The following is a 143,541-nucleotide window of genomic DNA, read 5'->3' on the forward strand; positions in this document are numbered from 1 at the left end:
TCCATGTATTACCTTTTTAAAAACAACTTTAAAGGAACAAGGAGCATAGAGACAGAATAGAGAATGCCAGGGACTGAAGGAAAGGGAGAATAGGCAGGTACTGTTTAAGGGTTACACAGTTTCTATTTGGAAAATGGGAAAGTGCTGGAACTAGATAGTGGGAGGGCTTACACAGCATTGTGAATGTACTAATCGCCACTGAACTGTACACCCAAAGATGGCTAGCATGGCAAATTTTCTGTTATGTATATTTTACCACAATAAAACATTTTCGAATTAGAAGAACAAGGAGGTATACAGAACGGGTAGAGATGGTTGTATCTGTGTAGGAAAATACACAGTTGACCCGAACTGCATGGGTCCACTTATACACAGATTTTTTTTTTTTTTTACGGTATAGTACTTTAATGTATTTTCCTTATGATTTTCTTCATTATACTTTCTTTTCTCTAGCTTACTTTATTTTAAGAATACAGCTGGGGCACCTAGTAGGCTCAGTTGGTTAAGCGTCTGACCCTTGATTTCCACTCAGGTCATGATCTCACTGTTCGTGAGATCGAGCCCTGACTTGGGGTTGGAACTGGGCATGGAGTCTGCTTAGGATTCTCTTTCTCCTTCTGCCCATCGTCTGCTCATGCACTCTCTCTCTCTCTCTCTCAAAAAAAAAAAAAAAAAAAAAAAGAATACAGCTAGCTATATTGTACACCCAAAACTAACATAACACTGTATGTTTAACTATACTGGAATTAAAAGAAAAACTTAATAAAAATGTTGAACAAAAAAAGAATACAGGATATAACACATATAACATACAAAATATATTTTAATCAGCAGTTTATATTATCAGTAAGGCTTCCGGTTGACAGTAGACAATTAGTTAAATTTGGGGGAGTCAAAAGTTATACACGGCTTTACAATGGCACAGGAGTCTGTGAGCCTACCTCTGTGTTATTCAAGGGTCAACCTATGTACATGCCGCATAAGTGCATAGAAGAGAACCTGAGAGCACTATGTAAATAGAATGAGCCTGGAATTATAGGGGGTTATTTTTTTTTAATTTTTTTAATTTTTTTTTATTTATTTCTAGGAGAGAGAGAGAGACAGCGTGAGCAGGGGAGGGTCAGAGAGAGAGGGAGTCACAGACTCTGAAACAGGCTCCAGGCTCTGAGCTGGCAGTCAGCACAGAGCCCGACGCGGGGCTCGAAACCACGAACCGCGAGATCATGACCTAAGCGAAAGGCGGACGTTTAACCGACTAAGCCACCCAGGCGCCCCTATAGGGTGTTACTGAGAGAATTTTTCAGGTTTGATTCTATGTATGTTTTAGCTTCTTAAATATCCTACAATGAGCATTTCTTTTGTAGTGAAAAATTTTTAAGTTTTTTTAATGTTTATTTATTTTTGAGAGAGAGAGACAGCACAAGTTGGGGAGGGGCAGAGACAGGGAGACACAGAATCTGAAGCAGGCCCCAGCCTCTGGGCTGTCAGCACAGAGCCTGGCACAGGGCTCAAACTCATGAACCATGAGATCATGACCTGAGTCTAAGCTGGGTGCTTAACCAACTGTAGTGAATTTTTTTTTTTTTTAATTTATGTCTCACAAAAACCCCAGGTTGAGTCAGAAGTCAATTGATCCCTTAAATTCTTTTTTTATTTTTTTAAATTTTTTTTTTTTCTAGGAGAGAGAGAGAGAGACAGCGTGAGCAAGGGAGGGTCAGAGAGAGAGGGAGTCACAGACTCTGAAACAGGCTCCAGGCTCTGAGCTGGCAGTCAGCACAGAGCCCGACGCGGGGCTCGAACCCACGAACCGCGAGATCATGACCTAAGCGAAAGTCGGACGATTAACCGACTAAGCCACCCAGGCGCCCCGATCTCTTAAATTCTTTAATCTCACTGGATGATCTCTGCAGAGAGCTCAAAAATTTTCTAAAAGGTGAAGAAGTGACTACTTTCGTCACAGACCCCTGAACCAAGCCAGCTAGCACTTGCCAGGGCTGTGCTTGAGAGGACATTTGCTTTTGGGGTCCCTAGGTGGCTCAGTCAGTTAAGCATCTGACTCTTGGTTTCAGCTCAGGTCATGATCTCACCGTGCATGAGTTCAAGCCCCATATCAGGCTCTGTGCTACTTGGGATTTTCTTTCTTCCTCTTCCTCTCTGCCCCTCCCCCACTCACTCTCTCTATCAAAATAATAAATAGCTTTTATTTTTTTAATTTTTTAATGTTGATTTATTTTTTAGAAACAGAGCACGAGAGGGGGAGGGGCAGAGAGAGAGGGAGACAGAATCTGAAGCAGGCACCAGGCTCTGAGATGTCAGCACAGAGCCCACGTGGGGCCAGAACTCAAGAGCTGCAAGATCATGACCTGAGCCAAAGTCGGACACTTAACCGACTGAGCCACCCAGGTGCCCGAAGATGACATTTGTTTTTAATAAAGACCTTTACCATCCTTCAGAGGCTGCTGTGTCCGTCAGTTTTTAGCAGTCTACCCTCCACCTGAGCATCCAGTGCTTTCAAGCAAAACCCTCTGGCTGACCAGAGCTCTATACAGAGTGCTGGAACCCCATCTCGCCTCCCCAGACAGCTGCCCATATTTGGGAACTTTCCTTTTCCTGGTCAAAACTGAAAACAGCTTCTGGGTCCCTTTCACCAGAGACCTTACTGATTAAGGATTTCAATCGACTAATTTGAGCTACATGTTAATAGCTTCGTTTGTCTCTCTATGACTAGATAATGTTTTAATTTTAACAGAGGCCTTCAATGTATTAACTCAAAGGAATGACTAATAGTGTGTGTGGGTGGGCATGAGGGGGGTATGGGAGATTTTGCTAATCACATCACATAAGCAGCTAGCTGCTTTGAAAATATCCCCACGTTCAGTGGTTTTTATGCAAATTATCACTGTAAATGTACTAAAGTAAATGTTTTGTAGCTGGCTGGAGATGCAAAATGGGCTGGGAGTATGTGATGAAGTTATTTGTTTATAATTATTTAATGGTTACCTTTGTATATAACATCCGTTGATCCCATTACCAAAATAAATCAGGCCAGGGGGGGAAAAAAAAGACAGATTCAGCTTGAGGTGTTTAATTGAATCAATCCGAAGCCGGATCACCACACCACAGTCCTAGAGTATGAAAGGGACAGTTCATGGGCTTTTTTTTTTTTTTTTTTTTTCCCCAGCTAAGAATTGGAGACGGGGAAAGGAGGAATGGCTCCAGATACTTTCTACAGAGAGAAGCACAGAGCCCGGTCTGTTTCAGAAGGAAAAATCACAGAACGGAGATTTTGTTGCACCAGAGAATTGTTGCTTCTGCAGAAGGGAACCTTCATACTGCTCTCAAAAGAAGCAGCTAGTTGTCTGAAATCCAGAGGTTTACCAAAGGCTTTTCGAACCAGGGGGCTCTTAACAGGATGGTGAGAAGAAAAGTACTTTGGCAAAGGCTCATCAATAGGACATTGTTCTAAAACTAGTTGCGAACTGGCCATTTCACGGCTTAAGAAACAGTGGTTCAAAAATAAATAGGTTCCCAGCATGGAGAAATTGCATGTTCCTGATACTTCTTATCCTCCTTTGATCTATATTTTGTTTTTTTTTCCCCTTAATTTTGTAATTCCTCCAAATTGTTGTTTGTTACAAGAAACACATATGTTTCATATGTGTATTATATCCATAAATACTTTCCTGGAGTCTTTTCCTGGGTCTTCACGGCCCAGCCTAAATGTTCCCGCTGGCCGTACCTTCCTAATCAGCATACCAGGTCCCTTAGAGTCTGACTGACCCCACATTCTCCTGGTTTGTCTCGCATCTCTCTGCCTGTTCCTTAGACTCTGTTGTTGCCTCCTCCTCCTCCTCCTGGCCCTCTGTCTCCAGAGGTTGATTTGTCCCATGGTTTGGTCCTTGGCTCTACTCTCCATCTGCACTGACTCTCTTGGTGACCTCCCCTAATCTCATGGCTTTCAGTACTATCCGCATTTTGTCTCTCCAGCTCATACCTCTCGCCTGGGTCCAGGCTTGCTTAGCCACATGGCTATTTCACATCTCCGTCTGGATGCCTCATAACTGAATGTAACTGAAGAAATCTTGGTTTCTTCTTCTCCCCATATCAGTAAATGGCACAACTCAGCTCTTTAACACCAGACACTGGGGTGTCCTCTTTGCTACCTTACTCCTCTCCCCAACACCCCACATTTAATCCATCAAGCCTTGCTTTGGTCTCCCTGCTTCTAATTTTGACCCCTCGCAATCAGTACTGTGGCCAGAATGATCTTTTTTCTTTTAAGCTTCTTTATTTATTTTGAGAGAGACAGAGACAGCGTGGATGGGGCAGGAGCAGAGAGAGAGAAGGGAGGGAGAGAGAAAACCAAGCAGGCTCCAAGCTGCCAGCTCAGAGCCCAACATGGGACTTGAACCCACAAAGCTGCGGAATCCTGACCTGAGCGGAAACCAAGAGTCTGACTCTTAACCAACTGAGCCACCCAGGCGCCCCTAGAATGACCTTTTAAAAATGGAAATCCAATATTTTACTCCCTCCCCTCACTGCCATTAGAGTAAACTTCAAATTGCTAACTGTGGTCTATCAGACTTGGCACTAGCTGACCCTGCCTACGTCTCCAAGCTCATCCTATTCCACTCTCGTTCTTACTGGAGTCCAAACACACGGGTACTCTGGCACGCCTTGAACCACAAGCTCTTGGCAACCGCAGGAGCTCTGCACGTTCTCTTCCTTCCGCTGGATACTCTTCCTTCTACTCAACACATTAGACATGGTTGTGTAATTCCTTCTCTTAGGTTCCGTATCACCTACTCAGGGAAGCCTTCCCTGACCACCTTATCTAAAGTAACCCCTTCACATTATTCTATAACACAACACCCTATTTATTTCCTTCAGGTCCCTTATGGCAGCTAAAATTACCATATGTCTTTATTATATGCCTTCCTCCATATACATACACTCTAGCGTATACATTCCACAAGAGCAAGAACCTTGCCTGTCTCCATCACTGGTGTATCTCCAACACTTAGAATAGTACCTGGGTCGTGGTAGGTGCTAATATTTCCTGGATGAATGACAATAAACAGGAAAGAGTGTGCCCCAGAGATGGTCTTTACCACCCTGCTACAGAATTACCCCAATCTTCAATCTGCAGTAAGAATATCACACATGGAAAGGAAGCCTTGGCAGAAACTAGGGCCTTTGTAGCAGATCCGTGCCAGGAGACCAGACACATTACTCAGGGCCTCGGCTGCCTACATGCCAGCAAGTTTCAAACTGACTCAAGAAACACTAGAGCCCCTCAAGATATTAACTTGGTGCTCTGAGGAAAAAAAAAAAAAAGAATGTGATCAAATAAGTTTAGGAAATGCTCTGCCCTGCATCTCCCTTTCAGAGACACAGCACACATTAGCATATCAATAAGAAGTCCTGCCAGGCATAAAACCTATTTTAGCTTTATTTCACACTTCCCAAATATGTTTGACCATGAAACTTTTATGTTCTTCTCACTTACTAGTATCTCATAGGATACTAGTATCTCTCAAAATGCAGTTTTGGAAATAGTGTTGATGTAGGTATATCGATATCGATATGTAGGTCGATAGATATATACAGGGCTCCCCTGCTATCTGAAGGTACAGCGTTCCTGTGAAACCTCTTTTAAGCCGAAATGGCAATTTCAAACAAATGGCAGTGGTAAAGAAGCAATTAGCACTAAATCATATGGAAAAATATTTGAGACTCCCAACATAACCTCTCTCAGGCTCTCCCGATACCGTAGAAGAGGTAATGGATCTTGCTAACGAATGCACAAAGTCAAGAAAGGGGCACCTGGGTGGCTCAGTCAATTGTCCGACTTTGGCTTGGATCATGATCTCACGGTACATGAGTTCAAGCCCCACATCAGACTCTCTGCTGTCTGCGTGGAGCCTGCTTCGGATCCTCTGTCCCATTCTCTCTCTCTCTGCCCCTCCCTGCTGCCTCTCTCTCTCAAAAATAAATATTTTTTAAAAATAAGTCAAGATAAAGCACAGAAACTCACAGACACAGTTCAAAGCTGTGGCAGCTTGATGCTGAGATACTGAGTGTGGTTCCAGGGGAAGGAGCTAGGTTGGCAGCGTCTCTCTTGCTGCTCAGGATGCTTCCTGCCTTTTTAAGGGCTCACTTCAAAACACTGAACACTGTTTTTGATTTTCATCTTTTTTTGTAAAAGGAGAACCTTCTTCGGATTCTTTGTTTGTTTGTTTGTTTGTGAATGCAAAATGGTGTAATGTGAACTTCCAAAAAGCAGGGATACCTGTACAAGACATTAATAGGGATGCCTGGGTGGCTCAGTTGGTTAAGTGTCCCAAGTCATGATCTCACAGTTTGTGAGTTCAAGCCCCACATCCGGCCCTGTGCTGCTTTGGGCACAGAGCCTGGAGCCTGCTTCGTCTTCTGTGTCTTCCTCTCTCTCTGCCCCTCCCCCTTTTGTGCTCTGTGTGTGTGTCTCTCTCTCAAAAAGAAACATCAAAAATTCTTTAAAAGAGACATTAATAAGAATTAACTTAAGATCCAAGACAATAAATTCCAACTCAAAGATATCAGTGAAGTGAGGTTGAGTGGGATTGAAATTTTAAAGAAGGCCTGAATGAATCACTCCCTAGGCTACTGAGAACCTGCAAGTAAGTTCCATGAACTACTGTCATGGAGAAATCGTACACATGGGAGAAGTGCCAGTATCACATCCTTCAGGACTAGAGATGAACTGCTTTCAAACAGGGAAAGAAGGTAGATTTTGTGAACTACAGGCCAGTGGGCTTAATGTTGTTGGGAGGCAAGATTCATACCACTCCTCCTACTACCTATTTCAGTACTTCTTTTTGTTCCTTGAGCTCTCCAAACTCAGCCCTGCATAGGGTCTTTGCATCTGCCTAAAGCAGGAGCGGGGAAACTTTTTCTAGATTGAGCCAAACAGTAAACATTTTAGGCATTGTGAGCCAAACGGTCTCTGACACAGCTACGCAGCTCCCAGCAAAGGCAGCCGTAGACAATGCATAAACAGTAAAACTATTTACAAAAACAGGCTGTGGACCGGGATTTGTCCCAAGGACCGTAGTTGGTCAATCTGGAGTGTACTTTGCCAGGAATGTTACATAGCTAATTTCTTTTTGTTCAGAATTCAGCTCAAACATCATAGTTTCACAATAAACCTTTCAAACTAAAGTAACTACAAGTTTACTTGCTTTCGAATCTTCCGATTTTCGTTCTTTCGATTGCACTTACCACTAACTCATAGTTTCTTGTGTGTTGACTTGTCTCCATGTTCCCCCACACCAGAATAATAACTAACATTTTTTGAGCTCTTATCCCCCTGACACTGTTCAAAGCATTTTACAGGTATTAGTTATTTTAATCTTAATAATAACCTCCAGAAAATGATTCTTCATCTCCCTATTTTATAGATAAAGAAACTAAGGCTGAGATTAAGTAATATATCCATGTGGTCACATAGTTAGCAGGGAGTGATTCCAGGATTTAGACCCAGCTCATAAGCATTATGTCATTGTGATATTGTGATTTATAAGATATACATATTTGGGGGGTGCCTGGGTGACTAAGCTGGTTAAGTGTCTGGCTTTGGCTCAGGTCATGATCTCACAGTTCTTGAGTTCGAGCCCCACATCAGGCTCTGCACTGACAGATCAAAGCCTGGAGCCTATCCTGGATTCTGTGTCTCCCTCTCTTTCTACCCCTCCTCTCTCACTCTCTCTCAAAAATAAGTAAATAATAATAATAAAATAAAAGTAGCTACTGAATTCCTTTAAAAAGAGTGGGGAAGGCACCTGGGAGACTCAGTCAGTTAAGAGTCCAATTTGGACTCAGGTAATTATCTCATAGTTTGTGGGTTCAAGCCCCGAGTCAGGCTCTGTGCTGACAGCTCAGACCTGGAGCTTGCTTTGGATTCTGCATCTCCCTCTCTCTCTGCCCCTCCCCTGCTTGTGCTCTCTCTCTCTCTCTCTCTCAAAAATAAATTAACATTTAAAAAAAATGAAATATGTATTTGGTCTTTGCCCTGTTTCTGACACAGAGCTTCTAAAACACTTTGGAATTTCCTAAGCGATGAAATCAGAAAAATATCTTTTGTTATGTTAATGAGGCGACGTTGGGACCACGCCTAAGGACAGAGGCTGCTTGCCCGGAGAAGGAACCACATGATGGGGGGTTGTAAATTTCAGTTCCTACTCCTCCACACCTCTGATGTCCAAGGAGGACTAGGACTGGAGGTTGAATCAACTGCCAATGGCCAGTGATTTAATGGATCATGGCTATGTAATGAAGCCAAAAGGACCAGGTCTGGAGACCTTCCAGGTTGGTGATCACACGTAGATGCTGGGAGATTAGGATATGGGAGAGGGCATAGAAGTTCTGCGCCCCTTTCCACATACTTTGCCCTATGCATCACTTCCATCTAGCTGTTCCTAAATTATATATTTTTATAATAAACCAGTAATCTAGTAAGTAAAATGTTTCTCTGAGTTCTGAGCAAATTAATCAAACCGAAGAAGAGGGTTCATTGGAACCTCCATCTATAGCCGGTGGATCCGAAGCACAGGTGAGAATCTGGCCTTGTGATTGGCATCCGAAGTGGGTGAAGGGCAGTCTTGTAGAACTGAGCCCTTAACCAGTGGATTCTGACGCTACATCCAGGTAGATAGCGTCAGAATTGAGTTGAATTGTAGGATACTCAGCTGATTTCCCAGAATCGCTTGGTGGTGTGGGGGGAAATCTCCTGCCACACACAGGAATTGGACTCGGAATCATAGCAATAGCCCATCTCAATTATAAGCTCCATGAGAGCAGGGATTTTTGTCTGTCTGATTTGCTAATGCTAAACCTAGAACAAAGCCTAGAACAATGCCTGGTGTACAGTAAGTGTTCGATAAATATTTGCTGAATAAACGTTCTGGAATTCTCAGATGATTATAAAAGTTTTCACTACGAATAAGCCAATTGAACCTGATTTCCTTCTCCGTTGAGGCTAATCAGTACAGAGAGCAGGGAAATGAAGAAGAGAATTTTGAATCTCTTTGGCTTTTAAAAAAGCATTAAACAAGGTCTTTCCTGGAACGCTTCTTTTACTAGATCTTCTAGTGTCATTTAACACTGCTGCTCTTCTCTTTCTTTTTTTGGTTTCCATGACACCACACTTTCCTAGTTCCCTTCACACCTCTATAACTATTCTTGCTTTGTCCTTCGTGTGACCCTCCTCCTGTATCAACATGTAGGTGTTGACCAGCATTTCATCCTCAGTCCTTGGTTCTCCCCACTTGGCAAATTCTCCCTGATGGCCCTATCCATTCCCATTGTTTCCATTTTTACCTTCGTTCTCATGACACCCGAATCTATATCTCGAGGCCAGAACTTTACCCCATTCCTTGAAAAATCCCACAGTTACCTCAAGTTTAACATGTTCAAAACCAAACTCAATATCTCCTCCTCAAACCTATTCAATGTTTTCTTTTTATTTTTTTTAATGTTTATTGATTTATTTTGAGACAGAGAGACAGAGAGACAGAGAGAGAGAGAGAGAGAGAGAGAGAGGGAACAAGCAGATGAGGGGCAGAGAGAAGAAGAGATAGAATCCCAAGCAAGCTCTGGGCCATCAGCCAAGGGGCCCAGTGTGGGACTCAAACCCATGAACTTGAGTCCATGACCCAAGTCGAGATCAAGAGTCGAATGTTCAACAGACTAAGCCCCCCAGGCACCCCCTCTTCAATGTTTTATATTCCCTGTCTCAAATGATGGCATCACCCCATCACCTCCATACCAGAAACCTGGAAGTCATTTCTGCCTCCTCACTCTCTCTCACTACCCTGAAATCGAAACCCTGACCCTATCTTCAGAGCTGAACTTCTCAAATATTTCTCAACTCATCATATACCTAGTAGCTGTTGCCGACTCTTAGCTGATCTCCTTGCCTCAGGTTTTAGCCATATCCAACTCTCCACAGAGCCACCAGAATTAGCTTCTTAAAATGCAGATACGATCACGTAACACTGCATTGCCTACAAGATAGATTCCAAGCTACTTCAGGACCAGGCGAATCTCCTCAAACCTGCCAGCTTTACCGCCGACTACGTCTCATGCACAGCTAACGTTTCAGCAATACCAAACAGCCTGCAACATTGAAGTTCTCCAAATATTTCTATGCCTTTGCCCACAAGGCAGCCTCTCCTTTGATGCTCATTCCCGCTGCTCCTCACTCTTCCTTTGCCTGGCAGACTTCTTGTCATCTCTCAGACTTGGCCCAGGGCGTTATGTCCTCAAGAAAGCCTTCCCCTAACATGTCCTATCCTGGGCTGGATTAGATATCTCTCCTCTATGCTTTCAAAACATCCTGAACTTGCCTCTGTCACAGGACTTGTCCTGCCTTGGCTTTCTTCGCTGTTCATAAGCTCGTAGCCCTCCTTAGACCGTGAACTTCCTAAGGGCAAAGACTCCGCTTTCTTCAAAATTGTATCCACCGCACTATTACCGTGCCTGGCCCATCATAAAATTTCAATGAATGTCTGATGAGTCAGCTATTTTCTGGCCATAACATGCTGTTAGCTCACTCCGTGGACTTACAATAGTGTTAACACTTTCTCACACAAATAATTGTCACATAGTGTGGCAAGTGCTAAGGTGGAGGTAAAACCAAAGAACAGAAGGGGAAAATCCAGCATGGCCTGAGATGAGGTAGGGAATAGGGTGGGAGGGGAGGGTGGGATGTACTAATTCAAACCTAGGCCGTAGTGACAGAAACAGAGTATGTGGAACCAGAGAGGAGATAGTGTGGGTCCATTCTGCACGGTCAAACTGCTCAAACAACATTTCAGTCAGTGAGTCAAATCGGATTATTCACTAAATGCCAGCTGTTTGGAAAGAATAAAGCTGAACCTCAGGAATGATTGAAGGAGCAGGGAAAATTTAACCTGGATTAAGGAAGAGTATAAGGGGTTTGGTGGTTTGCTTCAGATATTTGAAGGGCTCTGTTATGGGCTGAATCGTTTCCCCTCCAAAACGTATGCTGAAGTCCTAACGCCTGGAATACCAGAATGTGACCTTAGTTGTGTTTTTTTTTCATGTTTATTTATTTTTGAGAGAGAGAGAGAGAGAGTGGGGGGAGCGGCAAAGAGAGGGGAGGATAGAGGAACCAAAGCAGGCTCTGAACTGACACCAGAAAGCCCGATGTAGGGCTAAAACCCACAAACTGCGAGATCATGCTCTGAGCTGCAGGTAGATGCTCAACCGACTGAGCCACCCAGCCCGCCCGTGGTCTTAGTTTTAATGGAATCTTTGCAGATGCAACTGGTTCAGATGAGGTCATATTGGCATGAGGGGGCTGCTTAATCCAATATGACTAATGCCCTTATAAAAAGAGGGAAATCTGGCCCCAGACACAGAGGAAAAATGGCCATGTGCAGACGGAGCTAAAGACTGGAGCCGCGCAGCCACAAACCAAAGAACAGGAGCCCCCAGAAGCTGGAAGAGGCAAGGAGGGCTTCTATCTTAGAGGCTTCAAAGGAAACAGCCCTGCCAGGACCTTGATTTCAGATGTCCAGGCTCCAGAACGGAGACGATAAGTTTCTGTTGTTTAAAGCTACCTGGTTTGTGGTACTCTGTCATGGCAGCCACAACACACTAATACAGCCTGTCATGGAGCAGAAGGAGTAGATGTGTCCTGTGTAAGACCCAGTGGACAAAAGAATCAGGGAGACAGAAGTACTTTCTTATATTGAATGGAAACCTCATAGTCATGCCATCCAAAGATAAAATGAGCTGCTGTAGGAGCTAATAAGCTCCCCATCACTGAAGGGCCAGGCTTGATATTTGTGTGACAGAAATAATAATAGTAATAATAATACTATTAACAATTGTATTGTAATAATACAACTTCCATTCATATCCTGATTTTAACAAGCCAACTTCAAAAAGATGCCTATGCGGGGTGCCTGGGATGCTCAGCTGGTTGAGCATCCTACTTCAGCTCAGGTCATGATCTCACAGTTCATGGACTCAAGCCCCGCAATGGGCTCTGTGCTGAGAGCTGGAGCCTTAACCTTGAGCCCGTTTCGGATTCTGTGCCTTCCTCCTTCTCTCTGCCCCTCCCCAGCTCACGTTCTCTTCCTCTCTCTCTCTCTCCCTCCCTCTCTCTTTAAAATGTTTTTAAACATTTTGGGGCGCCTGGGTGGCTTAGTCGGTTGAGCGTCCGACTTTCGCTTAGGTCATGATCTCGCGGTTCGTGGGTTCGAGCCCCGCGTCGGGCTCTGTGCTGACAGCCAGCTCGGAGCCTGGAGCCTGTTTCAGTCTGTGACTCCCTCTCTCTCTGACCCTCCCCTGCTCACGCTGTCTCTCTCTCTCTCCTAGAAATAAATAAAAAAATATTTAAAAAACTGTTTTTAAACATTTTAAAAATTAAAAAAAAAAAGAAAACAATACTTATGAGATAAGTGGAGATATTTGAATGCTGATTGAGTATTTGATTCTATTAAAGATTTTGTGTTAAGGTTTTTAGGTGAGAATGATGGCATAATGGTCACAATGAGAGAGAGAGGTCTTATCTTTTGGGAATACACACTGAAGTATTTATGGAGGAAATGATATGGGTGTTTAGGATTTCTGTTAAAATAATCCACAGGGTACCTGGGTGGCTCAGTCAGTTAAGCATCTGACTTTGGCTTAGGTCACGATATCACGGTTTGTGATTTTGAGCCCTGTGTTGGGCTCTGTGATGACAGCTCAGAGCCTGCAACCTGCTTCAGATTCTGTGTCTCCCTCGCTCTCTGCCCCTCCTCCACTTGCGCTCTGTCTCTCTGTCTCTCTCTCTCAAAGATAAATAAACGTTAAAAAATTTTTAAAAATAAAATAAAACAATCCAGAGGAGGGAGAAATGAGTTGTTGTACACATGAAACATGACTGGCCATTTGTTGATACTTGTTGAAACTGGGAGATGCATACATGGAGGTTCACTTATACTACCCTCTCTACTCTGTATACGTTTGAAATTTTCCATAAGCAAATTCTTTTTTATGTTTATTTATTTATTTTGAGAAAGAGACCAAGCAGGTGAGGGTCAGAGAGAGAAGGAACCGGAGAATCCCAAGCAGGCTCCACTCTGTCAGGCAGATCCCGACCTGGGGCTTGAACTCAAGAATCTTGAGATCATGACCTGAGCCAAAATCAAAAGTCGGACACTTAACCGATTGAGCCACCCCGCACCCCTCCATAAGCAAATCTTTAAGAAAAAAAAAAAAAAGAAAGAAAGAAAGAAGCTACCAGCTACCAAGTACCGAGCACTATGATGTCCAGGAACCATGCTAAGTGCTTTTAAAGCATTATTTCATTTAATGTCTCATACCACATTAAAAAAAAAAAAGCCTTAATAAAAAGTGACATATTCTTGTATAGGAAGGTATAGTGCTGTTAAAAGATGTTCTCTTCGAATTAGTCTGCAAAATCAAGATGAGAAAGTTCAATTTGTTTGGATTGCTCAAATTTTCAAAAGAATCTATTTGTGTCTATTTGCATACCTCAAAAAAATCTCCACCACAGCCTCGTGAGGCTCTTAACCGACTGAGCTACCCAGGCACCCCTCCTCTCCTCTGTGCTTTTAATGCCCTTGCTATTCAAAGTGTGGGCCAAGGACCAGCAGCATAGTATTATAGGAGACTTTCTAGAAATACAGAACATCAGGATGCCTACCCAGACTGAGTGAAATTCTACATTAAAGTTTAAGAAGGATTGTATATGCTGTACTGCTATCTGGGGTATTTAGGCACTGGCAGAATGACTAGACCCTGACAAGGGTTCTAAACTGATCTCTGATTATGCTGTATTGTACCTCTAGGGTGGACCTGCAAATCTGTGTATTTGCAGGATTCCTTGGATGAGCTATCAGGGATGGGAAGCACTGGAAAAGGAAACCTATAAAAATCTTTTTCAACTCTCAGATCTTCTAATTCCTGTTAGGTTTGCAGGAGAGGATGAAGAACTCAGTTATGTGCAACTGTGGAAAATTACTTGCCTGTTCATTGGAGACAGTCATTTAGGAGGGACTTTATGTTTTCTTCTGAGGAAATATAAGCTTTGCGGAGGGAAAATGAAATCCACATGAACAGAATGAGAGGATTAGCAAATATATAAAAATACATGACAATTAACATATAAATCCTATATTTTATTTCAAGGAATTTATATATATATATATATATATATACAGACACAGTAAAATAAGATATATACCTATGACTACAAAGCAATTTGATTGGTTTTCACTGGTGTCATATGTAAATCATATTCTTTATACCCTACTCTATGTTTTTTCTATTTCTTTATTTTTGAAATATAATTGACATACAAGGTTATGTTAGTTTCAAGTGTACAATGTATTAATTCCACAATTCTATATATTACTTGGTGGTCACCATAGTAAATGTAGTCACCATCTGTCACCATGCAACATCGCTACAATATTATTGACTGTATTCCCTATGCTGTACTTTTAATCTCCATGACTTATTTATTTTATAACGGGAAAGTTTTACCTCTTAACCCCCTTCATTTATTTCCAGCATCCCCCTACCTACTTCCCCTCTGACACACTACCAGTTTGTTCTCTGTACTTCAGAGTCTATTTGGTTTGTCGGTTTGTTATTTGCTTTGTTTTTTAGATTCCATATGTGAGCGAAATCATATGATATTTGCCTTTCTCTCTGTGATTTACTGCACTTAGCATAATGCCCTCTAGGTCCATCCATGTTGTTGCAAATGGCAGGATTTCCTTTTTTTATGGTTGAGAGTTTATTTTTGGATGTATACTGTGTCGTTTTGTCCTCAAGGAGTCCACGGTCTAGTAGGTGAAATACAAGTGAACAGACAATTACAATAAAGTGTGACAAAGTACTGAAATAGAAGAAATACAAGCTGCTACAAAGCATGTCAGATGGGGTTCTAATAGGCAGTGGAAGTGGGAGGAAGGCAGTCAGGGGAGGATGAGTCTTGAAAACACTGTAGACATTATTCAGTGGAAAAAGGGCATTTCAGAAAGATGGCAAAGAGAATATGGTACCTGCAATGAATGGATAGTATTGTAGACAGATAGGTTGGGTGTAGACTAGAATAAAGAGTAGAGGCTGATGAGATAGTCCAAGAGTAGATCACAAAGGACTCTATGCGATATTCCAAGGAATATGGGCATTATCCAGAAGCTGTGGGCAATCTCTGAATGGTTTTAGACATGGGAGTGCCACGATGAAATTTGTATTTTAGAAAAGTTACTCAGGTAGCTCTGAGAAGAGTGGATTCAAAGGGGTTGAGACTGAAGCAGAACAGCTGTTGGGAAACAATTGCAATGTATTAAGAAAGATAAAGGGGAAGGACGCCTGGATGGCTCAGTCACTTGAGCCTCTGACTCTTGATCTTGGCTCAGGTCATGATCTGAGGGTTTGTGAGTTCGAGGCTCTCATTGGGCTCTGCACTGACAGTGTGGAGCCTGCTTGGGATTCTCTCTCTCCCTCGCTCTCTCTGGTCTTCCTCTGTTTGCTCTCTCTCTGTCTCTCTCTCTCTCTCAAAATAAATAAATAAACTTTTTAAAAAAGAAAGTAAAGAGGATAAAAAGAACACAGATATGAAAGAGATTTAGAACTTCGAATAGAACTTTGTGACAAAATAAGTAAAGAAGGGCGAGTCAGGTCAGTCTGACTGGGTACCTGAGAGACGGTGGTGCCACCATCTGGGTAGGGAATGCAGAAGGAGGAGAAGACTTCAGGAAAAAATGTGAATGGGGAAATATGGGGGAAAAAATACAATCCGTTTGGGACATGCTGAGTTGGAGGAGTCTGTGGAATAATGAAGCAGAATAACTGAGTAGACAAATGGCTGGGAAGATGAGGGGCTCAGAAGAGAGATAAGGATTGAAAACATAGATATGGTAACCACGAGCATGTACATTGGAACTATGAGAGCAGCTAAGTCTACCCAGGCAGAGAGGGGCTGCAGACAGAGCCCTGGGGAACATTAACATTTAAGTGGTGGCAGAGGAAGAGGTGCCTCAGAAAAAGCCCAGGACGGAGGGAAGAGGAACAGCCGTAGAGGTAAGAAAAGAGGGGCAGTGTAGTGTCATGGAGCTAAGTATATTAGTTTTGTATTTCTATTGTACTGTACAATAGTCCTGCCTAGTCCGTGGTTTTGCTTTCTGCCATTTCAACCACAGTCCAGAAGCAGATGATCCCTCTTTTTTTTTTTAATTTTTTTTTTTTTTACTGTTTTTATTTATGTCTGAGAGAGAAAGAGACAGTGTGAGCAGAGGAGGGTCAGAGAGAGAGGGAGACACAGAATCTGAAACAGGCTCCAGGCTCTGAGCTGTCAGCACAGAGCCCGAAGTGGGGCTAGAACCCACGAACAGTGAGATCATGACCTGAGCCGAAGTCAGAAACTTAACCGACTGAGCCACCAGGCGCCCCAGATGATCCCTCTTCTGACATACAGTTAGAAAGAATGTGAATAGTTGCCTAACGCTATGTCACTAAGCCTGTTTCACTCACCATCTCATCACATAGGTGTTTTATCGTCTCACATCGTCACAAGAAAAAGGGCGAGTACAGAACAATAAGATATTTTGAGAGAGGGGCGCCTGAATGGCTCAGTTGGTTAAGCGTCCGACTTTGGCTCAGGTCATGGTCTCGCGGTTTGTGGGTTCGGGCCCCACGTCGGGCTCTGTGCTGACAGCTAGCTCAGAGCCTGTTTCAGATTCTGTGTCTCCCTCTCTCTCTGACCCTCCCCTTCTCATGCTGTCTCTCTCTCAGAAATAAATAAAACATTAAAAAAAAAGATATTTTGAGAGAAAGACCACATTCACATAACTTTTATTACAGTATGTTGCTATAATTGTTGTTTTCTTACTATTTCTTACTATTGTTACTCTTGCTGTACTTCATTTATAAATTAAACTGTATTCTAGGTATGTAGGTATAGGCAAAATCAGTATATGTAAGATTCAGTACTATCTGTGGTTTCAGGTATCCACTGGGGTTCTTAGAATATATCCCCTGCTCATAAGGAGGGACTAGTTTATTTCTATTTTTATTCTGTTAGTTACCAAACTGCCACAAACTCAGTGCCTTCGAACAACACATTTAGTATCTTATAACTCTGGAGGTCAGAAATCTAAAATTAATCTTGGGGTGCCTGGGTGGCTCAGTCAGTGAAGCATCTGACTCTTGATTTTGCCTCAGATGGTGATCTCACAGTCTGTGGGATTAAGCCCTGCATCGTAAGGGTCTGTGCTACAGCCTGGAGCTTGCTTGGGATTCTGTGTCTCACTTTCTCTCTGCCCCTTCCCCGCTCATGTGTGCTTTTGCTCTGTCTCTCTCTCAAGAATAAATCAAGGTTTTTTAAAAATTAAAAACATAAAATCAATTTCACCAGGCTAAAGTTAAGATGTCAACAGTGCCGGTTCTTTCTAGTGGTTCTAGGGAACAATCCATTGCTTGCCTTTGCCAGCTTCGAGAGACCACCTACATTCCTTGGCTCATGATCACTTCCTCTGTCTTCAAAGCCAGCAGCCTAGTATTGTCTCCTTCACTATCTCTGCCTCTGTCATCACATCATCTTTTCTGACTGCTTTCCTCCTTCTCTCTTACAAAGAATTTTCTGATTACATTGGGTCTATCCAAACAATCGAGGAAAATCTCCCCATCTCAAGATCCTTAACTCAATCACACCTGCCAAGTCCCTTTTTCCGTATTATGCAACATATTCATAAGTTCTAGGAATTGGAACTTGGACATCTTGTGGGGGGCATTATTTTACCGACTGCGCTAAGAAAGTGGGGAGTTTCAAGAAGGAGGAGTTTCAATGGAGTCAGACACAGAGGAGAGGTCAAGGAAGATCAGGGCCAGAGTGAAAATACTGAGGAGTCTTGTCAGATCTTATGCCCCTGTGGGACGTACAGTAATTTAACGGCTTTGGTTTTGTTTTTGTTGTTGTTGCTGTTGTATTGTTTGTTTGAGTGCAGAGTGTTGTTTTAGTTTCAGGTGTACAATATATGGTACTTCAACACTTCCATATAACACCCTGTGTTCGTCACTACAAGTGCCCTCCTTAATCCCCATCACCTATTTAACTCATCCTCTCACCCGCCTCCCCTTTTGGCAACCATCAGTTTGTTCATTATAGTTAAGAGTCTGTTTCTTGGGCACCTGAGTGGCTCATTTGTTGAGTGTCTGACTCTTAATCTTGGCTCAGGTCATGATGTCACTGTGAGTTTGAGCCCCGCATCAGGCTCTATGCTGACAGCACACAGCTTACTTAGGATTCTGTCTTTCCTCTCTCTGCCTGTCCTTTTCTCCCTCTCCCTCTCTCTCTCAAAAATAAATAAATAAAATTTAAAAAAAGAGTCTGTCTCTTGCTTTGTCTCACTCTTATTTTTCCCTTTGCTTGTTTTTATTACTTCTTAAATTCCACATATGAGCAAAATTATGTGGTATTTGTCTTTCTCTGACTGACTTATCTTGCTTAGCATTATACTCTGGCTCCATCCTTGTCATTGCAAATGGCAAGATTTCATTCCTTTTTATGGCTGGATAACATTCCATTGTGTGTGTGTGTGTGTGTGTGTGTATGTGTGTATATACATATATATACATGTATATGCACACCACATCTTCTTTATTCATTCATCTATTGATGGACACGTGGGCTGCTATTGTAAATAATGCTGCTATAACATAAGGGTGCATGTATCCCTTTGAATTAGTTTTCTTGCATTCTTTGGGGAAATATCCAGTAGTGTGATTGCTGGATCATAAGATAGTTCTATTTTTAACCTTTTACTCAGCACTCAAAAAACAAATAATCCAATTAAAAAATGGGCAGAAGACATGAACAGACCTTTCTGCAAAGAAATCAAACAGATGGCCCACAGACACATGAGAAGATGCTCTTCATCACTTATCATTAAGGGCTTTGGTTTTGATGATTCAACACACTCGCCAGCTCAGCAGCACTCAGGCCCACATAGGATGACAACTCTCAAGCAAACAGGCCCCATGCCAACCAGCCTCCTCCAGGAAGCTTCTAGCTTAAAGCTGAGAGGAGACTCAGCAACACTTCAAACCACAAAAGTCTCCTGAGTTCTGGTCTAGTCCTGACATAACCCTGAAGCCTTGAGACCTGTAAGTAAGGGCATGCCCATACCATGAGGTCCTGGAATCTTACCCCAGTATGTAGCTTCTCAAACCAATATTATAAACACAACTACTATCTTGGGGTTTTCCATACTCCCAAAATATTGGAGACTGACTTCATACTCAGGATTATCAGAATTACTAGCAAATTCATCAAAGGTTATCAAGTTCATAACCTTTCCCCGGTTGTTCAGGCTGTCGGATATTTAAGAATATGTACTTTGGCTTTATGGGAAGAAGGGATAAGAATGTCCACTTATATGTTCTAGATATATATTCTATCAAAAAATAAATCAAATTGCACAGCCCAGAAAAAAAAAAAAAAGAAATAGTTTCAACAGAGTCAGACACACAGGAGAGGTCAAGAAAGGTCAGGATCAGGGGCGCCTGGGTGGCTTAGTCGGTTAAGCGTCCGACTTTCGCTTAGGTCATGATCTCGCGGTTCGTGGGTTCGAGCCCCGCGTCGGGCTCTGTGCTGACTGCCAGCTCAGAGCCTGCAGCCTGTTTCAGTCTGTGACTCCCTCTCTCTCTGACCCTCCCCTGCTCACGCTGTCTCTCTCTCTCTCCTAGAAATAAATAAAAACATTAAAAAAAATTAAAAAAAAAAAAAGAAAGGTCAGGATCAGAGTAAGCTTTGGATTTAGCAATTACAAAATTTTGTGTCCTTGGCAAGAATAATGTTGGCAAATTGGTGGAACCAAAGTGGAAGTATAGTAGGTAAAGAAGTGATTATAATATACCGTGAATAATGGCAGTCAGATTATCTTAGTGTTGGTGAAGAAAATTAAAATATGGAAAAGGAGAAGGACAGAATGAATTCTGTGGTGTTGAATTGGAATTGAACCACCAGTGTGCTTTATGGTTTTTAATACACATAGATACAGAAATAGATCTAGTTGTAATGCAGCTGTTCATCTATGCATGTTATATGCATATACATATGTGTGTAGGTGTATATACATACGTCTATTTCATAGTTCTGTGATGCTCTATGGGCAGCAAGCACAATAAACACCCAGATCTTGGTTCCTAAATGACATTCTTCACTAAAAGAAACATACCTTGGAGGTATGACTGATTTCAGGACTAGGGCAAGGAGTAAGATAAGCCAGGAATATCTTGACTTCTGCTGGCCAAATCTGGAAAATCTAGCATTAAAATAAAGTATCATAATAAAAGATGATAACCCTTTGCAAAATATAGGAATCTTTAAGTCCACACAGATAGATATAAACAAACGGAAGAGAAGAGAAAGGTCATCTTTACAATAATAATAAATATAGGAGAACTGGTAGAATTAGGGGGAAAAAGAGTATTTGGCCACCACTTGTCTGGAGTCATCAGTGGATTCCAAAACTAGCAGAAGAAAGTTTGAAGAGTAAAAAGATATTTATATATAGTTTCAAAGTGTCTCCCTGCTAGATATCTATTAGTACGATAGGAAAAAAATAGTAACTTTATTATGGAGAAGCCTAGCAAATGGGATCTTTTTTTTTTTTTAATGTTTTTTATTTATTTCTAGGAGAGAGAAAGAGTGTGAGCAGGGGAGGGTCAAAGAGAGAGGGAGTCACAGTCTCTGAAACAGGCTCCAGGCTCTGAGCTGGCAGTCAGCACAGAGCCCGACGCAGGGCTCGGACCCACGAACCGCGAGATCATGACCCAAGCGAAAGTCGGACGCTTAACCCACTAAGCCACCCAGGCGCCCCAAGGATCCTACTTTTGAAGCTTACATTTTTCTACTTTATGGAAGGCTTTCTTGGTGGAACAAGGGGTTTTGTCAGTGAATTTGTACTTTTCCTTTGCTTTTCTGCCTCTCTCCATAGTTTGATAATTAATGATATATATATATATATATTTAATGTTTTAGATAGAGAGAGACAGAGCATGAGTGAGGGAAGGGCAGAGAGAGACACAGAATCCAAAGTAGGCTCCAGGCTCTGAGCTGTTAGCACAGAGGCAGAGGCGGGGCTCACACTCAGGAACCACGAGATGATGACCTGAGCCAAAGTCGGTCGCTTAACCAACTGAGCAACCCAGGTGCCCTGATAATTAATCATATATTAAAGAATCATATGTATTATCAAAAGTTGCTATTTATAAGGATGGTTTTATAACATGACTAATCATGCCATATCATTTAGTCATGATGTTCTTGAGACGGTGAAGTGAATTAGTGGAACTTGATGGTTGTCAAGTAACTAAGCAGTTTAGGAGGAGTGTTGCCTGCAAGAAAGAATAGTCTATTTGCTTCTAAGAAAGCAGGAAGCATTTTTAACAAACTACATGGCTGAGCCTTCTGTGCTCATCACCATTTGACAATCATTTCTCAAAGTAATATCAGGGAGTAATAGCATGAGTGATCCCCCAAAATCATTTATACGTTATAAGACAGAGCCTCTAAACATTTATGCTGAAATGGCTTATTAGAGGTACTCAAACTTGATCTTATTTTGTTTCTGCCATTTGGGATACAGACTTATCTTTCTAATAATGTGTTGCTTACGCTAATGTTAAAATGGAAGTATTGTGTTCACTTCCTTCACTTACTAGTTGCTTGGCCTTGGGAAAGTGATTTAGTATTTTCAGAGCCGTGGTTTCTTCAACTATAGAACAGAGATCAAAATATCTTTATGATTTGTTGTAGGTAATTAGAAGATAAGGAGTTTCAGATTCAATAAATACTATCTTTTATCTTTTCCCCTTGATGTTACATTAGAGATTCAAGAACTTAAGTGGCAAAGCATGTGTCTTGAAATGACCTACCATAATTTGTTGATCTCCATTCGGTTTTCCTACTACCCAGAACACTTCTAGGATCAATAAATGATGACAGGTAGGACACAGAGAAGATAATTTTCATGCTGATAAGTTATATAGATGTGTAGCAATTATTTTTGAATTCTAATTTGAAATCCTACTTATGTTCGCTCTCTGGGCCAGCTCTGATTTGCCGATCCCTCACTGACATTGAGGAGAACCCCAGCATTATATATTGGAAAGCTTTCATATAGCACTTTACATTAAATTAAATCAGACAAGGTAATATTTTGGAAGGTCCTTTATAAACATATTGTTAAAAAATATTTTTGCAGGGTGCCTGGGTGGCTCAGTCAGTTAAGGGTCCGACTCTTGATTTAGCTGGGATCATGAGGTTCTGTGCTGACAGTGTGGAGCTTGCTTGAGATCCTCTCTCTCCCTCTCTCTCTGCCCCACCCCTGCTCGCTCACTCTCTCTCTCTCAAAAATAAATAAATAAATGAAACATTTAAAAATTTAAAAAAAAATTTTGGTTACTCATTTAACAGAACTGCCTGAATTGAAAAGGTGAGGAAACTGAGGCTCCAGTGCTTTTAAGTAACTAGCACAGCCTGATGGGCACTCACTGTACTCACTGCATGATTTTCTTTCTATCCAGTTGTTGACATAATTCAGTAAGCCCCATTTAGATTGGACTGCCAGGCAAGGAGCATCTGCCCATTTCTAAGAACCTTTTCAGTGAGCTCTGATGATTTCTTTGGGCCCTGTGGTTTTTTTGCAGAAATCTTTTTTTTTTTAATTTTTTTAAATGTTTTATTTATTTCTAGGAGAGAGAGAGAGAGAGAGAGACAGCGTGAGCAGGAGAGGGTCAGAGAGAGAAGGAGTCACAGACTCTGAAACAGGTTCCAGGCTCTGAGCTGGCAGTCATCACAGAGCCCGACGCGGGGCTCGAACCCACGAACCGCGAGATCATGACCTAAGCGAAAGTCGGACGCTTAACCGACTAAGCCACCCAGGCGCCCCGAATGGGATCTTAACCAAGTGATCAAAGTTAATGTGGCCAGTAATGGGACAAATCAACATCCTGAGAACATAGCACTTCTGTAACGTTCCTTCCACAAATGCAGAATCTGAATTTAATCGTAAGGAGAACACAGATACACTCACATTGAAGGACATTCTACAAAATAGCTGGTCCACACTCTTCAAAACGGACAGTGTCAGGAAATACAGGACTGTACAACTATTTCAGATTAAAAGACACATGATAGCTGAGTGCTACTCAGGAACCAGAATTTTCTGCTATAGAGGACATCATCGGGTCAACGCATTCAGCAAAATCTGATTATGAATTAGGTGTGTAGCTTAGTAAATACCATACCAATTGTTAATTTCATGATTTTGATCATCATGCCTTGGTTGTGTAAGACAATGTCCTTGTTATTAGAAAATATACTCTGAAGTATCAAAGGGTAAATAGCATCATGCCTACAACTTACTCTCAAGTGGTTTAGAATAAAAGTGTGTGTGTGTGTGTGTGTGTGTGTGTGCGCGCGCGCGCGCGCGTGCGAGCGCATACGCACCCGAAGAGGGGAGGGAGGGGGAGGGAATCCGGGCAAAAGGCAAAATGGGTTTTTCTTTAAATCTCATTGCAAGTCTTCTCTAGGTTTGAAATTAGATAAAGACAAAAAATTAAAAGATAAGTAAATAAGTGATTCGGAGGTGAAGAAGTGGAGACAGCAATGTTTTCTCTGTTAGCTTCTGTTTACTTTCAACGAGTTTGCCTGTGAAGGCAAGCCAGAGGAAGGATAGTGGTGGTAATGGTTGCAGCCCCTGCTGTTATACAGATGGGACAGATGTGGGCCAGTTCAGAGCCTCCGGGGAAACATCGAGTAGAAATAGGGTAAAGATACAGAAGACAGGGGAGGTTGTCGGGGTGGAACACATTGGTGGAGCTCCACGGTGATGGGGCATCAGCCTTACGAGAATGGATTAGATCCCACTTAAGGAAGAAACGGTGGGATTGTGCATATATAAGTAAGTTTGTATGTAAGGAGCTGGTGTGAGAGATTGCCCTCCTGATGGCCGATGGTCTTTGAGGGTAGGAAGCAAAGTCATGCACAAAGCATGAAGAGAGAGGTACTTAATTCAGAAAGTAGTATATAGCCAAAAGAGCTGTTCTGAGGAATGAGAGAGGGAGCTAATTAGGGAAATGGTGAATTACCTAGTATTGTGGAGGGCCCAGCTTGAGGTTCAGAGCAGTTGGAGTCCAAAAACAAAAACAGGCTTCTTTGGAAAAGAGCAAACACACTGAAGACACACACTCTGTAGATGATGTTGCCCTCATACTCCACAAAGTTAGTGCGTCAGCATTCACATGATGAACCATCGGATTCTCAGTTCCTTGAACTATCCATCTCCCTTTTTTTTTTCCTTCACTCCAACTCAGCCACCTATTTCTATGGCTACCCCTGGACATTATCATCACCAAGATTCTATCATCTCTGCCATTTTTATTTGAAACATCCCACTCCTCTGCCACCCATTCTTACCACCAACACACACACACACACACACACACACACACACACACACACAAACCCTCTCCAAGACCTCCTATCTGTTGCCCATCACTCTTCACAATATCCATCAGCCTCCATTCTGACTTTATTTCATTCCCTAGCCAGTCCTGAATCCATGTTTCATCCTTGCAAATACAGTCAATTCCCTTGGCCATCTCTCCCTCTGTTGACTCTACTCGCAAAACTCCAATCCCGAATGATCTCTGCCATTTGCCTTCTTGGAGACTTCACCCACACAGGCAGCTGAATACCGCAGGGGGTATCACATGACTAAGCTGACCAGTTTCACTTTAAGTTCGTGGACTTAACCCTCGAGAGAGCACTCAAGTCCATCCATTGTGCTCTGAATCCTGTCCCCTTTCTTTACCTCAAGGAATCTTCTTCAGTTATCTCTTTCCTCTTCTGCAATATCAATCCTTCCTTCTCCTTAGGATCATTTCCATCAGAGATCAAGTGTCCTCTAATACTGCTGACCTGAAAAACAAACATTTTCACTTGTCCATATATCCAGCTTCTATCCCATTTATGTATTCCTGTTGATAGCCGACTCTTCATATATATAGCTCTCTACATATGCTGTCTCCACTTCTTGCCTTCCCATTCAATCCTCAATCCATTGCAATCAGACCTCCACCTCTACCATTCTACCAAAACAGCTCTTGTTGCCCATGACCTAGATACTGCCAAATGTAATGGCACTTACCTGTCCTCATTTTACTCACACTGTCAGCAACATTCAGCACTGTTGGCCACTCCTTCCACTTGAAATACATTTCTCTCTTGCCTTTCTTGACACCACAGTCTTGTGGTTTGCCTCCTAACTGCTTGGCCACCATTCACTATGTTTTGCTATCTCCTCTTCCTCTAGCTATTTTTAAATATTGGTATTCTTCATGATCTGTCTTGTACCTTCTTCCCACTTCATGCTATACTCTTTCATTGGGCAATCTCAGGCATTCCCCTAAATTTAAATGCCCTTTTTCCTGGTGATGCCCAAATAAATCTCCCAGTAAAAGTTCTCCTGTGAGTTCCTGTTGTCCACTTGACACCTATATACAGATATCACACAAATACGTCACATTTTACATATCCAAAACCAAAGACTTGATTCCCTTAATCATTTCCTCACATTCAGCAGAGAGCACCACCATCACTCTTATTGCCTAAGCCAGAAATCTATGTCATCTCTGATTCTTCCTGTACTCTTATCCCGTGCTTCATGTCTTACTCATCAGCAGGCTGTTTCTTCCAAACTTATCTCAAAGTTAGCCACACCTCCCCATCTTCGCTGTCACCACTGTAACCTGGCTACTTTCAAGGCTAGCCTAGACTGCAATATGACCTTATTTATCCACTTGCATCCCCCCCCCCCGATCCTTTCTCCCACAGAAGCAAAAGTGACCCTTTCAAAATGAAAGATCTCATCACTACATTGTTTAAAAATCTTTGGTGCACCTAGGGAAAAATAAATAAAAATTCTTCACCACCTGGCTAGACATTGTGTAATCTCGTCTCTGTCTGCCTTCTGGCCTCATCTTCCTTGTTTTAGCTTCTCTGGTTTTCTTTAAGTGTTTGGAACACATGTAAGCTCCCTCTTTGAGTCAAGGTCTTTGCACTTGCTATTTCTTCTGCCTAGTACACTCTTACCACCATTCCTTCGTGTCCTTTAAGTGCGAACTAAAATGTCAACTCCTTTGACTTCCCTGATGACTTCCCTGGCCAGTGCCTCTAAAGTGGGTCCCCTGTGTTACTCTTCTTTTTTTTTTTTTTTTTTAATTTTTATTTATTTCTAGGGGAGAGAGAGAGAGACAGTGTGAGCGGGGGAGGGTCAGAGAGAGAGGGAGACACAGACTCTGAAACAGGCTCCAGGCTCCGAGCTGGCAGCCAGCACAGAGCCCGACGCGGGGCTCGAACCCACGAACCGCGAGATCATGACCCAAGCGAAAGTCGGACGCTTAACCGACTAAGCCACCCAGGCGCCCCTGTGTTACTCTTCTTATCCTCTTGTTTGCTTCCTTTGTAGAATCTACCATGATTTATAATTATTCTACAGATTTACTCTTTTGTCTGTGTCTTCCTCGGGCCGAATTCAGTAAGGGAAGGCTCATCTCTACTCCACGTGGTGTCAGATTGGGTACCTTGACTGGATCTGGAGTATCCAAGATGGCCCCACTCTCAAGGCTCACCATGGAGCCTTGGTGCTGGCTGCCGACTGGGACACCTTCATTCTCTTCCTCATGGTTTCTTTTTCCAGCTGGAGAGTTTGGACTTCTCTAAATAGCAATTGTGTACTAAGAGGTTAACTACTAAAACAAAAGCTGTGAGATCTCTTAAGGCCTAGCATTGACATTTTTCAAATAATTCTTAGCCCATTCTGTTAGTCAAAGCAAGTGACAAGACCAGCCCAGATTGGAATAGAGAAGGAACAACTCTACTTCTTGATTGGAGGAGTAGCAAAGTCACACTATAAAAAGAACATACTGGATGAGAGGAATTGTTATAGTCCCAAAATCTATCACACTCAGTATCCAAATGGCTTACTCCTTCACCTGTTAAAGAGTTTTGCTCAAGTGAGACCTACTGAGTAAGGCCTTTCCTGAGCATTCTATCTATATTCCATTGCAGTCCAACCCTGCACAGTCCTTATCTCTCTTCTTGATTTATGTGAACGTTGCAGAACTTATCACCATCCAACCTACTTTTTTACTTATTTATTTCTTTTCTGCCTTCTCCTTCAAAGACACAAGTTCCATGAAGGCAGGAATCTTTGTCCATTTTTTTCATTGCTGTATTTTCAAAACCTATAGAATGGCTGGCACATAGTAGGCATTCAATAATTATTTATTTAATGAATATGAGTTTTAAAATAGTAAAATCAGGGATGACTGAGTGGTTTAGTCTGTTGAGTGTCTGACTCTTGATTTCCACTCAGGTCATGATCTCTCAGTTCATGGGTTCGAACCCTGCATCAAACTCTGCTAACAGGATGGAGCCTGCTTGGGATTGTCTCTCTCCCTCTCTATCTCTTCCTCCTCTTCCTCCTTCTCCTCCTCCTCCTCCTCCTCCTCCTCCTTCTTCTCTCTCTCTCTCAAAATAAATAAACTTTAAAAAATAATAAAACCCAAACCATCTCAAAATATTTATGAACATAAAGGATTTCTAACTCGCTAGTTTTTGCTCTTCATTCCCCCAATTTATTCTTGGTAAGCCTGGAATAAGTTACTCTCTGTAGGTCCTGCCTGCCCAACAGGAAATGAACACGTAAGGAAAAGCATGGACTATCTCAGTAAGTGAGTTTTGGGGGAATCCTATGAGATGAGATGCAAGGCCATTTTTAGCTCATTATTTTATACCTTGGTCCCAATTAACACCCACTAGGGATGCCGGTTAAAGTTCCAAGGGAACTGGTGGTTTAATCTGGAAAATCGGTGAAGATGAAAATTGCATTGGCCAGATACACAAAGAAATCCAAAAGCATCAAGTGGATAGCAAAACTGTCTTTCAGAGAAGAGATGCCTTAAAGGTTGCATTATATATCCATTCCAGCTATCCCTGAATTTAGATCAGAAATTATTCTAGTGCCCTATACTTACCCAGACAAACAGATCATTTCTTTAGGACAGAATATAGCAAAGAATCCAAATATCGAACTAAATATACATCTCCTCTCCCCACAAAGGAAGGTATTCATGGAACTATCACCATACAAAAACCCATCAAGGAACACCAATCAAAAGAAAATGGGCTGGAGGTGAAAGGGTTGTAGGGAAGGCAAGTCTTAGGTAAGAAGTTTTTAATTGAGCAAAGCCTTCGATATTACTAGAAGAGACACAGATAAAATAGTCTGCCCCCCCTTTCTCTGTCCACCTCCAACAAGCTTTTTATTCAGCATGATTTTTTTAATGTTTCTTTATTCATTTTGAGAGAGAGTGTGTGCATGCAAACGGGAGAGGGCCAGAGAGGGAATCCCAAGCAGGCTCCGCTCTGTCAGCACAGAACCCAATGCAGGGCTTGAACTCACGAATGATGAGATCATGACCTGAGCCAAAATCAAGAACCGAACACTTAACTGGCTGAGCCAACCAGGCACCCCTTTTCGGCATGATTTTTAAAATTTTGTTTCATATTTTAATCTTTATTTATTTTTGAGAGAGAGTGTGAGCAGGGAAGGTGCAGATAGAGAGGGGAGCAGAGGATCCAAAGCAGGCTCCACACTGACAACAGAGAGCCCGATATTGGGCTAGAACTCAAGAACCATGAGGTCATGACTGGAGATGAAGTCAGACATCTAATCAACTGAGCCGCCCAAGCACCACCAGCATGATTTTTTAACAACTTTATTGAGCTATGTCACATACCATACAATTCATCCATTTAAAGCTTTTAGTATATTCATAGACCTGTGCAATCATCATTACAATCAATTAAAACATTACCATCACCCCAAAACGCAAACTCATATGCATGAGCAATAACATTTCCCACTTTCCCCCAAATCCTGCCATTCATCTACTTTCTGTCTTTTATGGATGGGCCTACTGTGAACATTTTATGTACGTGAAATCGTACAATATGTGGTCCTTTTTCACTGTTTTTTTTTTCCACTTAGCATAATGTTTGCAAAGATCATTATATCAGTTCTTTGTTCCTTTTTTATGGGCAAATAATATTCCTTCATATGGATACACCACATTTGCTTGTCCATTCATCAGTAGATGGACTTTGGGATGTTTCCACGTTTTGGCTATTATAATTTATGATGCTATCAGAACTCATGTACAAGTTTTTGTGTGGGCTTGTTTTCATTTCTTTTGGGTATATACTTAGGAGTAGAATTGCTGGGTCATATGGCAATTTTATGTTTAACATTTCAAGGAACTGGCAGACTATTTCAAAGCAGCCACACAACTTTATATTCCTATCCACAGCCTACACAGGTTTCAGTCTCTCTACATTCTTACCAATGCTTGTTATTATCAGACTTTTGTGGTTATAGTTGTCCTGGTGTTTGCAAACTAGCATCCCATTGTGGTTTTGAGTGCCTTTCCCTGATGGCTACTGATGCTTAGCATCTTTTCATGTGTTTATTGACTATGTGTATTTCTTCTCTGGAGAAATATCTATTTACATCCTTTGTCCATTTGTAAGTTGGGTTACTTGTTTTTCTATTGTTAATCGTAATACTTCTTCATATAGTCTAGATACAAGTCCCTTATCAGATACATAAGTTGCAAAATCTTTCTCTTATTATTTGGATTGTCTTTCTACTTCTTTGTTGGTGTCCTTTGAAACACAAAAGTCTTTAATTTTGATGATATCTAAATTATCTATTTTCTCTTTGGTTATTTTTGCTTTTGGCATCATATCTAAGAAGCCATTGCCTAACCCAAGGTCTTGAAGATTTATGTCTATGTTTTCTTCTAAGATGTTTATAGCTTTTGCTCTTTAAGTCTTTGATGCATTTTGAGTTAATTTTTGTATACGATGTGTGGTAGCGGTCCAACTCTATCCTTTTGCATATGGATATCCAGTTGTCCCAGCATCATTCGTTTAAAAGGCTATTCTTTGGGTAAATACCTAGTGGTGCAATGGCTGGATCATAGGGTAGTTCTATTTTTAACTTTTTGAGGAAACTTTATACTGTTTTCCAGAGCGGCTGCACCAGTTTGCATTCCCACCCACAGTGCAAGAGGGCTCCCCTTTCTCCGCATCCTTGCCAGCACCTGTTGTTTTTTGGTGTTGATTTTAGCCATTCTGACAGGTGTAAGTGATATCTTATTGTAGTTTTGACTTGTATTTCTCTGATGGTCAGTGATGTTGAGCATCTTTTCATGTGTCTTCTGGCCATCTGGATGTTTTCTTCCCCCCCCCCACCTCCCCCCTGGTAACCAGCAGTTTGTTCTCTCTAGCTAAGAGTCTGTTTCTTGGTTTGCCTCTCTCTTTTTTCCCTTTGTTTATTTGTTTTGCTTCTTAAATTCCACATATGATTGAAATCATATGGTATTTGTCTTTCTCTGACTTATTTCACTTAGTGTAGTACTCTGTAGCTCCATCCACATCTTTGCAAATGGCAAGATTTCATTCTTTTTTATGGTTGAGTAAGATCCCATTGTACATATATACCACATCTTCTTTATCCATTCATCAGTCAATGGACATTTGGGCTGTTTCCATAACTTGACTATTACAGATAATGCTGCTATAAACATCGGGGTGTGTGTATCCCTGTGAATGTTTTTTGTATTCTTTGGGTAAATATTTAGTAGTGAAACAAACAGATGGTTACTAGAGGTGGGAGTTGGTTGGGGTTGGGTGAAATAGGTGATAGAGGTTAAGGACAGCACTTGTTGTGATGAACATAGGGTATTGCATGGAAATGTTGAATCACTGTATTGGACACCTGAAACTAATATTACACTGTATGTTAACTAACTGGAATTTAAATTAAAGCTTTTATTTTTAAAATTTTTAACTGTTTATTTTTGAGAGAGAGAGAGACAAAGCATGAGTGGGGGGAGGGGCATAGTGAGAGAGAGAGACACACAGAAACCAAAGCAGGCTCCAGGCTCTGAGGTGTCAGCACACAGCCTGATGCAGGGCTTGAACTCACTAACTACAAGATCATGACCTGAGCTGAAGTTGGACGCTTAACCGACTAGGCCACCCAGTTGCTTCTAAATAAAAACTTATAAAAAATAAAATACTATTCTTTCCCTTACTGAATTGTTGTAGTTCTCTTGTCAAAAATAATTTGACTGTAAATTTATTTCTGTACTCTCAATTCTATTCCATTGATGTATGTCTACCCTATGCCAGTACAACACTGTCTTGTTTACTATACAGCTTTGTAGTAAGTTTTGAAATCAAGAAGTGTGGTTTTCCAGCTTCTTCTCTTTTAAGATTGTTTTGTTCATTTTATTACATTTCCATGTGAATTTGGGGGTCAGCTCATTGATTTCTACAAAAACCAGCTGGGATTTTGATAAGAATTGCATTGAATCTATAGATCACTTTGGGAGTTATTGTCTCTTAACAATATTAATAAATCTTCCAATCCATGAACCACAGGGTATATTTCCATTTATTTCCATTTATATTGTTTCATTTATTTCCATTTCTTTAATTTCTTTCAACAATGTTTTGTAGTTTTCAGAGTATACATTTAGCACTTTTTTGTTATATTTTCCCCTGAATATTTTATTCTTTTTGATGTTCTTATACCTGAAATTGCCTTGTTAATTTCATTTTGGATTTTTTTATTGCTAGTTCATAGAAATGCAATTGAGTTTTGTATGTTGATTTTATATTCTGCAACCTTGCTGAACTATGAGCTCTACTAGTTCTTTTCTGTGGACTCCTGACTTTCTTTATATAACACCATGTCACCTGCAAATAAAAATGTTTTACATATTCCTCTCCAATCTAGGAGTCGTTGATTTTATTTTCTTGCCTAATTGTCCTAGCTTAAAACCTCTCGTACAATATTGAATAAAAGCGTCTTGTTCCTGATCTTAGGGGTATAGCTTTCAGTCTCTCAATACTGAGTATGATGTTAGCTGTGGGGTTTTCATAGATGCCCTTTTCACTTTTAAAATGTTTATTTTTTAGAGAGAAAGAGACAAGAGTGAGCCAGGGAGAGGCAGAGAGAGGAGACATTGAATACAAAGCAGGTTCCAGGCTCTGAGCTGTCAGCACAGAGCCCGATGCGGGGCTCGAACCCACAGACCACAAGATCATGACCTGAGCTGAAGTCAGACACTTAACCGACTGAGCCACCCAGGCACCCTTATAGATGCCTTTGATCAGAGTGAGGAAGCTCTGTTCTATTCCTAGTTTCTTGAGCATTTTTATCATGAAAAGGGTATTGAAGTTTTTCAAATGCTTTTTCTGGGCCTATTGAGATGATTATGCGACTTTTACCCTTTATTCTAATGATATAGTCAGCATGATTTTGAAGAACATGGTATATTGTAAGAACTACTGGAGGAATCTTCTAGCCATACAGTATGAACGTTCCTTTACTTAACCAAAAGTATGCTTCACATGACATCGCTAAATGCTTTCTCTGAACCTAGGAAAAGACATCTTGGGAGAAATCCTAGGGGGGAGTGACTAGGAGAAGTGGTTGAGAGATATGCCAAAATATTCCTCCAGAAACATTTTGTAATTAAAAACAAATTTTGGATCCCATGGCTTTCAAAGTCTCTTTTTCTATTTCAGGGAAGTTGTAAGGGGGAAATCCTAAAAAGTTAGTAAACTCCATTACTGTATGGAGAGTAAATTATATTGGCCAGAAATCCATGTCAGATGCTCCTTTTCTTCCACAGAGTCAAGATAAATATGCCTGGTTGGTATTGGTGTTGAGCCTGAGTGATATTGGATGTTAAGGCAGAAAGGACAACACACTCAAGGAGCTTGCTTGGGGGAGAGAGAGCTCAGATACGATGCAGGCAGTGGGATAATTTCCAGAGAAAAAGGAACCTCAAGGAGAGGTTTGGACCTAGTGGACTGACTGAAGGTAAGAGCAGGAGACAATAGAGTACCCGGATGAAGGGCACCAGTTTTGGCATAGAATCCCTTGCCTTGAACCCCAGCCCTGTCGCCTACGCACTGGTGACCTTACTTCTCTGATCTTCAGTTTCCTCACTTATGTAACAGGCACAGGGTTGTTGTGAGTAAATGAGACTGTGTTTTAAAGCCTCTCCCAAAGTGCCCAGCGCATAAGAGTCATTCTATAAAGAATTGACATTACCTTTCGTCTCTTATTCATGCAAGAATTTTGCTGACCAAAGAGGAGAACCTTAGGTCACGGGGTGAAGGAATCAGTAGTAAGAAGCTGATTTTTATCTACCTTTCCAGATGTAAGGTCATGAACCCTGAAAATAGATGCTTGAACTCTCAAGGGAGCAACTTAAATCATTTACACAAAAATAGAATTAAGTATTTAGTACCAGAGTGCTTTCAGCTACATGTTAACAAGCTGGCTTACACAATAAAATAATGTCTTATCTCATACAATAGGACATTGAGACATAGTGTGTGCTGCAAGATTAGTTGATTTCAGAAGCTGCATAATTTCATGAAAGACGCAGTTTCTTCAGTCCCTCCTTTTACTGTTTAAAATGTCCAGTTCCTTCTGGGGCTGGTTTCTGCTGTGATTGTAAGGCTGCTTGTAGCATACTTATTCACATCCAGTGGGAAAGACAGAGACAAGCTCTCCTTGGTGCATAGACTAAAATCCCTTCATTTCACTCTTACTGGGGTCCCCATTGATCATTGTCCACCCCTGAATTTATTAATAATGATCATCACAGAGTTTGTCAACCGCTGATCGGCTTAAACCTGGATTCCTAAACGGATTACCAACAAGAGGCAGGGAATTGCGACAACTGATTCACACTAATGTCAGTGTCTCTGCCTTCTGGGCCCCGGAAAGAGGATGATCACTGCTGGGTGGAGCAGAACCCCCAGGCAACTGGCAATGGAAATGTAGTGTGAGGCGCAGACTTGAGTGATTTTAAGCCACTAAGGTTTTTTTGGTTATTTGTTACTGTAGTATAACCTGACCTATGTTATGTAACAATAAAAAAAGTAAATAAAGTGTTGTAAACTATATCAAGAAGATGGAGAGAAGTTCAAATGTGAGTGTAAGTGAAACCCTTACACTCTATGAAAGCAAGAAGTCAATAGATGATGTTTAAAATAAAAATAAATAGTATATACAGTCATGGTGGTTTAGAAATATGGAGGAAATTACCAGGAAAGAAATGACAACAACCAAAAAAACTTGCTTAAAAAATTAAGGGTGCCTGGCTGGCTCAGTTGGTGAGCATGTGGCTCTTGATCTCAGAGTTGTGAGCTCGAGCCCCACGTTGGGTATAAAGGTTACTTAAAAAAATATTTAAAAAAATTAAAAGCTATTGCCCAGGGAATAGGCCTGGGATAGGAATAGGTGGAGCCAGAGGAGTTCTGTTTCATTATAAACTCTTCAGATTTTTCTTAACATTTATTTATTTTTGAGAGACAGAAACAAATCACGAGAGGGGGAGGGGCAGAGAGAGAAGACGACACAGAATCCTAAGCAGGCTTCAGGCTCTGAACTGTAAGCACAGGGCCTGATGCGGGCTCGAACCCACAAATTGTGAGATCATGACCTGAGCTGAAGTCGGTAGTTTAACCAGCTGAGCCATCCAGGCACCCTATTCATTCAACATTTACTGAGTGGCTCTACTGTCCAAAATGCTGGGCATACAGAAATAAACTAGACACAGTTCTTGCCTTTTTTTTTTTATGTTTTAAAATAATGTGCTTTTATTCCTTTGATATCTATTTTTAAGTTTTCCATTTATTTGACTTTATTTGATGCAAGCTCTTAAAAAAACCATTTCAGGCCCTTGAAACATGACCATAAAATCCAATTGAAGTCTTCCTGAAATGGAAGTTGTGCTTTGGTTGACTCAGATCTTACATACCTAATTTATTCCTAAAGAACACTTCACTTTTGACCACCAGATGGACAAACTGGTAATCTGACAACCAGCTTCAAAATTAAGACAAGAACAAGAGAATGTTTTTGTTTGTGCCATTTAATAACATTTCAGAGAGAAAAATACATCAAAAGCGACTCTGCTCAGCAAATAAGGTAACTTAAACTTGTTACAAAATGGGTTATGCGCTGCCCTGGCGATACTCTTTAATGGACTTTTCCAGGGGCCAGAGCTGCAGGTTTTTCACTAGTGGATTCCTCTGCTATAACAGGCTTCTCCAAAGCCTCCTCTACCAGTATTAAAATCTTCATGAAACTCATCTCTTACCTGGCCCCCACGTCGGTGACAGCCATACTGTCTGCCCTCTCTAAAGCCTAGATCCCAATCTGTATGGATAACACTATCATCTAGGTGGGTCCCGTTTAGACACCACATGGCATTTTGGGCCTGAAATCTGTTATGGTATTCTACAAAACAGAAGCCACATGCCGTTTTCTTAATTTTATCCAGGTCCGTAAACACATTCTTGACATCACCACATTTTCTAAAGAGTTCATATATTTGCTCTTCCGTAGTATAAAAGGAAAGATTCCCCACATAGAGTGTGGAGCTTTCCTTCAGTAATTTCTCCTGCTCATCATTATTGCCACCAAACTGCTGGTCCCAGTACTCCCTCAGCTCCAGGCAGGGATCGCTGAGCAGAAGTCTCAGGTCATTGGACATGGTGCTCAGTGGATGCTGTGAGGGCAGTGGCTTGAGGTCCATCTTGGCAGCAGTGACACCACTAACAAAACCCTAAAATAAATAGTTAAAAAAGTAAATTTACAAAGAAGGAAGCAGGAACACAAACCTGGTATGTTTAAGAGGTTTGTGCCCTGACACACAGACACCTCAGCTCTTGACTATGAGGATCGTATCAAGGCAAACTTAAAATAGAAAGTTCCAAGCCCCAGGAGCGAGGTCATAAAATGCAACTTTGCAAGTGTTCTTGAAAGGAATGTTACACTGCCTTCGATTGACTCTGATCTTACATACCTAATCTATTACCAAAAAACAATTCAATAACAGAATGCTATGGGAAAATACGGCACAAAGTGGTAAAATGGATCAAAGTTTCATGGCGAATGAGCACTACTGTCATTCCTGATCAAGGACTAGGCATAAGGTAAGATATATATATAAATCAGGGCCAAAGCACAAATACAGTTGTAGTATGCCATATCACAATTTAAAATAACAAATTTATGATTCAAGCCTATAACATGGAAATCAATATATGGTATTGTTAGGTTAGGCAAAAAGTCCCCCCCCCATGTATATATATACACTATCAAGTATACACGTAGCTCTATAAAAATGAAAACATTCTGGCATCATAAATTTGACCTAAACTAAGATTAGGTTTTATTAGCAATAATTCCACTTTTCGTCTTGGACTTTAAAAAGACTTGTATGTAATTGCTTGAATAGTCCATCTATTTTAAAAACTTGCCCAGAGAATTTTAACTAATGCCCTTTTTCCCCTTTATTAAATTTTCCTACTGCAGTCAGAGGCATTTAGAATGATTCAATCGGGTTTTAGCTATACTAAAAAATAGACATTAGCTCCACCCCCCCTTCATTTTGCAACAGTTCCCAAATTTTAATGTGCAAGAAATACCCAAATGACTAGATGGAAATGTAGATTCTTGCAGCCCACCCTTCAGAGATTCTGACTCAGTAGATATATTATCAATAATCGCGCCTCAGATAAATTTCATTGGCTACAATACTGATACTGCCACAAAGCTCTGACTCAGTAGATCCAGAGCAAGATCCAGAAACTGATGTTTAACATCTAACCTGCACCCCTCCAGATGCAAGTAGTGCAAGGACCACACTTAGAGGAAGTCTGCTGAGGAAATGCTTTCTCTTTTTTTAAAAAATATTTTTTAACATTTTTTATTTTTGAGAGACAGAGCACAAGTGGGGGAGGGGTAGAGAGAGAGAGGGAGACACAGAATCTGAAGCAGGCTCCAGACTCTGAGCTGTCAGCACAGAGCCCGACGAGGGGCTCGAACCCACGGACTATGAGATCATGATCTGAGCTGAAGTCGGATGCTTAACCAACTAAGCCACCCAGGCGCCCCCCAAATACTTTCTCTTAAACACATAATGAACACTTTTTATTTGCCAAGCACTATGCTAGGTGCCAGGAATACAACAATGAAAAAGGACATGGTGAATGTACGATTTTCAGAAATTATTGTACCCCCAGCACTAAGCATGATCAATGATCTGCACACACTGTAGACATGCAATAAATATGTGTCAAGTGAAGGAACGTGTAAATTCAGAATTGAGTGACAAAGCCAGACAAATAAACAAGAAAATGCAATATGGTGTGATCAACACTGTTGTAGAAATATACATGAGCGAAAGGGAGAAGGGAACTAACATTTCCTTGGGATCTGCTCTGTGATGGGCAGTGTGCATGTTCTACTATGTCACGGAGGAGGAGAAGCAGTTACCCAGCGTGGGGGCATCAGAGGAGGCTTTCCAGAGAGGGGGTGCTGCATGCACTGAATCGTAACAGACAAGGAGGGTGTGTGTGTACGTGTGTGTGCGTATGTGTGTGTGTGTGTTTGGAAAGAGGACGTACAAATTTTGGGAATGAACCAGAGAAAACATGCACAAGGGCAGAACACAGTCAAAGAAAAATAAAACCTAAAACTGAAATAAGAGCCAAAATAAAAACCAGGTACAAACAAGAGTGCTGTACAATTCAAAGTAGTGAAAATGGGGGGCCCTGACTATTTAGATGTCATTTGAAGAGCAGTAGGAAGCCCACTGCCCAAAAACCATCTTCCTGACAGCCTGTCAATGATTTCTGAAAGTCTGCCGCTAGAAACTCATTACTTTGAGTCATTGACAAATTGTGCTGTTAAAAAACAAATATCCCTCCCAGACTTCATTTCCTTCTTTAAAAAAAAAAAAAAAAAAAAAAAATCTGGTTACTAGATTGCCAGATCAGAAAATGTGATAGCTATAGTGGGTTGCATTTTCATCCAGGCATTAGATAAAGTTTCCCATAATCTTCTTGTAGACGAGATGGCAAAATATAGGCTGGGTGCTCCAGCTGTTTGTTGAGATGTGTCTGTAACTAGCTGAATAAACTAATGGCTTGGTGTCAGACCAGAAGGGATGTTCTAGCAGTGAGCCAAAAAACTCTGTTCTTGGCTGTGTTTTGTTCAGTTCATTTATAATTTTGGCTTCCTACAAACAAGAGCTTTTAAAATGGTCATAACTGCCTAAGATGGAAGGGGCTGCCTTGGTGAGCACTGAGGACTAGTCACCAAGAGGTTCAAGCCAACCTTGGAGAACCCCTTGCAGAGTGGTCAAGCAGTGGGGAGGCCACTTTCCGTTAGTGTAGTGTTATGAATCAAGCCTGAATTTTGAAGCCAAAGGACCTCAGTTCAAATCCCAGCTTCACCACTTCCTAGAAATGTAACCTTGGGCAAAGTGCTTAACCATACTGATGTCAATTTCCACATCTGTAAACCGGGGATCAAAATATCTACCTCTCAGCAGATGCTGTGACGATGTCAAGTGTAAAAGCACCTGGCACAATGTTTAACACATTGTGGGTGTTCGATAAACAACATGTGTTGGACAAAGTTATTCCATTCTGTGATTCAGTGACCCAGAATAAGACATATAAATTACCTATCAAATCTTCCAATGATTCAAGGTAGGAGGGATTTTGAATGGATCTGGGCAAACTTGGATGATACTAAATCCAAAGTGACAAGGTGATGGGTAATACTTAATATATGTAAATTATTACATTTAATATACGTAAATTATTACATTTAATATATGTAAATTATTACTTTTAGATTCAACACAAGTCAAAAGAACAGAGAGAGGGAGATTTGGAAAGAACACAGGCTTGGGAGCCCTGTTTTTAATGGGGCATCCCATACTTCATTTCTTTACTCATTTCTTCATTCGCTTGATAAACATTTATGGAGCACCGTGCTTCTGGGAAATGACACCAGATAAGATACAGCTTCTGCTCTCAAGCATCTCGCAGTGTGGACAAACAACTTAAAAGATCAATTACAACAAATGTGATTATTTCACTTAAATGAGCATGTCCTAGGCCCAGAGGAAACACGAAGAAGGGAGGGAAAACTACAGAAGGGAAACGGTGAGAGGGAGACCACTTTCTAGAAGATATGATCCCTAAGTCTTCTTAGAAAAAGGATCACATTGTATTTATGTTTCAATTAACCGATTCAGATTTCTGGTGTGAAATATGAAATGTAGAAAAGGATGAGAAATGGGAGTCTGAAGTTTGCATCCTACCCCTTTGCCCCAGCCACCCACTTCTCTGCAGAGGCAAATTACTATTACTTAGTTTCTTGTGTAACTATCCTGACATACTCCAAGCTCAATTTTGAAACTTGAATAAGAGTTTGGCTGGAAGACAAGGGGTCATTTTCAGCAGAACAGTGTGTACAAAGGCATGAAGGCATAATGGGGTGTTCAGTTTGGTATTATTTGGGCAGGAGGATAAGGAAAATATTATAAGAAATAAGACTGGAAGGGTACTCAGGGCCAGGTTATGTAAGACCTTGGAAAAGCATATAGAGCAGCTTGGATGCCACCAGTAAACAGTGGGGAGTCATGCTAAGGCCTGAAGCAGGGGAGTGATGTGATCTGATTTGCTATTTCTAGCACCAATATGAAGAACACATGAGACAGGGAGTAGGCCGGGGTGTCTGGGTGGCTCAGTCTGTTAAGCCTCTGACTCTTGATCTCGGCTCAGGTCATGATTTCGTGGCTCGAGCCCCACATCAGGCTCTGCACTGATGGTACAGAGCCTGCTTGGGATTCTGTTTCTCCTTCTCTCTGCCCCTCCCCTACTTGTTCTTTCTCTTTCAAAATAAATAAATAAACATTAAACATTTTTAAAAAAGGGGGAGTAGGCCAAGAGGCGGGAGACTAGTTGAGAAGCTATTTAAATAGTTTAAAGAAAGATGATGGAGAGTCTAGACTAGTATGCTGTAGTAACAAAGCAAAGACATACCAGATACTTAGAAGATAGACTTAACAAGTCTATGCCACTGGTTGAATGAAGAGTCTCGGGTAACTCTTAAGTTTCAAGTCGGGACAACTGTGTGGATAGAGGTCTACATCACCAAAATGGTGGTAGAGGTGGATAGAGGAGAGGGGGCAGATTTAAGTAAAGAAGATGAAGTTGTGACATACTGAGCTAACATTTGAGGTATCTATGGGACATACCATGTCCTACATGTTTAGTCACAATTGAGTGTTCAGGTTTAGAGCTCATGAGAGAGGTATGAGGCTATGAATATAGATCAGGGAGTGAACAGCAAAGTAGGTAAAACCATGGGGATGGATAAGGTGACCCAAGGAAAGGGATAGCATGAGAGGAATACTGAGAAAGAGCATCATGGAACGGGTGACAGAGGAAGAGTCCACAAAAGAACACAAGAAGGAATAGCCAAGAGGAACGAGGAGAATCAGGAGAGGGACAGCATGACCAGAAACAAAGTGTAGGCACTTTCAAGAGAGACATAAGGACAGAAGCGAGGCATGAGGAGGAAAATGGAGTGAGAGCAATCATTATGTTAAATGCAGCAGAAAGAGTTCCAGGAAAACAAAGACTTAAAATTGTTTGTTTGGTTTGGCAATTGGGACATCATTGGTTTCCTCAACAAGAGCAGTAATAGCGATGCTCTGGGGTCAGAAAAGTCAGACACTGTGGGGGAACGGCAGCGCTGAGTTTTGAATGGGAGGTGAGGAAATGGAGACACCAAGTGTAGATGGCTCATTTTGAAAAGCTTCTATGAGGAGACTCTAGATGCTGGCGAGGATGTGGAGAAATGGGCATCCTCCCACACTGTTGGTGGGAATGGAAACTGGTGCAGCCCCTCTGGAAAACAGTGTGGAGGTTCCTCAGAAAATTAACAATAGAACTCCCCTAGGACCCAGCAATAGCACTGCTAGCAATTTACCCAAGGGATACAGGAGTGCTGATGCATAGGGGCACATGGACCCCAGTGTTCATAGCAGCACTCTCAACAATAGCCAAATCATGGAAAGAGCCTAAGTGTCCATCAACGGATGAATGGATCAAGAAGATGTGGTTTAGCTATACAATGGAATACTACATGGCAATGAGAAAGAATGAAATCTGGCCATTTGTAGTAACATGGATGGAACTTGAGGGTGTTCTGCTGAGTGAAATAAGTCAGACAAAGACAGATACCATATGCTTCCACTTATAGGAGGATTAGGAGAAACTTAACAGAGGACCATGGGGGAGGAGAAGAGGAATAATAATTGGAGAGAGGGAGGGAAGCAAAACATGGGAAATTTTTGAATGCTGAGAACAAACTGAGGGCTGATGGATGTGGGGGGTAGGAGGGGGAGATGGGCATGGAGGAGGGCACTTGTTAGGATGAGCACTGGGTGTTATATGGAAGCCAACTTGACAATAAATTATAAAAGAAAAGCTTTTGTGATCACGGAAGGAAAGAAATAGGGTGAACTCCAGTTGGGAACAGAGTCAAAGAAGAATTTTGCTTGGTTGTTGTTGTTGTTGTTGTTGTTGTTGTTGTTGTTGTTTTAATGTGAGAAAGTCAAGCATATCTAAATACTGATGGGACGCAGCCAGTAAAAAGAGAAAGAGTGGTTGAGGATACAGATGAGAAAAGGGATAGCCAATGGAGAAAAGTCCCCACGGAGGTGGGAGAGAACAGGCTCTGAAGCATAAATAGATGGATTCGCCTTGAACTGGACAAGATAGGCCTATTCCTGTAAGGCCAAAAAAAAAAAGGAGACTAGGATGTGTAGGGAGGCAACTATATGGCAGGGTCGGGTGAGGGAAGGAAAATGAAAGTTAGCATTTGACAGCCTTGATTTGCATAATGGAGTAAGTGGTGAGGTCCTCTGCTGAAAATAAAGCAGATCATGGGAATAGGTTGGTGAAATGGATTGGAGGTGAAAACAGTCCTTGAAAGGATGAAGCTTGGGGGCACCTGGCTGGCATAGTCAGTAAAGCATGCAGCTCTTGATCTCAAGATTGTGAGTTCAAGCCCCACACTGGGTATAGAGATTGCTTAAATAAGTAAACTTAGGAAAAAAAAAAAAAAAGGATGAAGCTTGTAGATGGGTCATTAAAATCACTCAGGATGGTAACCATATTTGAGGAGACTATCAGTGAGGTGCTGAGGTCATCAGTAAGTGAGAGATCTGGAGGGCAGTAGACAACAGGAAGAAGTATTAGAAGAGGTTAGCTATGCCCTCTCCTGGCCTGATGGGGTAAGAGACGACAGAAACCCTCTACCACTGAACCTTTGGAGAGATTGCTTAGTAAATGTTAGGTACTGTATCTGACCCAAGGTAAATGCTCAATATATGTGAAGAGATGACTTGCTTTTTTTTTAAGCCAACATAATCATGAAATTGTATTAGAAAGTCACAGGAAGGAGTGGTCCTGATGTACTCAGCACCAGCCAAACCACACATGGAGCGGTATGTCCATTTCTCGGTATCTTATTTTAAGGTGCATCTAGATAAGGGTCAAGAAACCACTGAGGACTGATTAGGAACTGGGTTAAAGGATGGTTAAAAGAAAATACGACAGCCATCACGAAATATTTGAAGGATTCTTCCTGCTCCATATAGTAAAAGTAAGATTAATGGATAGAAGTTACAAAGGGAAGATTGCAAGTCCTTTTTGGTACAACTTTTCATCTATCCATCATGAAATGGGAACTCATCTAGTGTATTCAAGTGGAGGCTGGACGAACACCTACCTACAAGGGGAAATAGAAAGGCCACAATTAGAGAGAGAGAGAGAGAAGATGGAAAAGCAATCCAGTCATTGTGTGCTACAGATCATCAAATTGATTTGTAGGCACTGTGAGAGACTATTTCCAATGTTAAAAAGGAGAGCCTGGTTAGAACAGAAGGCCCTCCCTGACTTTTGCTATGGGGGAAGAATGAGTCAGAGAATCTAAAAATAGAAGAAAAACTTGAAGAATGGCTCAAAAGGATCACGATCAAAATCCTAGGGGGAGGGAGCAGAGTCAGTGGCAAGGTAAAGCAAATAAGCTTCCAGGAAACAAATTTTACTGGCCTTTTGGAATTGGCCAGAGGACTCCGTGAAGAGCCTTTCCAATGGCTGTCTGAAACTAATGTTTGGTATTATTTCAACAATGCCGAAGAAATAAGCCAAGCTGTTTCCTGCTGCAGATAAAGACAGCAGCTCTGAGAAAGGAAATTAGAAAGAGCTGGGACAGTAGTGTTACATGCTTTACCTTTATAAAACCTGTTCCTAGTGGTAGAGAGAGAGCTGGGAGCAGCTGTTGAGATCTGGAACCCCATGGCCGGAGATCTACCTGGTGCCAAGAGAAACTAATGCCTGATTAAGGCTGCTTAGAGCTCAGAGTGGCAGAAAATGCTCATATGTCTTTAACACCTGTATTTAAAAGTGAAGTTGGGCATAAGCTGAAATAGACAGGCAGACTCGAAGCAGACAATGACCTGGGACAGCCTACAGGAGAAAAGAGAAAAATAAAGTGACAATTCAGTGTACTAGCTGATACTGATTGAATTAAGAATGGGGTAATGGGCCACCCGGGTGGCTCAGTCAGTTAAGTGACTTTGGCTCAGGTCATGCTGTCATGGTTTGTGAGTTCGAGCCCCGCGTCAGGCTCTGTGCTGACGGCTGACAGCCTGGACCCTGCTTCGGATTCTGTATCTCCCTCTCTCTCTTTCTGCCCCTCCCCGCTTGAGCTCGCTCTCTCTCTCTCTCTCAAAAATAAATAAACATTGAAAAACTTTAAAAATGGGATACAGTTTGAGAAGCACTTCTGTATCTGGGCTCTTCTTTGAGCTTCTCCCTAGCAAAAACCTTTCCCTTTCTCCATCCTTTCCTCCCTCCCTTCACCTCTCTTGATTTCTTCATTCTTTGTTTCTTTTATGAGCTAACAAACAACTCTAATCATGGCTTGATAGCCCTAGGAGTAATGCTCTTGATGTACTTCCTGACAAGGGAAAGAAAAGGGTGGCTGGGTACACACCATAAAAGCACAGGGTTGGGGAGTGGGAAACCACTGGCTTGCTTTCCAATTGTACCTAATAACCGTCATTAAGCTTACTGACCCTTCTGAGCCCCAGTCTCCTGGTCTGTAAAATAAAGGTCATTATAGAATTTACTTTAGAGTGCTATTGTAAGGATCAAATGAGGAGCGGGTATGCGAATTGTCACATAGTAGGAGCCCAGTATATGGTAGTTATGATTACTGAAAGCCATTGGTTTTGTTTTTCTTTAAATAGGCTCCACCTCCAATGTGGGGCTCGAACTCAGGACCATGAGATCAAGAGTTGAGTGCTCCACCAACTAAGCCAGCCAGCCACAACTGAAGGCCATCAGTGTTTTAAAAATGTTTACTTATTTATTTTGAGAGAGAGAGGGCACACAGTGGGGGAAGGACAGAGAGAGAGAGAGAGAGAGAGAATCCCAAGCAGACTCTGTGCCACCAGCACAGAGCCTTATGTGGGGCTTGAACTCAGGAACTGTAAGACCTGAACCAAAACCAAGAGTCAGGTGCTCAACTGACTGAGCCACCCAGGCGCCCTGAAAGCCATCAGTTTTGAAGTGAAATTAGAAATAATAAAGGACTAGTGTTTTGACCCTCTGCAACCTTGCAAAGTCGTCAAAAGTCCCCTAGAGAGCCTCCATGAAAGCATCATCTACTTAGTCCAATTCAACTTCCTTGACTCCAGCTCCAGCCAGCAGTCAGGGCTAAAGCATTTTTATTCCCTTGGATTCTCTTCCTGTTTTGGCTGGATGACCAAGATTTTCTAACTTTTCCTTGCAAATGGCCCACATTTAAAAAATTTTTTTAATGTTTTTTTAAATTTATATTTGAGAGATGGTGAGAGAGACAGAGTGTGAGCAGATGAGGGGCAGAGAGAGAGGGAGACAGAGGATCCTAAGCAGGCTCCAGGCTCTGCGATATCAGCACAAAGCCTGATGTGGGGCTCGAAACCACAAACCATGAGATCATGACCTGAGTCGAAGTTGGATGCTCAATTTACTGAGCTACCCAGGCGCCCCAGAATCACTCTCTTTTATAGTGGGCTAATATATATTATATTATATTATATTATGTTATATTATATTAGTGTGTATATAGATAGATATTGATATAGATATCTGGTCTATAGTGGTGGGCTGGTCTGGAAATGTAACTACTATTTATAACTTTTTTTTCTTATATGGAAAAATGCAGGTACCTTCCAAACAACTGACTTCAGAATGAACTTTGAGATCTCAGCCTATGTACGAGGTGGAGGCTGCCTTTATGTCAACATATGGAGTGGTAACAAAGGACTAGATAAACCAGGTCCAGAATTCCAGAGGTGGCTGAGATGTAAATGAAAATGCCCCAAGGAGTGGAAAGTAGGGCTAAGAGATCAATCTGAGTGCACAGTATCAAGATTCAGAAAGCTAATATGGGAAGGGAGATACACTTAGGGAAGGATATTAAAAAACCAGCAGTAGGCGAGGATGTGGAGAAATGGGCACCCTCCCACACTGTTGGTGGGAATGTAAGCTGGTGCAGCCCCTCTGGAAAACAGTGTGGAGGTTCCTCAAAAAATTAACAATAGAACTCCCCTAGGACCCAGCAAAAGCACTGCTAGCAATTTACCCAAGGGATACAGGAGTGCTGATGCATAGGAGCACATGAACCCCAATGTTCATAGCAGCACTCTCAACAATAGCCAAAACGTGGAAAGAGCCTAAGTGTCCATCAATGGACACATGGATCAAGAAGATGTGGTTTATCTATACGATGGAATACTACATGGCAATGAGAAAGAATGAAATCTGGCCACGTGTAGCAACATAGATGGAACTTGAGGGTGTTATGCTGAGCAAAATAAATCAGGCAGAGAAGGACAGATACCATATGTTTGCACGTATAGGAGGATTAGGAGGAAGTTAACAGAGGACCCTGGGGGAGAAGAAGGGGGGAAATAGTGGGGGAGAGGGAGAGAGGCAAACCATGAGAGACTCTTGAATGCTGAGAACAAACTGAGGGCTGAGGGGGGTGGGGGAGAGGAGAAGGGGGGTGATGGGCATGGAGGAGGCCACTTGTTGGGATGAGCACTGGGTGTTATATGGAAACCAACTTGACAATAAACTAAGGAAGAAAAATAAATAAATAAAAGACCAGCAGTAACAACAACACAAACCATTTGTCTACTATATTAGGTCAGGGACCCCAATCAGTAGCTTGGGATCTACAAGCAAGGTCGAAGCCTTACAAGTTATTTCTGCGAGGTAGTCACCTTCCTCCTGCCCTGCTCTCTGCAATGTGCCTGCTTTTCTCAGCTCAGAGGAGAAAAGAGAAAGCAGTGTCCCTGCTCCCCAACCTTCTTCACTCCCACACCCTGACAGGCAGCCCCCAGGTTCATTCAGCTTCCCGCTACCCTTAACCTCCCTCTTACCAGCTCCTGATTGAAGCTTCAGGAAAGTTCAGCACAGTTTTTCCTTACAAAAAGGCAGAGGATTCCTGTACTGGGTGAAATGAGATGAATCCCGAAAACAGGATCGTCAGGATGGAGGGGTGGAAAGCTAGTTCACACAGACCATGGAAAAAGCAAAGGACTTCTATGCCATCTTACTGAAGTCTTTAGTAAGAAGATTGATTATATCCAGGGCTCTCTGGGTTAATAGGGCAGCAATGTCTAGCGATCTCTGATACCCACCATTTACAAATGCCCATTAGAGGGGCACCTGCATGGCTCAATCGGTTAAGCGTCCGTCTCTTAGTTTCAGCTCAGGTCATGATCTCGTGGTTTGTGGGTTCAAGCCCTGAATCGGGCTCTGTGCTGATAGAGCGAAGCCTGCTTGGGATTCTCTCTCTCTCCTTCTCTCTCTGCCCCTCCCCCACTTGTTTTCTCTCTCTCTCTCTCTCTAACAACTAAATAAAAAAACATTACAAATACCCATTAGAATACCCACAAAGCTCTGCAAAAAGCCTAAGAGTTGCACCGGCTATGAACAATGGGCAAAAGTGACCTCCAGCTGCTGGTGAAGATGGAGTTGCTCTTGGCTTTTGTGGGGAGATGCAGTTGGACTGAGGAGCATACCTGTGGCCTACATACACTCTACCCTTTGGTCCAGAATAACAAAAGTGCCCAAAAAGACAGGGAAAGCTTTTGATTCACTTCTACCAGCTGTCTTCAGCAATACAGGAGCTTTACTAATCAGAAACCCAGAAACTATCTCTTTACTATACAAAAAAATATTTTCTGAGGCAAACCAGGGGTCGGCTCCACTTCTACCATCAAGCTTCAACATGTTCTATATACTTTTGGAGCCTACAACAGGAGCACACCATGTGGCTGGTGACGGTGGCAGTGGTAGTTGGCCAGTGGTTGTTATGAGGAAAAGAGCTCTGAACATAAGCATACATGGAGACATCATATCTTAATGTAACAGGACAGGGGCACCTGGGTGACTCAGTCAGTTAAGCATCCAACTTCAGCTCAGGTCATGATCTCATGGTGATTCCTGGGTTTGGGCCCCGCTTTGGGCTCTGTGCTGACAGCTCAGAGCCTAGAGCCTGCTTTGGATTCTGTGTCTCCATCTCCTTCTGCCCTTCGTCTGCTCGAGCTCTGTCTGTCTGTCTGTCTGTCTCTCTCAAAAAACTAAATACTTAAAAAAAAATTTAATTAAAAAAAAAAAAGAAAAGGAAATAATGTAACAACAAAAACTCCAGAGTCAGACAACAGAAGATCAGAGACAGAAGACTCCATCTCAATCCAGCAGAATCCCAAAATGATAAAACCACTACCAACAAACAACACTATCAACTGCCGCCATGTACTGTGCACATGTTAAGTGCCAGGCACTATCTTTAGTACTTTACATGCATTACCTCATTTACTTCTCAGAGCGAACACAAGTTGCCATTCAAATCTGTTTGAAAGGGTCAGGTAATAATGATGCCTAGCTCTTACTATGTGCTAGGCACTAATCGTTTTATATCCACTATCTCATTAGGCAGATGCTTACTAGGCACTAGAAAATGGGCTCAGCCTTCGCAATTCCTCTTTAAGGCTCTATCCAGACATCACCCCTTCTGGAAAGCCACTCTTCCCCCTCCCCAACACCAGACCATGAGCTCCAGAAGAAAATGCACTATAGATATTAGGATGTAATAACATATGACCTCCACGAAACAGTTCTATAAAGAGGGAGGCTTAGATAAAAGTTGCTCTTGGCTGGCAGAATCGTGAGTGAATTTGTAGGCTTCTTCACACCAAACGACACCAGGGTTTTTCTAAAATAACCTTGTGTTGGGGCACCTGGGTAGCTCAGTTGGTTAAGCGTCCAACTGTTGTTTTTTTTTTTTAATCTATTTTTGAGAGAGAGGGAGAGAGAGAGAGAGAAAGCACAAGCAGAGGAGGGGCAGAGACAGAGGGAGACAGAGGATCCAGAAGTGGGTTCTGCATTCATAGTAAAGAGCCTGATGCAGGATCCAACTCATGAACTGTGAGATCATGACCTGAGCCAAAGTCAGATGCTTAACCAGGCGCTTGTGTCAACTCTTGATTTTGGCTCAGGTCATGATCTCATGATTTATGAGTTTGAACCCCGCATCAGGGTCTGCGCTGACAGTGGGGAGCCTGCTTGAGATTTTCTCTCTCTCTCCTTTACCCTCCTTTTCTCTCTTTCCCACTCCTGCTTGTGCATGCTCTCTCTTTCTCAAAATGAAGAAATAAACTTAAAAATATTTTAAATTACAAAAAATAAAATAATATTGTGTTACTTTAATAATAAAATTATTTAATTTATATAAGTAAAACATACTAATTTTTTTGTCAGATGATAAAACTAGGAAGACTCTCTCCTTTACTCTGTTCCCCCTCCCTAATCGTACCCCCTTCCTAGAGGTAACCATTGTCAACACTCCATCTAAAATTCTTCCACAGGGGGATATATTTTAATTTCACCAAGAGAAAAATTTGTCAAATCTGAGTAATTACTACTACTACTACTACTACTACTACTACTATTTTATTTTAGTTTTTTTAAATTTTAATGTTTTTATTTATTTCTGAGAGAGATAGAGAGACAGAGTGAGCAGGGCAGGGTCAGAGAGAGAGAGGGAGATGCAGAATTTGAAGCAGGCTCCAGGCTCTGAGCTAGCTGTCAGCACAGAGCCTGACGTGGGGCTCCAACCCAGGAGCCGTGAGATCATGACCTGAGCTGAAGTCAAATGCTTAACCGACTGAGCCACCCAGGCACCCCATACTACCACTATTTTTTAAAAAAAATTATTAAGGGGCACCTGGGTGGCTCAGTTGGTTAAGTATCCGGCTTCAGCTCAGGTCATGATCCCACGGTTCGTGGGTTCGAGCCCCACGTCAGGCTCTGCGCTGAGCTTGTTTCTGATTCTGTGTCTCCCTCTCTCTCTGCCCCTCCTCCACTCGCACTCTGTCTCTTTCTCTCTCAACAATAAATAAAAATGTTAAAATTTTTTTAAATTATTAAAATGGTAACCATTTCTTGAGCTCTATGGTGGAAGAGTAAAGTGGCCCTCAAATGAGATTGAGAAACCTGATATAAATGCCCATTCACACACAATTCTATACTAATTCTTGCTCATATACCACCATATTCCAACATCGCCCACATACATTCAGTATCCACAGGCAAAGCTCCATGTAAAAGTAAATATACAATCACAGACACAAATATCCTACATATATAGGATCTTATTTTTGTTTTCTTATTAATTTTATCTCTTCCAAATCAGTTCTTAGTTCATGTTCTCTTAACACTTGCTTATAAATTTTTATCTTGTTCTTTTTGCATATAAAAAACTAAATGGAAGAAGTTACATATAAAAAACTAAAAAGAAGAAGGATGGGACATTGAATTCATCGGATCCAGCTCCCTATCTGCAAACATCGGTGTCTATTTGAGACCTCTAACTATCTAACTTCTACCTTAAGAACACTTGAAAATGTCTCCCACTTGCTCATCTCCATATTCTATTTCCTCTTGGTCAATCAATCAACAAATATTTATTGAGCTCCAACCATGATCAAAGAACTGTGCTAAGAAAGTTTGTGGTTGGGAACATAATAGTTTCTAAACCTGCCTGCCTAAAAAAATCACCTAGGGATCTATTAAAATTACAAATCTCTAGTCCTACCCCAGACCTACTGAATCTGAACCCTTGTGGTTGGGGTGTGTAATGGGCTATACTGTCCACCCCCCCAATCCAGTATGTTGAAATCTTAACCCCCAGTACCTCAGAACGTGACTACATTTGGAGATTGGGGGGGGGTGTCTTTAAAGACATAATTAAGACGAGGTCATTAAGGTGAATCCTAACCCAATATGACAGATGTCCTTATAAGACAAGGAAATTTGGACACAGACGCATACAGAGGAAAGACCATGAGAAGACATAGGGAGAAGATGGCCATGTATAAGGCAAGGAGAGAAGCCTCTGTGAAAACCAACCCTTACAACACCTTGATCTCAGACTTCTATCTAGCGTCCAGAACTGTGAGAAAATGCATTTGTCATTCTCTTCCACTTGCCGGCGGTGTAACCTTGGAAAATTAACTCCATCTCTTTCAGAGTCGTAAAACAAGGCTACCTCATAGGCTTGCTATGAATGATAAATGGGAAATTGTTGTAAAGATCCATAACAGTAGCTTGCATGTAGCAGTACCCATGACTTTGTCACTGGTAGAAATCATTATTTTGTCATATTACTGTTAATATGGGTGTCTTTAAATACTTTTACACTCATTATTACTTTGAAGTTACCATGGTTATCATACGTGCATCTAGATCTTGTTTACTACGTTAATAACAAGCACTTATATAACTATATCACAACCTTCTATTTTTAGTCTTTTGATAATGGCATAACAATATAATTAATTTCCTTTGTAATTCTACATATTTGATTTTTTGTATCTAAAAACATTGTTCTAAACTTCACTATACTGTCAAAGGGGTCCTTGGCACAAGTAAGATCCCCTGGTCCAGGTTTTAAATCCTCGCTAGGCTATAACAATCTATAAACTTGTGATGAACAATTGAGAAAAGTTTCCGGAAGGATGTCTGCTTTCCCCAGTTAAGAAAGGTTTACAAAGGGGCACCTGGGTGGCTCAGTCGGTTAAGCGTCTGACTTCGGCTCAGGTCATGATCTCACGGTTTGTGGGTTCGAGCCCCATGTCAGGCCCTGTGCTGCCAGCTCAGAGCCTGGAGCCTGTTTCGGATTCTGTGTCTCCCTCTCTCTCTGTCCCTCCCATGTTCACGCTGTGTCTCTCTCTCTCTCTCAGAAATAAATTAAAAACAAACAAACACATTTAAAAAAAAAAAAAAAAAAAGAAAGGTTTACAAAATTGAATCTCAATGGTAGGGAAATGGGATTGCCTGAAAATCACTGTGTGCCTTAACTTGAACCTAGCTGGACCATAAAGGCTTAGAGCGCAGCTACCTATTCTTTAGATAGGCCGGATAATCTCTCTGTGCCTCAGTAGCCCCGTTTCTTAAGTGAGAATGATGATAGTAACTAATTCGCAGGATTGTGGTGATAAGTTAAACTGGATGATGCCATGTAAAGCATTTAGAATGGTCCCTGACCCATGGTAGGTGATCCAAAACTCCGCTATGCTAATATTAATTATTACACCATATTTGCCAGTTTCCTTCCTGGCTTTCCACAGTACAAACAAAAATCTTTAAATATATTAGTAAATCGTTGATTTCACCTTTTTTTTTTCTTTGTTCGGTCTTCTTTAAACAGCTATTATATATTGTAAAGTTTGATAAATCCATCATTAAAAAGTCACCTAATTGTTGGAGCGCCTGGGTGGCTCAGTCGGTTAAGCCTCTGACTCTGGATTTCAGCTCAGGTCATGATCTCACAGTTTGTGAGTTCGAGCCCCGCATTGGGTTCTGCGCTGACAGCACAGAGCCTGCTTGGGATTCTCTCTCTCTCCCTCTCTCTGTCCCTCCTCTTACTCTTTCTCTCTCTCCCTCAAAATGAATAAATAAACTTTTAAAAAAGTCACCTAACCATTAAAGGCACGAGCTTCCAGGTCTGAAAGCTATGGGTTCAAATTCGAATGCCCAACTTACTACTTATGTAACCTGAGAGTTTCTTTAACTTCCCCAAGCCCATTTCATCACTGGAACTACACTACCTATTTCACAGAGTTATTGTGAGGATTATAGGGGATAATATATGTACAGTGCCTAGCACATAGCAGGGACTTAATAAATGGCATCTATCCCTTCTCTATTTTATTTTATTTTATTTTATTATTTTATTTTTACAGAGAGAAATATCACATGAGAGCAGTGGGGAGAGGCAGAGGGAGAGGGGAGGAGGAGAAAGAGAGAGAATCTGCTCAGTGTGGAGCCCAACTTGAGGCTCGATCCCACGACCCTTGGGATCATGACTGTAGCCGAAATCAGGAGCTGGATGCTCAACTGACTGAGCCACCCAGGAGCCCCTATTCTTTTCCTTAATAGTTTCTAAATGCACAACAGACTTGTGTAGCGAGGAGATCCCCTTCATGTTTCACACAAGCCCCTCTAAGACCTGGCCTCTCATCCTTTTCCAGCCTAGACTCACACTATTCCATCTCTCATCTTGTTCTCTCACAACACTGACCTGCTTTATAATCCACACCCAGGCCCCAGCGTACATGCTGTCTTCACCACCAGGTCTCTGTTCTCTACTCTCTCCACTCAGGTTGCCCTTCCTTCCTTCCAGAGCTGACATCTTCTTCACCCTCCCGCAGCACCTGCTCCCACCACACACCAGGCCTCTGTCATCACTGCCCATTTGTACTGTTTTTGTCTCTTGACGTATCTGGTTTGCCAGATAGGCCATACCTTCTTTGGCGGCCTGGGCTGTGCCTTGTTTACCTTTGAATCTCCACTAACACCATACCTGGCACGGGGCAAGTGCAGAATAAGTGACTCTTGAATAAGTGACTCAGACTCCATCTGAGAAGGAGATGCACCTTATACTCCCTTTCTGCTCCACCCGTAAAGCCACCAGCTCCGTCTTGAAGTGGGGCCCCCTTCTGCTCACTGGGTTTATGCAAGAGTATTTTGCTGCTTGGAGTGTTTTCACCCAACACAATAAATGTGGACAAAGCAAGGCTTCACAGAGAGAAGCCAAGGGGGCCCTGCCCAGTCAGCCTTCCCCGTGGAGGTATACTATATGTCAATACAAGCTGGACTTGTATGCAAACACAGAGCAGCTTTCCGAACTCTATCGCTGAACTATCTAGATTTTTCTATACCTAAGTTATATTTGCTCTTGATCAGCCTGGATATAGTATGCAAAGCTGCACTGAATCATTAACAACAACTGATGAGAACAAAGACTACAACAAGGGAAATGTCAAGGGGACAAAATCTTGGGTTTAATGGTGCCAAATGCCAAGAAGGAAATACTTCCACCAGGGCCTCGTCCCAAGGTTATGCACAAAGATAAGAGGACTCAGGCAAGTATAGAAGTAAAAGGCCCCAGCAGTTCTCAGAACAACTTAAGTAAACATTTATGGAGCTAATACATTTTGTTATAATGTTTAACATAAAGTAATTATAAACAAGAGGGAAAATCATAAACACTAATTAAAAAACAATTCAGTAGGCTATAAGTCTGCACAACGCATATGAAATTTCATATTCTACTACCTCCTCTGGCTTTTACTCAAGAACATTAAAAAAAAAAAAAGACAAAGAAGAAGAAGAAAACGGGAAATTAACTTATCTTTTGAGAGACCAAACTGAATCCTCGGGAGTCTGTGAGAGCATAGGGACCATGCTCTCAGTCCTGCAGGTCTGCTCAGTGACCTCCAAACTGCCTCTTTCATCTCTGATCTTGGGATCATGTCGGGAACTATGGATACAGGTCGTTTCTGGTTTTCTGTCCCCTACAACAGAGAGAGGACTGCCCTCTCTCCATTTCCTTAAGACGTGGGGCTCCATAAAGATCCACAGGGCCAGGGCGCCTGGTCGTTCAGTGGGTTGAGCCTTCCACTCTTCGTTTCAGCCAGGTTTCGATCAATCGATAGATCTCGCGATTTCTCAGGAGAGTTTGAGCCCTGCCTGGGGCTCGAGGCTGACTGTGCAGAGCCTGCTTGGGATTCTCCCTTTCTGCCCCTCCCCCACTCGCGCTGTTTCTGTGTTTCAGGATAAACAAATAAACTTAAAAAAAAAATTTAAAAAGACCTACAGTGTCTTGGGACAGGAGTTATTCGGCCGCCCTTTGCTCCTAATCACAGGGCTGATGCTTGTGGCACCTAGAGGGAATTTCAAACGTATGGAACTACGTCAGTCTACAGGGACTCAGGCAAGAGAAGCGCCTCCAGAAGGAGGCTCTGGCCCCGACTGGTGTCCGGGTGTACAGCTTGGGCATGGGGGGTGGGGGGCTCCGCCTCGGTTTCCCTCCGGTTCTCAGAACGAATGCCCCGTGGATTCCACCAGGAGGCACCCCTGCAGGCTCCTCAAGTTTGAACTCTGGGACCACGAGGCAGGGACTGTCGATCCCGTCTTAAACACCAGGTGGCGGTAGATACTGCTCTATTGCCAGGGCCACGGGCTTGTGAAAAAAAGCGAGCGGAAGGGGGGTGGGGAGTGCTGACAAACTGAAATCCATCGGAGTTCTGTGTGAAAACTGAACATCGTGAGTATTTTGAATTTTTCTCAGGAGCCAATAATTAGTGAATCCTCCACATCTAACGTATTCCAATTCTCCAATCTTGAGACACCCTTAAAGTCTACCACTTGCCCACCCAGCACATCCCTACATCTTGCAAGCCTGGGGTATGACCCGAGGAACCAGCCTGCCTTGCTCTCCACGGATTTAACCTTTAACCTCTCCGAGGTTCTAGAATCACATTCTTCTCAGAACTTAGAATACCTCTGCCCGCAGTTTCAATCGACACAGCCCCAGTGCCCGCGAGCATTCCCTCACCACAGCTCTTGAAAGGGTGAGGACAGAAAGGACCCAAGTGGCAGGTGGGGATCAAACGGGGGGGTAGTAAGCTGGGAAAAGTAGGGGAGTAGGGGAAGATACTTTAGTGAGAAGAACAGAACTGCGGAGAAAGAAGGGGTGCTGAGGCGACGGACGCGCGGGGAAGACACAGCGGGGGAAATAAAGGGGGAAGAAAGAAAACGAGAGAAAAAGAGGAATGGGAGCGAAGGGGGGGGGGAAATGAGGAAATACAGAAACGGAGAAGAATAAGGAAAGAAAGAGGGGGCGGAAATGGGTAAAGAAAGAAAAACGGAAAAGAAAAAAAAACCTGAGAGAAAGTGAAAAGAGTGGGGAAAAAGCGCCGAGAGACGGACGGAAGGGCAAATTGAGAAGCGAGCCCAGAGGGGGTGAGGGGGCAAGGTCGCGGGAAGCCGGCCGGGGAGCGGGTATTCCCGGAAGCCCAGGCAGAGATCGCTTCACTTGGGGTTCAGGGAAGAGGGGCGAGAGCCACTGGGGAAAGGGGGAGAAGAGAAGTGAGAAGAAGGGGACAGAAACCGAGGCGAGTTTGAGCGCACTTCTGAGTTTCCTTCAAGGCTTTCACTGGGCGCTCGGTAGAGCGTGCCTGGCCCTCTCGGACTCTGTAGGGGCAACCGCTCTCTTTGCCGCGCCCCCCGCCTCCCCGCCCGAAACCGGCTTGTTGGGGGCGGCAGTTGAAAGCGGCCACGAGGCTGGCTCGCCGGGAGCGGCGGCGTCTCTCCTGCAGGGGGACCCGTCCTCTGTGGGACGCGCGCGGATCGTCTGCCCTCCCGCGGAGCTCTCGAGACCAGGGTGGTAGATTTCTTAACGGAGGATGCGTCCCGAGCGGCGAGAGAGCCCAAGCCCAGGCGCCGGGCGTGCGGACGCGGGGAGAGCCAGGCCGGGCTCCCGAGAGCGCGGGCGAGGGTGCGGGCGGCCGTGTGGGTGCGAGGGTGCGAGGGCCCTAGGGTGCGGAAGGGGGCGGCGGCGGGGGGTTGGGGGCAGAAGCCAGCCGGCCGCGGCGGCCAAGCGTTTTCCGCCGGCCCCCCTGGGGTAATTTACATGCTGTCACAGCCCCGTGCTGACTCCTGGGCGTGCGGCTCGCTCACTCGCTCTCTGGCTCACAGGCTCACTCGCTCTCGGCTCCTGCCACCGCTCAGCCGGCACAGCCCAGCGGAGCCGGAGAGCGGGAGAGCGGGAGAGCCGGCGAGCCGGGAAGGGAGGGAGCGAAGGAGGGAGGGAGCCAGGGCGCGCCCGGGCTCTCCCTCTGCCCTGCTGCCCGCCCTTCCTGCTGCCACAGGTCCGCCGAGCCCCGCTCACACTTGGGAAACTTGGGACTGCGCTAGGGCCTCGGTGGCACCTAGGGGGAGGGCATAGGGGGAGGGGGAGGAGGAGGAGGAGGAGGAAGAGGAGGAAGTGAGCCCGAAGGATCCGCTCAGAGCTGTTTGTCCAGCTGTTTGTATTCGCACCCGGAGCAGCACAGCCAGGAGGGGGCCGAACCGAGGGTGGCTGGCTTTAGGCGCTAATTTCCAACTCTTCTCGCAGCTTTTGTTTTCCATACGCCCTGGAGTCTCCTCAGACCAGCCTGGCGGGCGCGCACCTGCCAGCCGACCCTGACCTCGCAGGCCAAGCGGCCCCCGAGTCTGAGAAGATGGCCCAGTCCAAGACCGACTGCCGCTCACCTGTCGGTCTCGACTGCTGTAACTGCTGCCTGGACCTGGCCCACCGAAGCGGGCTCCAGAGCGACAGCAGCGGAGGGAATAACAGCCCGCGCAGCCCTACCGTGAGCAACTTTCGGCAGCTGCAGGAGAAGCTGGTCTTAGAGAACCTCAACACCGACAAGCTCAAGAGCATAATGCGGCAGGATTCGCTGGAGCCAGTGCTGCGGGACCCCTGCTACCTGATCAACGAGGGCATCTGCAACCGCAACATCGACCAGACCATGCTGTCCATCCTGCTCTTCTTCCACAGGTGGGTGGCTGGGCGTACGGATGGGCACGCGGGCCGGGCCAGCGCCAGCCTCTGCTGGACCCTCACCTCTGACATATGGCGCGACCGGGAAGTTCACGAGGGGTGGGGGGTGGGTGGGGCGGGGCGACCGGACTCCGACGCGGATGCTACCTGGAGTCCCTTGGGGCTGAGGGGTGGCAGGTGGGAGCCCGATCTTGAAAGGTGCCCGCAGGAGACTTTGCCAGGGAAATGCCTGAGTCCAGAAGGTGGACAAAGCCCTAGATCGGTTGGGGGATAGCTGGTGGCACCCCTCCTCAAATGCATACATTTCCACTGCCACTTTGGCGATTCTGCCCCGGGATGCTCTTGGGATCTGAGTTCTACCCTACCTACATCTCAAAATATGTAAACTCAGATTGAAATTGCAAGGGCTTTTAAATTACCGAGTGGCTCTGGCTGACCGAGAGGGCAAGCAAAATGCCAAGACAAATTAAGCTCGCTGCTGGTGAGGCGGGAGGGTGGAGAACAAGAAAAATTAGAGATGTGTGAGAATTTTTTGACACTCTGGATGGGGGTACCTCCATCTCCTCTATGGATCACAGCCTTCAGTTTCCAGTGATGGGTAAAAGCAGCCCCAGAGAGCATCCTAGGACCAGTTGGGTGGATGAACCCATATCTTCGCAGGCCTGTGTAGCAGTGTGGGGCATACTTTCTAGAAATCCTACTGAAGGGCAAGGAAGGGAGGAGGAGGGGAGAAACACAATGGGAAGATCCAAGGTGGCCGCTGTCCTCCAGTCTGAGACACTCTGGTAAGAGCCAGTCTTTAGCGGGGTGACAACTGAAGCAGGAAACCCAGCCTTGGGTCTGGTGTTCTCAGAACCATCGGGATGGGACACTGGTGTGTGCGCGCGCATGTGTATAGGGGTGGATCTTGTTCTCTCTCAACAACAAAGGTTATATTAAGAGAAAGAAAACCCCGCAGAGAGAGACCCGGGTTATGGTACAAATTATGGCTCTACTTCGTTCGGTGTGTGAACCTGGGCAAGTTCCCTGATCTCTCGGCCTCTTAAGGTTCCTTGTAGTTCTGAAATTCCAGATCATGGGCTGGTGGTGTGATAAATAAGGTAATAAGAAATTTTGAGCACCCACACAATATTTGAATCATTGGGCAACTTTTCAGTGAAGCACACACAGGAAATTTTACAAGCAATTACGATTGCTAGGAACTGCCCTCACTCAATGCTACGACCGGGTTTGCCTCCTAGGCCCCGATATTCCAGGAGGGGACAAAGCAGGGCTGCGAAGTTCGTTAAGCATTATCATGACAAGTTGTATTTCTCAGGCGTTTTCCGTGCCTTCAGTGCCCTTTCTCATTTATTGTTTCACATTACGCATCAGTTTATCTCCTTGTCTCGAAGAAACCAGGCCACACGTGAAACAGGTTTCAAGGGAATCTTCCATTTCTGGCCAAAGATTACTAAGAGTGTATTCACACCACAGACAGACTCTGCATCCCTGCTGAGCTAAAGCCCTCCGCTCTCCGCTCTCTTGTAGGAGATTGGTGGCGGCGGGGGAGGGGTGGCAGAAACACCTGGAAAGAGCGCCTGTAGCATTTGTACTCTTTCAACTGGGAGAGAAACTGCCCCAAAATGGCCTTGCGGATCTGTAAGGGGCAAAGCTTCCTCAGCTCTGGTTCGAGGTGCAGGGCCTAGGAGGGTCGGACCTACGTGCATGAGGTGTGAGGCTGAGAGCCTGAGATCAACATGTTGGCTTGTGCCATACCTTGCGATGCTTTCTGGTTATCTGGGTTTCTCGAATGGAGAAACCTCCTTTGTCACCTACTCCACTGACACCTTTCTGTTGACTCTTGGTTCTTGGCAAAGCCTGGAAATATTATGGGTTGAGGGTATGGGTGGAGGGAGCAGGGCAAATTGTTGAGAAGGTGTACCTGAGTACCCTGCCTTCTGGAATCAGAGCAACTGAGTGTCCCAAACAGCTGAGCAGCAAACTAGCAAGCCCTCGGGTAACAGCCCCGTAGTTCCAGCAGAACAAAGCATTATCTCATTTTCCTTGACCTTTCCTGGGACCTCAGAGATTGGAGATTCTGAGTTTGGTTTAGCTTCTGCCCAGAATGACATGCTCGTTAGCAAAGTAGGAGACCATTATTGCTGGTCATGGGACTTCTCCAGTATCTGAGCTGGCCAGCCTTCTCCAAAGTGAGAATTTTGTCTTTTCTTACTTCATTTATTCCCAGGGCTTCGGTCTTCAAAACTCAGTCATACTTTTTAGTTCCGTTTCGTTTAACGATCTAATGTTTCGAGTGCCGTCATTTTTACTTCTGTTCCATTTAATGATTTGATATTTCAAATTCCTGCTTGGGTGTCTTTTTTTCCTTTAATTTGTCTGCTTTCAAGCCTGCCTCTTCTCCTGGGAAAGCGACTCCCCTGCCTCTTCTGTAGCCCCATTCTCCTGCCGCAAGGGCCCCTATATTCTAGGGAGGAAGGGCAGGGCACATTCTTCATTTCTATCTGCTTTGCCTGCTTTGATCTGTCCCTGGCTCCGGGCTTAGCTCTTGGTATCCTTGGAACACAAGGGTATAAGCAATTTGAGGGCAGGGCTGCATTTTACACTCACTTGGTTTTCCCTTGGCTTCCTGTTATACACCCAGCGTTCATAACTGTTGTTTGTTGTGGTGGTGGTGGTGTTGTTTTTATCAGATGACTGCGTAATTATTGGTGTGGTCTTATGTAAATATTTTACAATTTTTACCTAGTCTTTGGAAAAACACTTATTAATATTTAAGTGTGATAGCCTGGTAGAAGTCCCAGTGGACCATGCTGTGTATATACGAACGAGTGGTAATAGGCATGCAGCTTCTTGGTATGTAAAGTTGCCTCTAAAATATTGGGGACATGGAGGGTGCCTAGATGGCTACGTTGGTTAAGTATCTGACTCAATTTCAGCTCAGGTCATAATCTCATGGTTCATGAGTTCGAGTGCCAAGTCAGGCTCTGCGCTGGCAGACCAGAGCCTGCTCGGAATTCTGTCTCTCTCTCTGCCCCTCCTCCACTTGTGCTGTCTCTGTCTCTCTCGGGATAAACTTTAAAAAAATATATTGGGTGGGGGGAAGATGTATTTTAAATACCATTCCTTCAGGGGCGCCTGGGTGGCTCAGTCGGTTAAGCGTCTGACTTAGGCTCAGATCATGATCTCACAGTTCGTGGGTTCGAGCCCCGCGTCGGGCTCTGTGCTGACTGCCAGCTCAGAGCCTAGAGCCAGTTTCAGATTCTGTATCCCCTCTCTCTCTGACCCTCTCCTGCTCACGCTCTCTCTCTCAGAAATAAATAAAACAAACAAATAAATAAATAAATACCATCCCTTCAATCTTGTGTTAGATAACTAACAACTATAATTAATAGCTAACATTGATTAAGCATTTACAATATATACTAATCTCATTTAATACTTACAGCAACAACCCAATGAAATGGGTACTGTTATCACCCTTCTTGATTTTTAACAAAGGAAATTGAGGCTTAGGAAAATTAAGTAACTTGCCTGATGCCTCACAACAAAGAGCAAAGCCGAAAGTTCACCTAAGATCAATCAGACACTAAAGAATTGTCTGTGGGGGCTTCTGGGTGGCTCAGTGTGTTAAGCGTCAGACTTCAGCTCAGGTCATGATCTTGCAGTTTGTGAGTTCAAGCCCGGTGTTGGGCTCTGTGCTGACAGCTCAGGGCCTGGAGCGTGCTTCAGATTCTGTGTCTCGCTCTCTCTCTGCCCCTTCCCTGCTCACACTCTGTCTCTCTGTCTCTGTCTCAAAAATAAATATTAAACAATTTTAAAAAATATTTTTATTTATTTCTAGGAGAGAGAGAGAGAGAGACAGCGTGAGCAGGGGAGGGTCAGAGAGAGAGGGAGACACAGACTCTGAAATAGGCTCCAGGCTCTGAGCTGGCAGTCAGCACAGAGCCTGACGCGGGGCTCGAACCCACGGACCGCGAGATCATGACCTAAGCGAAAGTCGGACGCTTAACCGACTAAGCCACCCAGGCGCCCCTAAACAATTTTTTTTAATTAAAAAAAAGAATTGTCTGTGAAGAAAGAATTGTTAAGCAGTGGTAAATATTAGCCCAGAAACTAATCAACTGGTTAAAATGTCCTTACTAGGTACTAGGTAGGTGACCAACCCTCCAGTTTGGAGAAGCAAGACTTTCAATACTTAAATAAGGATAGTCCCAGGGAAACGGGGATGGTCAGTCACCCTTTCATTAAGGTACTCTGCCGTATCATTTGAATGTGCTTCTAAAACTGGAAAACTAAGGAGGCAGGTAGAACATACTGGACAAGCAGCTAAAATTTCCAATTTAAATATAGCCTATGAAGGTTGGCTGGCTGGCTCAGTCGGTAGAGGAGGCGACTCTTGATCTCAGGGTCATGCGTTCAAGCCCCACGTTGGGCATGGAGCCTACTTTAAAAAATTGTAAATGGGGTGCCTGGATGGCTCAGTCAGTTGAACGTCTGACATGGGCTCAGGTCATGGTCTTGCGGGTTCGTGAGTTTGAGTCCCACATCGCGCTCCATACTGACAGCTCAGAGCCTGAATCTGCTTCGGATTCTGTGTCTCTGTCTCTCTCTGCTTCTCTCCCGCTCACACATTCTCTCACTCTCAAAAATAAATAAACGTTAAAAAATTGTAGTTAAAACGCAATAAAATAAATGTAGCCTGTGAAAAAAAACTTGCAAAGTTGATACTTGAGGGGCCTTAACTGTCTGATCAGTAAGGTGTAGTGAGCTAGTGTGAGAGCTTTTGCCATATTCTGTTATTGTTGTTGTTATAACCTCAAATTTATTTCTAAGATTTTATACAAAGCTTCTTAATCGGCTGTTCTGCCTTTGGCCCCCAAGCACACTTGCCCAGTGTGGTCTGAGATACTCGGAATGAGTTTGCTTCCAGTTCTAAAAGCCCTAGGAGTCTACCTTTAAGCTTCTAGCTGGCAACAACTAGTTCCCATACTTAGGTGCTTAGAAAGTAATAAAGAGTAAAAATGTCGAATGGCTTTGTGTGTGCTAACTCATTTAACTTTCCCTATTGAGCGGATATATAGCAGTAAGGGGAAGGATGGAGATCCAGAGTTCAGGTTTCTGAGAAAAATTTGCATAAAAAGTATTTGTGCTTCTCTAAGTGAGTCTTTGAGCTGATTCATAAGTGTATAGTCCTGGATTTTGCTTCTGGGGGCATAGCCACTTACATGGTGTGATTGGAGGGGCAAAATGATTCCCCTACCTGTCTGCTGTCGTGTCCAAATTCATACTCTAAGATTCAGTTCTATGTCTGTGTACCATACAAAACTGAACCCCTCTCCTGTGGCACCAGTGGTATGCAGACCACACCTTGAGAAACCCTGCATTAGAGATTGCAACCCTTTGTCAACTAATTTGCCATTTGATTTTGAGGATGGAGGGTTTTTTTGTTTTGTTTTGTTTTTTGTTTTCTTTTTCTTTTTTTTTTCTTTTTGCTATAGAGAGGTTTTGGGTTTCCCTGTGGTTAAGCTTTTCATTCTTTGCCTTTGTGATTTTTTGCTTTTGGTATCAAGCTTCAAAAGTCCTTCCCTAGCCCAAGGTAATTTAAAATAACTATTTCCTGAGTACCTAGCGGTCTGACAAAGAATAGGCACTGTCGGATTAAGGCACATTCCCGGTTAAAAACGCAAATGCATTTGCAAACTTAACATTTATGGTTTGGATGCCTCATGAGAATCTCGACATGTAAGAGATTGTCTTTTTCTTGAGGCACAGATGTGAATTCCATGTGCTAAGAGGCTTTTGCTGGTCTATGTATACGACATACATATGCCATATGTATGTATATATGATTTGTGTGCATTTTAATGGATGTATAAAGTATATAATATATACATGTATAGCAGTAAGATGTAGGTAACATGACATTTGTCATTTTAACCATTTTTAAGTATACAATTCAGTGGCATTCGATATACTCACAATGTTGTGCAACCATCACCACTATTCATTTCCTGAAATTTGTGATCATCCCAAACGGAAACTCTGTACCTATTAAACAGTAACTCCCCATTATCTCCTCTCCCCAGCCCCTGGTCACCTCTATTCTACTTTCTGTCTCTATGAATTTGCCTGTTCTAGATATTTTACATAAATGGCCTCATACAACACGTGGCCTTTTGTGTCCAGCTTCTTTCACTTAGCATAATGTTTTCAAGGTTCACCTATGTGGTGGCATGTAACAGTACTTCATTCCTTCTTAATGACTGAATAATATTCCATTGTATGGATAAACCACATTTTGTTTAACCATTCATCCATTCACTGACACTTGGATTGTCTCCACCTATGGTGAAATATGCCACTATGAACATTTGTAGGCAAGTATCTTTTTTTTTTTTTTAAAGAGAGAAAGAGACAGAGAGAGAGAAAGAGAGAGAGCAAACACACACATGGGGGAGGGGCAGAGACAGAGGGAGAGAGAGAATCTTAAGCAAGTTCCACACCCAGCATGGAGCCTGACATGGGATTTGATCTTATGACAGTGAGATCATGACCTGAGCCGAAATCAAGAGTCAGAAGTTTAACCAACTGAGCCATCCAGGTGCCCCTATGGGTATCTTTTTTGAGTCCTTTTTTTCAATTCTTTGAGGTCTATAGACCTAGAAGTGGGGTTGCCCAGGTCCTCTCCTCAGAGTCCAGACAAAGTAGTGACTCTCATGAAATGAGGAAACATCTGTTTCTTTGGGGAGAACACCCCTCCCTGAGTCAGCTGCTAGTGACTGCCATGAAAAGAAAACTAAAAAGTTTAATGAAATGATAGACATAGAAGCTTTATAGGGGAAATGATATGGTCTCGGGATACTCTTGAATTAGTGCGTCCCTTTCATAAATGGCCAGGGTCTACCATACCTTTTAAAAGAGTCACATGAGTCTACATGTGACCTCATTACTTATCATTGACTCCTTTGTGTAGATTTATTTATCAGACCTTCTTTCACTGAGGCAACTGACCAGGAGGAAGGCTCTGTGGAAATGAAGCATGGGAAAGCCAAGTTTGGAGAAGAAAGGGAGACAAGGCTGGAGTCCACAAAAAGCTTGCTGCAGCCCCGGGCTCTGGGTAGCATGACAGCTGAAGAGGTGTAGGTGCAAGGTTTGTTCTCGTGAAGACAAATAGTAAGAACAGAGCACAGATATCACCTATGCCTCCAGTTTGCCAGGACCCATATGAGCCCACCTCTCAGAAAATAACTTTTTCCAGGGTGACCTTATTTTCCCTCCCTGCCTAAAGAGAAGGTTAACACTCCTGCTTATATTTGCACTTCCAGATAAACTGACAAGCTCTCGATTCCAGGTAGAGTGTTGGCTCCTTTCCAGAGCAGGTCTTGAAGGCCAGGGAGTCTGGGTGAATGGAGATGGATGTGTCTGGCCAGTACTTGCCCCTCACCTTGCGGGGCTGGTGAGTGAGGAGTGAGGCCAGCTGTGTCTGCACCTGGCAGTGGCCGTTGCACTATGTTTGCTCATCGCGATGCTGCTCCTACCTGAACTTTCTCCTCTTATGTAAGGCATCCCTCAAGATAACTACAAAGCCATAATTTGTCATGGGTGGCTGGGTTTACATAATAAATTGGTCGGTGTCGTGCAATAGCCTCTTGAGCTCCAGAGAAGCCAACGTGCCTAGTGGAACTGAAGCTTGGGCGCATTTGATGGGGCACTCTGTGTGCTCAGTATGCTCAAGGGAAGGCATTCCATGACCGCTGGGGTCAAAAAGACAAAATTTCCCTTTTAGATGAAGACCGCAGTAATGGCCCAGGACATGCTGTGCCGGCCCAGTGCCTGCAATAAAGGGACAAGGGTTAGGTCCTTGCTGTAAGACCACAGCTTTTGGCAGAGCAGGCCCTCCATAGAGCCTTGTGGGCTAACGGAAGCCCCATGAAGTCCAGAAAGCTAGATCTTCGTCTCGAAGAAGGTTTGATGAGGAGTCCTGGCAGGGGCTTATGGAGGCCCCTGTCGACCTTGCCAAAATTCAGCTGAGCTAAGGAGTCGAAGTGGGTATAAAACAGGGGTCTGTGAGAGTAGAAAGCAAATGCTAATCCAGGCAGCAGCGAATCTTATCAGTGGGCAGGACAAATTCACTTGTACCTTCTAGCTGGAGAGCTCTGCCTTAAAGTAGCCATTGCCCTTTTGGGAACAGGTGTGCGATCCTAGCCAGCACTGGAGACCGAACAGGAAGCTTCCCGTGGTGCAGACACTAGCCCAGGAGAAACAGGAGCTGGAAGCAGGCTTGGTCAGTGATGCCGCAGGCTCCACCATCAGCCTTCCTCTCGTGGGAGCCGCTTTCCTCAGATAGGTCGAGCCTAAAATCAGGGCCCTGCCTATGGACAAAGCCCCACAGGGACCTTCCCCATCCTTCCTCGAAGGAAGAATTTACTCACGAAATAGGCTTGGGTATTCAACCCACTTCCTCTTGTCTTCTCTTCAAGGGAGATGGAGAGAGCAGCTGCTCACAGCTGAGGGGTCTGGCCAGGATTCCCATCAGAGCTGTCTAGGCCATTGATTGGCCATGCTGCTGGCCCTGAGGAAGAAGGGGGTGAGAAGTGAGAAGGGAAGTGGTTCCAGTGACTCCTTCCTGGTCTCCCCCGAATACACACACCACCCCTCCACCGCCCTCCCTCACCTTGCTTAGCCTCACTCCCAGACTCGGCTGGGCCTAGGCCAGGCCTGAGGGCCCTGACTCATGTCTTGCATAGTGCCTTATGTAACAGAGCCAGGTTACTGGGCATCAAGCTTCTGCTTGCTCAGTGGCAGGCTTCCCTGGGGCCAGGCATTCAGAAGCCTGCTGGGGGTCTATGGAGCTCAATCATATTTCCAAAGGAAAAGACTACTCTCCCCATAGTGTCAGGCAAGCAGTCTGCTCAGAGGCAACCAGGTTGCAAAAGTGATCCTCGCTGAGTCCCCACACTCAGCAGCAAATATAAGCAGGCAGGTGAGCTACTGTGGGCTTAGTGTGGTTTAGGGCATTCGGCGGCCGAGGCGGGAGGGGGGCAGGGAGGGCGACTTCTTCTATCAACTGATCCTATGCTGCTTTAGAGACAGCCTGGTGCATCTGGAAGGGTCCCAGAACAGGTCTTAGAAGTCCGTCTTCCTTTTGTATCTGCTTGTTGGTTCAGGGACTGCTCTGGGACCCCATGCAGAAGGGTTTACTACAAGCTGGAGGAGCTGTTTAAAAGAAGCCCAGTTCCCAGTCTATTCTCCGTGAAGCCTCGGAGTCCCGAGGCTGGCCTGAATTTGCAATGATTCTTAGCTTTCTTCCTGGCCTATTCAGAAAATTAATTACATTACCAGCTTGCTGCAACTGAGCCCCCAGCAAAATCAGGCTTACCAGATTTGCTGACATATTTCTTTAATCAGCTCATTTGACTATCTACAACATAGAATATCCCAATCAATCTAACATTCCATTGGCTCAAAGTTTGTGACTAAACCAATAGTTCCTCTTCTGCTCTTCCCTTGTCTGCCTGAGCCCGCCTCACTGTGCTGCCAGCCGGTAAATGGCTCACAGGCTGAGGGTAGTTGGGGACACTGCCCTCCGGTTAGGGAAAAAGAGGAAGAAATGAGGAAACAGTGTAAAAAGAAAAGTGGTGGGGGAATTACTAGTAGACATGTTGTATCCAAAGCTCAGACTCATGAATCCTCAGACAAGTTCAAGACCATCATCTTAGGGCTCAGGAGAGCTGGGTCCCTGAAGTCTCCCAGATCACAGCCAGAATCCAGTCAATGTTGGGAAGCATGAGGTGGAGGTGCAGGATTTCCCTTTCTTGAGACCCTTCCCGGGCTTTGAGCCCTTTGCTTGTCCCTATCCCCCCTGCCCTTCTGGTTCAGAGTCCATTGCAGTAAAAACGAAACAAAACAAACACAAAAATAACAAGAAGGAAAGAATAAGAAAAGCCCTGCTCTGTTTTAAGGCAACATACGTGGCCTGCCCAGGTGCACAGAGAAAGGAATGATGGCAGCACCTCATTCGGCCTTGGATTGAGTGACCAAGCAAGCACCTCAGTCAATCAGTGCATCATTTACTGACCAAAGGCCCACTATTTACCGAGCACCCACTGTTTATTTATTGAGTGCCTACCCTGCCTAGCACTGAAGAAGACCGGGAAGGCGGCAGAGCCTAGGATGGGGCCTGGCGAGCTAAGAATGTAGCTGGAGGAGTAGAGTAGCTGTCCCCAAGGCCTTCAGGGGAATAAAGCAGTTCCACTAGAGCAACTGCGGGCGCAGCAGGGACTCCTGCTCCTTGAGGGAAAGGCCTTAAACTTGCTGTGCCCTGGTTCTGCAGGTCTGGGACTTGGGTGGTGCCAAAGCAAACTAGGAAGGGAGAGTCTCTTTATGGCGGCGGCTTCCAGCAGGGCCTTAAGAATGGGTTGGCTTTGGCATGGTGGGAAGCAGCTGCAGGGCTCCCTGGTTGGGACGGGGAAGGGATCCTTGCCAGTCCAGCAGGGATCATGGGTAGGAAGGGGCTGGCCTGGAGTGGGGACAGCAGCCAAGAACACGTTTCATTCTTCCTGGACTGAAACCCAAAGTCCCCAGGCTTCAGGAACTAGAGGAAGGCCCATTCTGGCCCTCCTCTCCTTGCTCCTCTTTGACTCTGGGTGAGCTGGTCCCTAGTACCCTCTCTTCAGGGACCTGGGCTAGCCCTGGTAGGTGAGGGCCTCTAGGGCCTGGAGAAAGCTCAGCGGGACCAGGTGGGTTGAGCTTGGGAGTGCAGTTGAGGGTGAGCACCAGAGGAGCCTGGGGGGGTGGGGATGGTGTGGCTTCATATCTCAGCACCCCTGGCCTTGATCTCCACCAGGCCCCTTCTGAGATGGGTAACAGAACCAGGGACATGTCAAGGTGCTGCCCGGAGAGTATATACACAATTTGCCCAAGTGTCTTTGGAAAAAAAGTTGCTAGTTTTAGCCTTGTTTGCACCTTGGTCAAATCCTTCTTTCCCAGATGCCCTACCACAGAAAGCCCTGGGGTAAATCTGAGGGAGGAGGGAAGCCTCAAGCTGATAGGAAAGGGATAGCAAAGAGAACCAGCTTCAAGTCACTTGGGGGAGGAGGGTGCTGCTTACGGTCAGCACTCTGCCCTTGCTTTCTGGGACCCTCTCTCCCAGCTAGTATGCTGGGCACCCATGGTCATGCCCTTTCCCACCAGAGTTCTGGAGAACTCACATTTAAATTTATGAATATGTTCGGTCAACAACAAATATTTCCTGCACACCTTTCATGTGCCAGGCTCACTGTTAGACACTGGGTATAGAATGGGAAACTCACAACAAGAGACATGGTCGCAGCCGTCATGGAATAATCAGCAGAGTGGGAGAGATAGACATCAACCAAACAGTCACATTAAAGGATGTGTGTTTACAAACTAAGCAAATGCCAAGAGGGAAAAGGAATGAGCTTCTGACAGAGAATATAACAAAGGAGCAGACAAGGCTTCCTGAGGAAGTGATATTGAACTAAAGAAATGAATCTCTAATACTGAAATCATCAGACCTGGTCTAATTCTTTTTTTTTTTTTTTACTTTTTAAATTCTTTTTTTGTTTTATTTATTTATTTATTTATTTATTTTTTAAAAATATTTTTATTTATTTCTAGGAGAGAGAGAGACAGCATGAGCAGGGGAGGGTCAGAGAGAGAGGGAGACACAGACTCAGAAAAAGGCTCCAGGCTCAAAGCTGGCAGTCAGCACAGAGCCCGACGCGGGGCTCGAACCCACGAACCGCGAGATCATGACCCAAGCGAAAGTCGGACGCTTAACCGACTAAGCCACCCAGGCGCCCCTATTTATTTATTTTTTACAAATAGTTTATTGTCAAGTTGGTTTCCATATAACACCCAGTGCTCATCCCCCATGCCCATCTCCCCCCTCCTCCCCACACCCATCAGTCCTCAGTTTGTTCTCAGCATTCAGGAGTCTCTCATGGTTTGCCTCCCTCCCTCTCCCCCACTATTTCCCCTTCCTCTCCCCCACGGTCCTCCGTTAAGTTCCTCCTAATCCTCTTATACGTGCAAACATATGGTAGCTGTCTTTCTCTGCCTGACTTATTTCGCTCAGCATAACACCCTCAAGGTCCATCCATGTGGCTACACGTGGCCAGATTTCATTCTTTCTCATTCCCGTGTAGTATTCCATCGTATAGATAAACCACATCTTCTTGATCCATTCAGCAGCTGATGGACACTTAGGCTCTCCCCATGGTTTGGCTATTGTGGAGAGTGCTGCTATGAACACTGGGGTCCATGTGCCCCTAGGCATCAGCGCTCCTGCATCCCTCGGGTAAATTGCTAGCAGTGCTACTGCTGGGTCCTAGGGGAGTTCTAGTGTTAGTTTTTTGAGGAACCTCCACACTGTTTTCCAGAGGGGCTGCAAGACCTGGTCTAATTCTAATGAGCAGACCCAAGCCAAACGAGACATTTTTAGACAGAGGACTTACTAAAGAGCCCCTGAAGTCACACCACTAGGTAACTGCTCACACCCTTGGAAATCTCTCTCGGCCATGAGTGGCTGGCAGGTCCAAAAGAGGAGGACTAACATTCTAACAAGAGGAAGAGATGAGTTGGAAGCACACGGGGCGACTAGTACTTCATGTCCCCCTTTGCTAAAAATAGTCCATGACAGTATAGAAATGTGTAAAGGCTGGCCCTGGGGACTGGTGATAAAGTGGGTATAGCCCGTGGGGAGGAAAATTTGGTTTTGTAAATTATTTACTATAAAGAAAAGAGAAAGGGGAGGGGTCGTCTGGGCTTTCTTTTCTCTTTGTGGGCCTCCTTCTGAGTTATGAATGCTTCTCATTGTACAGAGGCAGTGGGGCACAGAGCTTCAGGCTGGACTCCTTTCTGGAACCTGAGGTGTAAATTTTCTGGGCTGCAAACGTCAGATATTTGTCCAGGCTGAAAAACAACCTGAATGCAGAGGGGCAGGGGGGCTACACCTTGGAGAGGGGCAAAGACATTGATCGAGGGGCTCCAAGGAGCTTTCTTTGGAGAGAGGTGGTCCCACCATAATGGCAAGGCAGGTGACAGCTGGGAGCTCAGCACGATCCAAGGGAATCTAATTGTAGAGAGTCCAGATAAGGCAAATGAGACTTGTTTAGCCAATGGGAGGTAAACCTGGGAGTTCAAGGAGTGGTGGGGCTGAGCTACAGGAACCAAGATGATCGATCTAAGAGGAGTTTGAGGGTGGAGTGGAGGGTGGTGAGGAAAGAGAAGAGTGGTTGATCTTCAAATATAAGAAAAGTCACAACTCAGAGATGGTGACTAGCTGCTTCCAAACCACACCAGGAACAGAACAAGAGGAAACAGGCCTCTACTGTAGCGTGAAGAATTGAGATTAGATAATAGGAAGAACTTCCTGACTACAAACATTCAGAGAAGCTAAATGAATGTACCATGGGATGTTATAATACTTCGTAAGTGTGGGGAAGGTAGTGACCGTAGAAATAAAGAACTGGGTAAAGGTGTGAGAGGACCTGGTTTATAAGGACCATGGACAGAAGGGGACAGACAGGAAAAGGAGTCAGAAGCAAGTGTTCATAAGGAAAAGCAAAGCCCATGTATGGTATATAGAAGTGTTTGCATGAAAATACTTTCATAAAAAAATGTCTATGAAATTTCCACTGGAGGCCAGTCATTAAAACTAACACATACCTCCCAGGCCTGGAATGGTGTGAGGGTATGGACTCAAGAGCTGTTAGGGCACCTTTCCACATACCTTCAGCCTTCTCATCTCCTGGCCAAATTAGCTTCAGTGGAGGGGCACCCATCTCCCATCATCTAACAGTTTTAGGGAGCACCCCTGTGCTGGGAGCATTGGCTTAAGACTGCCCACCCCAGGTACTTGTGGAAGAAGAGGATTTCTCCTCCCTCACACACAAGATTTAGACACAGTGGCAACCAACAACCCCGGCAGAATCCTTGTGGCAGGAAACTTACAATCTAGTGGTGGAGACAGACACTAAATAATAATTACATAAATAAATGTATCACTACAATTGATCATAATGAGGGAAAGGTACAGGAAGCCACAAGCACGCAACCTAAGGGGTCTTCCTCTAGGATTAGAAAGTCTGCAAAAAGAAGTCACCTTGTTAAAACTTTGAGCACTGCATGTACCCTTCTGTGGGTGATTCTTGCCCCAAATCATTAATGAAAAAAGGCAAAATGAACCCAGTCACTACGATACCCTAAGATGTGGATTTTGAAGTTCCTCTGGCTCACTGAGGCCTTCATACAGAAGCAAACCCTCATGAACATTTTCTCATTGCCAAGATCAAGCAGCCTTGATTTAGGCAGAGTGATTCTCTAAGGGTGGTAATAGTCTATCAGCCGAAAGTCAGGATCAGGAAGACTTTGAAGAGCTCACTTGCCAGATGAACAGGATGAAGGTCAGTGAAGAGAATAAAGACCTAAGGCACTGAAAATTATACTTGAAATTGGCCCCCAGAAATGACTGTGTCTCCAAAGTGCTGTGCCTTTACTCTCCTATTCAAACATAGGAGACATATTATATCATCTTCTAGTAGTAGCTGAGAGGCGTGCCCAGGGCTGTTGAGTTCTGAGAGCCAAGATCCTAGAGAATCAGGATCCTACTTTGCTTTTCCCTGTCCCCCTACCAGAAGAGTGGAGGTACTGGCCCTTGTAGGGGAGCTGGGATGGGCTTCTCCACCCTCGAAAGACCCTGGAGGGGCCACTAAGAAGCAGAGAACATTAGCCACTGTGTATTCATGAAGCACAGGGGCTTCACATCTAGTAAACTACCATTGACAGATTCTGCAACCTTGGCAAGTGACTTCCCTGGACCTGTTTCCTCATCTAAAGAATGGGATGAGTGTGGTTGGAAAGGTTAAGTGAGAGGGTGCTCCCAGGAAGCATTCAGTAAAGGGAAGCCTTCATTACGCCACATGTATCTTGTATGGAACCAGAACAAAACCTTTTCTGACTTGCCCTCCTCTCTCTCCAGTCCCCTCACTGACCCCTCCCCTCACTCCATCAATCACACGCCCTCTCCTGCCCAGAGCCAGCTAACACCTGCATCCCAGTCTGGCAAGCTTTCTTCCTGTCATGTCTTGCTCTCCCAACCTTCTTCATTTACACTCAGGTATAAATGACTGAGAAGGCTTTTGGCTTTCCTCCTTCTTGGGCGGGGCGGGGGGGGGAGGGCGGGGGGCGGTAGGCAGGGCAAACTTGAGATTTTTACCAGAGATCAAAACCCACAGGGACATGAGGGCACTCTCCTGGCATTGCTAGCCAATGAAAAAGGGTTTCAGAGGGCAGTAAAGATGGGGACTACCTCTTCAAGACCTTGAGCCTCCCCCTTCTCAGAGCTGGGAGCCAGCACCTTCTGCCTTTGCTCACATCTTAGACAGAGACTCAGAACGAGTAGGGCTTTTGCAGCCATTTGGTCTGATTCCCTCCTGTTACAGATGTGGAAACTGAGGCCCAGAATAGGCTGTATACCTGCCCCAAAACAAACAGCCAATTAGTGACCAGCTGCAAAGAGAAACCATGTCTCCTGATTCTCTGACCCAATGGTCTTCCGTCTTCTCGTCGGCCGTGCACATCCCATCCCAGTAGGTACACAACATCTCCATGCCAGGAGACCAGCTTTGGGTCCACCTGATGCCAAAAATGGTGTTTTTTTATTTGATTTTATTTAATAGAATTGACCAGTGGTTTGGGTGTTATGGAGCCCCAGTCCTGGAATCCTGCTTCTGCTCAGGCTGGGGCTGCATGCCACAGCCACAGTCATGCGAGGGGGACAGAAAGGCCTGCTGTTCACGTTGGAAAAGAAATCAGTTGCTGAAACATTCGTCTTTTTGAAAGTTCCAACCACAGGGGCTGGCTGGCAGAGCCGCCGTCTGGGCTCCCCCAGAGGATCCGGCCCTCCCCTTCAGTCTGGGAGTTAGTTTAGGAAGCTGGCCCGGCCTCGGCAGAAGATCAGGAGGGCAGCGCTCGCCCCAGGGGCACCAGCCTTCCCGCTGAGCCTAGGAGACCCCAAGGCACTCAGGGCCGGGAACTTCCTCCTGCCTCCACAGCCCACCCAGCCCAGGCTGGCCCTGAGGCTCCCTGAGCACTTTTCTTTTGAGCCTGGGAAAGAGTTTCCAGTTGCTCCCACCCTAGCCCAGCAGCTACAGAGAGAGCTAGAGAAGGAGAGCAATTAAGAGAGACACTGAAGGAGAAAGGGAGGGGTGAGAGAGAGAGACAGAGACAGAGAAAGGGAACCAACCCCTTCCAGGCAATCGAGGCTTACCTGGGAAGCAGTGAGATGAAGGGGGAAAGGCTCAAGGAGCCCCAGCTCGTGGAGGAGCCCCAGCTTGGGGAGGATCCTGAACTCGTGGAGGAGGCACAGTTCCTGGAGGAGCTACAGCTCGAGGTGGTGGAAAGTGGGTCAGATTTAGATCCAGAAGATCTGGGTTCCAGTCCTGACTTTGCCACCAATCTGATGCTTGAGCTCGAGTAAGTAACTCCCTGCCCTCCTGTGGGCTGCTTTCCCTCCTAACAAAGTGGGGGAGGGGAGAGACAGGCTGGTCTCAAGAGTTTCTTCCAACTCAGATAGATATTCAGGAAAATGCCTCTAAAATCCTGATATGCATGGATGGGATGCGCAGGCACTTGACTAAGTCATTGGTGGGGTCAGGGAGAAGGTGTTCACTTGAACAAGAAAAGGGAAGGTGGTAAATGTGTAAAGTCATGACCTTAAGAGTGAGTCCAGATCAAATAGAACATTAGGGTCGATTTTCAAAACTCAAAGGATGATGGGCTTGGAATGAGTTAGTAGAACTAGGCTGTTGGGGGGTGTGGCCAATGCACGGTTACTAACGAGCCTCTCTACTAAATGTCTTCCAGTGGCCCCTTAAGCCCCAAAACTCAGGTACTCAATCCAAAATGCGTTTTTTTAGTTCTTCGTATGTGTCTTTGTGGAAATTCTCATTTGAATCGCGGGTATTTTCAGGTCGTGGGTGTTCACATCCAGATCTAAAAGAAAGCCTAAGAAGAGAGACTAGAATGACCCCTTGTATTAGAAACCTGCTTTCTTGGTAGATCCCCCACTTTCACCAGACCTACAGCTGTATGACTCAGGACAGGGCCCTTTGAGAATTTGACAAGCATTATATATAGCTACTCTTCCCCCACTAATGCACATATGAGCTGCCAGAAAACCAATCTGCTTGGTGGGTGTTGGTGTTTGGTATATTGCACCCCATTCAGATTCCTTCAAAGTTGGTCATCCCTCCCCGGGTTATGTGGTGAGAGTCTATAAGTTACAGTAGGTGACATTTCACTAACCAGAGAGCTCCTAGCGAGACCAGGCATGAGAGTGCAGGTCGTCTCTGATGTCCTTTGCCAACCGTGTCCCCACCAGCATCTCCAACTGCTGAGGAAGCTGCAGTGTAAAGACTGAGTAGAAGAAAAATACCCCCCAACACCTGTCTGGACACCTGCTCACTGCCCTAGCGCCCTCACCCTCACCACCACACGCTCTGCTCCCTTGCTATTAGTCCTCGTTCTTCTTGGCTCAGTACCTTCAACAATCATACCTTGCCACTCAGTTAATCAGTCATAGATCCCTGAGATTGGAAGAGATTTTGGAATTCCTGCAGGAAACAGTGCTGCACTATAGGCTCTGTAGCCCTACGGTCTTTCTTGGCGCCTTAGGGGCTGCCCAAGGGAGAGAGGAAGAAAGGGAGGAGAGAGCTGAAGAGAAAGGAAGAGAGGCCGGGTAGAGGGTAGAAGGTGAATTTGAGGGAAGGGGAGGAGGAGGGAGTTTAGAGAACGAAAAGAAAGAGGGGAGGTAGATTGTGCCACCTCCCTGACCAAGTAGAGGTTAACACCTCCAAAGAAACAAGGTCACAAATAAGAATCTGCATGTGCCCTTTCAAGTTGTAGGGTTTGGGTCCTCGCCTGGCTTGCTTTTCCTCACCGCAGGGTTTATGAACTGGGCTCCCCTGAGCTAGAAGGCGCCTCCCCTTGGATGGTGGAAGTTAGGAGGCTCTGGGCGACCCTGGGAGCCGCCAGGAGCTGAGTGGGCAGGGCTTCTAGCCTAGGAGCCAGTTCTGCTGCTCTAAGGACTTTGTATCCAGAGACCCTGAGAGCATTGAGGTTAGATTAGGGGTAGGGATGGAGAGGGATCGGGTGAGGGAGATTATTATCTGTTTAACAACAATAACAACAGGAAAAGTTGTAAGCCACTGAGGGATCCGAACAGTCCAGCAGAAACAGGAATCTCTAGTAAAGCATCCCCAGGGTGTGGACACCCTGCCTGGGCTTGAAGGCATCTCAGCCTTGGTTGTTAGAAAGTCCTCGGGTTTAGCCCATATGGGCTCACATCTTTCTGGCCCGCAGCAGGCTTTGGCCCCTCCTTTCGTGTCCCTGCTGCAGGCCTCCTGTCTACTGATGACCACCAGAGGAGCAGAGGACGGGTGGCTGGCTTCCCTGGGAAGATGGTGTTCTGAGCTAGGGGCACCACGTGCCCCCAGCTCCTGGCCAGCCGGAGGCTTCTGGGGCCTGTGTGAGCACCTGGCCGCACTGGCAGGCTACTGATGTGGGCTTGGGGCACTCCCACCGATGCAACCCCCAGGGCCAAGGCTGAACAAGTCCACTCCAGGGAGGGCACTGTCCAAGTTAAGTGAGGTCTAGTGTGGAATTCTCAGCAGGGGAAATAGCTCCAGGGAAGGAGCACTTGATTGAGAATAAGGGCCCTGTGTTCTGTCAAACTCGAGCCTTGGCTAGGGCTGGCCCCTGAAAGGAGAAAACTAATAACGGCCTGGGCCCTAGCCCTAAGAGGAAGGCACGAAGGAGGCAGGCTCAGGAAGGGTTCCGGGCCAGGCAGGCACTCTAAAGCCCGGCCGGCTTTCCATTGGAGGAGGATAAAGCCTTGCCTGTTGGCGGTGGGCACCATCTGCGTGCACTATACAGAGAGTACTGTTTCCCCGAGTGTGGTAAATGTATGCTGGTGGTGTGCAAGATGATTTTAGGTGGTACATGGACTAACTTTGCTTTCCTACTTGTATAGCTATTTATTTGACATGTAATGAGGGAGAGGGGTGTGTCTAACACATACAAAAGTGTTCCTGAGGTGAAAGCATTTTTAACAAGTAAATCTGCTTAAAGTTATTTTACAGAAAATATTAAATGAATGGCTATACTGGCGGTACTCAAATGTGGCTACTATCATTTTTTTTAATGTTTATTTGTTTTTGAGAGAGAGAGAGAGAACAAGCTAGGGAGGGGCAGAGAGAGAGGGAGACAGAGGATCTGAAGTGGGCTCCACACTGTCAGCCTGGAACCCAATATGGGGATCTCACTCACAACTGTGAGATCATGACCTGAGCTGAAGTCAGATGCTTAACCGACTGAGCCACCCAGGTGCCCCAGATGTGGCTAATATCTTGACAGTGGTAAGCAAATCACTGCATTTGGGGTCCTACTACCACACTGTGTTAGCAGAGGTGGGCAAGAGGAGGCGGAGGATAATGAGAGCCATACAGTATGGTTTGAGATCATCTCGTCCGTGTACACCTACCATGAAGGCCTCCTGTGACAGCCCTATTCCAAGTGTAAGAACACCCTGCTATTTTTATATTCCCAGTGTCCTGCGCTGCCCCATGACACTCAACACTCCAGATTACCGGCAGGCCTTTGCCTTGCTCCAGGGCACCGTCTCTACCACACCCCCACACACAGGGTGGGGAGAATGCTGCCGGAAAGTTGGTGGGGCTGTCCTCACCAGCTTCCACCGATTTCTTCTCAGCATTGTTCATGGGCAAATTCAACTCAAATGTAAGGAGGTATTTCCAGGAAGCAAGTCAAAGAGGTTGCAATCTTTCTCTGAATGCACAAAGCCACAGCAGGACAGGAAATAAGTGACTGTGGCAAGCAACGACATGGACTTGTGCCGATTTCCAGACAGGTTCAGACAAGATTTGGTGGGAAATTTGTATAAAATCAAACTGTAGAAGGGGGTTCCTGTTTCTGCTGGGGGTTTGTGATGGGCTCTGGGTAAATAAGTTTGGTCTACTTCCTCCTTCCCTTGCCCTGAGACAGGGAACATGCCTTGCTTCCTCCCAGGACTCACCTTGCAGATTATGGGGATGAGCCTTGGAAAAGAAGCAGGAAGGTGGTCTCCTGCCTTCCAGCTGGGATGCACCTCAGGAACCTTACATCTCTTTCCTGTGTTGTTTGGTCCCTGGAACTGTCTTTTGTATAAGGGCCAAGTAGAGAGAGCTGAGCAGCAGACACCTCCAAGAAAGGAAATACCACCAATAGCCTTTGGTGGTACAGTCCACGGTTAAGCAAACTTTGCTTTCTGAGACTGGTCCTCCTAAATTCTGACCTCCAGTTTTCTTTTCTCTTTTTTAAATTTATTTCTTTTGAGAGAGACAGAATGAGAGCAGGGGAGGGGCAGAGAAAGAGGGAGAGTCTCAAGCAGGTTCCCCATGCTGTCAAGCACAGACCCCGATGCAGGCCCCATCTCAGGAGCCTTGAGATCATGACCTCAGCCAAAGTCAAGAGTTGGACCCTTAACCGATTGAGTCACCCAGGTGCCTCTGACCTCCAGCTTTCTTATGCACCACTTAATATGCTTCAATGGTAGTTTTTCTGCCCCTTGTCAGCCCTCTTTTCCAAGTTAGCTGTATCTATTTTTTTAAGACTTTGAACCACCTTGTATTTTTCTATCCTTTAGACCATCACCAAATTCTCCACTTAGATTTCATTCTGTCCTCTGTAACAGTTGAGAATGTAACAGGCATACCTTTGCCTTTAGCCAACCCCCCCCCCCACATCTCTCCTCTAACCAGTGACACACATTTGGAAGATGGCAAGATAGGAAAGGAGCAGAATTAACTGGACCACAGAGGACCCAACTGCCTGCCCTAATCCCTTGAGCTAGCTGTCCAACAGGAGACTGGAGCAGTGTAGAGTTTCATTAGTGCCCGATGGCCATAGAGTAGAGAAGGGAGATGACCTCATAGTTCCTACATGTTTCTTTCCTATTTACAGCATCCAGGATCATGCTTGTTTCTTAATGATACTAAATTGTGTGCTAACGATTCATTGCTGCCTCTGTCTTTAGCTGCCCTACCCAGTAGCCACATTCTTTGATCTGGGTAGAGTCACATTTTGATTTACTCCTATATTCATTACACACTTTGGGGAATATTCGTAGCAGTCACTGAATCCCACATTGCCTGCCCTCCACCCTTCTAGCTAGTCTCTGGGAACTCAGGCACACAGGGTCTCTGACACCAGTCTAAGTTGAGCATAAATAAGGAAGGCTCTTGCAAAAATAAATTATCTGCTCATACATGGATTCCAAATACAATCATGGTTGAATTTCACGTGGCCATGGTAACCTCAGACGTAGCAGTGGATAATCCAAAATAAAAGGTAATCTTTAGAAGAAAAAATCATGTATAGCCAACTTTGAAATCATGCTATGGGTCTAATTCCCCCCCGCCCAGTAGTTCTGCCTTCCTCACTATTTGGGCTGATATAAAAGTGAATTTGTGTCCCTGGAGGTATATAGGAACTAGGAGGAGAAGTGGGTGTAAGGAGAAGCTGAGCTGAGACCAAGCACTGCTGTGGCCATTTCACAAAGTGGAAAAAGACAAACTAGAAACGCTTGTGAGTTGGCTTTCAGTCATACAGATGTCGTTTCTGGGTGTCTTTGGAATGTGTTGTATGGTTGTTTATGCCATGGACTTGTCCAGGAAGTTCTAAGGGGCCTGTCCACTGGTACCTGGTTTGACTCGGGGAGAGACAGGGCCAGGTTGCTGACAGGAAATCCTAGTTCCCTTCTCCCTCTTCACCGCAGCCTGATGGCTAATGTCACTGTGCCAGGTCGGGTTGTCTGACCCATTCAGGTCTGAGGGAGGTGGTGCAATTCATCTGAGGAAATCATGTCTGAGACAGGAAGGGGCACGGCAGCCTCTTCAGCCAAGGATTTATGTATCTGTCACAGGAGGGAAGTGTGAGCTGAGAAATGACTCCCAGAAGTGCTAGAATTGGAAGAGGCCGAGCTGGTACCTTTCACTGTCGGTAGTGTATTCATTTGGAATCTACCTCAGGAGGCCTGCATCCTGGCCCTTCCTCCCTTCCTCCCTTCCTCGAGCCCATCCTCCTTCCCTCCCTTGCTCCTCTCTGGCTCAGCACACACTTAAGAAAACAGAGCAGAACCGGCCAGGTGCACCCTGCCAGGGGCCAAGCCGTAGGTGAAGGACAGAGAGCAGAGAGGCTAGCACTGCTTTTTGCAAGGCATTTAGGCTGAGACCCTGGAACCAGCCACAACAGCCATGTCGCCATGGCTGGCACTGTGGCAAACTGCGTGAAGGTGGGGGGTAGGGGCACGATGGCTCACTCCATTGGGCTATAGCTAGACTTAGTCTTTGCTGTCTTCGTGTATTGATTTTTGCAGTTTTGCCTGCTGTGCCTGTCTTGGCTGTGAGCCCTCTGTTGGAGCCTGGTTCTGCGTCTTTGCTCCATGTCCCTTCCCCTGATGTGAGGCTGCCAGACCTGCTCCCCTGACAACCTCATTAGGCTCCGGTGTGTGTCTCTCGGGAGTCTAAGCTGGGCGGCAAGGCTCCATCTTTAGGGCTCTAGTTGTCCAGATGGCTTCTAACCTCTCCAGTGCAAAGGGACCCCAGCAGATTCCAACCCAGCTGTCTTTCGGAGCACCCATTGCACTCAGGTCTGTGCCTGGCATGGGCGGAGACAGACTCCTGGCCTCCAGCACAGTGCTTTGTGCATTCCTTCCTTATTCTTTGTCTTCAGGGGAGTGCATATCCCCTCCCACCCCCACTGCACCACAGACAAAGAACTAATGACTGTTTTCATGCTCCCCAGGAAGCAAGGGATGGGTCCTGCCAGGCCTTGAAGCCCAGTAGGGAAGGTGAATGGCATCCTGGCTTCAGACCTCACAAGCACACGGTCCCTGCATTAAGTGGGCAGAGATGGGTATGAATTCTGGAGGAAGTGCCTCAGTCTGGAGAGGAGATTGTGTCTCCCTTGTTGTAAACCTAATTGTCAAATTGGAAACATTTTCAGCTGGAGCAGAGGAAGCAGGCACATGTTTCCGAAGACAGCTAACTGGGTAGGATTGGTCTTTGACACTCTCTTGTCTTCCCCAATCCCCCTTCTAGCACAGGCTCCCTTAAACTACCCTCAGCTGCTCAGGGCTCTCAACTTCATATTCCAGAACTTTCCAACCTCCTGACCTCTGAGCCATCTATCCCCCTAGGGGAGACCTGCTTTCTGCTACTGCTAATGTGATGAAATGAATCCTGCTAAGTTATAAACAGCTGGTAGTAGCTGAATGTGCTTTCCCTTCCCAAGTCACGATTCTGTTTAAACCTGGACCTTCCACAGAGTGCCTGGGTGGCTCAGTCAGTTGAGCGTCCAAATCTTGATTTCAGCTCAGGTCATGATTCCAGGGTTGTGAGATCGAGCCCCGCATCAGGCTCCACACTGAGTGTGGATCCTGCTTAGGATCCCTCTCTCTCTCTCTCTCTCTCCCTCTTTCTCTCTCTCTCTCTCTCCCCTCCTATGCCCCTCTCCCCTGTTTTCTCTGTCTCTGTCTCTGTCTCTCTCTCTCAGATAGAAAAAAAAATCTGGACCTTCTGAAGGAGTAAGCAAAGTGAGAACTGTGGGCTGATGGAACTGACCTTTTTGGGAAAAATTGTTCTGACCTCTAGCCCCTCAAATCGTACAAAGCAGGCAGTCACCCTCTCCACCTATGTGTAAGGCCATCCCTTGGGGACGTGGTGGCCTTTCACAGAGGTAACTGGAGGAGTCCTGGCTGTGCCCCCACCCCACCCACACTGAAGCCCAGGTACAAGGGGCTGGGTATCAGGATGAAGGCTCCAGCTTAGCCTGAAGATCAGGGAGCTGAATTGGGCCTGAGCCTCTGTGCCCTCCCCCAACCCAGCCAGGCTCACACTTTTGGAAGATGCAGGGAAGAACCTGGAAAACCCCCTCATGTGTACCTGACTCAGTTGACTTTTTAAATATCTCAGAAAGCAGGCATGAGGCAATTGCTTGTAATAGCAAAACCATTCTCGCTTGAAGGGAGGAGCGCTAACCACTTACGGAGCAAGGGTTACAGTCCTACAGGAGGGGTCTGTTGCAAAGCTATTTTTGGCTCATTTGCTCTTCTTTCCTCCTTGAGTTCTGTTCCTCTCCAGGCCCCTCAGGAGCCCCCCTCTCCACCTCCTTCCCCATGTCTGTGCTCACACAGGCTTATGCAGGGGAAGTAACCCCTAGCCAAGTGATTCTCTCATCCAATACATTTTCCGAGATGGTCCCACTGCTCCCTTCTAGAAGAGCAGGGACAAAGACCGTCTGGACCTACGTAACGACCTCTTCGCCTCCGCCCAAGCACACCGGAATTCCAAATGTTCGCGTTTCCTTCTAGCACAAATGGCTTTTGCTGCCGATCCTCTGCTCTGGGTTACCCATTTCCTGCTCTGCCCTGGCACAGCAAACGTGTCTCTGTAGCAGCTACCTCAGGGTAATTTGAGAAGGAGCTCTAGGCCACCACATGTGGAAAAGGAATCAGGGGAAGACACATGTGGAATAAGAATCTCCTAGAGAAAGATGCTGGGCTTTTTGCGAAGGGCCTGCATAGTATAGAAATACCAGCACCGGATGTTTCTAGGATGCCAGCATCATTTACTCTAAGGTGATTTTTTTTTTTTATTATTTTGATATTTTGATATCCTCCCCATTGCAGCGATTTTCATGAAATCCCTGATACTGTTCCATCAGCCTCAGAATCAGCAACTACCCATGGCCTGCCTGTGTGAAAGTCCTGGGCACACATATAACCCCTATCTGGGCCTGGATCCTTCACCTGGTACCTGTGGTACCTGATCAGTTTCTGCCTACTCAGTCAGCTGTGCCCAGTTGCTGAGCTTGTTTGAGTGGGGAGGGTGAGCAAAATGGAGCAAGGGCTCCAGGAGGGGAATGTTCTCAGTTTTCCCAACCTCCCTGACTCCTCAGCTCTCTTTCCCTGTTCTTTGACTCCACTTCTGGGCTGCAATCTTGGCCAGGCCCAGTACCCCCTGCTAGATCCTCAGTTGTACCCGCCAGCACTTTCGAAGCTCCTCTTCTGCTCAGCTCCTGGGCTGGTGGCAGGTTTCTATCTGCCTGGCCACTGATCCCACCTGAAGATGTCCAGCCAGTTCCTTCTGGCCTTTTCCTCCTCACCATGCCAGGGACACTCATTCATGGTGGGGGCACACGTTAGAAGGAGCTACCTAAGTGGATCGTTAGAAGGATCCTCAGTGGGGAGCAACTCCTTCCCCCTCAAGCTAAATGAGAAAGCAAGAGCACTGTTCACATTTATCTGGCCTGGGCCTTGGTTTTACCCATTTATTGACCCACAATTTGCACGGGCCTTCCAGTACTGGTTGCCAAAGCCACAACCCTGTTCTGGAGTTACCCAAGAATGCAGGTCTGGGGCCCTAGTCAAGGCTGCTACGTAGGCAAAAATTGTTACCCCCAACTCTGTCTGCCTTTCTATAGCATTTTCTCACTCCCCTTTTCTGTGCCCTATACCCTTATCCCTCCAGTGCCTGAGCTGTGGCTGGCTGCCCTCTGGATGCTCAGAGCACTAGATGCCAGGCATGAGCTACTGCTCTACACTGCCAGTTTTCCAGTGTGTTCCTTAGGAGCCCTAGGTACCCATTAGAGTGATCTTAAGGGCAAGCAGAGGGCCCAGCCAGTGGGGACCCATGCCCCTCACCCCAGCCTCACTACTCAACTATTACGGTAGCTCTGCTTTGTTTTGTTTTATAAATTGGGTTTTCCTTTGAGACTCTGTTTGATAAAAAATCTAAATCACTACTATAGGCGTTTCTCTCTCCACGCCCAAATTGACCTACTCCTTCCTTGACCTCTTTCCTCCTACACTCTGCTAAGGGAAAATGGAGTGCTAATCAAAAAACCATCCCTCCTGATATGTTAGCTGGCCACGGGCTGGCTGGCAATGCCAGTGTCTTCACCCTGTGGAGATGGTAAGGAGAGCAGGCACATTGGCACTCAGCTCCTGGCATCACATGGCTGCCTCCCCACCCATCATTAATAATAATCTCTCAAATTTGCATAGCACTTGACAATTTCTAAAGCACTTTCACAGACTTTATCTTATTTGATCCTTTGGAAAGCCTGTGAAGGCCGCCAGGGCAGGGGCTGTTATTTACATTTTACAGACTTGGGAGACTCTCGAGACCATTTAATCATTGCTAAAGGGAACTAGTCGGTCTGAGCTAAAGGGCTGGTTCAAATGAACGAGTGTTGGAACGAGTGGTTTATACAAGGAATGATGGGGGAGGGAGACGAGGTAGAAGGGAACCGTAGAGCCTGCGCTGCCTCCAACCCACCAGCCCGGTTTGTGAAACCATTTGGGAAGTAGTATGGAACTTTGGGAAAGGATGACCCAAGGGGGCAGAGAGATTTCCCCTTCCCCATGATGGCGACTGTTCGGGCTCCTGCCTTTACTTTGTCTCATTCCCATTTTACAAACCTGACCCGATCACCCTGCTCCTTTGGAGCTCAGGAAGCAGAATGTCAAGTCCCAGAACCAGAAAGGCCATAGAGATCTAGTCCCACCCTCATTTTATAAACATGGAGGCAAAAGCCCAGAGACAGAAAAAGTGTTGCCCAAGGTCACGCAGAGAAGCAGAAGTAGAGTTGGTTGACACCAAGATCTCTCGACTTGTCGTCTAGAGTGCTTTCTACTGTCACCCACTGCTGCTTCTGCGTGTGTATGTGCGCGCGCATGTGCATGTCGTGTGAAGGAAGGCTCGTCTGTGTGCAGTGCCTGAATGCCTGTCTGGTGAACTTCTGTGGCTTGGACTTTGTACACATGTGCAATGGCTGGGGTTAAAGCCATTTGTGGGGCCTGGGGTATGATAGGGTGTGAGAAACACAGGGTTTAGGGTTTCTCTCCCAAGGGGATTCACCCATATAAACTGCTCCAGGTAATTAAGATCCCAAAAGAATTGGCAGCTGCTTGCTGAACAAATTAGACTCTGCCTTTATGGGCATGTTCTGTGCTGGAGATCAGAGGGCCCTCCCTGATGTTTGGTTCATTAGTCATTGTTCCCTGTCAGAGCAAGCACTCAGAAAATTGGATGTCTGGCAACAGCCTGTATTCAGAAATTCAATAGCAGGAGCAGAGACAGCAAGAGCAGAGTGTCTGGGACAGTGCTACATGCACAGTAGGTGTTTGGAAAATGCTTGTTAGCTAACTAATGAACTAAGTAAAGAAAGCCTTTAGTCCTCCGTGCTATTCAGAATGAAACAGTGTCAATAACAGATCTGATTGCTTTTCAGCTGAGCCACATTTGAACTTTTTAATGGGCAGGCTGGCAGGACTTGCATCAAAACTCACTGGACCCTAGATTTCCTATGCAGATGGCACTGCTTAGATTACAGTGCCCACCACTTGGATCTCAGACCTAATAGACTCCCTCTAAGTTTGCCCATGACCTCATTCTAGTCAAATCCAAAAGCCTTTTCCAAGTGCTAGTCTTCACTGGTCAGAACAGAGTCAGCCTGGCAGGGGACAAGGTGAGGACCCAGGGCAGGTGGGCTTTAAAATGAACTTTTCCTTCTTTACCATCTTCCCACAGGCTAGGCCTGCCAGGTGAGTTTGGACAGATGCTTTAGTATTGTTCTTAAATGTCAGGGAAAGATTTTGTTTTTGTCTTGTTTTGTATCTTATACTAAATGTCCCTAGTTCAAAATACCCAGCATTCCTTGCAAAGGTCAGCTAGCCTAGCAGGACTCAGAGAGTCTCAGGAGCTTTTGGCAGTTGCTAAAGGTTAACGCTGGTGTCTTGTCTATAGGCCAAGGAAGTGAACTCTGTGAGGAATTTCAAATGTCCTTGATGGACTTTTCCACCATACTAAGAGCCATTAGAAAAGTACTTTGCAAGTTCACCTAGCTGTCTAGTCACTCCTTCAGATCCCCTCCACCAAGGAACAGAGCACTAGGTTTTACTGAGTGCGGACTCCTTTTGCCTTTGTTGGGAAAGGAGGATGTGTGTGAGCGTGTGTCTGTGCAACACTGTGTTCCTGTGTCCGGACTTGAGTGTGTGGATGGGGATTGGGGTAGTAATGTGGATATACATTTAAAAATACAGGTTTAAGTATGCAAAAAAGGTATGAAAAAATGTATGGTGACTACATTTATGTGGGTTGGGAGATACCTGTGTTTGGGAAGGCACGGCTGGAAGGGATGGTGACTCGTGTGTGTGACATGTGTGTAACTCCATCTGAGTCTATTCCTGTGTATGGAACTTGAGAGTCATGGCAAGGAAGTGTATGTAAAAGAGGTCTGTGTGCTTGTGAGTGTGTGTGTGTGTGTGTGTGTGTGTGTGTGTGTGTATGTCTGGTGAGGGTTTGTGAGAGTGTATATATCTGGACTATCCTCAAGTCTTAGGCTTGCCTGGAAGAACCATCTTGGCCTCTATTCCCCATTCTCTACCCCAGACCTCCTAGAATTCTCTGCCTCTGCTTCCTCCTCCTTAAAAGGGTATTTTCTACCATCAATCCCCCCACCTCTCTGCTTCATGATCTTTAGCACCGCCCCCCTCACAGTCCCTTCTCCTGGCCGCCTGCAGTTTCTACCAACAAAGTGGGGGTGACTCCACGATTGAGAAGGGCAGCGTTTAATGATGGGGAAACAATCTCTGAGCCAATGAAATGTCTGCGTAAAGGTTGTTCTTGGATCAATGGGAATCCTGTGGGTCACCCTTGGACAGATTAACATCATTAAGAAATGTAATATAGATATTCAATCCTAGAATTGGATGAATTAATTAAAGCCTTGTTTTTAGTTCTGTTGAGAAGGAAAATCATTTATTATCTTTAGTCTGACCCTGTGCCTTCAAGAGGACTCTTATTCTGTGAAAATAAGGGCTGAGGTAGGCAATTCACACATACTTGTGAAATCTAAGCAGATTATCTCACCAGTGGCTATAACTGTAATAAACTAAAGTGACCTCAGTTTAAACAAACAGATGTTTGGGGCTGACAATTGAAGTGCAAACACGACCCTAATTAATGACTTGGTTAATAGCAAGTAGTTCACTCTTTAGAGATATTAGCTAAATTCTCAGTCTTAGCTATAACATAGGTCTCTGGACAACCTTTGTATTCTTCCTGTTAGCAATGAGAGATTTCTAGCTGCTCAGTCTGTGAGGCCACTTGTGTAATAGGAAAGAAGGAAAACCCAGAGACGGTTCTGATTGGAAAGAGCATTTTAGGAAAAGTGTCCCTAAATACCCAGGGTTCCCATCTATATAGGTGTCCCCACCATTAAAACCAATCCCCTCATATCTTCTCCTAGACAAACCCATAGCAATGTTAATACCCACAAATGAGCAAACATGTTCTTTAATTTCACCAATTTCCTATCAATAACTCACTCTGGATCTGATGTAGTCATGCAGCTAGAAATCAGCAAGACCACCAATTCTGAAAATGAACCTAGAAAGCAGTCTGACACCCTTGTTGCCAAAGAGATGGATGAAACAGGGTAGAGGATGCTGGGAAATGGAATGTCCAGCTTCTGGGCTTAATGACTGCTTGGTGTGAGGCACCCCACCCTTCTCCCAACTGCTTATTTGTTATTTCATGAAGATGGGATGGAGAGGGGTGGTTAAGTCAACTGACATGTTGGCTTTGGGCGGCCCTCCCTTCAAGAATAGCTCTTTCTTTGCTGCAACAGATACATCCAGCTGCAAATTTCCGTCATCACTGAATACACTTGCAGATGAATTCAGAAATTATACTGGCCTCCTCAATTGTTGCTACTGAGTTGAACAAGCACTATTGAGACTGTCCTCTTGGCCACACCACTGTCCTGAATGCCACAGGGAGAGGGAGGAAGGGAGGAAAAAAATCCACCAACGGCGTGCTTCTCACCCTTCAGGAGCTTTGGGTCAAGTTGGGGGTGTGGAACATATGCAGAGAAATCACTCAAAAATAATTTTAAAGATATATCTCCATAAATGCAGAAGAGCACATGCCAAAATGTCTTATAAAATGGTGGACTCCATAAAATGAAGGGTGGAATTAAGTGCCAGTTGCAACTATCTGGAATCTTGGTGCAGAACTCCTTGAGTGGAAAGTGAAGAAAGACCTTGTTCTAACAGCTGCTTGTATACCACAGGTCTGAGCAAGAACAAGGTGAACTGATTGAGTGGGCATGATCATCTCCCATGCTGAACTCTTTATTTTAATGGAGCTTCTCCCAGATATCCAGGTCACCCTGTCTCAGAAAACAGCATGTGCTCTTTCCACACCAGCCATAGTAAAGGGTTGGCAGCTTCTAGTGTTGAAGGGCTGGCCATGTCAGAGAAGGCAAGGCCAACTCAGCCTCAGCCCCAGCTCATGGCTTGGGCACAGACTCAATTGATTTGATTTTGGCCTAAGCATGCCACAGTCAGCCTGGTGGACTTTGACATCTGCCTACAATCTGGCCCCAGAGCTTGCCCCCAGTTGGGAAAGCGGTCCATGGCTTATCACTTTCTCAAAGCTGGTAGGCACTCCCACCCACCCACATCTTCTGTGTTCACAACTGGGGTATTACGTCTGAGCTGGGAAGAAGCAGGTGGGCTTTGAATCCCAAAGGAGTGGTAAAGGCCATATACTTGGGTTTGTTCCCCATCCTCCCCACCAGTGGGAAAATTAGGGCTGGGCTTCCACCCCATTACAGACCTTGAAACCTCAGTATAAAGAATATTCTAGAAAGGGTGAAGGCAGGGAAGAACAGGGATTCCGAACCCAATTCAGGCTTGACATTGAGCCCCAGGTGTGATGCCCACCTGGCCCAGCAGTGTCAGCAGACATGACTGTTGACAGGTGAAAGGGGTCTGGCGTGCTTACAGCTCCACACCGCCCTCATGGCCTCAGCTCATCAGGCTACACTGTCCACTTAGAGCTGGCTCTATAGCTTTTTGGTCCCAAAGTGCCTTCTTGGGCTTCAGGTTGGTGTATCTTTTTTCAGCCATGGCCAGGACCCAGAAGTCTTTGGGATAGTGCCCTGACTTCTAATGCCAGTTGTTCTGCTAACCAGCAAAAGTCTCTGCCTCAGTTTCCCCATGTGTAAGAAAAAATGGTTTGACTAGATGATTCCTAAAGTACCTTCTGTCTCTGATGCCTAAGAGTCTAGATGTCTTCCTTTTTTTCATGAAGTAAATGCTTTATGTGGGGCTGAGGGATAAGGGACACTTGAGGATCTTCAGTTTGGAAGCTGGTCCAAAGTTCCCAAGCTGTGTTTGTTTTCATTTCTCCCATTGCAAAAGGCTGAGGGGCACTCTGGTTGGGACCACGGGCACAGTGGGGCAGCGGTCAGTAGTCCATGGTCACCCTGCGCTGCTTCAGGTGAGGTGGCCACCTCCCCCTTGGGCTGCGGAGGAAGTTCTGTTGCTCCTGCTGGCCTGGGAAGGGCCCTCTCCTCTGTGTGGCACCCTTGCAACGGACCCTGAGAGGTTCTCTCAGAGACCTGGCCTCCTGTGCATCCGTGGGGCTGGCTGGGTGTGGGAGTGAGCTCTGTGCTGGGGGCTCCCAAGGAGGAGGGACTTCCGGGGACAATGTGAAGAGCCAGATCTCCCTGGGCCAGATCAAGTTCCCCTCAGACAGTTGGGAAGCTGGGGACTGGTTGGAGGCCCTGTGGGAGCTGGTAAAAGTGGGGACTTTTTGTCATTAAGCTATAAATGAGCCTGGAGGAAAGGAGGGGGCTCTGTGACACTCCACACTCTGGTCCCTCCAGGGAACCCCTGAGGCCTTCAAGACTGGCTCCTCACTTCACAAGGGAGGAAGGAGACCGGCTTCCACGGAGCCATAGGGCCAGGGATTGGAGGGAGGGTTTGCTGATCTATGTTATCACGTGACCCTGGGACTTCCCCTATTTCCCAGTCCTTTCTGGGGAAATATTAGTGAGCTGGAAGGAGCCTAGTCGGGGAGAATAGTGATGATGTGCCACACAGAAGGCAGTGTCAGCCACAACAAACAATCATAGCCTCTGAGACAAACACAAACACACACAGTCTCCACCCATCCTCTACACACACACACGCACACACGCACACACACATGCCTAGGCCTCACTGCACACCCGTCTCAGGCCCTCTGTGGCACCGACTTTCTGTGAAAACACACTGGTTGCCCAGCCCACATCACCTGTTGGTACTACTTCACTTTGCCAGGGTGCAGGAAGAGGCGAGGTTCCTTGGAAGGGGAGGGGCATTTTCCAGAGCTAGAAAGAAAGAAAGAAAGAAAGAAAGAAAGAAAGAAAGAAAGAAAGAAAGAAAAGGAAGAAAGAAAGAAAGAAAGAAAGAAAGAAAGAAAGAAAGAAAGAGAGAGAGAGAGAAAGAAAACAAAGCAAGGCTGAAGTCCTCCCACAGGCAGGCTCGTGCTCCGGGTGTGCTTTCGCAGGCCAGAAACTACAGAACTGGGAGTACTGCCAAGTGCTTTATCAAAGGAAACAGCCCGCCCAACAGCTGGAGATGGGCTCCTGCCAGCTGTGTGTGTCTCTCGGTCTCTCTTTCTCCTTTTCTCTCCCCTTCTCCTATCTCCATCCATCCATCTCCTGCAGCCTTGCACTTTGCTTTGGGAGAGCCTACAGACAGACTTCCTTGGACCATAGGATACCCTTGATGCTGAGTAACCGAACAGAATGCAGCCCCGGCTGGTGGGGCCGTCTTTGCAGTGGGGCTGTGCTTCCCAGAAGTAGGTCTCCTGGCATTGGTGGCGGGCATTTCTGCTGCAGCTGGAGCCTTGGGGAGACACAGTCAAGTAGTCCCTCTGTAGCCTCCTTCTCGCCCACGGTGGGAGGCGGGTTCCTGGCTGGGCTGTGTGTGTTGGCGGCAACAGGGTGTTTTCCAGCAACCTCAGCAACTTCGCCATCTATATTCATTAATTAGTTAATTACTTGGATTCATTTCTCTAAGCCTTGGGCTTCCCGGGGAGGGAGGAGATGATGTGCCGGTGGGGGAGAGCTCTGAAGAAAGGTGTTCTCCCCTTTCTGGTGGTGGTGGGGGGGGTCCACTGGCAGCCGTTGAGGAGAGAGAGGGCAAGGGTAAGCTCCTGTGGTCTCACTCCTTCTCCCAGCCTTTGCCTGTTTCAGGTTCTCACTTTGCCAGTTAAAACGGCCAGCACTATCCTAGAGACCGCTCTGCGCTGCATTTGTAGAAGCAACCAAATGAAGAATGGTTCCAGTGGGGCTGCCCACTTCCAAGAGTGGAGCTGAAAGGCAACAGCCCCATCCCTGGGGAGGCCCAAGGGCTTAGTTCTGTTCCCTGACTGAGCACAGCCTGCACCCCTCACCTCAATTGACCCCTTGGGGTGGCTCAGGGCAAATCTAACATCTCCTCTGCCAACCTGGCCACGTCTCAAAGCTAGGGACCCTATTGGGTTTGTCTCTTTATTCGCAATGCCTGCCATGTGCCAGAGCGGGAGATTAAGTAATGTCTGGTGACCCAGTCTCTGGGGAAGCCACTTTGAAGCTTGGGTCTTACCAAGTGGGAGGCAACACCTTGGTCTGTGTGTATTCGCCAAGGTCGCCATGTTGGGCTTATTTGTTCTTTAGCGGTTTTACTGAGTGAGTGTCAGTGTGATGGCGGGCACCATGCTGGGGGTGAGAGGGGTTACCAAGAGGCAAGGCTGCAGATGTAATCTTAGCTCGGACGTCTGGTGGGCATTCCACTGCCCATCCTCTCTTTTTCATACCCTCATCTGCCATCCCTCTCATCATTGTGGTTCTTTTCCCGAGGCCAAGCTCTTGGATCTTCCCTCCTACCCTTCCTTTCTTTCCTTCCCCAGGGATTTTTTTGTAAAGGGACAAATAGGCTTAATCACAAGGGCCCTGTAGTGTACTGAGCACAGGCTTTGGAGGCAGAGAGACCTCGAACTGAATCTTCTACAGCCATTCGCTCTACCTGGTGGGACTTTGAGTAAATTGTTTCACTTGCCAGAGCCTCAGATTCCCCCTCTAAATTGAGAATGACTCAAATAATATTCTCCTCTAGGGATTGGAGAGGGTTAATTGAGATAATGTGTATACTGTATATGAAGGGATTTGAACTATGTTTGGTGCAAAGTAGGCACTCAGTGAATGTTAACTGCTGCAGTGTGTGTGTGTGTGTGTGTGTGTGTGTGTGTGTGTGTTGAAGGTGTCTGTCACGCATAGCTGGACTTACTACTTGCTAAACCACAGACAAACCAGAGGCCCTAACCAGGATGCTCAGAAAATACTTCGGTAGTTCTGTTTGTCCAGCCCTGGCGGCCTTAGTCCTGGGTGGAATCAAGAGTTTGAGACAGAGTTGAGCCCCTTATCCCTGATTCTGTCCCTCCCAAGTAGGGCTTCCCCTGAGGCCATAGGCCAGACTAGACCAGCTGCTGGGCATGGCTGGGGCCAAATGTTTTCTGGAATGTTCTGCCTTCTCCACAACTTCTCTGGACTCTGGCTTCCCAGCTTCCCTCAGTTGGGGTCTTCTTTATCTCACCTGTCCACCCCACCCTGTGCTCCAACACACATGCCCTTGCTACATTTTCCCCAGCCTGTAGTCAACCCTGAGTATATCTGAAAGGACCAAACCAGGACTAGAAAGGAGCATTTGTATCATGGCCCATTGATGACCATCTCCCTAAGGGTATGGGTATGTATGGGTGTGTGTGTGTGTGTGTGTGTGTGTGTGTGTGTGTGTAGCCTGCAGACTTGGGGTACCAGTTCCTCAGCACATTTAAACCTTGTGGTATCAAGATTTCTCATTCCTTGTCCAAATACTGACTGCCTGACCTTCCATCCACAGCAGCCTCTGGGAGCAGGGCAGGCAGAAGGGTACCGATGTGGGCACGTATATGATTTGTGATCTAGGTCTTCGCGAAGAGAGGCTTGGGGGGCTTGCCCCCTCCAGTTCCCTCACAGGGGCACTTCCGATGGTTGGCACCAGCAGCACGTCAGCTGCAGGGAGCAAATGGTGTGAGGGAAGAGATTCCAGGTCTTCTTTGGCTACGGCTGATTCCTTATTTCCTCTCCTTTCCCAGTTTGGGAGCATTTGTTGCTGTCTGAAGGGCCGGGCAGTGCCAAGACCACAATAAACAGCTTGTCCAGTACACACAAGCTCTTTGGACCCTGAAATGTCAGCTGGCCAACTGGCTCACAGCTAGACCCCGCTGCGTGCCGTTTGCATCCGGCCCCTACAATGCCGCTCAGCACTTGTGGAACCATGTGTCATAGCAACAAGCCTGGGAGTGGGGGGCCCATGGTGACCCAGTCCTGGGTCTAGGGTTGCCAAGTTTAGGGGCTGCACTTAGGGTCCCCGATGGAAAAAACGATGATGGGCTTAGGGACCCAACTCTGCAGATCTCAGACCAGCAGAGTGGCCTGCCCTCCTCTCCCCACCAGGCCTGGCCCCCGCGGGCAGCAGACCGCCAGATTCCCTATGCCCCATATGGCTGAACTGCTGAATGGTGTTGGGCAGAAACATCTCACCCAGTGAATGCTAGTCGGGTGTGTGTGAGGCACATGCCTCCAGAGGGTGCAGACAGAGCGGCACAAAGGGCAAGAGATGAGAGGGAGAGGTAGCAGGGGCTGGTGGCAGACGTGCCAGGCCGGTATCCAGGAAACCTGGGCTCTGCTCCCAACCCCTGCCACCAATTCCTTTGGCGTCCTTGACCAAGATCGCCCAGAGGGCAGGGTTGGGGGAGCAGGCCCGGGGCCAAGGCCTTGCCTAGGAGAAGATGAGCTGTGAAATCCAGTTCATGCATTCAGGCATTGAGTGTGGGGTGTCTAACCAGGAAAACTTTCCACTGAACAGCTACCTGGTTGTCTTTCAGCACATTGGGTATATCTTGACCAGCAAAGGAACCAAACTTAGTGCCCACAGGACATATCAGAAAAGAGGGAACCATTTCTTCCCAAATATCTTGCCCTTTGCCTTGCTTGGGAAGCCAACAGGCAAGGAACCCTGCTATGGGGCCTGAGGGCAGAGGGCACGGTTGTGCCTTAGCTGTGGAAGGCCTTGTGATTGTCCTTATGTCTGCCTCTTGCTGTCACCTGGGACAATTCCTCTGGGGTGTGATGTTTGTCCCTGGTCCTATGAGTGTGAATGAAAGAGGCATCTCCCACTTCACCAATCTAGGTGCCCATGCCTCTATGTCCCCCGTGTATAGAGACCCACACTCTGGCACACACTTACTCTCAGGACCTGCCTTTGTATCTCAGCCTCAATCTTTCTTTGCCTAGGAGCAAAAAAAAAAAAAAAAAAAAATCTGCTTTTTCATCTGGCCCTCCATTCTCAAAGGAAACTCATGAGGCACAATAGTCTTCAATAACACAAAACACAGTTGATAGAAGCTACCAGTGTCTGACACAGAGTAGGTGGTCAATAAATATTTGCTGAATGAATCCAGGCTGAAATAAATAGAGAACACTTTCATATAAAGAACTGCATTTAATAGTAAAAATTTCAGGCTCTGTGGTACGACCAGTTTAGAGACAGGAGGAAGAAGCCTGTTTGTGACCATGCAAATAACAACACAGGGGCACCACCCTCTGTGTGCATGGAGGGAAGGTAGGATACACCCACTGGAGGCAGGGGAAGGATGTCTGGGAAAAGGGCCAACATCCACTCCAGTCTGAGGGCCTCAGACACTTCCCAGTGCAGGAAGTCCCCATGTTGTTGTCTAATTGGCTTTCTAGTTGTTCTCTTCCTTAGCAAAGGCCCAGTGAGGTGAAGCTGGGGTAGGGCTCAGCTTCCAGAATCTCTACTGTAGCTTCTGGTTATTCGCAACCAGGAGCCAGCAGGGAGGGCCTTGGATTTGATGAGCATTTGCCTGAGAGATCCAGGAGGGCTGTGGCAGGGGTCTTCACGAGCCATTCATACCTCAACATGCCCCCTCTCCGCCTTAGGTTCAGGGGCTCTGGGACCTGGGGACTGGCCTTTGCAGATTCTTGGCTTCACTTGCCAGATTCCTGTGTTGTCTATGCCTTCACAGTAGGGTGGGTGAGAAGGAGCGGCTCAGGAGGAAAAAACAAACAGAGGAAAGGTCTCCGGGTCTGTTGACGTTATAAGTGCTATTGATTTTACAAGATTTTTCCATTGGGAGGACAGTGAACTGACCTCGTTTTGCAGCCAGCTCGGGCTTTGACGCCACTGTCTAGGCCATGAACCTAGAATCTGAGAGGCTATGGCTTTATCTCAACACATACTTGATAGTCACCACTCTCAGCAAGGCCAGGCGAGGGCCTCCTGGGGTGGGATGTGGGAGGATGTGAGTGGTTACCGGCCTCTCTGCTTCTTCCACCTTTCCCCAGAGACGTTGTATGACCCTGGGCACAAGTGTGCTCAGATCTTGCTGAACCTGGATGGCAGGTGAAGGGGGATTTTCAAGTAAGAAGGACTCTAGACATAAGGCTCAGATGGGAAGACGGTGGTTGAGAGAGCACTGAACTTGGAGTTGGGGACCCGGCCTTGCATCCCAGCTGGGCCACTACTTAGCTGGCTGATTCCATGCCAAAGACTTCCCATCTCCTGGTCTGTTTTCTCTTCTGTCAAGTGATAGGCAGATTCAAATGATCTCTGAGGTCCCTTCCTGCTCTGAAATCCAGCAGGTTTGTGAAAAAGGCAGAAGTTAGGAAGGAGGAGAAGATAAAAAGGAGAGAAGGGGCAAGAAGGAAACATTTCAGTAGAGTACAGAAGGGAGGGGAATGGGAGAGGAATAGAGGTGCCCCGCATCACAATGTGGTAGAAGTGGACCCTAACAGAGACTAGGAGGCCCATATCCTGTTCCCGGTTCTTCTGCTAATGAGCTGTATGACCCTAGGCAGGTCAATTCCCCTGCTTTGTACCTCCTTCAGGTAGGAGGAATTAGTTGGCTCCCTCACCCTGGGACTACTTTTTGTTTGGAAACCTAGCTATATACACCTGGAAAGCAATCAGGGAATAGAATCCGTGCCAAGTGGGGTGACATGGACAAGAGGTGCATTCGGAGAAGGGTAGAGAAAGGGCGGCTGGTGGGCTAAGGCCTTGCCTAAAGGACAAAGATAGTAAGAGGAGCGGCCCCCAAATCAGACAGACCTCGATGAAGCCCCGGCCTAACAGTATCATCCTGGGCAAATCATTTGCTCTATCCTAATTTCTCTTTCCTAGCTCATAAAAGGAGAGAATTGAACTAATTGATCCTCAAGGCTCCTTCCATGTCTCTGAATATGTGGGAAATCAAAACACGACCCAAAGAGGCCAGAAGATGCCAAGTAGGCCAAAGGGGAGAATTGCGCGTTCAAGGAGGAAGCCAGCTGGTGTGCGTCAGACATGTTTGCCAGGAGAAAAGAAGGATGCTGTTCCCAGAGCAATAGTGACCAGGGGTTAAGGAGAGGAAGAAGGGGAGGAAAGGGCAAATCAAGGTCATCTCAAAGTAGTGACTGAAAGGGAAATTGATGCGTGTTCAGGGAGAGAGGGCTTGGTTGGTAAGGAGCTACCTCCTGGCATGGAGGTCTTGAGTGGGTCCCAGATCAGATGCTGAGGGTGGTGGTGAGTGTTACAGCAGATTCACCAAAGGGTGAGCCCGGAGTGGGGAGTGGGGGCACTTTCGAATTGGCAGGCCTTCTTCCATGGAGGAGGGGTTGGTCAGTGGCCCATTACTAAGAATTTGATACTCTTAGATTTTATACATTACTGATTCCCGCCTGGTACCAGAGAGAATGTCTGGGCAGGTGTGGAAACTGAGATCTTAAAAGAGGATTCAACCTGCCTGGGGTCACGTGACAATTTCATGGCAGAGCCAAGAGCAAAAGTTGGTCTCTTTCCTGATTCATGTGTCTCTTGTGTGACCCCTGTTCCATCCATTGGATGCTCTTAAATGAATCCCTGATTGCAACTGTTGGCCTCTTAGGGGCAAAAAGCAGGGCGAAGAAAAGTCAATTCTAAGTAACCGAGGCTCTCGGGGCATTGGGAGCCCAAAGCATGCTGGAGGGTACCTGGTGGGCCCTTTGACCACGGGGCACATGCTTGGAGCAGGAGCAGTGAGGGTTCGGTTAGGGGTGAAGAGTGTGTGTTTCAGAGTCAACAAGGTCCTCAAATCTCAGCTCTAGGCGTGTGACATTGGGCTGGTCACAACCTCCCTGAGCTTCTATTTCCTCATGTGTCATCTGTAAAAACAACAACAAAAATTACATAGGTTGTTGTGAGGAATAAATGAAATAATGCATGAAAAACGCTTGGCACAGTGCCTGGTACATATTAAACTCTCAATAAGTAGTAGTTATTATTATTATCATTACTCTTTCCATTACTGATTTAACAAACGTGAGAGTCTGTGATCTTTCTTACCAACCACCAGCCTCCACCAAAGACCTAGACTCTGTACTGTTGATTTCCCTCTTCCCTCACTTACCTCAGAGTCATACCCCTGCTCCAACTGCTTCATCCTTGGGCCCCTGAGACTGCCTTCGCCATCTCTGTAATGGGACCAGCTTTCTCGGTGGCCTCCGGAGTCTCACCTCCCCCAGAGCCGCCTGCCAACATGAGGGCCCAGCAGCAGACAGAGGGAGGGAGGCAGGTGGGTGGGGGCCAACAAAATGAGGCCATGCATTGCTGCCCCATCACCGGTCCCTGGCAAGGCCTGGCAAGGTCACCTTTGCTTCTGTAGTCCTCCTTTGCAGGGGGGAGGGGTGAAATGAAGCCCCAAGGGAGCATCCGGAGGCAAGCAAGCACTTTGCTCCCGCAATCCGGGAGACACCTTCTCTACAGTATTTGCCAGGCCAAGGGGACTGCCATGGCTCCTAGCGCAGGAGCACAACTACAGTATCTGTGTAGGCATCACTCTCCAGCCTCGAGGAAAAAGCTCAGGGGCCCCTGATTCTGGGGAGGAAACCCAAGTTTCCTCTGGTAGAAAGACTTTTGGGTGTGGTCCTTCAGAGCGCGCTGATTGCTTATGCTGGGAAATTCAGAAGGTGCCCCAAACTGCTCCCAGCCTCTCATCCCTGGGGCAAAGGTGGGGTCACCAAAGAAACTGTGGCACTAGGCCAGGGAGGCCCGAGATAACATTCTAGCATGCAGGTCCTGCAGATAAAGAGCCCAGCCCATTCTCAGGGTTGAGAGGTGAAGGTGAAGATCGGTGGGAAGAGAAGGCTAGCAGGGCCTGGCAAATCTAGACGTGGAGCAGGCAATTGCCTATCTGGCAGGATTTCAGAGGCCCCAAAGCAGACTCCACCCCCAAATCTACCCCCTCCCCACGCATAACCAAACAATAGTATGTTTCTTGAGCACATGCTGGGTGTTCTGCACTGTGTTGAGCCTCCATAGCAAACTGTCAGGTTCAATCATTACCACCCTCCATCCCCCACTACCAATTCTTCCTCTTAAAAGCTTTGCTGGGCGTGGGCTGAGGTCAGGGCTGAAAGAGCATTGGGCATACCCATGGCCATGGCCGGAGAGAGAGAATGGCTAGAAGCTCCTGGATGGTAAAAGAAGGCTTGTGGGTGATATGACAGACGGTGAAGGGGACAGGGGCAGAGCAAGAGATGTTCTTAAAGCAGAGCAGAGGTGCACAGGAGACCAAATCTGGCTAAGGACCAAACCCTAGAGGAGAGACAGGATGAGAAAGAGGAAAGGTTCTGGGGCACACTGACATTTTTCATAAAAGGAGAGCACTGCCATGCAACCTGAATTGGTCCTTCAAGCACAGCAGAAGGGAGACATAATAATTCCTGGTATTTGTCCGGGACCTTGCCATTTAGAAAGCTCTCTCTCTTTCTCTGGCTCTTGCTTTCATGCTCTCTCAGGCACACACACACACACACACACACACACAACTGGCTTTTGCTTTCAAGCTCGCTCTCTCTCTCTCACACACACACACACACACACACACATGCTCTCCTTTACTTTTCATAACAGCTCCATCAAGGTGGGTAGAGCATGGGGTAATTATTCCCATTTCACGGATGAAGAAACTGAGACTCAGAGAGATTAACTGACTTGCCCAAGGTCACACAGACAAGTTTAATGGCAGTGCCAGAACCAGAACTTTGGTCTTCCAACTCCCTGGGCAGCAAAGGCCAGAATTGGCCTAATGAGCACCCAGAGCAGAGTGTGGAGATAACCACCTCCCAAGTGTTATCTCAAGAATTCTGGGAAGGGCCCCTGCCCCCATAAATAATCTTTCACTCCGCTCACTAATACCTGAAATTTCACTCTTAAAAGATTCATTCTTTTGGACTGAAACTGTAGCCCCTGTTAAAATGGGAAGGGTGCTGGAGGAAAGAGTGTGGCCATGGGAGAAAATCTCAGTGCCTCAGAATAATGCCTGGGAGGGTCCTACCAGGGGGCCCAGGCGTGGAGGAGGGGAAGCAGGGGGTGTGTTAAGAGGGGGAGGGGAGGCTGTGCCAGCCAACCTCCCCTCTTTTGCGTAAGAAGGGGAGGAGTTGCGTCAGAGCGCGAATGCGGCCTAGCAGACACTGAGAAGGGGGGCAGGCATGCCCAGAAGTGGACCGCTGAGAGCTCTGATGGGTGACTGCACTGGAGTCCTTGGAGGGGGGCCCGAGGTTGGGGGGGGTAGGATTCCATGTAGCGCTGGGGGAGGGCAGCAGCGCGACACTGGAATTGTGGAGGGGGTGGGGATGGGGGAGCTATTCAGGGAGTTGGCCTGGAGCCAGGGGCAGCCCCAAGGGGGTGAGTGGAGGCTTGAGAGCTCTGGGCCCCATTCCAGCTCCTGACCTTGAGTCACCATGCAACTCGGCACTTTTCCTACCTCAGCCCAGACACCCATCAGGTCTCTGTTATCTCGGCTTCCCGTTTTACAGAAAACTGTGTAAAAGTTACTCTCCTGACTCCTTCTGACTGACTCTGCCCTTCCTACAACCCTTAACTGCCCTCCCATCCAGCATCCTGCAGGCATCCCGGGCCTCACAGAAGCCTTTGCCTGCTACCTATGGTCTCAGAGGCTGCTCCTGCACCCAGTGGTCCCGAGCACAAGGGCCTGAGGGCTTCGCCCAGCCCTTGGTCAGGGTCTCTCCACTCAGAGGCACAGCTGCATCTGACAGGGTCAAGGCTTAGACTATTAGAACCGGCAGCAACCTCAGAAGTTGCTTTGCCATTCATTGATTCAGTTCATTCATTCATTCATTCATTCATTCTAGTATTCCATTTGCTGAGCGCTGCTATGTGCCAGATAGTGTTCTAGACCCTTGGCATATGGCTTCATGGAGCTCCCTGTCAAAATAGGGGTATCATTCATCAAATAAGCACCCAAGTAAATATAAATTTGCAGCCCTGATTCTCTCATTTTATGTTTAGGAGAAACTGGGGCCCAGAATGGTTACAGGACTTTTCCAACATTGTTCTGGTAGCCAGGGGCAAAACCAGGCCAGAACTCAGGTCTCCTGATTACTATTCCAGTGCTCTTTCCACCATGTTCTAGAAAGAATACAGCACAAGTATAAGGACACAGTATTTATCCTTCTCTGTCAATCCAGACAGACTTACCTGTAGTCAGAGTAACATGTAGCCTACTTGGCCAGATTTGAAGATCACTGAAAAACAACCTACCCCCTCCCACTGTCGCTCAGCCCCCATCTTGTTCCCTCCCCACCCCCACGCCCCACCCATGCCTGAAATACCACTGACCGAAATCTGTGGGTTAAAGCCCTTGTGATCTGACCGAGCAAAACATGTTAAGTCATTATCTGCCATTGACACAAATAAATTTCTCTGATTTGCCCTTTAGGATTGGCCCTCAAACCAGGTAGTTTGGTTTAAGGAAGGGAGACAGAGTCTCCCTTGAAGGGGGCACTGCTAGGGAGGACAGGGCACCTGAGATAGTAGTAAGGAGCCCCATGGAACTCCAAGCAGCAGGAGGGCACAGATGACCTGAGGGGACAGTCAGGAGGAAGGTACCTGAAAAGGAAGCAGGAAGGTTCTGAAGATAGACTCCTACTTCACAGTTTAGCCCCCGGGGGCCAGCCCTGCACCAACAGCATGATCGGTGACATTTCGCTTCAAAATACATGTTTACACTTGGTCTTTCCTTATACTAGATTATACTGAGTCTTTTGTTCCTTCCCCGACCTGGTGGTGGAGTAGTTTGGACTTATTTGCAATTACTTGCGGAGCCTTCCCAGAGAGTCTGGTCAAGCAGTTGCCCTTTAAACAATCTGCCAGTCCCTGAGTTGAAATGCAGATCCATCCCATCATCCCATTCTGACATGCTAAGCCCCCCCCCCCTTTCCCCTCCAGGGGACAGAGATGGGAATCCTTTAGTCAATGGAAAGAACCAGCCCCGACCTCAGGGCTTCCCCACCCTGACCCTGAGAAGGTTCCCAGTTTCCCTGCAGCTGTGATGCAGAGCGTTCAGTGGGAAAGGATAGTCGTGCCTAGGATGCCTGGAAATCTCCTTAAAACAAAGCAAACCTCCCAGCCAGAGACAGCCTGGAGCTTTAGAATCACACACCAGGGGATCACATTTGACCTCTGCCACTTACTAGCCCAGGGACCCTAAGCAAGTCACTTAACCCCTCTGAGCCTCTGTTTCCTCATCCACCAAATGGGCCTAATGATAATATGATACCCATCCCCCTACTGTTGACCGTTCAACTGCTGATAAGGTTCAAAAGGCTAATGTATATAATTACTTTTAGCATAGTGCCTGCTAAGTTAGAAGTACATGGGAGCCACTGATGTTATTATTTGGACCAGATGTGGCTTTGAGAGCTCCCAGTGATAGGTCAAGCCCTAGCAGCTGTCCATCCCTGCCCGCTTGTTGAATCAAGGTTTTCATATGCCAGGTTTGCTTAAAGCAAGGCCCACCTGCAGGGCATTCCCCACGCTGGTGATTCATGGGTGGGATGCATTCCACCCACCTATTTTAAGCTGTTCTACATTTTCTTCCCCCTGACATGGACGTGTTTACACAGGGGAGGACAGTCCCAGTCAAAACAAGATGAAAATACACTGCTGGCTGGGAGCCCCAGGCTAACTGGTTTCAGGTCCTCTCCCAGCTGTCAGCGCCTTACAACAGGGCCACGGGCGGGTGTGGGGGGGTGCTGCCCCCCTCCATTGACCCGGCTCTGCCTGGTGGTAGGTGGTTGGCCATTACCTGGTCAAGCCAGAGTGGGGGTTCGGAGCGGAGGTTCTGCCAGGGTTTTATAAGAGGACAAAGGGGGGGGTGCAGAGGGGCAAGGGCTGGCCTGGCTAGCTCTGGTGTGAGTATTGTGTCTGCCGCCAGGGCCGCCTGGTGCACAGGCAGAGAAGGTGACTGCCAACAGAGAGTGGCGGAAAATGGCCAAAGACAGCTCCCCCAGCAACCTGCCTTTCTGCCTGGCATTTCCCCCGCTAGATTTCATTGCTTTGGGTTAATAGGAGGCTCTAGGGAAAAAGAAAATACCCCATGGTAGAGAGAACCCATCGACCCCTTGTCAGCCACAGAGCCTTGCTGGGGGTCAGTTTGTCACCCACGCCAGCTTATAAATGAGTAGGTTGAACTTGAGGTAGGTATGTCCAGGGAGGATGCCTTGACGAGCAAGTAAATGAGATCCCCTGGACAGGGAACATCGAAGTTAAATGTCCCCAGTAAGGCTCAGGCATATCCCTGATCCTCACAGATTCTTTGGAACAGTTTTCCCAAGGAGGTCAGGGGAAAAACATCTCCTTTGTCATAAACCCCACTGCTCTTAAAGCTTGCCCACGTGCACAGTTTGGTTTCTTGACAGCGAGTCCAGGAATATGGGGGGCATATCTGCCTGGCCCCTGAAAGCCCAAGGCCACTGGTTAGCTAGGACCCATTGTGAGGCTTCTTCCCAGGCAGCACCCCACCTGTCTGTGCTTAGCCAGCCTGAGTCACTTCTCCCAGAAGCCCCCCACTATTCAGAACCACACCAGGCGGGCCGTCGTGTTCTTTCCCTAAGAAAAACTGAACATTTCCACTTCCGAGAAAGACTTTTCATTTTAACAGGGATCCTCAAGACTTCAAACCCAATGGTGACATTAACAGTGAGAATTTCCTTTATCTTGGCGGGTATCAGGGTATTTTTGATCAGGACAGGTTTTTTTTTTTTTTTTTTTGGTCCACCCTCATCCCATCCCCCACCCCACCCCCGCCCACATTGTTCCAGTTAAATGGCTGTCACTTGCTCAGAATGAGGCCTGCTTGCCCCAAATCCCTCTTTGATGTTGCTGCCAGCTGAGACTTGGCTGCCCTGCTCTTGGGCTTCATCACCCTCCACTGCTCCCTGTGGGTGCCCTGTTCCCAACTGACCCAGCCCCTCCAGCTAAAGATGGAAACTGACCAAAGTCCCAGTGTTAGTGGAGAACCAGAAGCACACACGCGGGTGAATTATCCCTTTTTACTGACGGGATCGGGTCTTGGTTCCAGGTCATTAGTGGCCACTTACTCAATTAATTTGTGTTTGGGTTGGGTTTCCCAAGTATGTTTGATTTTCACTAGTCTTTCATGTTTTTAACTGCAGAATCGCCCTCAGACAGTGATTGTCCCCAAATAAAGCATTAACAGAAGGCGAATTCATGAATTGGCCTATAGTTCTTCCCTGCGGGGGCCATTAGCAAAGTTCTAACACTTATTAAAACCTTTTAGTTAGTTATTAAGTACATATTTACCATATTGAGACTGTGTGCCAGGCACTGTCCAGACCCTGGGGGTACAGTGCCCACTTCCAGTCCTGGTCTTATCTGGCTGTGCCTTCCGTCCTGCTTGAAAGACGAGAGGTCCTGCTGACTGCTTGTGCCATCGAAGAGGCTCTCGAGGCCAAAATGTTATGCAAGTGACAAGTCCTGTGTACAGGGACAGATTGCTAAAGACCGCCAAGAAAATGAGTTAGCCTCTCGTCACTCACGCTACCCCCTCCCCATCAGCAGTACTGATAACTTGTAAAACCTTGGAAATGAAAATTGGAACTGGACACAAAGTTAGCAATGCCAGTCTTTGAAATAGCATTGATAGGGCTGCTTACCCAGTGAGCCATTTTGCCAGCAGTGTTTGGGGACCGGAACCCTTACTCATGGAGTGATCTCATGGCCCTTCTTACTTTCCAAAGAACACAGCTATGCCGCCGAAGGATAGCCACCAAATCAGGAAACATCGGCAAATATGTGTATCTATCGCTGTCAAGACATTGTCAGTCTGCAAAAAATAATACAATGATGTTATCTCTGTTTCCAGACTGGTGTGTCTATAAACCTATCCACCTTGTATGGTGTATATATTGAGCAGGGAAGCATCATTCCCATTGAATAAATAAGGAGCTGGCAGCACAGGGGTTTTAGAACCTTCCAAGCAGTCCCCCAGCTGGCTAGTGGCCAAAGCGGAAAAAGAACTCTGGCCTCTTGATGTATTTTCTTCCTACTTGACGAGGTTCATGTAGAAAGCTGTGTTTCTCAGGGAGTACCTCCCTTGGCACATGTACCAAGGCAGTCCCTCTTGATTCTTACCATTATTCTCTGTCTCAGGGCTCAGGACCCAGCTCTGTGGGCCAAGCCCATTATTGCAGCAGCCTATTGTTGGAGAGAAGTCACCCAGTGACATGAGAGATGCCTCCGGATTATTGCCCTACCATGCTTAGGCCCCAGTGCCCCAAGATGCCCAAGGAGTATCTGTGAAACTCCTTTCTTCTCTACTGCTGAGCTAGTAACTGTCTATACTTGGCCATTCCTCAGTTTCCATATTTACTTGAGCTCTCCTGCAAGTCTGTCAACAAGCTTCACAGTATTATTAGTTTTAGCAAATAACAGGATGTCAGAGCTGTTGACCAGGATTTGTTACTTTGCTGTTAGAGTTCTATCCCAGGACATAGGGGCCAGTGTTCATCTTATTTTTTAAGGTGTATGAGCTTTGGCAGGGAGCCTTCCTCAGGCAGGCAGGCTCACCGTGCTCTGCTCAGTCTATAGGCCTTTAAGCCTGCTCCATTCACAAACACCCGGGCCCTTCTGCCTTTGCTTGGTGGTACAAAGACGTCTGGAGGTAGATTTTTCAAAAAATCAATACTAATGCTTTGAATTTCCTATTTTTCTGCTTTCCCCTTACTGTTCTGCTGTGGCCTTTAAAATAAGTCTGTGCTTGGTAAGGTGGCTTCGGGACCTAACATATATGTGTTGTCGAGAAGGGTGGGGGTACGGGTGGTATTTTAAGCTGGCACCAAGAATTTCCAGCCTTTTGACCCAAAATATGTTTCTCTTCCAATCCCATCCCCTGCACTGCCATCTCAAGAAGCAAGAGAAGAGGTTAAAGGGGTCACTCTATTGCTGACCGGCAACCAGGAAGTGCAGGCCTTGGGGGAAGCATAGCCTTTGTTTATTTAAGCCCCAAACCTACCAGGCAGTGTAAATTAAACAAAAATAAAATAAAATACCAAAACATAGGCTAGATGTGTACCACAGAGAGAAAGCATCCAATTCCCCTTCTGCCCTCCCTTGGGAGAGGGGAGTCAGTGAACAGTGGGGGTGAGCTTCTTACCAGGGAGGAGTGAGGCCGCTGGGGGCAGAGGAACTGAGGTTTGGATCAGGGTAGAGATGGGCATGTTTGTGGAGATCCTGGTGACTCTTTGTAGTCAGCCTCAGCAGGCTCCTGAGGGGGGAATGAGTCATACCCCTGTAGTCGGACCCGCATTTGACCAGGTGGTGACAGGCACAGGGCTGGCAGAGAGCTCGCTTTTGTAGAAGGAAGGCAGGGCTGGTTAATTGACCAAACTGTGCTGTTGGAGAAAACTCAGCCCTTCCCTGTTCTCTCCCTCTCCCCGGGTTCTCTTCCCTTCCCACCCTGTGATGCCCACCCTCCACGTCCCCAGCCTCTCAGGCAGAGTTCCCACCGACAGCAGTGAAGTGTCTTAGAAGCAATCTGTTCCTTATAACAGACAGGCAAAATCTGCCAGAGACTGATTTATAAATCAGAGCAGGTTTGGGTTATCCTTCTTTTAGCAGTGCTCATTCATGTTCTGATCAAATTTTCAGGAGTTGAAAGGGCAAGGGAAAGGGAGTGAAAGACAAGCAGACCTTACGCCCAGAATATTCTGAACCCCATCATGATGTATCACACAAAGTAGGTCTTAGTGACCCTGACACTCTGGGGAGTCTTTGGGTAGACCCTGTCTTGGCTGTCACTTTTAAGCCAGTGGTTCCCAAAGGGAGTTCCATGGACTGAGACCAGAAGAGCTGCATCCAAACCATCTGAAAATACCCTTCACAAGCCACACACTATTCCACCGGATTTTCTAGGGCTGACACCCAGGACATCCATATTCTCTACAAGCTACCCCCAGGGTGATTCTGATATTAAGAACCTCATAAAGGGGGGGGGGGCGCCTGGGTGGCTTAGTCAGTTGAGCGTCCAACTTCGGCTCAGGTCATGATCTCACAGTTCATGAGTTTGAGCCCGTAGGCCTCACTGCTGTCAGCACAGAGCCCACTTTGGATCCTCTGTCTCCCTCTATCAAAAATAAATAAACATTAAAAAAAAATTAAGAGCCTTGGGGCACCTGGGTGGCTCAGTCAGTTAAGTGTCCAACTTTGGCTCAGGTCATTATCTCACAGCTTGTGAGTTCAAGCCCCACATACGCTTGCTGCCGTCAGCTAGGAAGGAGCCAGGAACCTGCTTCAGATTCTGGATCTCCCTCTTTCTCTGCCCCTCCCCCACTCGTGTTCTTTCTCTCTCTCTTTCTCTCTGTCTTAAAAATAAATACCCATTAAAAAAATTTTTTTAAATAAAAAAAAAAATAAGAACCTCATAAGGACCCATTTCTTTCCCTCTGCAGCCCACCGGCAAGGTTTACCTGCTGTGTGTCTGGTTGTCTTCCAGTGCTGATCTGCCCCTGACCACTCTATTGAAAATAATATGAAGATTGAGTTCATACTTAAGTATGGGTAAACCAGTCATGGCAGAATGTGACATTTTCCCAGGGCTTTTTCATGGAGACACCCAAAAAAACACAAAAAAACAAAACAAAACAAAACAAAAAACACAACAACAACAACAACAACAAACCCTTTCCTAATTCTTCAAATTAGGAATGATCATTAGAACCCAAGAGTTTGACTTGGACGGTGATGTTGTTAGGCAGTACAGCAGCTAGGTCAGGCAGACATCGCGTACTGAGAGGATTTTTTCTGAGTGCCCTTCAAATCACATTTCTCAGGGAGCCAGTCACATACAGCATCTGTGCCAGGAACCAGCTCTAGTTAGAACGGTCTTCATGAGGAGCCTGTGAGAATCATTTCTTTGGCGTTCATAGGACTGCTTGCATACAAACAGTGCTTGTTTTTATTTTTCTTTTAATGTGTGATCGACATCTTTAAAACTTGGGCTTCCTGTTCCTGGTGTACAGTGGGAGGCTTCGACGGGTTCCCCCTGTACCCATCTGACGGCCTCTTCACACTTCTCCCAAGAACCCTATCACCTAGGACTCTGCGCAGCACGCAGCTGGCCCTGGATGTCAGGGAGGGCCAAGGCTGCGTCTTTTTTTTTTTTTTTTAAGTTTATTTATTTATTTTTGAGAGAGAGAGAGAGAATCCCAAGCAGGCTCTGCACTGTCTGTGCAGAGCCCAATGCGGGGCTCAAACTCACAAACTGTGACATCATGACCTGAGCCGGAATCAAGAGTCAGACACAACAAATTGAGCCACCCAGGCGCTCCCAAGGCTGTGTCTCTTGATACTCTGGCTTGGTCTACAGTGTCCTGCCTTGTCATCTTGCCATGTCCTGTTGTCTTACTACTTTGGAGTCAGGAGGAAGCTGGCAACAGCCGAGAAACAGAGAGAGACAGAGAGGGGGGGGGCGGGAAATATGCATGATGTTCTTCTCCTGCCTATCTCTGTGAATGAGACTTGGCGAAAGGCTGAGAGAATGTTCGCATGGATGTGTGTGCCTCTGTACTTCTCTTTCTTCCTGATAAGTGTGTCTATTCCTTGTCAGCAATTGTCAAACCGAGCTGGGAGGCCTTCCTTAACCCTCCCAACAAACACTCTTTTGAGCTTCCTGGCAGTGTTCCCATGGCTGCGGGGGGGGTGCGGGAGGCTGCCCAGGGAGGAGCTTCGCCTTGTATCGCTCCTTCCTTTCCGTGGAGCGAGTAGCGTGTCTCCCGCCCTCTCCTGACACTGGCCTCACCGAAGCCAGACTGCCTCCTTTCCATCCAGGAAGCTCCAGGGCTGGGGGTAGCTGGAGAGTGGGGGGGCCTTTTGAAATCTGCAGAGCCTCTCTTCACAAGTCAGAGAATCCCACCACCACAGAGGATCAGGGAGCTGCCTCAAGTGAGCGAGCCCTTGGTGAATAGCTCTGCTATGAGGTAAGCGCAGGCCTGGGGTGTACAACGCAAGAGCCTTGGGAGGCTCATAACGCTTGCCCATCGTGGCCCAGGAGCCCAAGCGGCCTAAAGAGGCCGGCATTATTACCAGCGTTTTGTTCCCCAGGAGCCCTGTCTATATGAGGGCCCGCAATGGAGCCGGGTGCCCCACCGTGGAGCCCCTGGCCTCTTCACAGGCCGCTTGTTGCCAGCTCAGCATTCCCAGAGACATCCTCCCGGTTCTTGTCTTCCAAGCATTGCCAATAGCCCTCAGTCCTTCACATACCACTCAAGGTAGGCCTGGCAACTGCCAAGAAAAAACGGCTTGGAATTTTAGCCCTTGGGGCTGCTCCACAGAGCAGAAGGGACGGGGAGAGACCCTGCCAGTGTCTCCCTGGCTTGGGTCGGCTGGCGGAGGGCTGGTGCAAATGTGAAGGGCAGCCGTGTGCTTGCTGTTTTCGCCCCCAGCCCCTGGGCAGGCTGTAGTGCGCTAGGATTCCCAGGGAGGGGGCTGCGACTGGAGGAGGGGAGGCCGTCTGCCTGCCTGAAGCTGTGCAGGCTTGGGAGGGTGAGCCTCCCAAGGTTAACCCTAACCAAGGTTAAGATCCAGAGGAGCTGGCCAAAGAAGGAAGGCCAAGAGGTTGGCAGGTAGAGGTGACCTCCACCCTAAACACAGACACCCCTCTCAGAAGGAAGGGAGTGGTAACGCAGAGAGCAGATATCTATGCTTTGTTTACAAACAAGGTTTACAGACCCCTTAGTTTACAAACGCTGAGGGTTAAGGAGGAGAATCCCAGTGAGCGGCCCTCTCACTTAGGCTACAAGGTCAGAGCAGCTACTTAGGTCGGAAAGTCCAAGCTTTGCAGCTGCTGTGTTATCCCTGCCTAAATGGGCAGGGCCCAAAGGTCAGGGTGGGGTAAAAGCACAGCCAGTTCTGAGGAATGAAGTGATGCCCAGGGATGGCAGTGGTTGTGGCCCTCCCGAACCCCAGGCTACCCTTCCAGACACCCTCAAGTCCTGGGCTTTTTTCCTGAAGCAGACATATTTCACTGAGATCTAATCCAGTAGAGACTCACAAATTTGCTGCAGGCCCTGGATATTCTGGAAGGAAGCACAATTTTTGACTTGTCAAAACTTTGTTTATTTGTTTGTTTGTTTAAATCCCTCCCCCAAAGGGCCTTGAGCTTTAAATAGGCATTCAGTCAATTCTGAATTGAATTGAGTCGAACCCGAACTGACTTGAATTGAATGATAATGGCAACGTGGAGAGGGAAGAGGAGGAGGAGGCAGCGATTCTATTGACCAAGGTTAATTTTGCAGTCTCTTTTTCAGGAATATCTGTTCCATGCTAGGAGATGGGTAATAGGGAGGGTGGAAAATGAGAAGAGGGCTTGGAAAAATGATGGAGGTCAATTTTCCCAGCTGCGAGGCATAAGGGGAAAGGAGACAGGCATAAATATTGACACAAGGTTCATGAGATTTAAGATCCACTGAACTAAACAGCATTCCTGGCTAACGTTGCCAGTACTTCCAGTCTTGCTGAGACACTGGGAGGAACCACCTCCCCTCAGAGTTAACCACCAAAGTTGGGGTGACCAAGATGATTCAACAAGAGCGCTTTTTGAACTTCTCTGAATGAGGGTGAGCGGGTGGACCGCCCTGTCAGAATGGGGTTTGGTTCTGCCTGTCATCCCTAGTGTCACTCAGAGATTGTTTGTGCAGCTCACATGGGACCCTGTCCCAGAGGGAGCTGAAAGGCACGATTCATTTGCTCCTGTCGTCATTTGGTGTCAGGGCTTGGCCCAAATCGGTTGTTAAAGCTGCTTCTCCAAGAGAGTGGCCATCTCCACCAGGGCTCTCCTTGGGGTCCTTCCTACCATTGCCTTCTGCATCTGCGTCCACATCGTCCCCCACCACTTTCCTGCCCACCCCCCAAGAGTCGGGGTTCTGGGCCTTGGCCATGCAGGGCAGTTCACATGACCCACAGAGGACAAGGCCCTCTCTCTGTCCCTGTCTTTCCTTATTGCTTCCCTCCTTCTGGACTTGGGGATTTTCCATGAAGCCAAAGTAGCGATGTAAGTGGCAGTGGCCTTCCTGTCTCTAAGTCTTCCACACTGGAGGGGAAGCAGAGGGGAAGAGAGAAGATAAGACAGAAGCAAGGACAAATTAAACGATGGCATTTCAGCCTCCTTATTCCCCCAGCCTCTTCAGAAAAAGGGACAAGTAAGTAATTAGAAGTAGCCAGAGCTTCAGCCGGAAGGGGGCCGGGTGGAGGAATAAGAGGGGAGGGCTGGTTTGCAGCCGCCCCATTAACTGCGCTAACGCTCCAGTGGTGCTCAATATCCTTTTTGATTTCCTTTTTCAGCTCCTAACCCTGTGTTTGCTTTGTGGCTTATCCCGCACCTCTCACATCGTGTCTTTTTCCGCTTCTCCTGACACAGGACCCTGTGTTTTGCTGGCACCATTGCCGAATCTTTGGGTGGAACATTCCCTGTAGAAAATAAGGAAGACTTGCCTATAAATAGTTTCCTTTGGGCTGCGTGGTGCACAATGCTTCAAGTGTGACAAAAAGGGAAGTGAGATGTTCCCCCTCATCACCACCCCCAGCCCTACCTCACCCACCCTGAGTCGGCTCCCCACCCCTCATCACCCTGCTGAGATCCGGCCCACGCGTTCTGTGGCCCAAACTACCCAGTCTCTGTCCCGCCTGTCCCGTGGGAACCCCAAGTAGGAAGCGCTCTTGTCCTAGAGAGTCTGGCTTTTGAAGTAGAACAGACTGGTGAGAATGCTGAGACACTTCGTCCAGCTCAAGGAAGTCGGCTTCCAGGCCCTCCTAAAATGGAGGGAGTTGGCCCTGTCCTCCCGTATGCCACCCTGCATCTAGAAGTCGCCTCTGAGAGAGGGAGGGGGCAGCTGTGTCTGTTTAATTGCCGAATCCCGTGGCCACAGGGGCTAGACCTGTGAGCCAGCAAAGGACCTGGCTCATTAGCCAGCCGCTGTTGCTGTGCTGGCTCTGGGTCCAGCCCAGCCTGTCGCGTGTAGGATAGAAGAAAGGGAATTTGGATACATGCACACAGGTCGCTGGTCTGGTGAATCCCTAGCCCACGTTCCCTGCTTGGGGCCCACCTCCAGAGGACATAGGGACTCAGAGAGCCCCGTGGATCAGCACTTTCTCAGAAAAGTTAGATCAGATCATAGATACCTCGTACAGCACAAGCCTCCTCTCACTGTGAGGTTTGATGCAGATATTCTGGGTAGAGGAATTTTCTAGTGTGCCAGGGGTTAAGCAGAAAACCTTCTGGAGTCCTCCTGCTTCTTCCCTTCTCCCCCTCCTACCTACCCTTGTTTGACAAATCTCTCTACAGGGACATTTATGTCCATTGTCTTGCCTTCCCGAGCTCTGGGATCCTGGGATCCAGCCATTGTTACACTGTTTGCTAATGGTGGATCCTAAGGCCTCAAGGTGATCACTTGTCACTTGGCTGGCAGCGGGCAAAACCAGAGGTATCGAGGCGATGAGAGATTCTTTTCAAAGTTGTTTTGTAAAACTAAATCCCCGATGGGAGCTTGTTTTCTTGTGGCTCACTTCATTCTCCTAAATGCTGAGCACAGCAGGAGTACGAAACAACAACAAAAAGTTAATTAAGGATGCCAGTTAGCGGGGCCACGGAAAGTGGAGGTTTGCCTGGACCGTGATTATTTCTTCTCAGACTACTTACTTTATTTGGGGATCGGATACCCCAGGACTACGTATTTCCACTGCGGGAGCCACCAGGCTGGATTAATATTTCCTAGACAGAGCGAGCTTTCTTTGTGGACTGTGTGGCTGCCTTTTGAAATGTTGTGGGTGAGGGGCGCCTGGGTGGCTCAGTCGGTTAAGCGGCCGACTTCGGCTCAGGTCATGATTTCACGGTTCGTGGGTTCGGGTCCCGCGTCGGGCTCTGTGCTGACAGCCAGCTCAGAGCCTGGAGCCTGTTTCAGATTCTGTATGTCCCTCTCTCTCTGACCCTCCCCTGCTCATGCTGGTGCTCTCTCTCTCTCTCTCTCTCTCTCTCAGAAATTAAAAAAAAAAAGCATTAAAAAATGAAATGATGTGGGTGAGTCCAGCCCTCCTATAAAGTTTACTCGGACACTTTGGATATTCTTCTGGTCCCCGATGCTGCTGTCCCTTGCCACGAGCATCAGCAAAGCGGGCTGTGCTGACGGAGCTCAAAGTCAGCCTCTGGACCATTCTCTAACGGTACTGCAGCTGGCATCCTAGGGGCACATGTCCTGCTCCTCATCCTTTCTTCTTCCTTACTGCTTTCCGGGCACCTCCAACCCAGCCCCCCAACTGCATTGATTCACTTATTCAACACACCTACCCCCTACCCCACTCCGAAGTGCTGTAGGAACAAACTTGGTCTCTGGGCCTGGAAGACCTGGATTGAGTCCCAGCTCTGTAATGTATTAGCTGTACTACCGTGGGCAAGGTAGCCTCTCAGACCTTTGGTTTCTTCATCTGTGAAATGATGGTAACAGAGCCTACACCACAGGCTTTGTGGAGCAGCTGGTACAAATGTCTGGCCCACAAATGATGCTCACTTAATGGTAGACATTACCGTCAGTGGGTCTCAAACTCAGTTTATTTTCTTAAAGAGAGTCTTCTTTTCTTTTTAATGTTTATTCATTGTTTAGAGACTGAGAGCATGAGCGGGGAAGGGGCAGAGAGAGGAGGGGACAGAGGATCAGAAGCCTGCTGCATGCTGACAGCCGCGAGCCCGACGCGGGGCTTGAACTCACAAACTGTGAGATCATGACCTGAGCCGAAGTCAGACACTCAACAGACGGAGCCACCCAGGTGCCCCAAACTCAGCTTATTTTTCATTGAAGCATAACTACCATACAATTGAAACGCAACATCGCTAGCAACTTATCTTCCTTTCCCTTCCCGAACTACCTTGGTTTCTCTGCCTCTGGCTCCATATAAGGGAGTCCCCATGGAAGGAGCTATTTTTTCTTCTGTCCTATGCCTTGTCTCCCTGGTGGTGTTTTTCCTCTGCCAACCCAGCTTATTTCTCTCTCCCTCTTTCTTTTCATCATCTCCCTTGGAATCTTGGGGGTGAGTAGCAATAGTTGAGGAAAGATTTACAAGCCAGTGAAAGCTCTGTGACTCTTTCCTGGGGCCAAGAAAGCTCTCTGTGGCACAGAGGGCAGATTACTCTATCAGGTAATTCCAGTATCAATTAAGCTTCTGATTTAAGAAAGTATTTTTTTTTCCTCAGCTAGTGTTCTTGATGACCTATAAATATAGTCTGTGCTTTGTTCTGCCAACTACACAGTTTAGTGCAAATACTGAAGTCGGGAGAATTTATGACCTAAAAGGTAACATAATATCCAGAGACTGGGATTATCTCCCACCTAAACAAGGGTGAAGAAATACACTCTCTTGGGCCCATGCACAGTAGGTTCTCTTAGATAGTTCTATCGTCAGCCCTTTGCAAGTAGAATGGCCCTTTGTGCATGTGTTACCACCTGTGGGGTCCAGTAGGAGCCCCATGTCACAGTGGCAAAAATGTTGGCTGTTTGGTGGCACAACGGCACCAGCGGCCTGGAGAAAATCAAGGCCTTAAGACTGGGCTGAACTGGGGCCTTGGCCAGGCTGTCAGTGCCAGGCACCTGGTTAGGAGAAATAGCCTGAGGCAAAATAGTAATTACCTTCTTCGCTGATAAGAGGCCCCAGTACTTTTCCAGGAGCATGATTGCATTAGGGTATTTCTTTGGCCCACTGCCTGAATCACAAACTGATTCATGGCTACTGGCCCCAACTTCATCCAAACTATTGTGTATGTGGTGGAACCCGATGTTCTCCTCACGGCCTTGAGTCGGTGTCAATAATCCTTGCCATTGCGTCATCACCTGTCCCTTGTTCTGTCTAGCTAGCTTCTTCTGGCTGCAATTCCGCCTCTTTCCACCAGGTGGCCTCACTTAGGAAAGAGCAGGAGAACAGGATCTCTAGCCGTTGCAGACTTTTATTTTTCGGCTTGAGGCTGAAAAGAAGGAAAATATATTTTGATGGAAACATATGTAACTCTTGGTAGGCAACAACCGCCTCCTTTTCCTTTTAACATGTAATCTGTTTATTCCTGAAGTGTAGCCTCTTTTACCTGTGGCAGGGCGAATCAGAGAGCAGGTGTTTTCCTGGGATGATTTATAATATAGCCTTGGTTTGCAGTTTGCTGTTTTATAGGAAAGTAATGAAATCTTGTTTTTTTAAAAATAGAGACGTGAAATCCCGGATAATGTGGAAGATATTTTCTCTACAGAGTAGGGCATGGAGATCAAAGGAAGAGGGTCCGTCTTGTGGTCACTCCAGCACTCATTCCCCTACCTTCTCCTCCCCGATCTCCTCTGTCACCCACCTGGCCCCCAAACTCCCCCTGGTTCATGTTCCCCCACTCACCGGAGTTCTTGGACACTCTCCTCTCCCTACATGCACACTAGGGTGCCCAGATTAGTTCAGCCCAGTGCACATCCCAAGCGAGTCACAGATCTGTGCATGTGTCAGTTCCCAGAGGGGGACATCCACAGGAGGAGGAGGGGAGTGTATTGGGCCGGGGTGCAGGCCAACAGGCTGGGTGAGGGGACGTGCAGGCGACAAAGTATATGTGCAGGAGAGCAGCTGAGGAGGCAGGTGGCGGCCAGAAGGCGAGGCTCCTGATGGTGAGGGTGGGCACCCAGGGAGCCTGGTGTGTGATGGCACTGCAAAGCCATGCGGGTGTGCCGGCTGACACCTGAAGAAGAGCTTTGGACACCAGCGCCACCCTTTACTGAATGATTTCTGCTCTTGTTAGGGTGTTTGGACTTCTTTCTCCAAGAATCAGCTCCGGTTTGGTTTTTACCAATCTCCAGAGCCCTCTCTGGAGATGCCAGTTGGCACAAGAAAGTGCTGAACTGTTTACAGTCCTAGCTTAAGGTTCAGGGAGGGGATGTGGTTTAACTGGACCACAAAGCCCGGTACAGGACTCATTTGCATGGCCCCTGACGCCATGTGACGCAGCCGGCTCCTCCTATATAAAGAAGCAGGAGCCGAAATATCTCCGAGTCTGGGTTGGACTGGCGGCTGTGGAGTTTGTGACACACTAGGTGACACCCCTCGAGCACTTCCCCTCAACTCTGAAGCCCCTGCCTGGCTTTGGGTCCGATCGGCAGCCTTCGCCCCGCTCCTAGCTCCTCGGCGGGACTCGCAGAGCCCAGCCCCGTGCAGCGCGCCAGCAGCCGCCAGCCGCCTAGCCCGCCCAGGCAGCCTGAGCCATGAACGCCGAAATGTATCAGACCCCCATGGAGGTGGCGGTCTATCAGCTGCACAATTTCAACATCTCCTTCTTCTCTTCCCTGCTTGGAGGGGATGTGGTTTCCGTTAAGCTGGATAACAGGTAACCACTGGCCTCAGGTCCTGAGCCGAGACACCGGCGGGGGCTGGGCTGCGAGCGGGATCTCTGAGCGAGCCGTGCGCCGCCGGTCCCCGTTCCCCGCGGTGCAGCATCCTGGGAAGGGGCGGGGGTAGGGGACGCAGGGAGGGGGGTCACCGCCGCGCCGGGATCCGCCGACGGAGCGTCCCTGCGGCCGCTGCGCCGTGAGAACGAGCTGCTGCAGCCCGAGGCGGAGGCAGCCGGAGGCAGAGGGGCGGCGGGGTTGGGCAGGGCCGGGCAGGGGGCTGGCCGCGCGCCGTGCGCTGCTGGGGAGCAGGCCGGAAGCTTCCGAGCCGAGAAGGACTTCGTAGCTAGCTTCAGAGCGCGGTAGGTTCGCCCGGGACCTTCTGGGCGGGCGCTGGAACGGGCCGGCGGCGGGGGAGACTCCCTGGGCCGCGCGCCCCCATTGTTTGCCTGTCGCCTGGGCCGGCCGAGCAGGCCACGCCGGCCGGAGCGCCCCGGGACCTGCGCGCTCCTCCACGCGGAGCCCTGGGCGGCTGCGGCGGGGAGCCGGCCCGGGTGGGGAGGTGCAGCTTCCTGCAGGAGCCTGGGGACAAAGTGCCCGGGGCTCCGGGCCAGGGAGGCAGGAGAGAGGAAGAGCTGGGGCAGATGGAGGACTTTGGCTGCAGCTGCCAGGTACTCCGAGTGGAACCAAGTGGGTAACGCGGTTGCTTTGCTTTTTGTCTTGGCAGTGCCTCTGGAGCCAGCGTGGTGGCCATAGACAACAAGATCGAGCAGGCCATGGTGAGTGGCATCACTGCGTCATTCCCGTCCCCTGACATAGCTGCTGCTTATGTAACTCAGGGCAGGACTGAGGGGGTGGGTGCAAAAGCCTGTAGGCAAGAGCCTGAGGAAGCCAACGGCCTCCTTCCTAAGCCATTGGAGCCCCTAAGTAGAGTCCCAGTAGAGCGGCACCTTTTAGGGCATTTGCAGTCTGCTGTTGCTGGACCCCCTCCCGTCCTCCTCCCTCTCTTTGCAGCCTCCAGCTCCCTCCTGGGCAGGGCAGGGAGCTCAGACTCTTGCATTTGTCTGCAGCCCTGCATTTGGCAGGGGCCAGAGCGCTCATTGGATGCAACTGCACTGCAGAGCCTCCGCAGAGCCTGGGCTGGGGTCAGGAGTGGGGAGGAAACAGGAAGCAGAGCACCCCACCCCTTCTCCCTCTCTGAACCAGGTAGAGGTCATACTCCACCGAGCAGCCAATATGGCTGCAGGAGGTTGGGGCCTCCAGCAGTTAGCAACCACTTCACTGTGCCCCTGGTGCCCAGCGACACAGTTCCCTGCTCCCGGTGCAGTCAGCAGATTCAGAGAGGATGCGGCAGTCCCCGCACCTTCCCCCAGAGCCACCAGTGTCCTGTCTGGACCCCGGTGTCTGGACCCCGGTGTGCTGGGTTATTTGGAGAGGAGACTCCAGAAGAGTCCATTCTGTTCTCCTGGGGAAGATGTGTACTGCAAACTCTGTGGGGTGCCCAGCAGGTCCTCCTTGGGAGGCGGTGGGCCAGCAACGGGACCTTCTGTGGAAACGGGTAGAGCTGACTGCCAGCAACCAGCAGAAGTTGCGCCCAGAAGGCTCCTAAGTGGCCAGCGTTGGAAGTTACTGGAAACTTGCGGAGGGCATCCTGTGTAGTTCAGAGCTGGGCTCCAAGCTCAGGCATGTTCCAGTCAGGCAGCTCTCTTGAGTGGGCGTAAGGGCTTTGGAGAAAGGGAGGAATAGGGCTACAAGGCCAGCATGCCGAGAGGGGAGGCCGGGGTGGGGGGAACGGTCAGTGGCACGACGGATGATGCGGGGGCCCCGACGGCACGGTGACGGTGCTGCAGAGGGGCCACGACGGCCCCTGGATGGCTTTGTTGTGATTCCCCTCTGTGGCAGGACCTGGTGAAGAATCATCTGATGTACGCAGTCAGAGAGGAGGTGGAGGTCCTGAAGGAGCAGATCCGGGAGCTGGTGGAGAAGAACTCCCAGCTGGAGCGTGAGAACACCCTCCTGAAGACCCTGGCAAGCCCGGAGCAGCTGGAGAAGTTCCAGTCCCGTCTGAGCCCCGAAGAGCCTGTTCCGGAAACCCCACAAGCACCTGAGGCCCCCGGTGGTTCTGCGGTGTAAGTGGCTCTGTCCTCAGGGTGGGCAGAGCCACTAAACTTGTTCTACCTAGTTCTTTCTGGTTTGTTTTTGGTTCCCCAAGCGTCATCTCACGTGGAGAACTTTACACCTAGCATAGCTGGTGCCAAGAGATGTCCTAAGGACATGGCCACCTGGGTCCACTCCAGTGACAGACCCCTGACAAAGAGCAGGTCTCTGGAGGCTGCGTTGCGTGGGGCCACGTCACCCCCAGCCAATGAGCCTCTAATGCCATCGTGCCCTAGGGGCTCCTGGGGCCTGGGCAACTTAGCCACAACTGGCAAAGGAGAAAGGTAGTGTAAGATGTGACGCCAGTTTACTCCAGAAAGCATAAGGGGTCTGTTTTTCATTTCCATGGCCATCTTCAGCAGCTTCACCTGACATCAACTGCTCCTATGAAGAAGCCACTCGTGTTTTGAGCAGAGGCAACCTCTCTCGTCTCCCCTGCCTCACCAAGGCAGGACAACAGATAGGAGAGATTGAGCCAAGTCGGCCTTCTGTTGGTTCATATGGTCTAATGCATGGCTTTGCGCACGGCCCAGTGTGGGATTACAGCTTTGGGATGACCGCTTACAAAGTTCTGTTTGGTTAGTATTGGCATAGTTTTTCTATATAGCCATACATGCGTATATATACCCATAGGGCTAGATCTATATCTTAGTGTAGTGATGTATACACACACACACACACACACACACACACACACACACATCTGTGTGTTGAAGGGCCTAACCGGCTTTGGGAACCGGCTTTGGGAGTATCATCTGGCCCTTTATCTCTTAAGGCTAGTTCTTTGTGTTCATTTACCAAGTCGATCCAGTGTGTCCTTTAGGTTAAGTACGACTAAAGAGAAAAGGCAGGGAGGAGGGCCAGCCTCTGAACGCGGCCACGGATGCCTTGCTGCTGCAGCCCTTGCCCCATGTGCCCCTCCACCCCCGCCGAAGACGCGTGAGGTCCTCATCCGAATGCCAAACCCACCATTCGCTGGTGCTGACTACATAGAATGGGGTTCAGAGAAGAGCAGCTGGGACTTCACATTGTCATCGAGAAACTTCTGTTTTGATGTTTGTGGAAAACTTGCGAGTGAACGGCATGATTGGCTTGCTGGTGTCCCCTCATGGACAAGGGATGGACGAGGGGATGGCTTTGATCCGACGGTGCCTGGGTGATGTGCTCAGGGAGCTTGTGTCTAGGGGGTTCTGTGGCAGATAACACGTTCCAGTTTCTGACACCTTATCCTGATAGATGTCTCCAGGATTTGGATTTGGATTTTTCAAATGTAGCTTGAAATTTCAATAAACTTGGCTCCTTTTTTTTTTCTAAAAATAAACCTGACATCTGAGTGTAAATAGAGCAGATGCTAGGGGTGTCCCTGGCATGATTAGGGGCTCTGTTTCTCTGACTCGCTGAACATTCACAAGCACCCCCTAAGTGGCAGGCCAGTGACCTTGCAGAACCGTCAACACCCCATCGTACGGGGTGAGGAGGCTGAGGCTGTGACATTGTCAGGGACTTGCCCAAAGCCATACAGCTATTATGGCAAACTGAGGGACTCAACCCCACATCTATCCCTATTGTCCCACTCCTGGCTTTCATAAGACAGCTCCAGAGCGAGTTGCGAGGTGACCGCTAACACACAACCTCAACTAAAGGGGCTGATTTGGGAGGAAGGGGACCCCAAGAGGGCCCAAAAGAAAAGGGCAGGGTATTCACAGGAGGGAACTAAATAAACACGAGTGGGCCTCTTCCCTCTCCTGAAAACATCATCAGGTTACCTCGTGCATTCTCCTTGATACCAATCCACCCACATGAGACCCTTAACCTTGGCAAAGGAGCTTAAGAGGACCCTCGTGAGAAAAGGGCACAGAACATTTGCAGTGCCCAAACCAGAATCCCCTCCTCTAAGGAACGATGCTTGGGATCCCTGCCCTTGCACCTGTCACCGCTGAACATTGGCTCCCCGAAACCGACCAGCCGTGCGCGCATGGCCAGGTTGAAGGATCCTGACTCTGCTGCCTTCCTCTGGCTCTCTGTGGGGTCCGTTCTCACACATCACCCTTTCCCTGGCCCCAGGGCTGTGGTATCCAGAGTCTTGCCATTTCTCTGATTCTGTCCATGAGTTATTCCATGCCTCCTCCACCACACCCGACCCTGGAGCCACCAGAGACATTGAGCTGTGTACTGAGCCCCACCGTGTACCCCGGGGAATGATCCCGTTCACTCTCAGCTTCAGCTAGCATCTACACCTGTGCCTTTGCCACTTGAAATTTAACACAACCCCCTGATTTTCCTGAACCGCAAACCTCAAGGACCAAGAGGTCTTCGCCCTTGTCCCTTGTGCCAATCGCTGCCCAAATATATTCAAAATGCGAGGGTTCCGTCACTGCAGTGGTCATACGTGATGGTCTCTTCTTTTCCAATTGCCAGAACTCTTCTTCAGAACTTAACAGCCCCTGCCTGGCTGGCCTCTCGAATCCCAGTTTCCCCACCTGCTTCTAACCTCTCTGCTCCTGATGCCAAGTTCCTTGTGTACACCTGCTGATTTGATCACAGCACGCACACTTCACAGCTGCTAGAACACATTTTGGACCGGGCAGCCACCATGACCCAAACACGGCTCTCCCCAGCTCCTACTAGGTCCCAAGCCCCGCCCCCCCCCTTCAAGAAGCCTTCAGGGACTTGTCGACTCTTCCGTTCATCTGTAGACTTCCCACACCCACTCTCCAGCCAAACACGAACCCACAGTTGCAAAAGAGAAACCCAGAAAATGGCTCAGCAAACACACGGCCCTCCTCAGTCATCCAGCCCTTCCCTGCAAGAAAAGGGGGAAGAAAAACTGGCCCACGGTCACAGAGTGGGAAAGAGAGAACAACTTGGTTTCCTAGGCAACTCCAACCAAACAGAGACAAACACTACAACTTCTGAGGCCACAGTGGTTGCTAGACTAGATAAGAGGAACTTTGCGGCTGTTTGTTAGTCACATACAGGAGCAGCTCTTTGTTGTTGCTCCACAGAAAACCAAGGCGGGGTGGGGAGCGGGGTGGGGAGCGGCAAAAGAACACACTGCTCCCGGAAAGCCCTTCACGGGCTTTGGGGTTCTGGACCCAGAACAAGGAAAAGAACAAGAGAAACAGCAGCGCTGGTGCTCCCCTGCCCGGACTTGCCTCCTCTCCCAGAACCCTTCTATCTCTTATCTCATCGGATCCTCGCGGCAGCCCTCCCCAGAACATCGATGAGAATCACAAGCACGCCGCTCTGCGCACCTCCTCATGATTGCGGAACATTCTGTTTCTTTAATCTTACAGAAAGGGGCAGTTATGATTTACTCCATTTGCCAGGCAGGAAAACTGAGAGCCAGAGGGCTCGATGCTACTCCCCACAGCTCCCACGTACCCCATGGGACAGTGGTTCCCAGCTTTTGTGAGAACAAAGGGCTCTTTTAAAATGTCAGGGGCGCCTGGGTGGCTCAGTCGGTTGAGCGGCCAACTCGTGATTTCGGCTCAGGTCATGATCTCACGGTTCACGGGTTTGGGCCCCACGTCGGGCTCTATGTTGACAGTGTGGAGCCTGCTTGGGATTCTCAACTCTCTCCCTCTCTCTGCCCCCACCCCACTTTCTCGTGCTCGCTCGCTCTCTTTCTCTCTCTCTCTCTCTTGCTGATGCTCAAAATGAACTTAAAACAAATTAAAAATAAATAAATAAAATGTCATAAATATTCTCAGACTTCCCTCAACCCAACAGTAGTTGAACTTTTAGTATTCATTGAGAGAGTGAGAGAGAACACTTAATGACAGTGACTGTGAATTCAGTAACGCTCGTAAAGGATTTCATTGTATTTACCACAAAAACATTGAGGTGGATTTGAAAAGTAGAACTGAAACGTGGGCAGTAGATTATTTACAGACAAGGCCTACTGGGGTACAAGGTGCAAAGCTCTCAGGCTGGGAACTACCACCGAGAAAGGCTTTCCCGGTTGGGCTCCCAGAAGGAACCCGAGGAACAAGCAGATCAGGAAGCTGGGCAGTTGGGACCTGGAGTGTAGGGACGATTCTAGAAAGATAATCGGAAAGACGGCACCCAACCCACCGTCCCTTTAGGGTATTTTGAAGTTGTCCTAACATCATCGAACGTATGCTGGAACAATCTTGCTTTCAAATCTCACCCCCTCTCCTCCTAGTTGGTTAGAAATTAATGAACATAATTAAAGATTTGTAGACAGCCCAGTCCTCAGGTTGTCTGAGGCAGAGAAGCTCACTGGAACCCAAATACTTAATATTTAACCACCTCTGCTAGATCAGGCAGGGTTTGATAGTGAACTCCCTCCGTTAGCCCTTCCAAGCAAAAGTGGTTTCCAGGGAGAAGCTGGCTGGAAGGGTCATCATAAGAATAATTAGTAATAATAGCTAACACTTACATGGCATTTTCTTTGTGGCTGACACTGTTCTAAGCCCTTTTACATCCATTGCCTCTTTTGATCCTTTCCACAAACCTATGACGATGGACTGTTAAGATCCCCCATTCTGCAGATGAGAACATGATGTTAAGTTGAGGCATGGAAAGGTGAAGCAGCTTGCCCCGTGTCACGTAGCTAGTGAATGGCAGAGCCAGCGCTGGTGGGGAGGGGAGACAGACACATTGAGAATGTGGACAGAGGATCTCAACAGGTCCTTTCCGTTTTTTAAATGTTTATTCATTTTTGAGAGACAGAGAGAGCACGAGCAGGGGAAGGGCAGAGAGAGGGGGAGATACAGAATCCGAGGCAGGCTCCAGGCTCCAACTTATCAGCACAGAGCCCGACGCGGGGCTTGAACTCATGAACGGTGAGATCATGACCTGAGCCCAAGTCGGACGCTTAACCGACTGAGCCACCCAGGCGCCCTTTTTAAAGTTTTTTTTTTTTTTTTTTAACATTTATTTTGAGAGAGAGAGAGAGAGGAAATGAGCACAAGCAGGGGAGGGGCAGAGAGAGAGAGAGAATCCCATAAGCTCCTCACTGTCAGCACAGAGCCCGACGTGGGGCTCGAACTCACAAACCCCAAGATCATGACCTGAGCCGAAACTAAGAGCCGGTCATTTAACCAACTTAGTCACCCAGGTGCCCCGAATCTCAACAGCTTTTATAATTCCTCCTGTGTAAGCACAAGTGTTTCAGGGGCGGGTAGAAAGGAGACCACCCCAAACTAGCAGAGGGGCTCACATAAGATTAAAAAGCCTGCAGGGACGGGAGCGAACAGGGAACGAGGAAAGAGGGAGGATGGGAGGGCAACTTGGCTGGCTCCCGGGCAAATGAATTGAGATAGGACCTAATTGGGCTGAGGGAGCCATGGTAGGCTTCTCAGCAGGGAAGTGATGTGATGCCAAAGATATTTGCAGAAGATGGGTGCTGGCAGCTGGGGAGGCTCGAGCAGAGAAAGGCTAGCCAAAGGCAGGCCAGCTGTTGCCGTAATCCAGGTGTGAGGTGATGAGGGCCAGCCGGGGCAGGGACAGGGGTCGTGGAGAGGAAACAAAGGGACAAAACGAAAGAGGCTGCAAGGGAGTGTCTGTCCAAGTACGGTCCGCAGCCCACCCCCATGAACTATGTGGGGAAGTTTGTTTAAAGGCAGATTCCAGGCCCCGCTCCCAGACTAAAAAAGGGAGTGGGACTCGGGAATTGGTTGCTCCTGGTGATGCTGGAGCATATGAACGTTTGCAGAACCTCCGTGGAGTGAAAACTAAGCACGACCTTTAACAGAGTGAACTGGGGAGGAGAGACTGAGGTAGCCACGAGTCAAGGAGGGCTTCGAAGAGTTTTGTTTTGGGGCGCCTGAGTGGCTCAGTCAGTTGAGTGTCTGACCCTTGATTTCCGCTCAGGTCACGATCTAGTGGTTCATGGGTTCGAGCCCCACCTCGGGCTCTCTGCTGGGCATGGAGTCTCCTTGGGATTCTCTCTCTCCCTCTCTGTCTCTGCCCCTCCCCCCTCACTCTCTCTGTCTCTTTCAAAATAAATCAATAAAATTTTTAAAACATTTAAAGAAAGATTTTTGTTTGGCTCTGTTGTTTTTATTGTGGTGAAATGCATATTACATAAAATTTACCATTGCGACCATTTTTACATTTACAGCGCAGTGACATTAAGTACGTTCATATATAGTTGTGCAACCATCGCCGCCATCCATCTCCGGAGCTTTCTCATCATGCTGGACTGAAACTCGGGACCCATTGAACATCGAGTCCCCCATTCCCGCCTCCCTGCCCCCAGCCTCTAGTCGCAGGACAGCTTGGAGTCCGGAGGACTGGGAGACCATGGACGCGCCCAAGGAAACGGGTGTAGGAACAGGCCACAGATTTTCAGAGGGAATATTAATTCCAAATTTGCTTTCCAGCTGAGCTCAACATATTTACATGTGGAAATATCCCAGAACCAGCTGTGGAAAGCAGTGTGAAGTCCAGGGCTAGAGCACCAGATGCAGGTGCTGCCTGCGCATTGCAGGAGCTGAAGCGATGTGAGCGGACGTGTGCCCCAGGAGGGTGGGGACAGAGGAGGCCAAGCAAAGGCCCAGAGCCACACTCCGGAGGCCGCCCATAGAAAGGCCATGTGAGGGAGGGGGAAGGGCCAGCTGGGGAGGTGTCACAGAAAGGAAAATCCCCAAGGAACACTGAGGTTTGTGACCTCTCTGCTTTGATCCTTTGTCTATTCTTTTTGACATTTCCTCTTCAGAATCCTTACCACAGCCTCACTATCTATGAAAATAAACTAGGGGCGCCTGGATGGCTCAGTCAGTTGAGTCTCCAGCTCTTGATTTCAGCTCAGGTCATGATCTCATGGTTCCTGGGGTTTTAAAAAAAATTTTTTTTAATGTTTTATTTATTCCTGAGAGAGAGGTGGGGGATTGGTGAGAGAGAGAGGGAGATACAGAATCTGAAGCAGGCTCCAGGCTCTGAGCAGTCAGCACAGGCCTGACGCGGGGCCCGAACTCACACACTGCGAAATCATGACCTAAGCTGAAGTCAGAGGCTTAACTAACTGGCCACCCAGGCGCCCCATTAAACTTTAATTTCATATATATATATATGGAATTCATATATATTATATATATATAAATTCATATATATATGGAAACTAGTCCCTAAAGGTCTTTCTGGGGAAGACCAGGGTGGCTGAGGTGTTCCAGGAAGAGGAGTCAGGAGTCTTAGGTATAGTCCTAGTCTCTGTTTAACAAACTGTGTGACATTGAGCAAGTCATCAGCATTGCCAGACCTGTTTTCCCACTTGCAAAAACAAAATGATTACCCGGGATCATTTCTAAGCCCAGGGCTCAGTAAGTATCCAGGCCAAGAAGGGCCCTCTAGCCATGAGACTTTCACATATTACCTCGTTGCACTAGGCCTCAGTTTCTCTTCCAGCCTCCAGATTCTATTCATACTCATACTGAGTCCTTATCAAGTTGCTGAAGAAATATCCACCTTTATTTTTTAATTAATTAATTTGTTTATTTTGAGATGGAGGGGTGGGGGAAAGAGGCAGAGAGGAGAGAGAGAGAGAGAGAGAGAGAGAGAGAGAGAGAGAGAATCGCAAGCAGTTCTGCCCTGTCAGCACAGAGCCCACCTCGGGGTTCAGGCTCAGCAACCATGAGGTCATGACCTGAGCTGAAATCAAGAGTCAGATGCTTAACCGACTGAGCAGGCGCCCCAAGAAATATTCACCCTTAAAAACCAACCATGGTGTGGCACCTGGCTGCTTCAGTTGGTAAAGCACGTGACTCTTAATCTCAGGGTTGTGAGTTCAAGCCCCACGTTGGGCATAGAACCTACTATTAAAAAATTATAAAAATCAACCCATGGCTCAGCGCCACAGCACCCCCATGTAATTTTGTAAAGCCAGGAATCACCTATAGCCTTATTTCCCGGCCTTTCTCGCTTCACGGACAACACACTTCTAAGCTCTGAGTCACCAAACTGACCCGGGAGAGACGTGGGTGGGTTGCGTGGAGGACAAACAGGACCAATTCTCTACCAGAGAGCGGCTCTGTGGCTGCTGAACTGTCCCCGACATCTCTTCCGCGCTGTCTATCGCAATCCAGGGCCCAGTCTTTTCAAACGCGAAACTAACTTAATCATCGTGTCGCTGCATCTTGAGGCACAAGCCACGTCCCAGTGGATTCTGTCACATGGGGGATAAGAAGATAGAGTAACATCCCATTAGGGTTGGATGGGGCTGTCCTGACCTCCTCACTCTCAGAGGAGGGCCCGCAAGCCCATAGAGAGAAACTGGCGTGTCCCAGCTACTCACAAGGCCAGCACCAGGGCCAGAATGAGTTCCCTAATGTTACTGATGACCCTCCTGCTCCAAGTCTCAGTGTCCCCAACTGTAAAATGAGAAATTGGACCAGAGCAACAGTTCTTATACTTGGCTGCACACTGGAGTCACCTGGCAAGAGTTTCATGCGACCTGATGCCTTAACCGTATCCCCAGAAACGCTGACAAAATTGGTCTGGGGATATAACGTGTGCGTGGGTAATCTCAAGCTCCCCAGAGGCTGCTCAGATGGCCTGGGAAGATTGTTTCAATCTTGCCATCTGGATCCCTTCATTCGACAAACATTGGTACCTACTGTGTGCCAGGGGCTCGGATAGGCACAGACCAAGTCAGACACGGGCTCTGTGCCCACTCGAGACCATTTCACGTCTCCATATGGAGATGGCTGCTTTATGCTTGATAAAGGCAACATTCTTTCTCCTGTCTGACTTCCGAGTGTGTCCCTCTCGATTGATTCTGGCTTCAGGCAGAAGGGAAGAGGTGCTGTCTACCAGCCTCCTCAAACTCGAAAACATTCTGTTGGGGATGACAGGCAGCATACAAATAATCCTCTCACCCCTTTTCAACCGCCTCTGCCTGCTTCTCCTCCTCTATCTGTTGGAGTGCCTCTGGGTTCAGCTCTGCCCCCTCTGGACTCTCTCTCTCTCTGGGGGGGTTCCATCTATCCCCAAGGTCTTCAGCGACATCACCACGCTAATGACTCCCAAGTTTACACCTCCAGTCCTAAGCATTCCCCTGGGCTCCAGCCTCAAATATCCAACAGTCCCCTCCACAGCTCCATCTGTATGTTTCTCCAGCTCCACTTGTATGTTTCACAAGTCTATCAATCTCTACCTGATCAAGATCAAAGTCTCAACTCCCATCATCTACACAGCTATTGAAAGCAGAACCTTGATCCCTCCATCCCCCTCAGCATCCACATCCAGCTCATTACCCACTCGGTCCCCTCGACCTTCAACACGCACCCTGAGTCCCTCTACTCTTTTCTAGCCCCATTGCCATTACCTGGTCCAAACCACCTTCATCTCTCACAGGGAGGCAAAAGTCTTACACTGGTCTCCCTGCTTGCCCACTGGACCCTGTCCAATTCCACTCAGCAGCCACAGTGGCTTTCTTAATGCAAAATCAGATCTTGCTGTTCCCTTGCTTGAAGCTTATCAAGGCTTATCATTGCACTTAGGATAAAGTCCAAACTCCCTCCCATGGCCAGCATGATCTGGCCTCTGCTGACCTCTCCAGCCTTTTTGAGTGCCACTCCCCTGCTCTTACCAAGTCCCGGGTCCACTGAGCTCCTTTCATTCCTTAAACACACCTCAGAGCCTTTGTGCATGGGGTTCCCTCAGTCCAGAATGCTCCTGCCAGCACGGCCGGCAACCCCACTCTTTGCGTGACTGTTTGTTCCTATCCTTCGGAGGTCTCCCTTCCTCTGAGAAGCCTTCGCCTGTAAGCCTGTCTAAAGAAGTTTCCCCCCTTACTGTTCCTTTCATTGCATTTATCCCAGATTGTTTTTTTAGGTTTATTTATTTTGAGATAGAGAGCACAAGCAGGGGAGGGGGCAGAGAGAGGGGGGGGGTAGAGAGAGACTCCCAAGCAGGCTCCACACTGTCAGCGGAGAACCCGACGCTGGACTCGAACCCGTGAACTGAGAGATCACGACCTGAGCCGAAATCAAGAGTCGGTGGCTTAACCAACTGAGCCACCCAGATGCCCTGCATTTATCCCAGATTGTAATGACTAGTTCACATGTTTTTATTTACTGCTGCTACTCCCACAGCTCTGGAAGTCCCCCGAGGGCAGGACTCATACCTGTTTTGCTCACCGCTGCAACCTCAGAGTCAAACGCAGTACCGGACACGTACTGATTAATAAATCAATATATACGAGTTTCAGATGTTGTAGCAGGGGATGGTGGGTTGGGGAAGAAATTTTTCAAGGGGGATGGGCGGGGGGAGCATTCCCAAAGTCTTTGAAATCATACAAGTAAATGTCCTGTTGAGTGTATCAATTGCGAAAGCAATGAATTGGTTATTCTTTTAATAATGTGTTAATTGAATCTGTCCTGTGTGTCAGGCACTGGGCTAAGCACTGTGGCCAATCTGGGAGATGTGCTGTGGGTTCTCACAGAGCTCATTGGGAAGGGAAACTGCATTTAGCCCAGTGGTGTTTCTCTGCCTCTGGACTAGGGAAATTCCCACTGCCGTGCTCACTTTTCTCCATGTCCATATTTTAACCCATAAAACTCCACCCCATTATCTGGAGCTACTTGTCAAGCTACAGTCTCATTTTAGGGAATGGGTATGGTGTTAGTTCAGATTAACTGTAGTTGCAACAGCACGGGAAAAAAATGGTAACAGTTGCTTTAAAAAGATAAAAGTTTGTGTCCCCCATAAGAGAAATATGAAGGCAGGCAGTCCAGGGTTGAGAGGGTGACTCAGTAAAGTCACCAGAGACCTAAACTTCTTCCAAACTGCTGTTCCACCATATTCGGCATGTTGCCTCATTGCCCATGATGGCTGCTCAATCTCCAGCCATTGTATCCACAGCCCAGACAGCAGAAAGGAGGAAGGGGATGAAAAATCACACCTTCTTTTTGAGGAAGCTTCTGAGAAATACTACACACCACTTCTGTTTTCATCTCTTTGGCCAAAATTTAGTCTGGTCACTCCTCCTAAGGGAGGCTTTCTTTACCTGGGTACACTACCATCCCCAAACAAACCCAAGTTCCTGTTTTTTAAGGAAAAGAAGAATGGATGTCCAGCAGTCCCTTCTCTGGGAGTTTGGATGTATTGAGAGATTGAGAAGGAGGGAAAAGAAAAGAGGAAGAGAGCATAGAAAAATGCATCATAAAATAAAGGGTCTGTGACTACTGACTTCCACATAGGGGAATGTGCTTACTGCAGTGGGCCAGAGCTGGCTACCAGGTGTGGCCATATGCCCTGGGAAAACAGCAAGCAGAATAGACCCCTGACTGGGGGCAGGGGCAGGCTCTCTGCTGCTGCACAACTGTTTTCCCAGAATTGCTCATCAGAAGGGACCTCAGGAGGTGACCCAAGAGGCCTCTCACCATACAGAGTCCAGAAACTGGGAGCCTGGCCTGTCCTCTTAAATGTCTTTATGGAGGTGAAAGGGACAGTGAACCCTAAAATAAGCAGCCTCAGGTCAAAGCCTGGGGCTCCAGTACCCAAAGGCAAAATTTGAGAGGAGACCCTCGTAGATTTTGGTGGCGGTAAAAGTAACAGCAGCACAGAACTGTCAAATCTTGGGGCTGCAAGAGGGCTGGCAAGTTATCCAGTCTGGCCTCATTCCACCAATCACCACCGTCTTCCACCCTTCTGCCTCACACTCAAGACAGACAGGCTGCGTTGAGAAGATGTTAACCCAAGGAGATTATTTTCTATGGGAATAGAGTTTTTCTCGGAGCTAAAAGACCTTCGGGTAAAAATTACCCAATAATGCCCAGTTCCCCAAACCTAGGAATACAGGATCTGTTTCAACAGCCTTGAAACTTGCTGAAGAGTAGTTGCTAACCTTATGAAGAATGACATAGACAACCAAGTGTCCCCGAAGGACAGACTGCTCCCTGTGAGTCCCCTGTTCTCACTCCAAAGGCATCCGTAACATCTCAGCAACTTTGGCCTTGCAGAGGGTGAGGGAATGGGTTTCTCTTGGCAAAAGGCAACGGGCCCTTTAGGACTTTGGTCCGAGGGGCTTCCAACTGAATTCTTCAACAAGAGTTTCCTCTGAAGATCCTTCAGCCTACCCCACCGAGTCTGCGAAATGGGACAGCAGCGCACTGTTGCTAGCTGCTGAGGACGCTAAGACTTAAAGAAAACCTTTTTTCCCCGACCCTGGGCAAGACCCATTCTGGTGCCAGGCCGAGCTATGGAAGTTTGTCACCTGACCCTGCCCATCCAGTGAGCAAGAATTCCTCAGGCAGAACATAACTCCTGCCCCTCCCATAAATGCTGAACATTCTGTTTTTTGCCCTTAGGAAGAAACTGGTACATAACTGCATTCTCTTTTCCCAGTTGCACGCCCCCTTCTTTGCAAAACCAAAGAACTGGGTCACATTACTTAAGTCTATGTGGCTTTGAAGGGCTCAGCCTCAAGCTTCAAACTGTGGTCAGACACACATGTTGGAGCACAGCCTGTGTTCTCCTGGGTGACACGAAGGGAAGCCGCTGTGTTCCCAACTTTGGCTAGCTGTTTTTCCATACACTCCGGATCATCTTAACTCATGTGTCCTATTTGCGATTCTCTCCTAGAGAGGCATTAAACTCTCATAGGAGCACATAAAACTAGCCCAGACAGGCACCCCATTCGGGTGTCAGAAGGGGAAAGTTCCCAGAAATCCCTGCCATCAAAGTACCAACGCAAACCCCTTTTGTAAATTCAGTCATTTAGTCATCCATCTGTTCATTCAACAAATTTTTATTTTATTTTATTTTATTTTATTTTATTTTATTTTATTTATTTTTATCCTTGAGAGAGAAAGAGACAGAGTGTGAATGGGGAAGGGGCAGAGAGAGAGGGAGACATAGACTCCAAAGTGGGCTCAAGGTTCTGAGCTGTCAGCAGAGCCCAACGTGGGGCTCGAATTCACCAACTGTGAGACCATGACCTGAGCCGAAACCAAGAGTCGGTCACTTAACCGACTGAGCCATCCAGGAGTCCCGCAATAGGTTCTTTATTAATATTTGTTGAATGGGGACTCCTGGGTGGCTCAGTCGGTTAAGTGACCGACTCGTGGTTTCGGCTCAGGTCATGGTCTCACAGTTGGTGAGTTCAAGCCCCATATCAGGTTCTGAGCTGACAGTGTGGAGCTTGTTCGGGATTCTCTCTCTCTCCCTCTCTGCCCCTCCCCTGCTCGCATGCTCTCTCTCAAAATAAATAAATAAACTTAAAAAAAAAAAAAAGAAGAAGAAGAAGAACGTATTACGTGCTGGGCTCCCTGACAAAGTTCCTGATCTCATGGAGTCTACATTCTGGAGGAGGGAGGGAAGCAGTAAAGGAACAAACAAGAACATCAGATAGAGAGGAAGCTGAGACTGGGAGAGAGGAAGGAACTTGCCCAAGATCACACAGCTCAGGTCTTTTGACTCCTTGTCCCTCATTTCTTCATTATACATTCAGCATTGAGCACCTACCATGTGCCAGGCACAGTGCTAGGCATTGAAGATACAGGATGAATAAGACAGACAAGGTTCCTGTCCAGAGGGGGGGAAAACCATAAATAAACACACAGAGAAAAATCATAGAGACTTCTGGTTTCCATTCCAGCATGTAAAGAGCTTAGAAGTCACCACTCCATCAAATAACAAGTAAAAGGCTTAGATCCATAAGAGAAGTGAGGTCAGGAGCACCTGGGTGGCTTAGTTGGTTGAGTGTCTGACTTTGGTTTAGGTCATGATCTTGCAGTTCATGAGTTCAGGCCCCACATCAGGCTCACTGCTGTCAGCCTGTCAATGCAGAGCCTGCTTTGGATCCTCTATCCCCCTCTTTCTGCCCCTCCCCCACTTGCACTCTCCCCAAAATAAATAAGTATTTAAAAGAGAGGAGAGAGAGAGAAGTGAGGTCATAGGGCAAACTTCTTTCTCCAAAATTGGAGAGACAGACAAGGAGATAGTAATATTTGCAAATCAATCAGCATGATAGACACATTACTAAAAGAAAGCAGAAGAGCCATCTGCTCCTATCAATAGATGCAGAAAAAGCATTTGACAAAATACAGCATCCATTCTTGATAAAAACCCTCAACAAAGTAGGGATAGATGGAATATACCTCAATATCATAAAGGCTATATATGATCGACCCACAGCTAATATCATCCTCAAGGAGGAAAAACTGAGAGCCTTTCCCCTATCATCAGGAACAAGTCAAGGATGTCCACTCTTACCATTACTATTTAACATAGTACTGAAAGTCTTAGCCTCAGCAATCGGACAACAAAAAGAAATAAAAGGCATCCAAACTGGCAAGGAAGAAGTTGAACTTTCACTATTTACAGGCAACACGGTTCTCTATGTGGAAAACCCAAAAGACTCCTCCAAAAAAGTGCTAAAACTAATACACGAATTCAGCAAAGCCGCAGGATAGAAAATCAACGTGCAGAAATCTGTCGCATTTCTATACAGCAATAACGAAGCAGCAGAAGAAGAAATCAAGGAATTGGTCCCATTTGCAACTGCAGGAAAAACAATAAGATGCCTAGGAGTAAATAAACCTAACTAAAGAGGTAAAAGATCTGTACTCTGAAAACTATAGAACACTCATGAAAGAAATTGAAGAGGACAGAAAGAAATGGAAAAGTATTCCATGCTCATGGATTGGAAGACCAAGCATTGTTAAAATGTCTACACTACCCAAAGCAATTTAATGCAATCCTTATCAAAATAACACCACATTTTTATTTTTCACAGAGCAAGGACAAACAATCCTAAAACTTGTACGGAATCACAAAAGACCCCAATAAGCCAAAGCAATCCTGAAAAAGAAAAACAAAACTAGAGGCATCACGATTCTAGATTTCAAGCTGTATTACAAAGCTGTAGTCATGAAGACAGTGTGGTACAAGGCACAAAAACAGACACACAGATCAATGGAACAGAAGAGAAAACCCAGAAATGGACCCACAGCTATATGGTCAATTCATCTTTGACAAAGCAGCAAAGAATATCCAATGGAAAAAAGACAGCCTCTTCAACAAATGGTCTGGGAAAACTGGATGACAATGCCAAAGAATGAAACTGGACCACTTCCTTACACCATATAAAAAAACAAACTCAAAATAGACGAAAGATCTAAATGTGAGACAGGAAACCATCAAAATACTACAGGAGAAAACAGGCAGCAACCCCTCTGACCTCAGCTGCAGCAACTGCTTACTTGACACGTCACCAAGGGCAAGGGAAACAAAAACAAACATGAACTACTGGGACCTCATCAAGATAAAAAGCTTCTGCACAGCAAAGGAAACAACCAACAAAACTAAAAGGCAGCCTACAGAATAGGAGAAGATATTTGCAAATGACATATCTGATAAAGGGTTAGTATCCAAAATCTATAAAGAACTTATCAAACACAGTACCCAAAAGTCAAATGACCCAGTTGAGAAATGGGCAGAAGACATGAATAGAGTTTTCCAAAGAAGACATCCAGATGACTAACAGACATGTGAAAAGATGTTCAACATCAGTCATCATCAGGGAAATACAAATCAAAACGATAAGAGACTACCTCCTACCTGTCAGAATGACTAAAATTAACAACACAACAATAGGTGTTGGTGAAGATATAGAGAAAACGGAACCCTTTTTCACGTGGTGGGAATACAAACTGGTGCAGCCCCTCTGGAGAAAAGTACAGAAAACAGTACGGCGGTTCTTCAAGAAACTAAAAATAGAACTACCTTAACATCCTGCAATTGTGCTATTAGATATTTACCCAAAGGAGACAAAAATACAGATTTGAAGGGGTACACGCACCCCAGTGTTTATAGAAGCATTATAAGCAATAGCCCAACTCTGGAGAGAGCTCAAATGTCCATTAACAGACGAATGGATAAAGATGTAGTGTATTATATATATATACATATATATATATAATGGAGTATTACTCAGCCATCAAAAAGAATGAAATCTTGGCATTTGCAACAACATGGATGGAGCTAGAATGTATTATGCTAAGTGAAATAAGTCAATACCATATGATTTCACTCATTTGGAATTTAAAAAACAAAACAGATGAACATATCAGAAGGGGGAAAGAGTAAACAAACCACAAGAGACTCTTTTTTTAGAAAGACAACAGGGGCACCTGGGTGGCTCAGTCAGTTGAGCATCTGACTTCTTCAGTTCGGGTCATGATCTCACAATTCATGGGTTCAAGCCTCGCATCGGGCTCGCTGTTGTGTCAGCGCGGAGCCCACTTTAGATCTCCTGTCCCCCTCTCTCTGCCCCTTCTTCACTTGCACTCTTTCTTTCAAAACTGAATAAATCTTTAAAAAAAAAAGAAGAAGAAGAAGAAGAAGAAGAAAGAGAGAAAGAATTGATGGAGGGAATGGGTTGGAGAGCTAGACGATTGATGGGTATTAAGGAGGGCACTTGTGATGAGCACTGGGTGTGGTATGTAAGTGACGAATTACTGAATTCTACTGGCGAAACCTATATTGCACTGTATGTTAACTAAAATTTAAATTAAAAAAAAAAGAAAAATAGAGCAAAATTAAAGACATTGAAAACAGAACATTAACAGAGATAGTCAATGAAACCAAAAGCTGGTTCTTTGAAAAGATCATTAAAATCTGTAAGTCTCTAGCAAGGCTAAGAAAAAAAGAAGACATAAATCACTAATATTAGAAATGAAAGAGGGACCACCAATACAGGTCCCATGGACATTACAAGGATAATATAGGGATATTATGAACAATTTTGTGCCCCAAATTTGATGACCTAGCAATGGACCAATTCCTTAAAAGACAATCTTCCAAATTTCACACAAAATGAAATAGACAATCTGAATAGGTACATATCTATTAAAGAAATTGAATCAATAGCCTTAAATTAATAACCTTCCAAATCGAAAGCACCAGGCCCAAATGTGTTCACTGGTGAATTCTATATGACATTTAAGAACTTATACCAATTTTCTACAATCTTTTCCCGAAGATAGGGGTAGAGGAAATGCTTTCTAACTCATTCTTTGAGGCCAGTAGTATCATAATACCAAAACCAGACAAAGGCTTTAATGAGAAAACTTCAGACCAACATTTCTCATGAACACAGATGCAAAAATCCTCTATTAGCAAAGTAAATCCAACATGTATACAAAGAATTACACACTATAACCAAAGTGGAATTTATCCTACATATGCAGGGCTGGTTCACCATTCAAAACAATCAGTTAATGGGGGCACCTGGGTGGCACAGTTGGTTGAGTGTCCGACTTCGGCTCAGGTCACGATCTCACGGTTTGTGGGCTCGAGCCCCACATCGGCTCTGGGCTGACAGTTTGCTTAGAGCCTGCGGCCTGCTTCAGATCCTGTGTCTCCTTCTCTCTCTGCCCCTCCCCCGCTCACACTCTGTCTCTCAAAAATAAATAAACATGTAAAAACAATTTAAAAAATTAATGTAAGCCATCACATCTATAAGCTGAAGAAGAAAAACCACATGGTCATATTAATGGATACAGAAAAAGTATTTGGCAGGATCCAACATCCACTTAGGATAAAAACTCCCAGAAAACTAGGAGCAAAGGGGGACTTCCCCAACTTGATAAAGAGTATCTACCAACAAAACAAAACAAAACAAAACAAACAACAACAACAACAACAAAAACGTTGCATAGCTAAGAGCATACTTAATGGTGAAAAACTAGAAGCTTTCATACAAAGATCAGGAACAAGGTAAAGATGTCCCCTCTTACCACTCCCTTTCAGCATCATACTGGAAGTCCTAGCTAATGCAATAAGACAATAAAAGAAAAGATACACAGATTGGGAAGGAAAAAACAATACAATCTTGGCTTACAGAGGACATGATTGTCTATATAGAAAATATGAATGAACTGACCAAAAAAAAAAAAAAAAAAAACACCCTGGAACTTTTGATTATAGCAAGGTTGTAGGATACACAGTTAACATACAAAAGTCTATCACTTTTCAACGAACAAGTGGTATTTGAAATTAAAAACTTTATTATTTACATTAGCACCCCCAAAACTGTTTAATGTTTAAGTATAAATCTAACAACATATGTACAAGATCTATATGAGGAAAACTACATAACTCTGATGGCAGATATCAGAAAAGGACTAAATAATTAAAGAGATAGTACATGGATAGGAAGACTCAACATTGTCAAGATATCAGTTCCTTCTAACTAGATCTGGAGATTCAACATATTCACAAACAAAATGCCAGCAAACTATCTTGTGGCTATCGGCCAACTGATTCTAAATTTTTTTTTTAATGTTTTATTTATTTCTAGGCGCGCGAGAGAGACCGCGTGAGCAGGGAAGGGTCAGAGAGAGAGGGAGACACAGACTCTGAAACAGGCTCCAGGCCCTGAGCTGGCAGTCAGCGCAGAGCCCGACGCGGGGCTCGAACCCACGAACCGTGAGGTCATGACCTAAGCGAAAGTCGGACGCTTAACCGACTAAGCCACCCAGGCGCTCCAACTGATTCTAAACTTTATATGGAGAGGCAAATGACCCAGAATTGCTAACTCAATATTGAAGGAGAAGAAGAGTCGGAGTACTGACACTATCTGACTTTAGGACTTACTATAAGGCTATAGTAATGAAGACAGTATGGTATTGGTGAAAAAATACACAAAGAGATCAATGGAACAGGTCAGAGAGCCCATAAATTGACGCAAATAAATATATTCAACTGATATCTGACAAAGAAGGAAAGGCAATACAATGGAGCCAAGGTAGTTTTTTCAACAAACGATACTGGGACAGCTAGACACCCATGTACAAAACATAATGAATCTAGGCATAGACCATACACGCTACACAAAAATTAATTCAAAATATGGGGCGCCTGGGTGGCTCAGTCGGTTAAGCATCCAACTTTGGTTCAGGTCATGATTCATGGTTTGTGAGTTTGAGCCCCGCATCGGGTTCTGTGCTGACGGCTTGCTCAGAGCCTGGAGCCTGCTTCAGGTTCTGTGTCTCCCTCTCTCTCTGCCCCTCCTCCATCCATGCTCTGTCTCTCTGTCTCAAAAATGAATGAAAATTTAAAAAAAAACTTTTAAATTAATTCAAAATAGATCGTTGGCCTAAATGTAAAACCTAAAACCAACAATTGAGTTCTAAAAGGTAACATGGGAGAAAATATAGATGACCTTGGGCAATAACTTTTTAGATACCACACAAAAGGCACAGTTCATGACAGAAATAATTGATAAGCTGAACTTCATTAAAATTTAAAACTTCTGAAAAAAAGTTTCTATGAAAGACACTGTCAAGATAATGAGAAGATAAGCCACAAATTGGGAGAAGATATTTACAAACGACACCTCTGATAAAGGAGAGTTACCCCAACTCTGCAAATCCCTCTTTTTTTTTAATGTTTATTTTTGAGAGAGAGAGAGCAAGAGAGCAGAGAGCAAGCTGGGGAGGGGCAGAGAGAGAGGGAGACACAGAATCTGAAGCAGGCCCCAGGCTCTGAGCTCTCAGCAAAGAGCCCAAAGCAGGACTCAAACCCACAAACTGTGAGATCATAACCTGAGCCGAAGTCGGACACTCAAGCCACCCAGGTGCCCCTGCAAATCCCTCTTAAAATTCAATAATAAGAAAATGAACAACCCGATTTGAAAATGGGCAAAAGAGAGTCGCCCACATGGCTCAGTTTGTTGAGTGGCCAGCGTCAGCCCAGGTCATGATCTCAGGGTTCCCGAGTTCAAGCCCCATGTTGAGCTTTGCACTGACAGTGCAGAGCCTGCTTCGGATTCTCTGTCTCCCCCTCTTTCCGTCCCTCCCTCTCTCTCTCCCTCTCCCTCTCTCTCAAAAATAAACATGAAAAAAAATCTTTTAATGGGCAAAAGACCTAAACAGACAACATACAGATGGCATGCAAGCATATGAAAAAATGTTCAACATCATATGTCATCAGAGAAATGCAAATTAAAACAAGATACCAGTACCTATCTATGGGAATGGCGGACGTTGAAAACACTGACACCACCAAATACTGGTGATGATGTGGAGCAAGAGGAACTCTCACTCACTGCTGGTGGGAATGCAAAATGGTACAGCCACTTCAGAAAATAGTTTGGCAGTTTCGTACAAAACAAAACATGCACTTCCCATACAATCCAGCAATCATGCTTCATGGTATTTTTCCAAATGAGTTGAATACTTATGTCCGCATAAAAATCTGCACACAGATGCTTACAGCAGCTTTATTCATAACCGCCAAGACTTGAAAGCAACCAAGATGGCTTCCACCAGATGAGTGGAGAAATAAACTGTGGTAGATCCAGGCAAGGGCGTATTATTCCGCACTAAAAAGAAATGTGCTGTCTAGCCACAGGAAGACATGGAGGAATCTTAAATTCATATTAGTAAGTGAAAGAAGCCAATATGAAAAGGCTATATACTGTATGATTCCAATTATACGATATTCTGGAAAAGGCAAAACTATGGAGACAGTACAAAGATCAGTGATTGCTAGGAACTGAGGGGAGGGAGGGGTGAATCAGTGGAGCACAGAGGATTTTTCGGCTAGTGAAACTACTCTGCATCACACAGTCATGGTGGACACGCATAATCATATACTTGTCAAACCCATAATATGTACCGCCCAATGGACTTTGGGTGATTATGATGTGTCCGTGTAGTTTCCCCAATTGTAACAAATGCCCCACTGGTGGAGGATGTCCCAAGGGGGAGGGGGTTGTGCATGTGGAGGGAAAGGGGATATATGGGAACACCCTGTACTTTCTGCTCAATTTTGTTGTGAACCTAAACCTGCTCTAAAAGAGAAAGTCTATTAGTTAAAAAAAGATAGAATGTTGGGGTGGCAGTTGCCCTAAAGATCATCTGTTCACTCCACTTATTTGGCAGACGGAACAGCTGAAGCCCTGAGAGCGGAAGGTACTTGCCTAAAGTCACACAGCAAGCTTGCAGCCAGAGCCTGGGCCAAAACCAAATGTTTTGTTTCTCTGTCCAATATATATCACGCAGGGGTCAGCACATTGTTTTTTCAGTTAGACAATGACTTGCATGAGCTCTTCGGAAGCAACTTACAGGCTCTATTGTCTGCAAAGGGACAGAATGTCTTAGCCCTGAGTCCTTTGCCCTTGGCACAAACCATGACCAATGAGTAAAAGATCAGCCCTGTTGCCAAACCCAGGTCTGCTCCTGCCCCAAGTTCTGCTGAACCTTCAGGGCCAAGGGCAACCTCAGAGCAGAGAACCAGGAAAGGAGCCTGGGGCCTTTCTCCCTGTCCTGCTCTCAGCCCTCTGGCTTTTGGCCGAAGTCCAGAGCAGGAAAGAACAATCGGCAAACCTATTAATTAGGTCCTGTTCATTCATCGTGAAGTCTCATAATTTGTTGTAAGGGAGACTTTTTACCTTGATGATTTATCATCGGCTCCCATGCGTACATGAACCTGTGTCTGAGTCTGTACTAACACATCCCAAGTGTGTCCCGTCTGCAGTTCACAGCGGGCAGCCAGCGCCTCTGGCAGCACCCTCCTCTCCAGATGCCTGGGACCAAAGCCCAGGGTCCTATCTGAACCGACACAGGATTATGCCCACACTCTGCCAAGTCTGCAAAGAGCCCCAACTCATGTGTGGAGAATTTGATCTCTGCTGCTTCCTACACATTAAAAATGATTTCATGAGAAGTCACCCTGCAGACAGAGGGTGACTCCTGCTCAAGCCTACCCCCTCTCCTGGGGCTCTCGGGCCATCGAGGCCCCCATTCAACCCTCCCACCCCACCTGACTCCACTGGTTAATACCTTTCTCTTGTTTTCAGCCTTGTGTGTCCGCTCACTCTTCCTCTGTGGCTAAAATGGTCTCCCCTGCCTGTTCTCCTCCAACCCTTCGTCAGCTGCCATCCACAGTCTAAGGCCTTTTTTTTTTTTTTAATGTTTTTATTTATTTCTGAGAGAGAGAGAGAGAGAGAGAGAGAGAGAGACAGAATCCGAAGCAGGCTCCAGGCTCTGAGCTGGCAGTCAGCACAGAGCCCGACGCGGGGCTCGAACCCACGAACTGTGAGATCATGACCTGAGCCGAAGTCCTGCGCTCAACCGACTGAGCCACCCAGGCGCCCCAGGCAAAGGTCTTGAAGAAGAGTTCCCCTTCCTGCCTGCACTTCCTCACTTTCCCCACACTCCCTAGTCCCTGTGGTTTGGCTCCCCCCACCCCCAACCATTTGCTCAAAGATCTGAAGTGACTGCCCCAATGGCCACTTTGCAGTCATTGATTTCATTCCCCTTGCAAATGTCTCCCCCTGCGTCTCTGCGGCCCTCCTCCGCTCTCTGAATTGTTCTCCTATTTCTATTAACACTCCTTTTAAAAGTTCCCTCTACTGGGTCTTCATCTTATTTCACTATTTCATGTTACTGTTTCCTTGGACTCTGTCCTTGAACTTCTTCTCTTCTCACTATAGTACATACACTCTCTCATCTTTGCAACCTCCATGTATATGGTCCTGTACCTATGGTCCAGGCCAGGACCTCTCCCCTGGGACCCACACACATACGTCTGGGTGTCCCACCGACACTTCACACTTGATATATCCAAGTAAATGTACCACTTTTCCCCACAAGTGTTGCCCCTTCTCCTGCGTTCCTCATCTTGCCAAATGGCTCCATCAGACACCCAATCACTCAAGCCAGAAATCTGGGAATTATCCCAGATTCCTCTTTCTCCTTCGTCCTCCCCCACACCCAGTCTACCAATCTGTCCCACCAGCTATACCTTCAAAAGATCTGCAGAGCAGGACCAGTCCTTTCCACTTGTATTACTACTGGTCTTCCACTCTTTCCACATCAGCCCACCACCCACACTGTAGCCAGAGGGACTGCGTCAACTGGTCCATATCATTTCCTCTGCTCAAAATATTCCAATGGCTTCTTGTCACTTGGAATAAAATTCCATCTCCCTACCATTGCATAAGAGAAAGTCCACGTGCCGGTTCCTGCCTGCCCTATCCAGCCTTCTGTCCTGGTTGTCACCCTCCCCCTCAATGTGCCGGCTACCTTACTGTCTCCCCTTTCTGGATCTTTGCTCCTTTGCTTATAACTGTTCCCTCTATCTGGAACCATCACCCAGCAAATCTCACCAGCCAACCTAGTGACCACATACTCAGCTTTCAAGATAGCAACAGAAACCTTTCTTGGTACTCTAGGTCAACTCTACCATTCCCTCCTCCACTGTGTCCTTCATGGCACCTGTAAGTCATTGTCAGAAAATGCCCATGAAGCTCCTATTATATGCTGCTCCCACCCACTCCCATAGGTAACAAATTCTATTAGCTTCTGGTTTATTCTTCTTGTGTTTCTTTCTGTATGTATGAACAGATGTGTCTGCATTTTCTTACTTCCCTTTTTTTTTTTACACAGAAGGAAGCATACTACAGATACTTTTTTTGGTTTTGCTTTTTTCCACCCCCATCATCATATCCTAGAAATCACTCCCTATTTTATTCATTTATTTTTGAGAGAGAGAGAGAGAGGGAGAGAGAGAGAGGGCACGGAAGGGGCAGGGAGAGAGAGAGGGAGAGAGAGAATCTCAAGCAGGCTCTGCATCGTCAGCTGGGAGCCTGATATGGGGCTGGAACTCACAAACTGTGAGATCATGACCTGACCCAAAGTCGGACACTTAACCGATTGAGCCACCCAGGTGCCCCAGAGAGCATCCTTATTATTTTTTATAGCAGCACAGCACTCTATTCTGTGGCTGTACCAAAGCCTACTTAACCACTCTCTTAGGGATGGACACTTAGGTAAGGTTCAAATATTTTGCAATTATAAACCACGCTGTAATGAATAACTTCATGCATACGCATTTCCATATTGTTGGAGGTATATCATCTGGATAAATCCCCAAAGGGGCGATTGGTGAGTCAAAAGGTAAAGGCGTATATAATTTTATGTGATATTATCAAATTCCCTTCCAAAGGGCTTTATCAATTTTCTTTTCCACCAGTAATGTTAGAGTCACCCCAGGCAGTTTTGGAAGAGAGTTTTCTCAGGATGAGAGCTCCATCTCCCAGCTGACCTGCCTCAGGTGCATGAAGGCACCTCAGCCACTCAGCGCACAATCCTTCATCCTGAGAACCCCCTTCCTGGGTGAAGCAATGGACAAACCCAAGCCCCGTATTGCTGGAAGTGCTCCTTCTTCATCTTCTGCCTTTCACGGTCTTTGCTGAGGAGAAACAATACGCATAGTACACTGGTTCCAAGTGCACAAAGTGACAGGCTTATCCGAAGGTTCTTAATCAAGTGTTAATCAGCTTGAGGAACACAAGAGGTAGTACTTTTCCAAGCTCAACAAGTACCAGTTGGATTTGTTCAAAGGCGCTTAATGAGGACAGGCATCCATCTTGCAAAAAATTAAACCATCCTATTGAGAAAAATAATAATAAAAAGTAATTTACTGTGCTTCAAGGATCAGAAAGTGCTTTCATACACAGGCACACGCATGCGCGCACGCACACACACACACACACACACACACACACACACACACACACCTCATTTGATCCTTGCAATAGAAGCATCCACACTGGATCAATTGCTTCCTTGGCCAATCTTTGATGTATATTAAGTAGTCTGTGGACTTTACCTGTCATTTATCCATCCAGACTTCAAAGGGTTAATGAGAGCTGAACTCTGAGCAATCTGAACTTATTAAAGGCATAGGGTTGGAGGAAGCCTGGGAGCAGGAAGTGGTCAGGAAGCCCAGTCAGCCCCAGGCTCGAATTTCCCTGACTGAGGGCCTCAGATGAATTATGGTGGAAAACCCCCAACTGCACTGTATCCTCACCCTTTAATTTAGGCATTTAATAAACAGATCGCATCGTTCTCCAGAAATGAGGAAGGTTAATAATTTCCTTGGACAGAGAGTTCCAAGCTTTGCGTAGACCTTCAAAAGAACTTCTGCAGACCGAGTCTGTGAAAGTTTTTATACTTGTCTATTAAATTTTCACTAGGCTCCCCTGCCCTCATTAATATCATTAGAGAAGAGGGCTGCCAACCTGTCCAGTATTTGTCAGACATCCCAGAACCCAAGGGAGGGATCTGATGCTATAAAGCAGGTGATGCCCTCATGAGGCATTCCTTCTGCCAACTCTCCCAGCTGGCAGTGCCCTCCTGTTTCTCCCTGAGTGCCCAGGACCCCCCACCATGGCGCCACTGCCAGGAACAAATTGAAAGAGCCCTTCTCTCTCCCTTTTTTCATGTTTATTTGTTTTTGAGAATCAGTGAGAGAGGGCAAGCAGGGGAGGGGCAGAGAGAGAGGGAGACACGGAATCCGAGTCCGAATCCGAAGCAGGCTCCAGGCTCTGTGCGGACAACAGCCAGCCAGATGTGGGACTCTGACTCACAAACCCTGGAATCATGACCTGAGCCAGGCAGCCGGTTAACCCGACTGAGCCACCCAGGTGCCCCAAAAGAGACCTTCTCTCGATTCCTCAGCTCCCAGCTGCAGAGTGTCCACCTGTTCCTACCAACATGTCATTCTGGAATTCAAAACGTAAAGTGGGGAGGCAAAGTCATTTTCTCTCCTGGGCATTCCTAGCTTGTCAGGACTTCGAGAGCAATTTGGGTAGTGCAGAGCCAGTAAACTTGCTGTTCAAGGAACCAGTTAGGAGTGTAGCGGTTCTACCCTTTGCTAGCTGTGTGTCCTTGGGTAAGTCACTTAATGTCTCCAAGTCTCATTTTCCTCACCTGGAAAGTATGGAAGGGAGGCATGACAGTCTCTACCCCACAGGAATTGTGGGGATTAAGTGAGAGGAAGGATGTAAAATGCCTAGCCTGGTATCTGGTGCATAGTAACTATTAGAGTCCTAACATGCCACATCTAGAAGGGCTTTTAAGGAGCATTTGCTCAGACCCCTCATTTTCTAGGGGAGAGAACGGATCTAAAGGGAGGTTATCCAACTCGTTAATGAAAGAATCAAGATTGAGAAAAGTTTCCCGGACCCTTTTCAATTCACCTGGTGCCTCTCTTGTCCTAAGAATGGCACTCCCGAAAGTACACGGGCGCGTTGGAGGGAGGCCTGACCCGCTGGAGGCCCTCTGAAGAGATGGCATATGCCACTTGGGGCAGTGCCGCGGTAGTGGACATTGATGCCGGCTAGCAAGTGAGGACTTTTTCCAGCCTAGAATTATTTTCATGATTATCTACACCCAAGGCCGTTTCGACAAAGCCTGGGTTGACCACCCCTTTGGAGTCATTGCTCCCTGATTGGTCTTCAGCAACGCTCTCCCCAAAAAGCAAAAACAAACAAACAAACAAACAAAAAAAAACAAAACACTTTTCTCTCTGGCAAGCAGACCATTCATCTTCCTTGGACGGTGAGCAAGGCACCTCTCCCCTGGGCCTTTTGGGCTGGGTGTGGGGCAGGGGAGAGAAGGAACTCTCCCCAAGCTCACTTTGCGGCGGGAAGTTCTGTGGCTTTCACAAGGACAAGTGGGGGGGGGGGGTGGCGGTGAGGGGGAAGAGCTAGGGCGCTGTGACTCTTGTGATTGGCCGTCTTCGTAAGTGGTGTGTCCAAGAGCAGCCAATTCCA

General features: G+C 46.5%; 2 protein-coding genes and 1 non-coding gene across 7 annotated transcripts; 2 read left to right on the plus strand and 1 right to left on the minus strand.

Annotated features, from left to right (window-relative positions):
* Positions 1-35,178: 35,178 nt before the first annotated feature.
* Positions 35,179-35,754, minus strand: NCBP2L (nuclear cap binding protein subunit 2 like). 2 transcript variants are annotated; one of them, XM_039233500.1, is made up of 2 exons: positions 35,629-35,754; positions 35,179-35,478 (listed from the first exon to the last, which is right to left on the minus strand). In XM_039233500.1, exons 1-2 carry the CDS (start codon positions 35,752-35,754, stop codon positions 35,278-35,280), a joined length of 327 nt encoding a protein of 108 aa, XP_039089431.1. In that variant the 3' UTR covers positions 35,179-35,277. The 2 variants fall into 2 exon arrangements, with proteins under 2 accessions (XP_039089431.1, XP_039089430.1); XM_039233499.1 differs by having other exon boundaries at positions 35,179-35,754.
* Positions 35,755-55,071: 19,317 nt separating this feature from the next.
* TSC22D3 (TSC22 domain family member 3) lies at positions 55,072-118,325 on the plus strand. 4 transcript variants are annotated; one of them, XM_039233492.1, is made up of 4 exons: positions 55,072-55,141; positions 56,658-57,083; positions 115,570-115,621; positions 116,745-118,325. In XM_039233492.1, the coding sequence occupies exons 2-4, from the start codon at positions 56,764-56,766 to the stop codon at positions 116,973-116,975; spliced, it is 603 nt and encodes a 200-aa protein (XP_039089423.1). In that variant the 5' UTR covers positions 55,072-55,141; positions 56,658-56,763; the 3' UTR covers positions 116,976-118,325. The 4 variants fall into 4 exon arrangements, with proteins under 4 accessions (XP_039089423.1, XP_039089422.1, XP_039089424.1 ...); XM_039233491.1 differs by lacking the exon at positions 55,072-55,141 and having other exon boundaries at positions 56,583-57,083; XM_039233493.1 differs by lacking the exons at positions 55,072-55,141; positions 56,658-57,083 and adding an exon at positions 114,492-114,841.
* On the plus strand, positions 60,223-60,307 carry TRNAL-UAG. The gene has a single exon. It is a non-coding gene; the product is annotated as a tRNA-Leu (tRNA).
* Positions 118,326-143,541: the final 25,216 nt, after the last annotated feature.

Source organism: Hyaena hyaena, unplaced genomic scaffold, assembly GCF_003009895.1.
Source record: "Hyaena hyaena isolate Hyena2069 unplaced genomic scaffold, ASM300989v1 scaffold_77, whole genome shotgun sequence".
Taxonomy (NCBI): domain Eukaryota; kingdom Metazoa; phylum Chordata; class Mammalia; order Carnivora; family Hyaenidae; genus Hyaena; species Hyaena hyaena.

Coding starts and splice junctions, on each gene's coding strand:
- TSC22D3 (XM_039233492.1), top strand. CDS start 56,764: ATGGCCCAGTCCAAGACCGACTGCCGCTCACCTGTCGGTCTCGACTGC. Junction 57,084..115,569: donor ATCCTGCTCTTCTTCCACAG/GTGGGTGGCTGG, acceptor TTGTCTTGGCAG/TGCCTCTGGAGCCAGCGTGG. Junction 115,622..116,744: donor ACAAGATCGAGCAGGCCATG/GTGAGTGGCATC, acceptor CCTCTGTGGCAG/GACCTGGTGAAGAATCATCT.
- NCBP2L (XM_039233499.1), bottom strand. CDS start 35,754: ATGTCCAATGACCTGAGACTTCTGCTCAGCGATCCCTGCCTGGAGCTG.